This window comes from Ochotona curzoniae, unplaced genomic scaffold (assembly GCF_017591425.1).
Source record: "Ochotona curzoniae isolate NIBS_2020 unplaced genomic scaffold, NIBS_Ocur_1.0 contig_1071, whole genome shotgun sequence".
Classification (NCBI taxonomy): Eukaryota; Metazoa; Chordata; class Mammalia; order Lagomorpha; family Ochotonidae; genus Ochotona; species Ochotona curzoniae.
The window spans coordinates 7,620,286-7,764,464 of record NW_024464939.1 but is presented as its reverse complement, the minus strand read 5'-3'; the positions used below and the strand labels follow the sequence as shown (position 1 = coordinate 7,764,464).

Genomic DNA, 144,179 nt, shown 5'->3' with positions numbered 1-144,179 from the left:
GCCTTGAACGCACCGGGATCCCATATGGGCAAAGGTTCTAATCCTGGCAGCTCCACTTCCCATCCAGCTCCCTACTTGTGGCCTGGGAAAGCAGTCGAGGACGGCCCGAAACTTTGGGACCCTGTACTTGTGTGGGAGACCCGGAAGAGGTTCCTGGTTCCCAACTTCGGATCGGTGCAGCACCGGCTGTTGTGGTCACTTGGGGAGTAAAGTATCGAACAGATCTTCCTCTCTGTCTCTCTCCTCTCTGCATATCTGACTTTGTAATAAAAATAAATAAATAAATGTAAAAAAAAAAGACTCGGTTGTTTTTATTGGAAAGGAAGATATACAGCGAGAAGGACATACAGAGAGGAGGATCTTCAGTCTACTGATAAACTCCCCAAGTGGCCACGATGGCCGGAGCTGAACCAATCCAAAGCAAGGAGCCAAGAGCTTCTCCCAGGTCTCCCATGCAGATGCAGAGTCCCAAAGCTTTGGACCATCCTCTGCTGCTTTCCCAGGCCACAAGCAGGGAGCTGGATGGAGAATGGAGCAGCTGGGATTAGAACCTGCGCCCATATGGGATCCCAGCATGTGCAAGGCAAGGACTTTAGCCACTAGGCTACTGTGCTGGGCCCATTACATTTATGCATTTATTAAAGTTTATTAAAGTTTATTTTCACAGGAGTGAAAACTGATCGATTGCCTAGGAAACCAACTGATTGCCTAGGAGCTAAAATAAACAAAATGTAGTGGTTAGAAGAAAAAGAAAAAACTACTAATCAATGTGATTTTGTAATTTCTGCCTGGTACATGGGGGTAGGGTATGATGCCGGGTAGTGAGATAGAAAATAGCTGAGAATGAAGCTGAGAAAGAGAGGAAATTTTCCGTGTCATTTGGGTACCTTACGCAGCTGCATACGTGTCGGTGAACCCAGCTGTTTGCCGAGCAGGATAGTAGCTGTAAGCGTCACGTGACTATTGAGCATTTGTCGAAGTGACTGTGTTGAATGAAGATGTGTTGCTAGAGTAAATTCACAGTAGACTGGGAAGCTTTGCAAGATGAAATGAGTGTAAAGGATATGATTATTCCTGTCAAGTCCCAAACAGGAGACAGAAATCATGCAGTGAATTGAACAGAGAAAGTATATTGCAACAAACTACTGGCTGCAACAAGGTGAAAGATTATAAAACTCCAGGGGATATCCTGAGGCTATGGGGATTTCTGAAGAAAGATGAACTTAAAATTTAGGCTCTTTTGCAAGATTTGGGTGCAGACTGTTGGAGGAGAAGTATGGTTGGGGCTCAGTGGAGGATAGAGTTCATGGGATTTCCCAGACCGGAGGTCCACAGTTGCCAGGCAAGCAGGAAACACTAATGCAGGATGTTAGCTGGGCTAGGACTGCCATGCAGGTGCAAGGCTGCAAGAGCCCTCATGGCATTGAGAAGCCACGCCTGGCTGGAGAAGCATGGCTTAGAGTGCACTAAGTTCACATCAGAAGGGTCCTAGGAAACAGCACCTGCTCCAAGAGGAATATCACAAGGCTTTATAATGCTAGAGCAGGTAATGAGGGGCAACTTTAAAGCTAAAAGAAAATAAATGAATAATCAACACATTCCTTATTTTTAATATTCATCTTGAAATATTTGAGTATATTGAGCTATATGTATTGATAATATATATCATCAAGACTGAACTACTTCTTGCTTTCAAAAATGTAACTAATGACAAATTCAAAGTTACGCAGATAGCTCACATCCATGACTTAATTCACTTTGTGCTTCTTTTTTTTTTAAGTTTTATTTTATATTGGAAAGGAGGATATACAGAGAGGAGGAGAGACAGAGAGGAAGATCTTCCGTCCGATGATTCACTCCCCAAGTGAGTGCAATGGTCGATGCTATGCTGGTCTGAAGCCAGGAGCCTCTTCCAGGTATCCCACACTGGTGCAGGGTCCCAAAGCCTTGGGCCGTCCTCGACTGCTTTCCCAGGCCACAGGCAGGGAGCTGGAAGTGAAGTGGGGCTGCTGGGATTAGAACTGGTGCCCATATGGGATCCCGGGCATGCAAGGTGAGGACCTTAACCACTGTGCCACCGCGCTGGGCCTATTCACTTTGTGCTTCTTTCCGGTGGTGCGGGAATAGCTATCAAAGACGAATAAATTATTCTGTCAAAACCAGTGAACATAGACAAAAAGAGAGGACAGAGAAAGAGCGTGAGAGAGAGAAGTGGGAGGCAGAGATAGAGAGAGAGAAGGAATCCATTATCTGTTTGAAAGCCCTGACCTTCCCTAAATTGAAAGGTTGGTTTGATGGGTTATTTTTGTGTGTCAGTATGACTGGAGCCATAAGGTGTCTAGATACTTATTTAGACATTCTAGGAGACTACCCAAGGCTTTATTTTTGGATGAGATTAACATAAAAATCAATAGATGCATAAAACCCAAACCAATTGCTTTCTCTAACGTGGATGGTCCTCCATTCAGTCAAGACTTAAATATGGAAAGGCTGGGGTCCCTGCTGTGACAGAATGGGTTAGCCTGCTCTCTACAGTGCCAGCATCCCATAGAGCACCTGCTAGTCCACTTTCTGGCTTTGCAATACCAATGGAACTCTCTGTTTATGTGCCAGGGAAAGAAACAGAAGATGTCCTAAGTCCTTGGGCCACTCCTTCCACATGAGAGTTGTTGAAGAAATGCTTGGCTTTGGTCTGGTTCTGCCCCAACTGTTGTGGAGCTTTTAGGAGTGATTCAGAACATGGAAGACCTTTCTTTCTTTCTCCGTGTCTGTGTGTGTGTTTATATCTGTCAATGTTTATATGAATCTATGTACCTATCTATGTACCTACATATCTATCTATGCACACACATATCTGAATAATAGAATTAGAGAAGAACCCAAGGAGTCCAGAAGCAAAAGGGACATATATCTTCAGAGATGTATTTTCTTACCAAAAAAGAAAAGATTTTATAAGGTGTGGGTATGTTGTTGGCAAATAGGGAGAGGGGAAAATTGAATGGCAATGCAAGTTGAAGATGTAATGGTGTGAGCTTGTTGGCATTAGGAGGTTTTTCCAGACATGTGGAATACTAAATCAAGACTTCTTCAGTGATGAGAGGAAAGATCCAGATTAGGAACTTGCTGGAATGAGTGTATAAACCCACCTTCCTTGGTGTTTAGAAGGGGACTTAGGCACCGCTCTGAAAAAACAGGTTACCCTCTAGAAGACAGACGAGAGTAAGTGAACCTTATGAGAGGAGATAACGGAACACCCATACAGAACCCCTGATTTCTCCATGTCCCTGTATTTGAGAATTGGCAGCAGTAGACTTTATTCATCCCAAGGAGGCAACTGTTATCAAAGAGGTGACAGCAGTCGGTTGTTGCCTGAATAATACAGACTTTCAGAACTGATGTATGCTGATACAAGTCCCTTTCTTTAACATAATCTTAGCTCTCTCCTCATATCCCTTTCTGATTTAGCTACATCAATAATATGCTCCAATGAGATATGAAGCATTGCAAAATAGGATGTGGATAAAGCAAAAAAAAAAAAAAATCCACAAATGCAAAACATAGGGCGTTTGCTATGTGTTCTTGTCTGACAATATAGGACGAGAGAAATCTTTAGCCATAGTTTCTGAAAGCTATAATCTAAAAAGTGTAATTTCATTGGAGTTACCCTTTCAATTTTGGTCTGAGAATGCTTTTTTTGGCATGACATCTGAGTCACATGGGCAAGTCCTGTAAAGCTCTTGACTCCAAAATTCCTCCTTGAGAGACTGTATTATGCAATGCTAACCTTTGTACAACCTTAGGAATGGGGAATTAAAAAAAAAAAAGCCTCATACAATAAAACACCATAAAATCAACACTCTCCGTGAGATAATCAAAGATAAGTTACACCTGTGGTTAATAAGTCCCAGCTGCACAAATTACAAGATTAATAAATGAAAGAAACACAGCACAGATTGCAGAGCATTTGGACTTGGGACTCTTTAGATTGGGTCTGTGTCCTTGAGCATGTAACTTGCCTCGCTAAGTAATTGACAGATTTCCTCAGCTTTGCTTGCTGCTTGATAAAAGTCAGAAGCTGATAGCTACTTCAGTTCACTCGGGAAATGAGTCTACCTACATTCCCAAACAAAACAGTACTAACCCCAGAGCTCGATTTTTCCTTAGTACTTTACTATGTTAGTTAAATACCTGATGGCTAGATTTGTAATTTACAACATCATTCTCATTGTGACACACAATTCTGATTTACTGCAGAGGAGTGGGGGGATTTCAAGAGGTTTTGTTGCAAAGGGCTTACATTTCATCTGTCTGCCTCAAAAGTGTAAAGATGAGTGAACCAAGCAATCAAAGATTCTTGTTTGTCTATTCTTCTTTTTGCATTTTGCCATTCAAGTAAGTAAATTAAATGAATCTTTGAGGGACAAAGAGAAAGTTAATGAATTATTTCATTTGAAGAAACAGAAGGTTTTTATTTAAACCTCCTCCAATTCTTAAAACAAACAAACAAACAAACAAAAACCAAGCCTTAGAGAAAATTTGTGAGATCCATCAGATTCGCTAACTATTGTCGAATTATTTGAAACTTAATTTCAGACCTGGTATTTCAGCTCTACAGGTTTGATATTCATATCCCAACACAGTCCTACCACAAATCACATCCAAGAAAGTTAATATCAGTTAAGTCTCTTTTATATTTGATGTACATGTTTAGATTTCCCCCAAATTGTCTTCAAAATATCTTTAAGGGATTTCTTCTCTGGTCTTGGATCTAACTTAAGTCTACATATTGTGTTTGGATTTAATATATCCTTTATCTGTATGAATCCTAGACTGTGTGAATATTATATTAGTCAATAATCTTTACCTCAATAATCTTTGACCCAGTAATCTTAGCTCTCATGAGTGGATCCTACCTGAATAAGACAATACGTTATCTTTGCAAAATGGCTCCTTTAAAATTCTGTCATTTCCTCTGTATTTAGTGGATGGCTGATATGGCGGTCTCGTCTCTCTTCCTGTCTCGAATTCACTTTTATGGTGTGGATCTCTTTGTGAGCCATAAGATGGATTCAGGAGGAAATAAAGATGGATTCAAGAATAGTTTTTTGAATGAGAGATTTATAAGCTCTTACCTTTTACTTTTTTTGGCACTCAGATTGTCCCAAATTTGGTAGTGGGATCTCTTTCAAAACAACCTCATATTTGTGTGTGTATGTGTGTGTGTTAGTTATACAACCCCATTAGTTTCTGAAAACACTTACTGCGTTCTAGAATACAAACATATTTGCCAGGATTATCTTCACCTTTTCCTGGATTAGATCTAGAACTAGTGACTTTTCTAAGGAGCTCTGATTCCTTTTAATGAAGGATGATATTTTGAAACCAAGGTCTCAGTGCTGTGTGTCTCATAGCAAAATATAGATTCAGATCTTTGAGCCTTGAAGCTAGGACCATTTTGGAACATTTTTAGAAAAACAGGACAACAAAATTACAAATTCAGAGTTAGGTATAGGGTCTTACACTAACTGTGCAAACTAGGAGTTGCCATTTAAAAAAAATTAGCTTCGTTATTACTGGGGTATTAATTGCTTTTATTGTCATTCAGTAGACTGGAATATTTAAACTCAGCATCATAGGGTTTCTGATTAGCTTCTGTCATTTCATATTTTTGTTTAAAACACAGTAAGCATATGATTCTTGAGATCATCCAAGTATATATTTATTTAACATCATACACAAAATTTAGTTTCAAAATCACCCCAACATTCCTACAATCACCACATCTATCAGTAAAATTCATTATTTTCTTCTTCTTCTTAATATATTATACTTTATAAAGGAGTACAAGTAGAGTGCTATTTTCAAATTCTCTTTAATTTTTCGATATGGTTACGTTATCAGTTCAACATACAGTTCATTCCAGTGCTTGCTTGAATTCAATGTTTGTGTTGTTTGACTCAGTGTTTGGAAAATGTAATTTAATGTTCAAGTTCAGACAGATATGCTGAGAAGAGTCATTGCAGTGCACTGAGCTCCATAGGGCCCCGCCGAGGAAAAATAACTCAACATGGGCGGAGCAGATCCTGGGAAGCCAAGAAGGCAGGTGTCCTCATTTGCACTGAACATGTTGGAAGGAGCGCAAGCAGCAGCACCCAGATGCTTGAGTCAGCTTCTTGGGTTTTCTGAGAGCTCACAGAGGTGCCTGACCTTATCTGCTAAACAGAAGGGAAATTTTGAAGACAAGTTAAAAGTGGACAAGGCTTGCTATGAAAGAGAAATGAAAATCTGTACCCCCACCAAAAGGGGTAAAAGAAAAGAAGGTCAAGATTGGGGCCAGAGCCATAGAGAGTCAGGCTAAACCTCTGCCTGTGGTGCTGTCTGCATCCCGTATGGGTGCTGGTTAAAGTCTTGGCTGCTTCAATTTCGATCCATCTCCTTGCTTTTGGACTGGCAATGCAGCACAGGATGGTCCAGGTCCTTGGACCTCTACACCCACATGGGAAGCCCTGAAGAAGCTCCTGGCTCCTGGCTTTGATTCTGCCCAACTCCAGCCATTTAGCCATTTGGGGAGTATGGATAATGAACCAGCAGATGGAAAGACCTCTTTCTCTCTGTAACTCTATCTTTCAAATAAAATGAAGATAAGTCTTTAAAAACAGAGTAAGTTCAAGAATCCCAGCATACCCTCAGGGATCTCCTTTGGCCTATTTCTTGTGGTGGTCTGAGTGTCACCCAAAACCAAAGCAGATGACCTGTCCATTTGTGATGCTGCAAGGAAGCTGAGAGAGATTTGGGGTCATGCTACTGCAGGTGACAAGCAGCCTTATGGAAAGAAGGCTGAGAGGTAGAAGGAAACATTTCCAAGGGACATTGCTGCAGATATAGCTAAGGGAAAAGAGTGGAAAGAACAAGGAAAAAGAATATGAAGATGATCATGAATTAGTTTTAGAATAGCCTTTTTTCCTTGTCTATAAAGTACTTATACCCTCCTCACCCCATACATAACTCACTCCTTTTTTTTTTTCAACATTCATTTATTGTTATTGGAAAGGCAGTTCTACAGTGACAGTGAGAGACAGAGAGCATATTCCCAAGTGGTCCCAATGGCTGGAGCTGAGCTGGTCCAAAGCCAGGAGCCTCTTTCGGATCTTCCACGCAGGTACAGGATCCCAAAGCTTTGTGCTGTCCTCGACTGCTTTCCCAGGCCACAGGCAGGGAGCTGGAGGGGAAATGGAACAGTTGGGACACAAACAAGCACCTACATGGGATGCTGGCATTTGCAAGGTGAGGATTTAGCCAGCTTGTGCCGGGCCCTGCAACTGAAGTGTAAGACTCTATAGGATTTGTTTTTAAACTGTACAGTGTGTTTGGATAGTGCTCTTTTGGTGATTTATTTGTATTGGGAAGTTAGATATACAGAGAGGAGGAGAGAGAGAAAGGAAAATCTTCCATCTGCTGAATCGGTTCCCAAGCGGCTGCAACAACCAGAGCTGCATTGATCCTAAGCCAGGATCCAGTAGCCTTTTCCAGGTCTCCCATGCAGGTGGAGGGTCCCAAGGCTTTGGGCCACCCTCAACTGCTTTTCCAGGCCACAAGCGGGGAGCTGGATGGGAAGTGGAGCTGCCAGGATTAGAACCGGCATCCACATGGGATCCTGGCATGTTCAAGACAAGGACTTCAGCTGCTAGGCTACTGCGCCAGGCCCAAATGCATTGTTTTCAGTGTTTCTTATTCACTGCAAAGAGTATCAGGAGTCTGTGTAGGCTATTGCAGGAATTGCGTGGAAGGCAAGGGAAAAAAGGAGGGGTTGAACGAAACAAACACAGTCACTCTTCCCATCTTTGAACGAAGGCCCATGCCCATTAAGAAGCTCTTTGCTTTAGTTGGCCCATATGTAATACTTTACCACTCAGCTTTCCAACTTTCCAGCCAGCCTCCAACCTACAGGCAGCTTGAACAGCAACTGCGGTGGGGAGGGAGGGGGTCACAGTTTCTGTTATTCGCTGGGAACCTGAAGGCCCACTATTCCAGGTCAGAAACTCAAGGTGCAGGTCATGCCTGCATTTGGGGTGGAGGGTAGTAAGCCTGCCTGGCATCCAAGAAAATACAGCCTGAAGACTTGCGTGGCTGCGTGATCAGAAGGGCAGCACACAGGGTGAAAGGAAGCTGCAACAACCGCACATGCTTCCCTCACTGCACCTGTCTAAGGAACAGGACACATGGGCCTCAGAGCCAGGCCTGGGTGGGGATCAGAGGCTCTTGTTTCCTTCTAGGAGTGACAGCCAGTTCCTAAGACCTGGGGAAGGTAGGGGGACAGAATGGGGTTGTGAGGACTGGGGCTTACCTACTGTCTGAAGTATCATTTCCTTGCTTCCTAGGAGTCACAACCCTTTCCTCAAGGGAATACTGACATGATCTTCAGGAGAACATGTGGGTGATTGCCTTGGCTAAACCCCTGGCCTGGTAAGCCTTCACTAAGTAGTGAAGTTATTTTTAGGTGGTGGTGATTATCATTGTGATTAGTTTTGTGTTTACACCTGTCACCTTCGTTACTATCACTTCTCTACCAGCATCCCTGTCTCTTTCCCAGTGGGACTGCCCCAGGACTGGGTAACTTGCTTAAGTTCCCGGACAGCCTGCCTCTCCCTGGTGACAGCCCACCAGGGCGGACTTCCCCATCGCCTCTCCCAGCACGCCACTGCCCTCTGGGGCCCGAGGTCGGGAGCGCCCTGGTCCCTGGTGCCAGGGCTCCTGCTGCAGCCGCCGGAGTCCCTCAGTCCCCGCCCCAGCCTGGCAGCAGCCCGCACACTCCACTCCCTCCCAGCCTGTCCTTGCCCTGCCACATCTTCCAGAGCCCAGTTCCCCGGGGGACCATGTCGAGGATCAGCTGGGGCTACCTCGAGCACAACGGTGAGTGTGTCTGTCTTGGCTTGGATCGGAAGGGGTCTTTGTGCAGGAGCCAACGAGGGGCTGGCTCCATGGACCCTGTGTCCTGGGATCACACGTTGCTGGTCCCACTTCGGAAAAACTTTTGGTTCCCCTTTCAACTGAGCAAGCGCTCTCAGAAGCGCAAGGCAGGAAGCGAAGGGCAGCTCCAGTTGTGTATAGAAAGGGGGGGATCTTCTGCAGGTGTTGGTTGATAGTAGGGGGCGACTTGCTGGTGAGTGCCTGGTCTTTCGGGTGTGCCCAGCCCCCCAGGGGGTCTCCCCAGCCAAGGACTGTCCCTGGTAATCAGCTCGGCTAAAAGCTTGGAGATGAGAAGTCTGATGACACACTTTAATGAAATGAGGACGAGTTCCCGTTCAGTGTTTGAAACTCACTATTCACTGAGAAGGAACAGTGTTCAGAACTGTACTGAAGAAATGTTAACAACTTGTGTGTTGCCACTAAAGGTTCGCTTGCCTTCTTAGCAACCAAAATACTGACAATTCCTTACGCATTAAGTGCAAAGCGTGGGCACAGCTATTGCAGTTGACTGCTTCTGCTGGAACACTTCAGCTTCAGTCCGGGAAAAGAAGTTTAATTTTATGTTACTTCTCATGATTCCTTTCTCTCCACACGCATGCTCCCAGCGACTGAGACTCAGCAAAGCATTACTGAAATATTAGTACATAAAAATATGATTACTGATAGAAGTGACAGTAAGATATGTATCTTGATTACCCCATATCATCAAAAGCAAACCATTGTTCTTGTTTTTCTGTTAATCTGATCATCTCAAACTGTAATTATTCAAACCAATTTCAAAATGACACCAAGTCTTATGCCTGTCAAAATAAAGGCTAGAAATAATAATAGTCCCCTTGATGTCCCCTTGATTAGCAAATGTCTTATTGAAAAGGACTGTGCAGTCAATTTTTAAGTGAAGTTTTTGTCCACAAAGAAAATTTTATTTCTAGCAGTATGTTGAAGTTCTGATTGAGAACTTGTGAATTTAACAATGACAGTACATGAAATTAGTGCTTAGTAGTGAAAATTGTTACTTAGGTGGATTTCTTTTTTCTACAGCCACATTTTATCACCTTACATTTTGCTGATTTCTTTATTTTTTATGGGAAAGGCAGCTTTACAGAGAGGGAAATACAGAAAGACCCATTATCTACTGGTTCGCTCCCCAAGTGGCCACAGGATGGCTGGCTGGAGCTGAGCTGATCCAAAGCCAGAAGCCAGGAGCTTCCTCCAGGTCTCCCATGAAGGCGCAGAGTCCAAGGCCACAGGCTACCCTCTACTGCAATCCCAGGCCACTAGCAGGGAGCTGGATGTGAAGTGGAACCAGCACCCACATGACATCCTGAGCATACAAGGAGAGGATTTAGCCACTGAGCCATGGCACAAGTTCTCGTTTTGCTAATGTCTAATTTGTGTTTTGGAAAACCTCAGTAAAAAGATGAATATTTCAGTGGGTAATGAGATTAGGAACTGTTGGCTTCCATGAAGCTCATTTTGAGAAATTAAAAACATCCATCTTAAACCATTAATAAGGAGTACACGTATATTTCAGCTAGAAACTGTAGGGCCATTCTTTCTTTAAATGCAGTAGCTTGCTGAGCACCACCCCTTGAAGTAAGTAGGGTTAAGTTTGGCAAAATCTTTTTGGAAATGTAGTGTATTCTGAATAGGCAAGTTTTGTTGTGTTTTTCTTGTTTAGTTGCTGGCAAACCCAGTAATTTAACAGATCAAAGGAAAAATAAACTGAGAATAGTTGTATGTATAAAATACAACAGTGGAGGCCTTGGAAGGAGCCCCAGAATCACAAACAACTCTAACTTCTTCCAGTAATCTTTATCATTTCACTGATGTGTGTTGGGAACGTCACATCACTGAAAACAATATGAGTCTGCATGAATTTGTTTTTTTTGTTTGTGTTTTTACTTTTTTTTTTTTATTAATTACATTGCAATATGTGACACAGTTTTATAGGCACTGGGATTCTCCCGACCCCTCCCCAAACCCTCCCCCCATGGCGGATTCCTCCACCTTGTTGCATTACCACAGTTCAAGTTCAGTTGAGATTCTTTCATTGCAAGCATATACCAAGCATAGAGTCCAGCATTTTATTGTCCAGGTAAGTTCAGTGGCTTGTTGGGGAGACCATCTGAAGGTAGAGAGTTTGCATGAATTTGTAAGTTCTTTCGCACCAGTGTGAACTATCTAGCTCCATGAATCCACTGAGGATCCCACTTACAACTCTACTCAGGAATCTATGTTTGAATGGATTTGAAGTTCGATGTGTTGGTTTTTGTTTTTTTCTTTTTTTTTTTAGCTTGAGATCTCTTTTAAGATGCCAGGAAATAAACTGACTAGATAATATTGGCTATTTGGTACAAAGAATCAGTATTTTTTTCTTTTCTTTTTTTTTTTTTTTTTTTTACTTTATTTTGGTTTGACATCCTGAAAAGAGCTCTAAAGGACGGGACATAGGAATATAAAAGAATCAGGAAGGAAGAAGCTTTAAATCTCAAGAATGTCAACAACATGTTGTGATACATGCATCACGTGTTTGAAGTCTATACCTCGTTAGGTTTACTCTTGCTTGATGGCAGTGGAACAGAAATTTTTTTTTTAAAGATTTATTTTTATTATTTTCTTATTGAAAAGGCGGATATACAGAGAGGAGAGACAGAGAGGAAGATCTTCCATCTGATGATTCACTCCCCAAGTGAGCGCAATGGTCGATGCTATGCCAATCCAAAGCCAGGAGCCTCTTCTGGGTCTCCCACGCGGGTGCAGGGTCCCAAAGCTTTGAGCCGTCCTCGACTGCTTTCCCGGACCACAGGCAGGGAGCTGGATGGGAAGCGGGGCTGCCGGGATTAGAGCCGGCGCCCATATGGGATCCCGGGCGTGCAAGGCGAGGACCTTTAACCACTTGCGCCACCGCGCCGGGCCCGGAACAGAAATTTTTTGAGAGACAGCGAGTGAATCCAGAAATGTGAATGAAAGTATTTAATGAATATGGAAGCATGCTATTTATTGTCATATTTTTAAGCCAGGAGTTTTGATTTTTCAAAGAACTTTGGCTTTGAGTCCAAAGTGTCAGAGGCACAGAAGACATCACTGCACCTGAGTGTGTGGATCTGTATTCAAGCTGTGGTACCCAAGTGTATGTGAAAGACATACACTTCAAAAGCAGAGCAGTAAACATTGCTGTTAGAGATTGAAGTGGTTGATGATTGCAGTGTACTGCATTTGAATAAAATTGCACTCTACATTTTATCATTTTAGAGTATTTATTGTTGTTTTATCAGGTGTTTGGTTAGGTGGCATGCTGTATTGTTCTAGTTAGAACTCACTTTGTGCAGAAAAAGTTGTCAGTGCAACAGGGAAACGATTAGCAGCTCCGTGTCCTGCTTCCTGGTGATAGCAGTGTAATTGCAGGTATAGTGAGAAGAGGAAATAAGAGCCTCTAACGTATAAAGTGAGTCACACCTCTGGAATAACTTATAGCTTACATGAAGCTGCAACTTTGCTGTTGACTTTGCAAAGCAGAGCTTGAATAGAATCTCCCAGAAAAATAAAGAAGCTGGACAAGGAAATGGTGAGCTTACTGGCTTGCCTCAGTTTACTTCTCATGAACCTAATGTGTGAACCTGACTTTTTGAATATCGGATTAGGATGATAGCTGTCCTGTGTGTTGGGCTTGTAATGTAACATTGGCATAGTAATTACAAAAGTATCTTCTGAAGTTTAGAGAGAAACATATTGCAACCCAATTCTACTGCATATCAACGGTACAGTAATACTAGGGTAATTCAGAAAACATATGAAAAAGATAAATTTTGGTGCAAAAAAATTTGAAATCAATACATGTTTTTCTCATAATATTTTTAAAGATTTATTTATGTTAATTTGGAAGGCAGATTTTACATACAGGAAAGTAGAGACAGAAAGAGATGTTCTTCTGTTTGCTAGCTCACTCCCCAAGTGGCTGAAATGGCCAGATCTGAGCTGATCTGAAGTTGGGAGCCAGGAGCTTCTTTCAAGTCTCCCACGTGGGTGCAGGGGCAAAGCACTTGGGCCAACACCACTGCTCTTCCAGGCTGTAAGCAGAGATTTGGATTAGAAGTGAAACAGGGCTTGGCGCGGTAGCCTAGTAGCTAAAATTCTTTCCTTACACACACCAGGATCTCATATGGGCACTGGCTCATATCCTGGCAGTCCTGCTTCCCATTGAACTTTCTGCTTGTGGTCTGGGAAAGCAATTGAGGACAGCTGAAAGCCTTGGACCCTGCACCTGTGTGTGAAAGACCTGGAGGAAGCTCCTGGCTCCTGGCTTCGGGCTGGCTCAGCTTCAGCCATTGTGGCTGCTTGGGAGTGAGTCAGTAGATGGAAGATCTTCCTCTCTGTCTCTCCTCCTCTCCGTATATGTGACTTTCCAATAAAAATTTAAAAAATCTTAAAAAAAGAAGAAGTGAAACAGGTGGAACATGAACCTGTACCCATATGGGATGCCAGTCCAACAGGGCGAAGGGTTAATTTGCTGTACCACTGCACTGGACCCTCTCATAATATGTGAAGGAGCTTTTTGAAGACCCTTAGTGTGCACAGATTGCAAAATTTTGAATCCATGGGAAGATAAAAGAGAATGATAGAAGAAAGAAGTAGGGGGAGTGGGCAGTATTTAAAAACATACTTATTTTTATTGGAAAGGCAGATTGACAGTAAGAAGGAGACTGAAAAATCCTCTGTCACTGGTTCACTCCACAAATGGCACAGCAGACCTGAGCTGATCCTAAGCCAGGAGCCTCTCCTGGGTCTCCCATATGGGTGCAAGGTCCCAAGACTTTGTGCCATCCTCCACTGCTTTCCAAGACCCCAAGCAGGGAGCTGGATGGGAAATCCAGGACATGATGTGGCACCTATATGGGATCCTGGCTCTTGCAAGGCATAGAGCTAGCTAATTGACCATCGCTCAGGGCCCATGGAAAACATTTTGAAGAGTAGTCTTTCTTGTCTCAGTTCCTCTCACTTGTCCAGTCTTGTTCTCTGGAATACAGCAGATTTTTGAAGCTGAGCCTGAGTCTCATTGTTTTGAGTGGTGGATTATACTGTTGTTTTTCATTTTGGCTAGATTGGTATTTTTGAAAAATACTTCTTAAGATTTCCATGCTCTGATGGTTGAAAGGTTAGTTCTATTGTGAAAATGACTTAGGGCAACATCTCATACCTCAAATAAAATAACTAGTCTTGTGAAAATACTTACATACGTATGTAATACAAAAATCCTGTGCAGGGGGATCTTATTATATTACCTTTTAAAATCTGGGGCACAGTGCACTGGGCTCAACAAATATGACAAAATTTACTTAGTCCTTTCTTTTGGTCTTTATGTTTAAGGTCCTATTCATTGGAATGAACTCTTCCCTATCGCCAATGGAGATCAGCAATCCCCGATTGAGATTAAAACCAAAGAAGTGAAATATGACTCTTCCCTCCGACCTCTTAGCATCAAGTATGACCCAAGCTCAGCTAAAATCATCAGCAATAGTGGTCATTCCTTCAATGTTGACTTTGATGACACCGAGGACAAATCAGGTTGGTTGTGAATATTATGCATTTTTGGTGGGGAGTGAGTGATTTGGATGATTGATCCACATTTTTAGCTTTCAGATTTTACCTGTGCCAGACCTGATTTTTCTTTTTCTTTGATAAGCAGTAAGAAACACAAAGAAAAGTATATTCTGTAGCACACCACTGGGATGGAGTAGTTCACAGATCAACCCTGAGTGCTCCTAGTCCATCATCCAGAGGGCTGAAACCCTCCTGGATCTTGGAGCGTTCCTTTAGCAGGGCTGATGTGTACCTCAAGGACAGATAACCTGAAGAGAACTGCTCCTCTACATTTTAATAGGCCCTTACACGTGGATGTGAAAATCTGATGTTGCTGGATACGTCTGTTGCCATTCTGTCTCCTGACCTTTTTAGAACCGGACAGGATTTTTTCTCTCTAGGAACCTCACTTGATTAGCCCTATCTTTATTTTGTCCTATAACCTATTACTTATTTTTAAACATAAATTGAAGACAGTGCTGGACCTGGTGTAATAGCCTAGTGGCTAAAATTCTCGCCTTACATCTGCTGGGATCCCATGTGGGTGCTGGTTCCAACCCTGATTGCTCCACTTCCCATCCAGCTCCCTGCTTGTGGCCTAGGAAAGCAGTGGAGGATCGCCAGAACCTTGGGACCCTGTACCCGCATGGGAGACCCAGAAGAAACTCCTGGCTCTTGGCTTTGGATTGGCCCAGCTCTGGCTGTTGCAGCCACTTGTGGAGTGAACCATCGACGAGGAGGATTTTTCAGGCTCTCCTATTTTGTTCAACTGCCTTTCCAATCAAAATAAATAAATCCTCCCCACTAAATAGATGAGGACAGTGGTACTTACCTAGATTGGAAGGTGTGATAAATAAATTGACACTTTCAAATAGAATCATTAAGGATATTTTTCTGTCATTCTTCATTTTGTATCATATTTAGACATCTTGTTATAGATTGCCTCAGTCAGGTTTAAGCAAATCTTAATATTTTGACTCACTTTTTCCTTTCTCTGTATGTTTTCAGAGGAGCGTTGCTTCAAGAGAACGATCTTTACAATTAGATGATGATGATAAGCCCAGTTTGGAGAGTTAGGTTGCAACCGTGGAGCCCAGATACTCGAAGATTCAGGCAATCTTCATGGCTTTGCTAGGCAAAGCTGTGGGAATCAGCTTTAAACCCTGGGCTCGGAGCAGGCTTTCCAGAGATTAGCATCATTCTGGGATGTTTCCCTTAGCAATGTGTGCTTCTCTGTATCACTTTGCTTTCTCCAGAGCCAATGTGTTTGCACCTTCTCCCAAAGTCAATCCCACCTTGGTTATTCAGGCTTTCTAATCTGCTTTTAATCTGTGAAGGAATGACTTTGTGGGCCAGATCAAGTTTTATTATGCAACGCATGGGGATAAAAGGACAATAAAGCTGTTGTTGTCTCTTCCTTCGGAATGGCATTTCATCATCACCTCTCCAGACTAGTTACATTATGTAGTGAGTACAGTATCACTTAGGGAAAAATGACTTTTAAGTAAACTTGTATGTGAATAATCTTGAAACTGCTTAAAGGCAGATAAAATATTTATCCATTTGTACATGAAATATAAATTATGCATATTTTCTGTTGTAGTCACTGTACTAGGAGATGGTATAGGAAATGAAACAATACATTTTTTATTACTATTTTTAATGAAGTGAAAGAAGAGGATGTCCTAAAGCTTGACTTACTGGTCTCTCTTCCATTTTGTTTTTCAAACTCTTTGAAAATAATGGTTTATGGTAAAGAAATCTAGACTCAAATCAGTTTAAAGGAAACCCAGTTTTCCAAAGAAGTTTTACCATATATGCTTACAAATTTCTTTTTCTTTTTCTGTTTGATGATGATTACGTGGTTGACCAGGGTGAGAAGGATCGAGAGCAAGGGAAAAGTGGGTGAAATCATTGTTCCCAAATTCTCTAGTTTTTCCTGTCTCTGGGGGAAGGGGAGAAATAAAGGAGGAAGCCACATCCAACCTCCTAAATGTCCCAGTGTCAAGGGATGGGGAACCACCATTTGATATCAACCCACGGTCCCGAAGTAGTGCATGTTCTGAGGGTTCTGATCAAGTACTTTTACTTATGAAATACTGTTTATTTCAGCGATGCAAGGGTGAGGCAACCCTCCCAGTGTCCATTGGCTGCCATAGTGGACCTTAGGTCTCCACTCACCCAGATTTTTGCTGTCATAGTTTGCTGGGATAGTTGTCCAATTTGTTCTGTTTTCCTTCCTCTGCTGTGATATCAGTGGGCTTCCATATTCTCTATGTGCATTAGGTTCTGCGTCCACTATTCTGCCATTTTCACTTGTAGCCAGGCCCAAGGACAAAGGACAGGCAGCCCAAGCCCTGCCGGGTGCCCCTGTCCCCAGGGTTCACAAACATGGCACCCACTATGCAGGCAGGCCCCAGTATTCGGGCCAGGTGACAAGAGCCCTGTAAATTCCCCAATACCAGGGTTTAGGAACCCAGCATCCACACTGCAGGCAGGCCCCAGGTCACGGGCCAGACAACCTGAGCCCTGCTGGATCCCTCTCTCCTGGAGCTCATGAAGCTGATACCCCCTGACCCCAGGCTGGCATGGATCATGTCACCTCAACATCAACTCTCACATTGTGCAGCCTGGCTCAGTCCAGCTTCCTGGTGTGATTTTGCACAATTCTGTGTTTTTGTATGTAGAAAACTGCATATAATCATTCTTAATGTCATTTGCTTCACGTAGAGGACAGTTTCTTCTTGACCATTTTTAAGATAATATTTACGTGATATGCCTAAAGAGGAGAACATTTTAAGCCAAACTGTTGTCAAGATTCTACCCCAGTAACAACTTCATCTGGATATCGATAAATGTTTAGTAATGCTTGAGGAGTGTTCATCACTCAGTGATTCCTTATTCTCCAAGATCTTTTCAGGGTGCTCAGTAAAGATTAATCAGGAGACATTTGAGACCAAGTTTTCCATTAAGAAACTTTCTGTATACTTAGATAGGATCCTGTTGTCATAGTTTCAGACATCATATTTATTGTGGAGCAATAATAAAAATGTGCTTTGCCAAAGGAACAGAACTATGACAAATTTTAAAAAAAAGATTTGATGTGATTTTCCTGTTTTGCTATTTCTTCAAGAATATATAATTCCAGTATAGGAGATGAGGTTGATTTATAATTTTTTTAGTAATAATAAGATCAAGATGATAATAGTGGGTAACATGTATTATGCCCTATGCAGGCAATAGATATGTTCATTACATTTAATTTTTGTTCTATTTTTGACAGTAGGGGGAGGTCCCATGAATATCCCCAACTTTTAGAGATGAAGACAGATGAGTTAGTGTTTGTGCCAGATCACACATTCAATAAAAGAGGGTGAGAGCCGAGCTGTTCTAGCTGCTGAAACCCATGCCCTAACTATGATGCTGCCCTGTTCCACCCAACTCTTTGCATATGATATCTTTGCATATGATATGTCTTTGCATATGATATTCTTACTCAAAGAGATTGGTTTATCATTAAACAGAGCAAGTCATTGTCTTTTAGAATTCTTTGCATATGATATGTTTTTGCATATGATATTCTTATTCATAGAGATTGGCTTGTCCTTAAACAGAGCAGGTCCTTGCCTTTTAGAATTCTTGTTCTCCTATCTGATTGGGTGTCTGCTCCAGTTTGGATGTGGTTTGTCCCTGCAAAAACTCAAGCTAAATTGTAGGTGAAAGGTGCTAGGGCCTGTCAGAAGGAATTGGATTATGGAAGCTACACACGCAGGGAGATTGCTGCAGTTTCTGTGACAGTGGGTTGGTTACCTGGAGAACAGGCTAGTTCTGGCTTCCTTGCTCATTTTCTTCCTCGCACACACATCTGCTTCTCCTCGCGTATGCTGGCTTCCCCTTCCCTTTCATCATGTTGTATCTCAGCAAGAGCCCCTCAGCAGAAGCTGAGCAGATTCCAGGGCCATGCTTTTGTATCTCCAGGATTGCAAGCAAAATAAACGTCTTTTCTTTATAAGTCAATCACCCTCAGAAACTAACATAGATCTGTGGTTTTCCAGTGTCTCACAAAAGTTTGCATTGTGAGCTTTATAACTTTCTAAAATGTCTTGTCTACTGTTGTCCTATACTCACTTAAAAGTTCTATTCCTGGGGCCCGGTGGCGTGGCCTAATGGCTAAAGTCCTCGCCTTGAATGCGCCAGGATGCCATATGGGCACTGGTTCTAATCCCGGCAGCTCCATTTCCCTTCCAGCTCCCTGCTTGTGGCCTGGGAAAGCAGTCGCTTACGGCCCAAAGCCTTGGGACTCTGCACCCACATGTGAAAGCTGGAGGAAGTTCCTGGCGCTCACCTGGGGAGTGAATCAGTGGGCGGAAGATCTTTCTCTCTGTCTCTCCTCTCTGTATATCTGACTTTCCAATAAATAAATAAATCTAAAAAAAAAAAAGTTCTATTCCTGCTAGCAAACTAAAGAACACGTAGGTAAAAAAAACCTTCTTAGAGGATATCCGGGGTGATGTATGTTATGGCAGCACATGTAAATGTGCTAATGTAAACTCTTGCTAATAATTTAAAATGTGTTCCTGTCTAGTTCTGCGTGGGGGTCCTCTCCGTGGAAACTACAGGTTACGGCAGTTTCACCTGCACTGGGGTTCTGCTGATGACCATGGCTCTGAGCACGTGGTGGATGGAGTGAGATATGCAGCGGAGGTAAGTCATCAGACTCATTCTACAGAGTGGGATCTTAGGGGGATGGGAAACAGCTCTGGAGCCCAAACAGATCCTGAACTATCGGAGTAATTCAGTGTCTACCAGTGCTTTATTCATTCAATGTGAGAAGCTTCAAATGGGACCCTTCTGAGCCATAAGCTAACGTTGGAGTTTAGGTTGTGTGTTCCCATTCAAGAAATCAGTAAATTAGGAGCCCAGTGCAATGGCTCAGTGGCTAAATCTTTGTCTTGCATGTGCTGGAATCCCATATGGGTGCTGGTTTGTGTCCCAACTGCTCCACTTCCCATCAAGGTTCCAGTTTATGGCCTGGGAGAGCAGTAGAGGACGGCTCCTGTATCCATGGGGGAGACCTGGAAAAAGCTCCTGGCTCCTGGCCTCTGGCTTCAGACGGCTCAGGCCATTGCAGCCATTTGGAGAGTGAACAAGCAGATGGAAGGTCATCCTGTCTCTCCTTCTCTCTGAAAACCTGCCTTTCCAAGTGAAACAACAACAAGAAGCAAACAAACAAAAAAAGAAATCAATAAATAGGAGACTAAAGAGATTAGATAACTTACCCAGCTAGAAACATTGAGATAGGTCTAAATTTGGTTCTATCTCAAATCAGATGACCAAGTCTTTCTATCATATCTGTTGTGTCTGCTGAAAGACAGATGAGGGGGCCCAGCGCAGTGGCGCAAGTGGTTAAGGTCCTCGCCTTGCACGCCAGGGATCCCATATGGGCGCTGGATCTATCCCAGCAGCCCTGCTTCCCTTCCAGCTCCCTGCCTGTGGCCTGGGAAAGCAGTCGAGGATGGCCCAAAGCTTTGGGACCCTGCACCCGCGTGGGAGACCCGGAAGAGGCTCCTGGCTTCGGATCGGCATAGTATCGGCCCGTTGCGCTCACTTGGGGAGTGAATCAGTGGACAGAAGATCTTCCTCTTTGTCTCTCCTCTCTGTATATCCGCCTTTCCAATAAAAAAATAATAAAATAAATAAAAAAAAAGAAAGATGAGAAGGGAGAGGAAGATACATGAGAGTCTTCAGAAGTTTAATGGAAAATATGTATTATGAAAACAATATGCATGAATTTAAATTTTTGTGCCAAAATACGTTTATCTTCTAATCCCATTCTTACACAAATCTTTCGAAAAATCTTAGTATTTGTACTTTAGGTCTGGCAGTGTACATATTTGGTCATGTACAAGTATACACTAGTATATAAAGCCCATATTAAGTTGATAATAATAAAAGGCAAAATTCCACTTAAGAAAAAAATACAAAGTCTTAAACTCTGCTAAATTCTTCATTTTTTCTACTTTTGCAGATATAAAATGGATCTTTGTTAGTTTTCAAGTCATTGGCAAAAGCATAACGCATGCAGCATTCATTCCTTGTTTTTCATTGGGATTACTTTTTCACTAATAATGCTGTGCTTTCCCTAATCCTGTGGCTACAGAACAAACTGTAATATGTTTCAAGTTTTAATACGATTAAATATTGTTAATACCCAACGTCATCACAAGATAAAAGTGAGTTTTTGTATGACTTAGCCAGTTCTATTCAAGTCAAAGTAATTTGGCTGTAAGTTGTCTAGGCAAGACACAGCAATGCTTCCAGGTAAATATGGTTTTTTTGTTGTTTTGTTTTGTTTTCTCTTAGTTGCTCAGCTATGGATTTAGATCCTGTATAGACCTGCTTTTAGAGAAATCCAGTAAACAGAACTCGTTTCCAATTTTATTCTTCCTTTCAATTGTACTGGTTGCCCCATGAGACTGTCATCCAAAATATCAATTTTGCCAACTCAGTCACTACCAGTTTGCAAGTTGTTTCCTGAAAAGGAACCTCATGTATTGAAATTTATATGAGGCTCAAAGTCCTGACTTGCAGATCCAGGGCTGCCTTTGCATGTAAAACTGCAAATAAAAACTGAACTGGAATTTGGCAGTGTTTCTGCATAGGTATGTAAGACTGTTTCTTGCTTCACTGATTTGTATGTTCATTCATTCACTCTGTAAGAATTCACTGAGAACCAGCTGTGTCCCAAATCTTGGCACAGCTTGCTCATGCTGTGCTAATGGAAGTGCACAGAAATGTTAGGGTGGCCCAAGTCTTTGGAACTATGTAACCCAACCAAGGCTCTGGGTTGGAGATTGTCTTTCTGTGGAAGAGACTTTTAATCTCAAATCTGAAGTATAAAAAGTGTAGTCAGGCAAAGGGGAGAAATTTATGCAGTTTTGTATAAAACCAAAATTGAGGATTGAGGGCAGGAAAGGGCATCACATAGTTGAAGATCAGAATGATCTGTGCGATTAGAGCTTGAAGAATAAAATTGGGATTAAGAATGAGGGAAAGAAGTTAGTGATTTGAGATAGGCAACTCAGGCTGGCATAGTGCTGGACATAGACAATATATAAGTAATGCTATGTGTTGAGCTCTTTGTTGAAATACTTTTGCAGGGTGAGTGAGGTGTTAGTAAAAGATCATTCAAGAGATAGGTGAATTGAAATTTAATGACAACCAGGCACTATGAAAGTTGCTAGAGTTTCCCAGGATGTAAGAAAAAATGCTCTAAGGCAGGAAGGAGATTGGCATGCCCAAGAAAGGAATGGTGTTGTCTTTGTGAGATTGGAATTAATGGGAAAGTTTTGAGTTCTGTCCCAGAGAGGCAAGCAGAGACCATGCTGCATTGGTAGTTTTTTGGGGCACCGAGTGAAGTCTGAGATTAATTTTGAATGGAGAGCTAGGAAGACAATGGAAGTTTTCAGCAGGAGTGCATCAGGTTTTATGTTTTATAAACTATAACTGACTACTGTATGAAGAAGAGGCTTTTTCTAGACAAATAGTGGAACAAAAGAGAAAATATGCAGTAATAGAAGGAGTATAAACATGTAATGATGATAATGGAACTACAGGGGAAGATGGAAATGAAGTGAGCTGGGCAGATACCTCATATGTTTAGCAGATAATGTCAATGGCTTATAAAGAAGAAAAGGATTTTGGAATGGAGGAAGGAAAAAGAAAGCTAGGAACATCCTGAGATTTTGACTTGAGTGAGCTGGAGGGGTTGTGCCGTTTATTGCTGTGGGCATGCTGGAGGAGAAGCGCAAGGTGGGGAGCAAACAATGTTCTGTTTCGAGTATGTTTGGCTTCAAATGCTTATTAGGTCATCTAGGCTCGTGTTCAAATAGGTCCTTGGATACAGTCTTGGGTTTAAAGGAGAGATTGGTGCTGAAAATGGTGACATTTGGTTCCAACTACCAAAGAATCCTTTGTACTCAGCCTTAGGAAGGATTCCAAGGTGTTAATTAGTTTTTCTAGACACTTTTCTGCCCATGCTCATTAATGCTATCAAGCTATGCCCTCTTATAAAATGAAAATAAGAAAGAAATGAAGAAAAACCATCTAAAGCTGCAATTGACCTAACAATTTGCCATGTGTATGTATCTATTTGTCACATACCTCTACACACACACTCACAGAGATACATATAAAGAGAGAATAAAGTAATTTAAATCATGAAAAATTTTGTCTTAGGAGTTATGCATCTAGAAAAACTAGACTAACAGTCCATGTAATATTTGGAACATTATCGAAGACAGCTTTTATAAAAAACATCATAAGTATATTAACTATGTAGTTAATTGTGAAATTTTGATTTCAACTTTCATGGTAGAATTTTGGTATAGCATTTGGAAGAATCACTAATATATCATTTAAAACCACAAAAGTTGAATAATTTATTTAGAAATTGTTATTCAATAGGGAAAATCTTACTTCTATTTTCTTTACATTTTTTCCAAAGATTTATTTATTTTTATTGGAAAGTCAGATACACAGAGAGGAAGAGAGACAGAGAGGAAGATCTTCCATCTTCTGATTCACTCCTTAAGTCACTGCAATGGCCAGAGCTGAGTTGGTTCGAAGCTAGGAGCCCAGAGATTCTTCTGGGTCTCCCACGCAGGTGCTTGGTCCCAAAGCCTTGGGCTGCCCTTGATTGCTTTCCCAAGGTACAAGCAGGGAGCTGGATAGGAAGCAGGACCTCTGGAATTAGAACTGGTACCCATATGGAATATTGACACATGTAAGGTGAGGACTTTAGCCACCAGGCTACCATGCTGGGCCCTTTATTTCTATTTGTTAAAAAAGATTTATCCTCATTTATTTGAAAATAAGCATTACAGAGGGAGAGGGGAAGAGGTATACAAAAGAGCTTCCATTTGCTGCTTTATTCCCTAAAAGTCCACAACGGCCAGGCCGAAGCCAGGAATTTCTTCTGGGTCTCCCACATGGGTGCAGACACCTGAATACCTGAGCCATCTGCTACTGCTTTTGCAGGCTCACTAGCAGGGAACCGGATCAGAAGTAGGACAGCCAGGAATCAGACCAGTGGCCCAGTGGAAGCTGTCATGGCAGGCAGTGGCTGTACACGTTACTCCACAACGCCTACCGCCTTTCCCCTCTTTTGCGTTGGCTGCAAAAATCTGCCATACAAATCACTTCTACTGTAAATGTTAGGAAATGTGAGTTTGTTATTTATTTCTTTGAATTTTGTATACAAATGTTAATAAAGGTGAAATAGTATCAGTTCCATGAGAATATTGCTGCCAGTCAAGCAAAGAATATAAGAGAGAGAACTCATAAAAACAAACCAAAAAAAGGGTGATTTTCTTGATCTAGTTTCCCATCATATTTCAAATCGTTGTTGCTGTTTAACCAGCAAAAAAAAAAAAATGATTATCTATAGGAGATATATATCTCTCATTAGTTGCAGATTCATTTTCTGAAGAAGTCACTATGCATCTTTCTACCTCATCAGTGTCATTTTTTAATAGTGAATTGCTGTGTTGGCACAGAGCCTAAAACAACTTTTAACATTCAGCTCCTCCCTGACAGTGGCATATCATTTGTCTGCTGGGAGCAGGTGAATTTTATTTCATCATCTAAATGTATTCAGGTTTCCTTCCTCCCCCAGCTATCTCACACCAATTTGGAACATGGTATGATAGGAATCACCTTTTGTGTTTTCTGTCGGAATATCTCACAGTTTACCCTGAGTGTTTGTGGGTGCTTTTTTTTTTTTTTAAGATTTATTTTTATTATTTTTTCATTGGAAAGGCGGATATACAGAGAGGAGAGACAGAGAGGAAGATCTTCCATCCGATGATTCACTCCCCAAGTGAGCGCAACGGACCGATACTATGCCGATCCGAAGCCAGGAGCCTCTTCCGGGTCTCCCACGCGGGTGCAGGGTCCCAAAGCTTTGGGCTGTCCTCGACTGCTTTCCCAGGCCACAGGCAGGGAGCTGGAAGGGAAGCGGGGCTGCTGGGATTAGAACCGGCGCCCATATGGGATCCCGGGCGTGCTAGGCGAGGACCTTTAACCACTTGCGCCACCGCGCCGGGCCCTGTGGGTGCTTTATTGTTGACTTCATAATAATTCTAATCCAAGCAGGAATGCCCGCATATTGATTGCTTAGGAGACATAGAGCTATACTTAAAATATGAAATAAGAAAACATTTCTAAAGATAGTAAAATCCATCATGACAGCAACAAAGATAGTTCGGGCATGAAGATCCGTGTAACTGTGCCTTATGTGCCAAAAGGGTTTATTAGAAGATGGTATTTTTTTTTTAGATTTTATTCATTTATCTAAGATAAAGGGAATATTGAGGGAGAAGCCCCACCCAGTCTCCCACCCATCCCAGGACCCCGATGTGGGGCATGATCTGAGATCCTTGCTCAAGTGACCTTGATAGTTCACCAGTTATGAATTGCTGCCATTCTTGCCACTCCAGGCATGATGAGGTTGCCGAAGAGTCCACTGATTGACACAGTCCATCATAGAGTGTGCATCTGTCCAGCATTTCTCTGCCAACATATAGCTGAAGTGGTGGATTGTCCTGTTCTGTCCAGCTGGTGGTTGCCATTGCTGGGCTGGCTTTGTTTACAGCCCTGACTTCCACTGGAACCAATGGGTGTTGCGGTCCAGCCCGGTTCCGCCCAGCACACACTCAGTCCTCACACAAACCAGTGGGAGCTGCAGCCCAGTCAGAGCGACCCCCATTAACCACCACCAGGCCCGCCTCGTACCCTGGTCTGCCAGTATGTGTAGCAGTCTGCCCATATCCCATTTGACTCTCATATGTGTCAAAGGGCATTGAAGCTTAGTTCCATCAAGTGTCCAGCCCTCATGGATGCTGCTGAGTGCCTCTCCGTCCAGCCACCCCAGTCCCTGTCCTAGTTTTTTTTCCTTCCCATGGGAGTGGTAACCCAGGAGGGAGGAGCCCACTATTTCCTTCCCAGGTCTCTCTCACTCCCAGACTGTGCACTCTCCATGTGGTTTTGTGGTTAGACTTTACAGTATCAGCCCCCCAGTGCCAGCTTCTGTTGTGGCTAAGCCCCTACAACCCTCACCCACTGTAATTATGTTTGCACCCGTAGCAATAATCTGCCCTTCGGGCTTTTCCCTGATCTAGTATACATGAGGCACATAGGTGCTGTAACCCTGTCTAGTGTGGTCTGTCCCCATCCCGGCTCACGCTCTCCAGTGGGAGTATCTGTCCAGCAAGGGAACCACCCCTTATTGCCCTGCCCGCTCTGCCCCTCCCTTCCTGATTCTCACGTGTGCTGATTGGGTGCTGCGGTCACATCTGGCACAGGCAACCTCACCTTGGCATTCTGTGTTGTGTACTGCTTTCGTCACGACTCAACCTGGCTCGACCCACACTCTGTTCCGGTGTTCGGATTTGCCAGAGGATGACGTGAACTGATTCAGCCTGGTCTGCCCCCTCCCCATGCCAAATGTATGCCAGTGGGACGCTTTCCATGACCTCTTCTGGGCTGTTTTCTTCCATGTTTCTTGCGCTTATTTGTAGGGTCTGTATCCTGTCAGAGGAGTTACTTAGGCTCCTCCATCAGAACCCCTATCAGAACCCCTCCTGGTGCCAGGTTTTGTGCATACCAGTGGGTCCATGGGCCAGCACTACTCAATTCACCTCCTATCCTAGCAGGAGCAGGGCTTTTCTTAACTGACCTTCAACCCATTCTGGTTCTTGCTGTTGGATGTTTCAGCCCAGCCACGGCAAGTCCATACCCACATACAGCTCATACATGGCTCATTGGGGTTGAGACCTAGCCTAGTCCGTCCCACATCTACCCTTGTCCTCCAGAACACCAGAAGGTGTTGCAGTCTGACCCGGCTTGGTGCATCTAGTCCCAGTCCACACTTGTGCCAAGGAAGACTACAACTGTAACCCAATCAGAATGCAGCCCCATTCTAGCCCATGTGCTCCTTAGTGGATACCTCCTCCCAGCTAGGGTTTTGCCTTAGCTCCCCAGCCAGGCCTGTTCTCAGCCAGTGTCCAGTATGAAGATGGTATTTGTTAGACTGTCACTATTATTAATAAAATATCTGGGAGAAGCTATTTATGAAGGGAAAGGTTTTTTTTCTCTTTTTTTGTTTTAAAGATTTATTTATTTTTATTGGAAAATCAGATATACAGAGAGGAGGAGAGACAGAGAGAAAGATCTTCAATCCCCTGATTCACTCCCCAAGCGGCCGCAATGGCTGAAGTTGAGCCAGGAGCTTGTTCCAGGTTTTTCACATGTGGGTGCAGGGTCCCAACGCTTTGTGCTGTCCTCCTCTGCTTTCCCAGGCCTCAAGCAGGGAGCTGAATGGGAAGCAGTGCAGCTGGGATTAGAATGGGTGTCCATAAGGGATCCTGGCATGTTCAAGGCAAGGACTTTAGCCAATAGGCTGCTGTGCCAGGCCCAGAAAGGTCTGGTCTGTCTTGTCTTATCTTGTCTTGTCTTTGTTTTCTTTCTTTCTTTTCTTTCTTTCTTTCTTTCTTTCTTTCTTTCTTTCTTTCTTTCTTTCTTTCTTTCTTTCTTTCTCTCTCTCTCTCTCTTTCTCTATTGGGAGGATAGAAGGAGAGAAGAGAAATGGAGAGATCTTCCATCTGCTGTCATCCATATGGGATGCTGGAGCAGCAGGTGACAGCTTCACCCACTCTACCACAGTGGAGCAATGTGGAGGGAGAATCACATGGTGAACCAGGAGCAACATAGTTCATGTCTGTGTCATGGTTCCGTGTAAAGACACCAAGATGGGATCAAAGGAGCCCCAGATTAACTTTCCAGTCTAACCCACTTTCTTTTTTTAAAGTTTATTTATTTATTTGTAAGGCAAAGTGACACAGAGAATGGGGAGACACACACACACACACACACACACACACACAGAGTGGTATCTTTTGCTCACTGTTTCACTCTTCAGGCACCTTAATAGCGGGGTCTGGGACAAGCGGAAGCTAGCAGCCTGGCCAGGCACTTTCTGCATGTCTGTGAGAGGATGATGGGAACACGTACTTGAGGCATTGTCTGCTGCCTAGCAGGAGTATAGGCAGGGAACTGGATTGGAGTGCAGTAGCTTGGACCCAGACTGCTAGCCTGATGTGGGATGTGCGCATCCCAAGTGGTGGCTTAACCTGATGCACCATAATGCTTTGCCCCAAAAGATTTCTAAAGGCTCCAAATTCAGATTCCCATAATTGGATCAAGCCAGGACCCAATAAGTACCAGCAATCCGTGACACTGGAATTTAACTCTGCATGAGTTAGGGAGCCAGATCTTGTCAATCTACAGCAGAATTAATATTTCCTATCAAATGTGTGGACACCATGGCCAGTTTTTGTGACTTATGATTTGGACAGATCTTTTGGGTGGTCACATTGCCCTTTGGCTGTTGAATTTGTCTTTCTTCTAAGAACTTAGGACTCTACAAAAGTGATCTTCTGATTTATCCTTTTTCTGCTATGTTTGACAAACCCAGAATATTTAGGACAGTTGTGTTTTGCCTAAGAACAGTTGTGTAAGTAGAGTTGTAAGGTGGTGAAGTCTGTTTTCTGGAGTTGCTTCCTTCTCTGTCACCTGTTTTCTCCCCTCCTCAGTAGTGCTAACTTGCTCTCACTTCCTTTCTCAATCATATATGGTTCCTAGCCCTAAAAGCATTTTTTTTAGCATTTTTTTTCTATTCATACTGTTCTCAGTAAAAGATGTGAACATATTCAGAAAGGTATTTACAAATATAATAAATTTATAAAAGTTAGGTGAGAGACATTTTAATCATTTCGATTTAATCATTATATATGCCAAATCTATATCAAAGCAATACTTTGTGTTACACAAATGCATAGAACTATGATTTGCCAATTAAAAATCTTAATGAAGAGTATGATTATTACTTAATATAGTCAGCCATATTTTCCTATTATAAAAGATCTTAAGCTATGGTGTGGTCAAATTTGGCACTTCCAGGAACAACTGTATTGTTTTTAGTGCTAAAAGGCATTGGTCCCTGAACACCTACTGTGTGGGAGATTCGGCACTCAGCAATGAGCCTGGCTTCACCTGGTGGACTCCACTGCCAGCTGTGATATGATTTGAGGCTGCCCCACTGCAGTCACTCAGGAACAGTGGTTAGAGTTTGTTGGGGCTAAACAGATGAGCAGAGTGCTTGGGGTGTTCTGAATGGTGATACACAGACCTGTTAAGTGGTTGTAATTCTTCGATGCTTGATTTTTGGTTTCTAGAAAAAGTATAGAGGACGATTCTGTGGTTCTTGTGAAGAGCACATTGCACAGATGAATATACAGCATCAGAACATCCAAATGAATGCTATATTTGCACTTAGGTTTTTCAGGATGTTTTAAAAAGGTCTTTAATAATGTGTTTCCTTCTCTTTCAGCTCCACGTAGTCCACTGGAATTCCGACAAATATCCCAGCTTCGTGGAAGCAGCTCATGAGCCGGATGGACTCGCTGTCTTGGGAGTGTTTCTAAAGGTGAGACTCCATTGATTTATTTTGAAATTGTGAGCCATGTGGGATGAAGAGTTTGAGTCATAGAGTGAACATTATGCCCCCGTTTAAGGTTATTTAAGGGATAGGGGAGGGAAGAGAGAGAGAACAGCAACCCACTCTGGATCTAGCTCTCATCTAGTTGTCCATTTCCCAATGTCTTCAACTGCTTGGGCCGGACCAGGTAGAAATTAAGGAGGCAGGAACTGAATTTTGGGGTGACAGGAATCCCAGTACCTAAGCCATCACCTGCTGCATCCCAAGATAAACACATCAAAAGGAGACTGGAATCAGAACTGGAACCAGAACTAAAACCTAACCTCTTAGATGCAGAATGTGAGTGGATCAGTTGATGTTTTAACTACCACACCAAGTGCCTACTTTCTAATAGTATCTTAAAATAGTAATACTTTTAAAATAGTAAACAAGTCCTAGGCTTAGCATTTCCCCTTTGATTTTTTAGGTTTATTTTTTTTTAATTATTTTTTTATTGGAAAGGCGGAGATACAGAGAGGAGAGACAGAGAGGAAGATCTTCCATCTGATGATTCACTCCCCAAGTGAGCGCAATGGTCGATGCTATGCCAATCCAAAGCCAGGAGCCTCTTCTGGGTCTCCCGTGCAGGTGCAGAGTCCCAAAGCTTTGGGCTGTCCTCGACTGCTTTCCCAGGCCACAGGCAGGGAGCTGGAAGGGACACGGGGCTGCCGGGATAGAACTGGTGCCCATATGGGATCCCGGGCGTGCAAGGCGAGGATTTAACCGCTTGCGCCACTGCACCGGGCCCTCCCCTTTGATTTTAATATTTAATAAATAATTCAAAGTCCTGGTTTAGCAGGATTACTTGATGGTTCTTCTGTTTGTCCATTATTTGTGGGATTTGTAGCAGCAGCAGCAGCTTCAGTAGTAAGAATAATAGGAACTGTAACAGCTGATGTCCTGAGAAGAAAGTTTCTTCTAGGCTCCTACTGATTACATAATATTTAGACACACAAGACAGATTAAAGTTCAAGCTCTGGTTTCTTGAAGCACTTGTTTGTCCACAGTGGCATGTTGTCACAACCCACTTTAAAAACACTGGTGTTGCCTATCTCTTTGTCTAATATTCCCATGTGGACAGACAGCTATTGTTTTCACCACCACCTGGGATGGGCTGGGCCTCTCAACTCCTGCTGTGATGGCATTCTTGCAGGGCGTGCACATTTGCCACACTGCATACTCTGTGTGTGATGTAACTCTTGGGGTTGTAACTGGGGGAGCAGCGGGTGGAGGCAGGAGTCCTATGGACAGCAGCAGTTTGCTGATTTGGATGCAGCAGCAAAAACCAGTGAGGCAAAAAACAGAACAAAATCATATTGTAATCCAGAAGGAGGTGAAACCTGGTAGTTTCAAATCAGGACACTCCTAATGACCAAAAGAGGTATGGGGGCTGGGGAGAGATTGGTCCTAATGATAGATGCATCACTTTAATTTGGGATCTGAAATTGATTTAGGTTGCACTTGATGTCTTCATCTCATATTTTGATGCCACCAAAGTAATTTTGTGTCTGCAGTCTGAATACTTTTTAATTTGTCCTTTTATTATTATTATTGTTATTTTATTATACATTTCCATAGGCACTGGGATTTTACTTACCGCCTCCTCAAACTCCCTTCCCCACCACTGATTTCCCCTATGTTATATAGTAGTGTGGTTCTTCATAAACAGTCATTTGTCCATCATTGTGGACATGGACAATAGCAGAGAGTCCTGCATCCTATTCTCAAGATATAGTTGACAGTTTCATTGGAAGTCCATCTTTGATCTGGAAGTAGAGATGCATACTGCATTGTATCCTCACATCTGAATTTGATAATCTCCATTACACAGTTACTGTGCATCCCCTTAAATGAAAAGCCACAATACAAAGTCAACAACAGGAAGAAAAATAGAAATTTACAATGCCATGCAGCTCAATATCATGATACTGAATGACTAATGTGTCATTGAAGAAATGAAAAGGAAAATCAAAGACTTTCTTGAAGAAAATAACACTACTGTATGACCTATGAGTCAGTGAAGAATTTAATATGAAAAAAAAAACATTTTGAAGAAACAAAAAACAGCAAAATCCATGAGATATAGTTTCTGCTGATCTTTATTGGTGAGATCTGTGTCATGTAGGCAACAGATAGATGGGTTTTATTTTTAATTCACTCTACTTATCTACAGTGTTTGATTGATGCGTTTAAGCCATTTCATTCAGCGTTAATATGAATGGATAGTAATTTGGTCCTGTTATTTTAGCAATGGGTTGTTCATCATTTGATTTAATCTGTTTTTATTTCCTTGGATGTTCTTCACATTTGCCTTTGGTATTGGTGGGTGCTATTCCTCTTCTCTGATAGATAACATCTTTAAGTATCCTTTGTAGGGCAGGTCTGGAAGAGGCATATTCATTGAGCTCTCCCCTCCCCCCCTTTTTTTACTGTGGAAGAATTTTATTTCATTTTCAAAGACAAAGGAGAACTTTTCTGGGTACATTATTCTGGGCCGACAATTTTTTTCCTTTTAGGATCTGGAATATGTCACTCCATTCTCTTCTGAGAGGTCAGCTGTGAGTCTGATTGCCATTCTTCTAAATGGCAATCAATTTTTTTTCGCATGCGTATTTGAGGAACTTTTCCTTAAGTTTGATTGAAGAGAACTTGATTATTATGTATTGTGGTGAAGATCACTTTTGGTCAACCCTGTTGGAGTTCTGTGCCCCTCCTGGATGTTGTTTCACAATTCTTTCTCCAAATTAGGGAAGTTTTCCTTTATTATTTCACTGGGTACACTTTTTAAAAAAGATTTATTTTATTTTTTAATTGCAAAGGCAGATATACAGAGAGGAAGGCAGAGAAGATCTTCCGTCCAATGATTCACTCCCCAAGTGAGCCACAACGGCCGATGCTATGCCGATCCAAAGCCAGGAGCCTCTTCCGGGTCTCCCGTGCAGGTGCAGGGTCCCAAAGCTTTGGGCCCAGGCCACAGGCAGGGAGCTGGATGGGAAGCAGGACTGCTGGGATTAGAACCGGCACCCGTATGGGATCCTGGGTGTGCAAGGCGAGGACCTTAACCACTGCACCATCGCGCCGGGCCCTACTGAGTACATTTTTAAACCCAGCTTCCTTTCTGTGCATTCTGGAATTCCTGTAACTCTTAAATTTGGCATTTTAATAATGTCTCTTAATTTTTGAATACTTTGTTTAACTTGACCCAGCTCTGCTTTTTGATTGTTTCCCTATTGTGACAAGAAATATCTTCCAATTTTGAGAAGTTTTCTTCTGCTTCCTTCATTCTATTACTGAGACTTTCAACTGAATTTTTAATTTGCTATACTGTCCTTCATTTCCAAAAATTTGCCTTGATTTTGTTTCAGTGTTGCTATTTCCTGTGTGACATAGTCCTTGAATTCCTCGAACTCCTGTATGTGCTTCTCATTGTTGATAAGAAGTTTTCTGGATTCTGTATCCTCCGTTTTCTCAATGTATTCCTCAGTTTACTCTGAGATCGGCAAAGTCTTTTGCTCCTTTTCAGGGGAGTCTTCAGTAATATTCATTGTTCCTCTTTCTTTTGCTCTTGGTCATTGTACTTCTGGCTAGCAGATCCTTCTCCTTAGGGCACGTATCCTAGCTGTGTCACTCATGGTACATAGTTTGATTTTACTCCTGCATTTGGTACCCTGTTCCTTGTTTGTAGTCACTTGTGCTGCTCTCTCCAGTAAGTTTCAGGTTTGGGCTCTTGTTTTAGACTTCTGTGGTGGTCTCCATAGCCCCAGCTCCTGTCTTCCCATTCTCCACCTCCTGTGATCACATGCTGTGGCTGCACCATTGCTGTACAAACTTTCTCCCATTTTTAGTTCAAGCAATTCCCAGGATTAGGGAGACACCAGTTATCCTAAATAACTAGATTGTTGCTGGTGTTGGTCTTGCTGGAACCTGCTGGCCATTAGGTCTGAGGGCCAGCTGGACCTATTTTGACCTGTAGGATGCCGAGGTTATTATTCATTTTCCTGTGGGACAAGTGCAATGCATTGAGCTGGAAGTGAGTTTGCTCTCAGCTCAGCACATGTACAGCTCACTGTTGTCCCTCCAGCCTCACAGCGTTTGACACTGTACAAAATAGCACCTGATGTGCCACTGGTGGAGTTCTGGATCTTCTGGCTATTAGGTCTTGGGATCACCCAGATCTATTTTAGGTGGAACCTGTAGGATAATACATGGGTGCAATGCACTTAGCCACAAATGAGTTCTCTCCCATCTTAGTGCATTTGTAGTCTTGTCCCACAGCCTTTGCTACCCTATACAAAGTGGTGCCCAATGAGGCTGCGGTGAAGGTCTGGGCTGTGAAATCTACCCTGTTCCTCACCACCTGTTTGGGATCTGCTGATCTCTGTCTGCTTCTGGTCAAATCAAACAAATCAGCAGTATGGGCAGTTCTTTGCCTGGGCTCACCTCCTGACCTCCGGGTGAACTCCCCTTCCCACCTGTCCACTGGTGGAGCTCCAGCCCCCTGTGGAGCTCAGATCGCCCATTGCTCAGTACCACTGCGGTATCTGGTCATTGCAACACCGCACCATTGTCTCCACTGCTTTTTTGTGTCCGTCAGTCTCCAGGTGCCCCTCTGCTGTTGGCCTGTGCTCTCCTATTTCCTGGAATGTGCCCTCTTCTGCTTCACCCTGGCTAATGATTCACTTTATTTAAATGTGTCCCTACCCTATTCTGCCATCTTGATTCTTTTTATTTTTAAATTTACTTTTTTTTTTATGAGAAGGATGTATGCCCATGTGGACCACTGGTTAGAGTGGGAATGGTTGAGTTTGAATGCTTAATAAATCAGATATTGTGTTAATTGCCTAAGCAATATTTCTCTCCAGGTAGTCTGTCTTTCAAACCTTCATAAAGCTTAAAATATGAAGCTATTGCTCCTAGTTTTAGAAACAAACAGAACTTTAATACAGGAACCCTGTAATATCATCTGTTTTTTAGACTCTTCTGGCTTGATAAGGCTGTACAGAAAAAGGGAAACTTTGTTCTACAGCAATCACTATATATCCTATGCTGCGTTATGGTTTTACAAAATTAAAAATAGTAGCTGAACAAAATGCTTCTGATTTGATCTGCTATTGATTGTTCTTTTGCAATTTTGTGATTTTAGATTGGTGAATGTAATTCTCAACTACAGAAGATTACTGACATTTTGGATTCCATTAAAGAAAAGGTAGAATGAGTTACTGGAAATACATTTTTTGTTCTCTCTTGAATTCTTTTATCTTCTTTAAAGCTTTATCATGAACTTGTCTGCCTTGAAAAAAAGGTTTCATTGTACTTGATCAAAAAAGCAGAAGTAACCATTTCCTACTTATTTTTTCAAAATTATTAAGGAATTTATAGCTATCTAAGATAACATTTACAGATCTATTATGCATAATTAGTTGTATTTTGGTTTTATGCAATGATCCTTTTAGACTGTATTAGACTGTATTTAGACAAGTTTATTTAAATGAATTTACACGATATGCTTCTTTTTCTAAAGTTTTTTTCAAATTAAAGCAAATGTTTTTAAAATACAGGAAAGGAAGATATTCAATAATTGCATATTGTTTCCTTGGATGAATATTTCTTGAAGTCTTTGTGTACAACTTCCATTTTAACTTATGGAAATTCATTGTTCTCGCAGGGAAAACAAATGCGATTCACAAATTTTGACCCATTATCTCTGCTTCCACCATGCTGGGACTACTGGACGTACCCTGGTTCTCTCACGGTTCCACCCCTTCTTGAGAGCGTCACATGGATCGTTTTAAAACAGCCTATAACTGTGAGCTCCCAACAGGTACGTTACCTCCTCTAGGGAGACCCTGACTCATTCAGAGGCAACTCTTATTTCAACCTTGCCCTTTCTTTCTGCCTAAGAAGGCCACGTTTTCCCTGCCTTAGGGTGTGGGTTGTCCTTTTCTTATGTGACCTTCTGTGACCTTTCTGACCTCAAGCCCTGGACCTGCTTCTCCTACTGTGATCACTGTCATCCATAGGTGCATTGCCCTAAGACCCCTCTTTGCCTGCTAAACTGAAAAATGTAGATTGTGCACTTCAAATTTTAAGCGGATAAAGCACATAGTACGAGTTCTCACTGCAGTTAAAACACCAAGTTGATTTTGGGTTGATATTAACAAGAGTTTTGTAGGGCTGCCCAAGGGCCTTGCCATCATCACTCTTTGTTGAAGTCATTTGTTCTTCCATTTTTCCTGCCTAATTCTTGTTCAGCCCCATAACGGGCTCTGTGGTCTGCTTACTTGGGATGTCTTTAACATGCAGAGACTCAGCTTGCAACTGTCCTGTGTCACAGGTGGATGCTGTGTATTCTGGGGTGTTGTGTGTCTTAGTGGGTTTTGTTGGTTTGTTTTTCTTGTCTATTGTTTCAGTAGCATACCATGATCAGTAATTTCTGTAGCTAAAAAATATTCTTGTTCCCAGCTTGCCCACTTCTCTAGCAGTTTATTTTTCCTCTTCTTCAGACAAAAGTTGGTTCACCTTTACCAAAATCATCTAGGCAGCATTTTCCCTGGGCTGTTAAACACATTCATTTTTTGTTGAATTTTTCCTCACTGACCTTGTCTTTAGATTGAATACAAATAATAACCTGGTACATATTTATGAAAACATTTTATAAAGGTCTGGATAGAGATTCAGAGCTTTACTGTTGATTTTTTCCATCCTAGTTTGGAGACAAATGACCTGCCACTAATCCTTTAGTTGTAGTAAGGGTATTTATTTTTCTCCACGTCAAATGATAAGCTATTTAATTTTGCATTCTGTTGTTAAATTTGAATGTTTTTAATGTGTAAATACTAAGAGTTCATAAATCAGAATGTCAAAGTAGTTAGTAATGAGGAATTGCGTTTTATGTTATATTTCAAATATACCATTTATTTTTTAAAGCCACTTAGAAAATAATTTATCTTTGTTTGACAATCATTTAGTGCTTTAGAGGAAAATATATTGAAATAAACATTTAGTTCCTTAAACAGAATAATGTCAACCTTACTAAAAATGATTCCTGCAAGCTTAGAAATTATTAACTGCCTCACGGTGGATTCTCTGATGTATCTTATTTGAGGTTCATTGAATTATTATTATTATTAATGTAGCTTTTCTACTACAGAATATAAAATAATAGCTATCTTTTAGGAAGTTATTGGGCAATGATTCAAATGATCATAATATGTATGGTAACTTTAAGAATGTAAGTGAAACAAATGACATTTTTCTTTATTAAATATTTTATTTATTTGAAAGACAGAATTGCTGATGGAGAAACATGGAATGGGGGGAAGGAGAGAGAAACAGAGAGGGAAGGAGAGACAGAGAGAGAGAGAGAGAAGGGAGAGAGAGAAGGGAGAGAGAGTAGAGAGAAAGACATTATATCTACTGGTTTGTTCCCCAAATGGTCACAGCTGCTGACATTGGGTCAGGACAAAGCGTGGAGCCTGGAACTCCATCTGAAACTTTCATGTGAGTAGTAGGGCCCAAGTACTTGGGCCGTTTGCTGATGCTTTCCCATGTGTCCCAGTAGTCAGCTGGATTGGGTTGAGCACCAGGACACCAACTGCCAGTCACAGGGATGCTGGTGTCATTACAGGTGACATAATTTATTGTAGCAGAGCTGGGCCTAAAAGACATTAAAATCCAGTCACAGACTAACAGTGTGAAAAATATCAGGTGAAACTCAACTGCAGGACACACTACAAAATGTTTCAACTCATCAAAAGCAGTCTGAGAAATTTCATAGGTAAGAAATGACTCAGGAGAAATGACTATTAAGTCATTTCCTGTGTTTATGTCTGGAGCAAAAAAAGACACTAGTTTAAAACAAAGCAAATGTGTAAAGATTTAGTTAATGATAGTATATGAATACTGATTCATGAATTACAGAAAATACACTATACTAATGTAAGAGTCATTTATAGGGGAAAGCTATGGGGGAAAGTCAGTTATAGGAGAAAGTTAAGTATAGACTACATGGGAAATATTTCTAGTCATTTTGTAATAATTATGTGAATCTAAGACTTTTCTAAGGTGTGAGTTCATAAAATTATTCAGCAGTGGAATCGGCATTGTGCCCCAAGCCACCATTGGGTGTTTTACATCTCCTATCAGAGTGTCTGGTTTGATTCCCGGGCCTCCAGTTCAGCTTCCTGCACTGTACCCATAAGGCAGCAGATGGTGGTCCACATGCTGGGTTCCTGCCATCCCGGTGGGAGACCCAGGCGGAGTGCCTGGCCTTTTGCTTTGGTTTGGCCTAACTGTGGTTGTTGTAGGCATTTTGGGAATGAACCAGAGGATGGAAGATCTCTGTTTTTCTCTGTCTCTGTTTCTCCCTCTGTGGCACTCTGCTTTTTTGATAGAAATAAACAAATCTTTAAAAAAATGTTGTTCAGTTGCTTAGTTCTCTTACATAAAGTAAAATGAATATGTCTTTTACATATAGCATTGAAAATGTAATTTTTTATAAGTCAGATTAGCATCCTGGCATTTAACTGCTGTTTACAGCTCGTGTCGACATGCCTGAGTAATAGTAGGATTTTCCTTTTTTTCTTTTTTTCCCCTTCTACTTGCTATGTTGCAATGTCTTTGTATATTGGAATGCTAAGCTTGTGACTGTGAAGTAAATGGATATGCCATTGTAATAATTTGGGGAAAAAATAAAGGAGGGGTGAGATAAGAGAGGAGGAGAGAAAGAGGGAAGGGAGGAGCCCCTCCTAAGTCTATATTGTGAAAAATGAAATGTGTGCATGTTATATTTAAAAAGACAACTTTGCAGATATTTCCCACTAGACGAAGATTAGCAACACCTGGAAGTATTCGTTACCTTAGGACTTTAGTAAAACAGCCAAGCAATTTGTGAAGGATGATTGAACTATTTCTCTTAAATGAGAACTATGTATACTTAATGAATCTTAACTGATGATACATATATGTTTAAATTCATATTGGTATGTTAATGTGTGTACGTTTCTCACATAGATACATTATATAAGCATTCGCACACAGCTATGGACTCTTCCAAAATAATTTATGCAAAAATCAAATAAAGAAAGCTTGTTTGGTGCCAAAAAATTACATTTAAAAGATAATATTAAATCTCATTTTGTGTAGCTCTCTCTTTTTATAGCTGTGAAGAACCAACTCCCCCCTCCCTTCCCATGTACAGCCTGAAGCATTCCCTGACATGTTATCACTGGAGTATTGACTTTCCTAGAATTTTGCCTACATCATTCGGATAGTAAATAGATTTTTATGTCTGAATTCTTTAACTCAGATTCATATTTTTAGATTTCACCCATTCTTGGTTTTGTAAGTGGATAGATCACAGAAAACAATCTGTTCAGCCATCGGTGGACATCTGCGTTGCTTCCAGTTTTTGAATTAGTAGTGGTACATGTTTGAATGTTAGGAGTAATTCCCATCCACTCTTTTGTGTGGACAGTTCCATATGCCTTAGGTCAGTACCTTGGACTGCAATTACTAGATCTTACATATTTAATTTTATAAGGTACTGCCATACTCTCTTCCTTTCGTCCATCCAGTCTTTCTTTCTAGATATATTTGTGTATGTGAAAGCAGAAAAACAGACATGTTCCTCCTGCTGGTTCACTCTCAGAGACCTACAATGGCTGAGTTGGACAAGGCTTAATGCTTCATCTGGGTTTCCTACATACATGGCAGGGACCCACAGACCTGGACCGTCTTTGACTGCCTTCGTGAGCAGGAAGTTAGATTTTAAGGGATAGAGCTGGGACTTGAACCTGCACCCTGATATAGGATGTGCATATCCTAAGCAGACACTAACCCACTGCAAAGCACAATGCTTACCCCATCATACTGCTTTCTAAAGCCTGTGTCATCTTGCATTTCCACTAGCAATCTATGAGATTTCTAGTTGCTCCATAGTTAGGCCAGTGTTTGATATTAGTTTTTTGTCTGTAAGTTGTTCTGGTGGTTACATGTGGTTTTAATTTGCTTCATTCCTAATGACTAACATTTTTATATGTGCTCATTGTCTGTATTTCCTTTCTTTGAAGTAAGATTAAAACCTCTTGCCCATTTTCATATAGGGTTGACTTCTCCCTGTTGATTTGGTGGAGGAACAGTCAGTTGAGCCAACATATGGGCCCTTATGTGTTATTTTTCTGAATGATTATTTATTTATTTGAAGAACAAAGAAAGAGAGAGAAACATGGAGGGGTGCAGAGAGAGGAATAGGGAGAGGGAAAGAAGGGAGAGAGAGAGGGAGAGAGAGAGGTTGGCGGGGGGAGAAAGAGATCTTTCATCCACCGGTTCACACTCCAGATGGTAGCAACAGCCAGACTGGGCTGGGACAAAGCCAGAAATCAGGATTTGCATCCAGGTCTCACACGTGGGCAGCAGGAGCTGAAGTACTTTGGCTATCAGTTCTGCCTCTGAGGCATATTAGCAGGAAGCTGGATGGGAAGTAAAAGCAGAACTCGATGCCAAACACTCCAGTACAGGTTGTGGGTATCCCTAGGGACGGCTTTACCTGCTGTGCCGTAACTCCCACCTCAAATGTCATGAACTTTAGGGATAAGTTTGAAATTTGTACTCTAAAATGATTTTGCATTAGGTATTTGCTCCAAAATGATCTAGTTTGGCAGGCTTGGAGGTGGAAAATATATCAGTGGGCATGATGGGTGAAAATTGGTGGTGATTGATAGTGACTGAAGCTAGGTGACAGGCTCCTGTGTTTTATTTCACTTTTTTACTACTGCATATGTTTGAAAATTTCTGCAATAAAAGGTAAGTGGGGGCTGGCTATGTAAGATAGCAGACTAAGCCTCTGCTTGTGGATTGAGTCCTGGCTACTCCACTTCTGATCCAGCTCTCTGGTAATGGCCTGGGTAAGCAGTAAAGGATGTCCTAAGTCCTTGGTTCCCTGCACACACGTGGGAGATCCAGAAGAAGTGCCAGGCTCCTGGTTTCAGACTTTTGCAACCATTAGGGGAATGAACCAAGGGGTGTAAGGCCTCTTTCTTTCCTTCTCTCTATCTCTGCCTTTAAATAAACAAATCTTTTTAAAAAGTTGATAAAAACAAAAAGAGACTAAGAGGAAAGTGGAAAAAAAAAAACCCTGCAGAATAGTGCAGTTGTTAGTGCATGGCTTATTTGACAACCTCAAATAGGTAGCAGGTAAAGTAGATAACAGTACAATATAATCAATAATAATAATGCCCTAATGTAAAGTCAAGCTTTTAGCACAGTGCCTGGCCCACCATGTTCTACAAGAGAGAACTTATTCTCACTATTACTCAATTTTGCCCAGCAGTAGAATGCTATTAAAAATGCTTGAGTATGAGCATGAGCCAAAGTTATTTACAGTTCTCTTGAGAAAGAATGTTTCAGCTTGCTGGGGTTACTCCACAAAGAAATTCAGTAGTTAGAGCCAAGGAAACCAGCAGAACAGGTCCTGCTCACCTTAGCCTCAAGGTTGAACTGAGACAGTCCTGCCAGGAACGTTGTAGATGCTCAGTCAGCCTCCTTTACAGAGACGCCAGGTTTTCAGTGTGAGTGCAGGCTGGGGTCACCTTGGAGGGTGGAGTTGGAGGAGACCAGCTGGGGGTGCGAAATTCAGTCGGTGCAGTGTTAGAAAACACCAGAGCTAAGCAAAGCAAATACACGCAGAGAGCTGGCGGGGAAGGTGGGGTCCACTTAGCTTGCCCAAGTGATGGAGAGATCATGAGTCCTCAAGAGAAGGGGTTTGATGAAACATTAGGGCAGGTTTGGAAACTCTTGCTAACATGCCAGGCTAGCTAGAGAAGGATATAAAGTTAAATCCAGTTCTAGATCGACGTGGCTGGAATGCTGCCCAGGCAGGGAGTCAGGGTCAGAGAGGAGTTGAGTGGCAGGAACAGTATGGAAAGAATATAAAGCTACTTTCTGTAGAGGGAGAAGTTTGCACGCAAGGCACACTGATCTGTGCCACTGTGCAGTGACCTGGCATGGCCTCCACAGAGCACTGGGGTCACCCCTGGGTACCACAGGTGGAATTTTTCTTGGTCTTTGCTAATTAACCATACCCGACAGTTCCTTAGTATCTCATCTGGTTTTGGCCATGATGATTTGGTCTAATGAAACACAAGAGAGAGGAATTTGGATATGTTTTTCTCTTCCGTCCCGTAGCTATGCTCCTGATGTTAGTGGAAACGTGGTTACTTGTGTGTGATAGGTGATCCTATCTCCAAAAACCATGGTTGCATTACTGTTTTCTTCTTATTATGAGGGGTCTTTGTTTTCTCTGCACCCCCTTGTGGTTGGTACTGGACAAGAAATGCTTTAGGCCTCGGGTCAGTGGTGATGATGGAACCTGAAGGATGTGTCTGCCTCTGAATCTGATGAACTCTGAGATTAGATGATCACTAACATTTAAATGAAATTTCTCAATCTTGATAACCATGTATCTTCACAAAAACAAACACCAGAAAACCAGTTGTATTAACTAGCGTGATGTTTTTGGTGAATGTTTTTGAGAAGACAGCATTATTTAGGTACTTTTAATCCTCATTTTACTTCTGTAAACCAATAATCAGACTTAACAAATAATATTAAACTACTAATAAATTATTAGAACTTTATAAAATATAGTAGAAAACTTTGCAGCAATTAAAGTAGTAATATGAATCTGTATTGATAGACATTTCAGAGATTATTTCAAGCTAAGATTTGACTGAATTAAGCTTTGTAACAAAATGTGTATATGCGTGTTTATGGGTAGAAAAACATTCTTGAATTTCTACACATGTACTCTTGAAATCATATTCTAGGTGTTGTTTCTCCTTCTTAGACGTTGGAATAGAAAAAGCTGAGTACTTGATTTTTAGGCTCACTGATATTTCTGTAGTGATGAGAGTTGAGCAAATGCATGGTTTTGCTATGGGTGACCTGTAACAGACATTTTCGTTGCTTTCGTTTCAGTTCCTGGTAGATGAAAGGTCACATGTTTCTTCATTTTTTACACAGGGTAATTCATTAACATTGGTGTGACTTTCTTTGCTGAAACCAACTCTTGTCTTTCCTCATCAGCTGGCCAAATTCCGCGGTCTCCTGTGTACAGCCGAGGGTGAAACAGCAGCGTTTTTGTTGAGCAACCACCGTCCGCCCCAGCCACTGAAGGGCCGCAAAGTGAGAGCCTCCTTCCGTTAGATGCTGTCCCCGGGGATCCCGTGAGACAGACTGTGGAAGGAACCAGAACAAAGCCAAGGAAATCAAACCCCCCAAGTTCTCACCAACAGTTCTAGAATTCTAATTACTGAGTGCCACTTTACTCTCAGCTTCAGTGAAGAGAACTGCGTCCCTGGATGTGAACTAATTTAGATCATCTGCCTCAGCTTTGCATTTATGTATTTTCAAGCAGTGAATAGAGTTTGGCATGTATTGAAATTCATCAAATATGTGTATTTTAGCCTGCTTGAAAGCATAGCCTACACGGCAAACCTCTGAATGTTTTCAAGATTTTTCTTTAGATACCAACAGTCACACCTCCTGGTGGTGGTAGGTGAGAAGCACAAATTCAGTCTCCAAATAATTGTGTATACTTTTCTAAGCAGGTTATTATTCATAAAATTAGAATATTTACCTTTAAGATGAATTTCTGCTGTGACTACCTAGCTGGCTCTCATTGCATGGTATCTTTTGTGAATGAGTAATATGAGTGACAGGGAGTAGGGTGCAGTGGTTTCCATTAGTCCATGCAGTTTTGGAAGGAATTTCTGAGGACGTGAGACTATTTACATTATAATAAATTATACTACTTACTGTGTTCACTGGGTCATGTCAGCTGACTAGTAACTGACAGGATGTAACCCTTCCCAATGTGTAGCATTAACGTGGCTTGAAATGAACAGATTAGCCGGCACTGGTGCAGGCAGGCTTGCCTCTGGGCTTACCGGGTGAAAGGGTGCTGTGTTTCGGCAGCAGAGCAGGGACCGATCCTGTATGGGCAGTTATTCTCTCAGCTAGTGGAAAAATATCACTTTAGTCTCATATAAAAATACAGTCACTTTCTCTATTTTTTTCCTCTCCATCATTCTGTCTTTCGAAGAAATAAAATGAATCTTCATAAAAAATCATAAAAAAAAATGCAATCAGTTGGAGCCAGCCTAGTGGGTTAGGCCACCATCTGTGATGCCAGCATCTAGATAGGCATCAGTGGGAAACTTGGCTGCTGCACCACGGATCAAGCCCCCTACTGTTGCATCTGGGAAAGCAGTGGAAGACAGCCCAAGTGCTTGGACTACTGTACACATGTGGGAGACCACGAAGAAGCTCCTGGCTCCTGGCTCCAGGCTTGCCCAACCTCATTGCAGCCATTTAAGGAGTGAACCAGCAGATGGAACAGCCCTCTCTTCCTCTGCCCCTCCTCACCTCTCTGTAACTCTTCCAAATAAATACAAACAAATCTTAAAAAGTTCAGTCCATAAATCCTTCAGCTCGTTTCCTTGGCACAGCCCTTCTGTTTTGCACATGCCCCTCCTTTATTTTTCTTTCTGTTTTGAGTAAAGGATGAGAGGTGCTCCTTTGACTTTCTGATACAGACAGAGCAACACTAAGTGTTAACTTCGTGACCACATTTGAGACTTTGATCATCCACGCGCATCTCCTTGATTGCGATGACTTGCTTCAGGCATTTGCCTTCTTCTGAATGTCAATATTAATAATTCCAGTTTTTCCTAATATCTTTCTTATAGAATGCTGTTATTAAATTCTGTAGTAACAGCGCCTGTTGTTGTGTAAGATGAATTCCTAAAGGTTAAATCTGATATCGTGATCATTGTTACTGTCCCTTTATTTGTACCCTGAGACATTGCAGAAGATTGCTGCATAGCAAATATTTAATGAACTGAATATTTAATAGTTGAAATGTGTACTGTTAGTGATAAATATTGAATAGAAGTAGTACTTAGTAGTACTTACTGTGAGATCTAGTAAATATTCTTTCAAGAAGAATCCACTTTTAAGAGATAATATTCCTGCTGTATAATTTACTTACAGTACATTTGATGTCAAGTGGAAAGATAATTAATACACCTAGCTTGGGTGACCAGAAGTTACGGTAGTTATTATTTTTTTTTTTAAGATTTTTTGTTTTTAGTTGTATTGGAAAATCAGATATACAGAGAAGAAAAGGGACAGGGAGGAAGATCTTCCATCCGATGATTCACTCCTCAAGTGGTCGCAATGGCCAGAGCTGAGCCAGTCCAAAGCCAGGAGCCAGGAGCCTCTTCTGGATCTCCCACATGGGTACAGGGTCCCAAAGCTTTGGGCCATCCTCAGCTGCTTTCCCAGGCCACAAGCAGGGAGCTGGATGGGAAGCGGGGCTGCCAGGATTAGAACCGGCGCCCAAATGGGATCCCGTGCATGCAAAGCGAGGACTTTAGCTGCTAGGCTACTGCACTGGGCCTAGTTACAGTAGTTTTAAAAACTACTATGGTGAGTGAGAAGGCATTTCTTTAGTTTGGGAAGTATCCTAGTAGGGAATAAGCTGTGTTTCTTCAGAGAGAAAATTGCTGTACCTGGAGGCGTTCGTAGGGTAAGGATTCTGTTACCTTGGGTTTTTGCTGAGTTTTGCATTGGTTCTGAGGTTCAGACTGCACCACAGTGGCCTGAAAGTTCTGCATGGTGCTGAGTCCTGTGAAGATTGTCTGCTAATTTATGTATCTTTTTAAAAATGTTAGAATATATAAGAAAATTATTATATTGTACCTTTTAAAAAATCAGTTATAAATATAGTATAAATTTATTTTGTTTCCCACAATATCTGTTGGATTTATGGTTTTAAAATATTTTATATGCCAGTGTCAAGTGGATTCCATCATAATAAAGAAAATGAAACAAAGTGTGTTTTTTTATGTTATATCAAGAACTAGTTTGCACTTATAATTTAGTAAATGATTTCATATTCATAGAACAATAGTGAACAATGCAAAAATATTTTTTTTCTGAATTATCTTTGAATCAGTCGCCACCCTAACTACCTGTCTCCACATGTGTTTAGTGTATAAGCTGGGACAGCTGAGAGACGTGCACTGTCTCACGTGGCCGTGGTACAACCAGAGCAACTATGAGATTAATGTTACTTCATTGTTGCTCACCCAATCCATTTGAGAATAAGTCAATTATTCCCTTGCCGTGTTCCCTTTAGCCAGGCACAGTTCTTCAGTATTTCCTTGGCTTTCTTGATGTTTAGCTTTATGGAAACGATAGGCCACTTGTTGTGAAGAGTTTCTCCATTTGGCTTTCTTTTGTGTTATCTGGTAATTAGATTCAGATTAGGTATCAATGGCAGGAATCTCCTGAAAGTGATGCTGCGTTCTTCCGAGAGCACCGCACTGGGCAACGGAACTTTTACGTGGTCATCACTTACCTGCTAAGAGTCTCCATTTCACTTTGCCTTTAAAACCATCAGAAACAGCATTTATTATTATTATATTCAAAAGTGTATTCATTAGTTTAGCGGAGAGAGAGATAGGGATAGATCGAGAGATAAAGAGAAAGGGATTGACTCCCCAGTTTTGTCCAACAGCTAGGGATGGGCAAGGCTGAAGCCGTAAGATGAACTCAGTGCGAGTCTCCTGCGAGAGGCCAGGTGCATAGGTACCTGAGCCATGGGCTACTATCTCCCACGTGGGAAGCTCAGTCAGAAACAGTAGGGACTGGAGCACAGACACTCTATTAGGGGATGTAAGCCCCCCAATTTGTATGCTGACAGTCCTGCCCGGCTCCCATCTGAGGCTTCTTCATTTTTAACGTTTCTCTCTTTTATAATTGTTTGTGTGGGGCAGTCTTTTAAAATTGTATAGATATCCTCTTCTTCATTAACCCCCAATTTATTGATTTGTGTTTAGCGTGGACATAGCGATTCTTATTTAGTGAGTGGTTTTGTGATCTTTATGATTGTTTTTTTTTTTATGATGTCAATTTTTTCTTGAGGAGACCAGCAGGTGCACCTTCCTGCTGGCTTCCGTGTCCTCCTGCCCTGTTCCCGCTCCCTTGCTTTCTGACAGCTGTATGATGTTTCTAGCTGGTCTTACACAGTTCTTTCCCCAGCCCCAGAATCAGTCTCATCTACAGGGAGCCCTCATTTTCTGGTGGAACATTGTACTGACAGGACCGAGATATGGCCACGGGGGGAGTTCCTTGCTATTGCAATGTTGCTATTCTGGCACCCTCTCAGTGGACAGAGGTTGACAACATATCATGCGTGCACACAGACACGTGGGTGCATATTTAGACATTTTACTCATACCCCAAATTTCTGTTCTTTAGGGCTCATTCTAGTTTTCTTCATTTTCATATTTGTAAGTCACTTCCATAACAGTCTAAAAGCTGGCTTCTGTTAGCCTCAACATAGGTAGTTATTTTGTTTATTCTGCATGCAGCCAATATATCCCATCGCTACTCTTGGCCTCTTGCTCCACATTGTGTAGACACCCTTCTCACTCGGAGTGGGCTCTGACATCCGGTGCTGGGCTGCCTTGTCCTGCCACGCCCATCATCACAGCATGTCCACTTTGCTTGACTCTGATGGATTTTGTATTGAATTATTCAGGGATGAAGGGGCGTCAAAGGAAAGGGAAGTATAAGGAAAGGGAAGAGTAGGATTATATCTCAAACTAAGTGGTGGACTGTCCAACACAAAGTGATTAAAAATATGACTTGATATCATATCAAGTCATTGATCACATTTGATGGCTGGGAAAGCATCCTGGCTCTTAGGTAACTGATTGCACTTTGCTCCTGTTGAGGATTTTACTGAAGTTTAAAGTTTTAATGCTTCCTGATATGAAAACTCATCCTGAGGAATATATTTGAAGTTATTGCTGGTCTTCACACATCAGTATAAATCATATTAAATGACAGATTTGGCTGGGAGCAAGAAGACTGATCAAAGAAATGTTGGAGTGATATGAGGAAGCAATGACCTTGGTGTTTGGATACCCAGATGAACTAGAACCACTTCAAAATTTTGCCTTTTATATTTACCTGTTCTCTAATATACCTCTCATCATGACTATTGTGAAGCAAACACTCTGTGCTGGGAAATAAAGCAAACTCCTTTTTGGGTTGAATCAATAGGAAATTTCTTTGGGGTGGCTTCCGGAGAGGAATTGTAACAATCTAAGATTCTCAGGCCCTTGTAACACTCTCCCACCTGAAGACCTGCACATTTCTTGGTTCTACTGCTCCCACCAGAAGGGGAAGAAGGTGCGTGCATTGTACCTCCTGTTTCAAATCCACGTGTGCAAACTTCTTCAGGTGGAGAGACACTTTTAGAAATGTTGTGTTTGAATAAACTTATAAGAACCACAACTCAGACTTAAGTTCCTCATGGAAGGTATAACTTAGAGACAAATGCTGCCTAAAGGTTTTTGTCTTTAGAAAGACTTCAGAAATAACCACCTTTATGGAGGTGATCTGGACATCCATATTCACTGGAGATAGATCGAGTTTGAGTTACAGGTGTCTCTATGAGGCCCTAGACACAACTGTGTCACTAAATGCCATTCTATTTAAAGCATAATGCAACATCAGTCAGATTCCAACAGGAGGATACAGACATCTTAGTATTTCAGACAGAGGTTGTAAATGCCAGGTTCTCAAAGAGGCTCTGGATGTATTGTGTTATGAAAAGACTATGCATTTGCTTCATTTTTTTTCCTGTGTCAAGATCAATTATATTTTCAAATTGAGTTTTTCATGAAAGTATTCTGATTCAAATAGGGTGTGGGTATTTTGTAGCTTGCTTTGTGACAACACGGAGATAACCTTCCGTTCATGATGGTCTCCAAGTAATTACTGGCCTCGCTTCTTCTGGCCCAGGCCCTCTGATCTGCCTTGCAGTCAAACCTTCTACTGCCTTTCTCTAGCAGGAACATTTCTTGCCATAGATCAGAACTCCAGGGAGTGCTCAGCTCTTCCCTGGAGACCCCTAAGACACTTGCAGATCAGGGAAGATGGCTTTCTTTTCACCGTTTTGATATTTTTACTGCTCCTGCAAAGAAATTAATAGAACCACTGGCATCTCAGTACAAATTAGGCTGCGGCAGTGAGTGATACTCGCAGTCATTTTCTGGAGGCTGCTTTCTCTGAAGTACGCCCTTGTTTTGAAGTCAAAGTTGTTGATTTTATTAAATCTCAACATACTCTGTTGCTAGTGAGTGTAACAAAATGGGAAAGCTACATGATGAATGCTTGGTATATATTTGATGGTTTATCTTTGGAAAAGCACTTGGGTGACTCAGTGGCAAACTGAAGTAGCTACTTGTTTTCCTGGCATAACATCATTTCACATGGCAGAGGAACTGAGAAAGTGTGATTTAGCCAGACTGGGTAATTGATAAATATTTTTGTTGGAAATCAATAAAGTCTGCCTCCTCAAGGAAAAAAAAAAATGCTGGAAAGTATTTGTTGACAGGAATGGAACTGGAACTTTTGAGAGAAAATTGTGATTTTGGAAAACATATTTGCCTCTATGAGCTTTCCAGCTTCTGAATATTTAAAGATGTTTCTAATAAGATTAGTGATAATTTTCCAAGTGTATTTTTGACATTTTGTAAAGGGCTTCGTCAATATTTTGAGGACAGGCATAACTGAGAGCCAGCACTAATTAATGACTAACACGTGATGTTATAAAATCATGTACAGATAAAATACCTGCTTGCCATGGAAAGTGGATCAATACATTTGAAAGGAACAGTGTATGAAAAGTTTGTTCTTATAGTTTATTGGTATGCAACTAACTTTTAACAAATTGTCACTTGCTATGTTTTGATTTGCACAAGAACATATACATTGATCTAAAATAGCTGCTGTCTTATGCCTCCATTTTATATTAAAAACTCATTTATTTATTTTCATCTTTTTTGAAAGGCCAGAGTCAGACACACACAGATGTCCTACTTCCCGAATGCCTGCAGCAGGTGAGGCCGGGTCAGGCCAAACCCAACACTCCATCCTGGTCTTGTATATGGGTGGCAGGGACCGGAGTCCTGCTGCCTCCTAGCGTGTGTGACAGCAGGAAGCTGGATTGGAAACAGAGTAGTTGGTATTTGAACCCTGTATGGGTTGTGGGCATCCAGAGTGGTGTATAATTAACTTCTGTGCCAAACACCCACCTTTTGTCTCTACATTTTTTTTTGAAGATTTATTCATGTTTATTGGAAGCAGATTTGCAGAGAAAAGAGGCAGATAGAAACATCTTCCACCTGCTGGTTCACTCCCCAAACGGCTACAATGGCTGGTGCTGAGATGGTCCAAAGCCAGGAGCCAGGAGCTTCTTTTGGATCTCCCACGTGTGTGTAGGGTCCCAAGGCTTTAGGCCATCCTCTGCTGGCCATAGCAAGGAGTTGGATGGGAAGTGGAACAGACGGGTCACAACCTGGCTCCCAGATGGGATGCTAGGGTTGCAGAAGTAGGATTAGACAACTGAATCATCTTGCTGGCCCCAGCTTTTATTTTACCACCTGTGTTTCTAGCAGCAGGACAGTGATTGGCGCATGATGCATGTCAGTAAAAGTTTATTGAGCAAATAATATTTTATGCATATTTGAAGTAATATGGACTCATAACATGATCAATGTTCTGTATTAATTTTGTGCTTCTTTTAGAGATAGGGTGTGGAATAATAGCTTTGCATCACCTGTGATAGCCTATGGACGACAGTGTTCCCTAGAAAAGCTCCTCTGGGAGTCTTGCATGTTCAGCCTGGTGCTTAGGGTACCAGTGTGCTCCGTCTGAGTAACCGAGTTAGATTTCTGGCTCTGACCCTTGTCTCTAGCGCCTGCGCACGCAAACCCTGGCAGAGAACTGGTGCTGACTCTGGTAGCTCGGGCCTTTGGCAAGTGAACCAGTGGGTGGCAGATCCCGCTCCCTTTCAAAATATAAGTAATTAATGAATAAAAACACCCTCTTGGAAAAAAATGTGATTTTAAAGATGTCAGCATGGGACTGGCACTGTGGGCAGAGTTAAGCTGCCAGTTGTAAACGCGCATCCCTTATAGGAACAGCAGTTTGAGCTCCGGTTCTTCTCCTTTTGATGATCCAACTCCCTAAACGTGCACCTGGAAAGCAGCAGAGAATGGTCCACCTGTCTAATACCTGCCATGCTAGTGCGAGACCCAACTGGAGTTTCATGGTCAGCTTGGCATAGTCCTGGCAATTGTGGCCACTTTTTGGGTGAACCAGTGAACCAGCAGATGGAAGAGCCTTTCTCTCTCTCTCTCACTCATTCTTTGTCATTCTGCCTTTTAAACAAATGAGCAGATTGTAAAAAAAGATGTCAGTATAACCATGTTCATACATATTAGGGCATTTCAAAAAATATGTGTGGAAAACGGAATTAAGAGATAGCTTTATTTGGGCGAAAAATTTGGATTGCATGAAGTTTTTGTTACAGTGTGTGTCTTCCATGAACTTTAGAAGATGCCTTATGCATTCACACATTGAATTGTGCTCTACTACTTTGAAACTGCATTAAAAGTTTCCATGCAATTTTCAGAGCATAAGCTTCCTGTCAAGTAGCTGAGAGACACAAAGACCCTTACTCTTAATATGATCGATGTGTGATTTCCCAATTTTCAGATTATCGCTTCATGCTAGACAACATATCTTCAAGAATAACACTAGGATGAAAAAGGGAACATAGGAGAGGAGGAGAGAAGGGAGGGAAAATGCTCTGGAAGTAAGTAGTATTTTAAAACAGAATATCCAGTGAAAGAAGTATGATATTTTAGCAGGAATGAAATAAACGTTAGAGGCTCAAATATGAGCAAACACGGGAAAATGGAAGTGGGAAATGGATTTGTTCCTCCTTTTAACCACCAGGTGGTGCTGTTGGATCAGAAAGGCTAATTTGCCCAGTAGGGGCGTGAACTGGCCATACAACAGATCCAACACTATTCCCTTCTTTCCATATGTTGATGGTGAATTTCAGCTCCTTCCAAAGGCACCCTTTAATTATTTCTAACTTTTCTCATTTTTTTTTGAGTTTATGAGTCAATGAATGCCCCACATTTTCTTCTCTAGTCACCTCTCTCTGCACTTTGCAGGTACACCTTGTGGCTCTCAGTCACACAGACAGGGGTAGCTCTGTCACCTGCCTGGGTACCACTTGTTCCTCTGAGTATAGCACTGATTCCATTGCTCCCTGCTTCTGTTGCTGCAAGGGCAGAGAAGGCTGAGGGAGCATTCATCAACAGCAAGCATTTGACTTCCCCTACTGTGGTTCACTGCTACTAAGTTTGAAATTAGGGAATGTGGGCTTGGGAGGAAGCAAGTTTGGCCTGGGGTTTCCTCAAGTCAGAAGGCTTTGACGTCGGCAGGGTCTCCACCTATCCTTCAGGGAACATTTAGTTCTGGCTTCAGTTTTCTCAAATGGGACAGGGTTTTGACTGTGAGTACTGTTCCACGATGCAAGGGGAATGGGTTACATCAGGAGTTTGCAGGCAGTTTTAATTCTTCAATGAGGGTAAGACCTATTTACTAAACACTTTGTTATAAAAAGTTTACTTACAAAGAAGCTATAGGAGTTGGTAGCTTGGATCGGCTGGATAATCCTCCACTTACAAGCACCAACTTCCCTTATGGGCGTCAGTTCATGTCCCAGCTGCTCCATGTCTCATCCAGCTCCCTGCTTGTGGCCTGGGACAGCAGCAGGTGCACGGCCCAAAGCCTTGGGGCCCTGCACCCGTGTGAGACCCGCAAGAGGCTCTGGGCTCCCAGCTTTGGATCAGCTCAGCTGCAGCTGTTGCGGCTATTTGGGGAGTGAACCACTAGATGGAAGATCTTTATCTCTCTGTCTCTTCTTCTTTCTTGAAATCTGCTTTTCAGTTAAAAATAAATGAATGTTAAAAAAAGAAAAGGATCTCTGTGACTCGCTTACAATCCCGTGCTACCCTTCGGCATGCTCTGTTTGTAGTTAGAAGTCCCTTTGGTGTTCTTTAGTTTTTTCACTCTCAGTTTTCCGCAGTGTAGACACCGCACCCCTGCCTTCGCAGCTCAGACATTTCATCCAGTGAAGGCTCCTGCACGGCCTGCTTTTGTCCCCCTGCTCCCCCGAGGTCCCTTTAACAAACACTCAGAGACACACATGACATGGCGTCACATCTCAGAAGCTTCCCTAGCTAGCATCTGTGCAAAGAAACAAGAAACCGTTACTTTGTTTACAAAATGTAACGGGATTGTGATTAGAACTTTCTGTACTTGGTATTCTAGGAAACCCGTATTATTTCTTATGCAGATTTTTGAGCAGTCTGGGGTCAGGGGTTGATCCTGGATTTGCCCATTCCCTGTGGAATCACCCGAGGCCAGACGTGAGCACTGCTCTATGCAAACATTTTTGAATGATATATCTGTTTATTTGAAAAGAAGAGTGATAAAGAAGGAAGAAAAAGAGAGAGAGGGAAAAGCAGAAAAAAAGAGAGTTTCAATATACCGGTTCGTTCCCCATATGGTCATAACTGCTAAAGTTGGGCCAGAACAAAGCATGGAGCTTAGAACTCCATGCAAAGCTTCATGTGGGTGGCAGGCGGCCACGTACTTGGGCCATCTCCTGATATCTTCCTGGGTGCATTAGTAGGCAGCTGGGTTGGAACAAAAGGTCTGGACTTGATGTCATTCACCAATCTAAAATGCTGACCTCACAAGTGCGACAGTGCCAGCCCCTCGTTTTCTGGTGAGATTGGAGATTAAGGGCAGGGGCCGTATAGGAAACCCTGAGTTTAATCAGGAGGAATCAGGAGGATGAAGGATGCAGTGCAGTGGCTTGTGAGCATGTACAAGATCATATTTTAAAATTTTCAAAAACAGGTCATTGCAGCTCCTTTTAAAGTTCAGACACTAGATGTCGCTGCTGAGATTCACACAGAAGGCAAAACCACCTAGGGAGAAGTGGGGTGAGTGGGGCGCAATCTCCATCCAGGGCGAAGTCTTGAAACCTTCTTTTGCGTATTGTATTGCAGTGAATCAGTCGTAGAAACATGGTAAGGCTTTAGTCTGTGTAACTAGACATCAAGTAAGCATGCTTAGTTCGATCATTGAACTGAATTGATCCCAAAGTAGTGGTACCAAGTTTAGGAAGTCCTTGCTGCTGGCACAGGCTGCGACGATGGAATCAGCCTCAGAGCTTAGCGGTGTGGAGGAGGCGATGGGACGGGCATGTTCAGAAGGGGATGAATAGCAGCAGCGAGCAAAGCCAGTAAGAGATCAAACATCCTGTGGATCCTGTGTTGGCGTAACGGGAACACCGTGCCCACAAAACCCTCTGCTCTAGCTTTCAAGATTTTGAAGTCTATTTCGTTTTATTTAACATTTTTTTTTATTAATAAAAAGAGAACACATTTTGTACATTCTACAGGTACAGACCAAAGAAGGCTAGCACATTTCCTCACTCCTGGGCTCCTCAAAAACCCATCTCTTCCTTACCTCTTTTCATCAGCTTTTGCAGACACAGCTTTAAAAAATATGTATTCATTTTTATTGCAAAGTTAGATATGCATAGAGGAGAAGAGACAGTGAGAACAATCTTCGGTGCGATGATTCACTCCCTAAGTGAGCGCAACGGCCAGAGCTGCGCTGATCTGAAGCTAGGAACCAGGAGCCTCCCTCTGACCTCCCATGTGGGTGCAGGGTCCCAAGATTTTGGGCCATCCTTGACTGCTTTCCCAGGCCACAGGCAGGGAGCTGGATGGGAAGTAGGGCTGCCGGGATAAGAACCGGCGCCCATATGGGACCCTGGCATGTTCAAGGTGAGGACTTTAACCACAAGCCCACCGTGCTGGACCTGCAAAGACATAATTTTAGCGTATTCTATGATCACAGGCTTAATTTGCTACTAATCATAATAGTCAATAAGTAAACAGCAGGAAGACCGCAGTTCCACAGGAGTGCAAACATGGGTTAAAACAACAGCCATATCACAAAATGTTTCATTTCTGCACCATTACTGCATTCTGTACAGGCTGATCTCTCATCTCAGTTGTTGTGAACCTAACCAGAAGTACAGGTAATCCTTGCATATGCTGACTTTGCTTCATTTGGGTAAACTCCCAGCAGCGGAGTGACCGGGCCTGATGGTAGGTCTATTCTCAGATCTCTGAAGAATGTCCATACTGTCTTCCATAATGGTTGTACTGGTTTGTCTTCTCACCAGTTGTGGATCCGGGCATGTTTTCCTCACATCTTTCCCAGCGTGTATTTATTTATTTGAGTTTTGGATGATAGCTGTTCTAATCAGGGTGAGGTGAAACCTCAATGTGTTTTAATTTACATTTTCCTGTTGGCTCGTGAGCCTGAGCATATTTTCATGTGTCTGTTGTTGAAGCCTTATTCTAGGCGCCTTCCCCAATCTGTAAGTAGTATATCGTATTAAATGTAAACATAGATTCTCGAGTAAAAATTTCCATAGATGGGATATGTTCAGTATATGTAGGAAGAATGGAGCTTCAAGTTGCCACCCTCGTTTTGTTACCTGTGTCAGGACTTTGAGGAGTGCTGGCTCTGAAATGAAGCGTTTGAGGGAGAGTGTGGCGTGGTCCAGAAGCAAGCTCACCTATGCTTCCTGAGGTTACCCTGCTGCTGGGGAAGTGTGCAGATCTGCAGCGGGCCTCAGCAGCAGCGGTGTTTATTAAAGGAATAAAACAGCGAGGAGATGGACTCTTTATCCCGAAAGTTTTACAGTTGAGTGCAATAATCCTGTTACTCATGTTAGCTGACATCTGCCAGAGCAGTGTGTAAGCACTGCACCTAAACCTGCTCACAACAATGTCACAGCACAGGAGTTAGAGTTTACTCCCATTTTATGGAGGAGAATGCCGAGGAAAGCAAGTCATTCGCCTACAGCGTTAGAGCTGGTCATTGGGTTTGATGAAACACACCCTCAGTAAGTAGAGAAATACATGCTTCCAAGGCCTTGCATGACAGCCTGGTGGCTAAATTCCCACCTTGTGTTTGCTGGGATCCCATATGGGCAAGCATCCAGTTCGCATCCTGGCTGCTCTGCTTCCCATCCAGCTTCCTACCCATGGCCTGGGAAGGCAGTCAAGTATGGCCCAAAACCTTGGGACTCCCCATCTGCACAAGCAATCCTGATGAAGCTCCTGGCTCCTGGCTTCGGATGCGTTCAGCTCCAGCCATTGTCGTCATTTGGGGAGTGAAGCAGTGGACAGAAAATTTTCCTCTGTGTATCTCTTTCTCTCTACAAATCTGCCTTTCCAATAAAAATAAACAAATGTTTAAGAAAATCGACCTGTTTCTTTTTTTTTTTTAAAGATTTATTTTTATTATTTTTTTATTGGAAAGGCGGATATACAGAGAGGAGAGACAGAGAGGAAGATCTTCCGTCCGATGATTCACTCCCCAAGTGAGCGCAACGGGCCGATACTATGCCGATCCGAAGCCAGGAGCCTCTTCTGGGTCTCCCACGCGGGTGCAGGGTCCCAAAGCTTTGGGCTGTCCTCGACTGCTTTCCCAGGCCACAGGCAGGGAGCTGGAAGGGAAGCGGGGCTGCCGGGATTAGAACCGGCGCCCATATGGGATCCCGGGCGTGCAAGGCGAGGACCTTTAACCACTTGCGCCACCGCGCCGGGCCCAATCGACCTGTTTCTAACAGAGTTGTAAGATGAGGCCAGTTATATTCATCTACCTGCTGTATTCTTCATTATATATGTATTTATGCATATATATGTATGTATATACAACATACATCTATTTCATGTATACAAGTAGATGCTTCTAGAAGTTCATGGAAAACAATTAAAAGATATATTTATGTCACTATAAATTTTTAAAAATCCACGAATATGAGAAAACTAAAAAAGTTCATAAAAATGTTTATCATAAAAACTACACATGTATTTCACTTCTAAAAATATTTATATACCTTCTAAAAATATTTATTTACCTTTTATTTTTATTTGAAATACAAAGTAATAGAAGGAAAGACACAGAGAGAAAGATTGTCCATTTGCTGGTTTACTCTCCAAGTAAACGTGACAGCCGGAGCTGAACTAGTCCGAAGCCAGGAGCCAGGAGCTTTGTCTGGGTTCTCCACACAGGTGCAGGGGCTAAGGATCTGAGCCACCCTCCACTAAATTCCCAGGCCAAAGCAGGGAGCTGGACTAGAAGTGGAGCAACCAGGAATCTTGAGGGGCTGACCATTCTTCAGAGCCTGCTGAGGAACTAGAATCTCCCAGAACATACCTCGATGAAGAAATTTAAATGGGAAAAAGTTTCATTAGTGCTGCCAATCTCAAGACTGTGTGGGGAAGTGTTCATGAATTTAACACCTGCAGATCAAGATTTTATAATACCTCATTATAGATACCTAAGAAAAGAAACCATGCACGTATTCACCCCGTTTGCTTTTAGGAATTTGAAACAAAAGGAATCTCCAATGGATATTGCTTTCATAAAGTTTTGATAATTTGTTTTCCTTTTCGGATGTTCGACAGTGGAACGGGCCATGAGGGAACAAAGTCAACTGACTGTAACCCCATGCTTAGAAGTCCCATATTTGAGAAATGTACAATACACTGTTTCATAGAAAGGAAGCACACTGCTTCCTGTTTAAAAGCACTGGTTAACTTTCCGCAGAAATTTACACTCTTCTACTGGCATTTCAGCTTGCAAGATCAGCAGATGACAAGGAACAGTTATGCCATTTCCTCAAGTCTGAGTGACATCACCCATGGCAGGGCAGTGGCAAATGGTTGCAGAATGTCACACGCTGCTGCTCTGCAGGTGCTAATCTCTCTTCTCAAGCAGCAGAGACATTCAGTCTATGGTGCGACGCCGATGCCAAGATGAAGGCTGGAGCAAACAAGGACAGAAGAGTTGTGTGAACAAGAAAACACCGGGATTTTCATAGTCAAAACCCTGCATTTGCTTTATTGTGCAGCAAAGTCGAGGGACATTAGGGATTTCGTCCCATTTTGGCACTCAGATCCCCTGGCTGAACCTGCAAATTGTGCATGCAATGGGAGGGTCTCTGTAGAAGTAGAAAATCATTCTCATGCCTGTTGCTCTAGTACAACTTACTGTCTTAACTTCCCAACTTTCTTGGTTTCAGTCCAGCTCCTCACCTCTAAGCCAACCACCTCTCCAATGCAACTTCTAAAAACATACCACTTGCTGTTACTTGCCATGGAAAAATAAGAAACTCATTGGAAATTAGTCTGTTAATCTGTGATGTAGGAGTCTCCGCAGGTTGACCTGAATAAACACAGTGAAGGTACATTTTGGCTTGGTAACTGAAGACCAGGACTCTGTTCTAGATCAGAGGCTTTTGGAAACAGACAGGGGCAGAAGCATTTAAGATCCCTGCTCAGAAGGGGCACTGCTGGGAAAACCATGAGGGTCTTTAGAAAGTTTGTGGAAAATGTGTGGTATGAATAAAACTATGCATAGATATTGAAATTTTTCCATTAACACAAACTTTTTTAACTTCATTCTTCCACTAATTTTTGAAATACCCCCATATAGTTTCAATTTTAAAAAGTTTATTTATTTTCATCAATTGAAAAGCCGAGTGACAAACAGGGAATAGAGAAAGAGATAGACAAATGTTTGCAAGAATGCTGACGGGATCAGGCCAAAGCTAGAACCCAGGAATTTCACTTGGGTCTCCTGTGTGAATGGCAGGAGTCCAAACACGGGCACCATCCCATGTTGCTCGGCCCCGCCGCCCCCCCCGGATGCAGTAGCAGGAAACTGTCTTAAAAGCGGAGTGGCTGGAACTAAACAGATATCTGGTATGAGATGTAGATATGCCAAGTAGGTCCTGGCTTCAGACTGGCCCAACTCTGGCTGTTGTGGCCATTTGGGGCATGAGCCAGCAGATGGAAGATCTCTCTCTCTCTGCATCTCCCCTCTCTTTGTAAACCTGTTTTTCTAATACAAAAATTATTTCTTTTTAAGGCTGCCTTTTGTTTTCTACCCCTGAAGTTAAATTGATGCAAGTCGTTTTGCCCAAATCAATACTTGAGCAGATTTTTTTTTATTATTATTATTATTTTTATTGGAAAGGTGGATATACAGAGAGGAGAGACAGAGAGGAAGAGCTTCCGTCCGATGATTCACTCCCCAAGTGAGCGCAACGGGTCGACACTACACCGATCTGAAGCCAGGAGCCTCTTCCGGGTCTCCCACGCGGGTGCAGGTTCCCAAAGCTTTGGGCTGTCCTCGACTGCTTTCCCAGGCCACAGGCAGGGAGCTGGAAGGGAAGCGGGGCTGCCGGGATTAGAACCGGTGCCCATATGGGATCCCGGGCGTGCAAGGCGAGGACCTTTAACCACTTGCGCCACCGCGCCGGGCCCTGAGCAGATTTTTTTAAAAAGTAAAAGGAGGAGTTGTTTCATTTTTGTAGTAGCCGATTTTTGCTTAGTTTCTTTGCCAGCATTTTCAAGGGAGACAAACTTGAACTCTGATGGGAGCAAATTACTCTGATGATTGTTTTATTCAATTGTTAGGTTAGTGCAGTTGCATACAGGAATGGGCATGTCTGTAAATAAATAAAAAAAAAATAAAGCACAGTGACAGTAAGATATTTTTTGATACCACTAGAAACTGTAAGTGGGAGAAAGTATAATAAACCACTGGGACACAGCCCGGAAATGTTACATGATTTCAACTGCACATATACCTTTCTCCTAACCATAGTAGCTCAGATGTAGAGAGGAGGAACTTTTACAAATTAATCAAAACAGCCAGCCTTACTGAGATGTGAGTCACATTTGATATAGTTCACCTACTTACACTGTCTAAATTTACAGGGTGTACTATTGGGGTGTATAATTTCTTTTTAGAAGTTGTGCTAAATTATATACAACATAAAAGGCACCATTTCAGCCACGTAGCTGCGTAATTCAAGGTTCTTATTTACATTCAGCGTTATGCCATTGCCATTATGATCCATATCTAAAATATTTGCATGATCTGAAACAGCAACTTTGTAACTATTAAGCAACAAATTACCAGTTCTTGTCTGCTGCCCTAACAACCTCTAACCTTTCGTCTATACATTCGTCTATTTTAGATATTTCATGCTAATAAACTCATGAAATATTTGTCTTGTTGTATTGACCTATTTGGCACATTTTTAAAAAGATTTATTTTATTTTATTTTTATTGGAAAGGCAGATATACAGAGAGGAGGAGAGAAAAAGAGGAAGATCCTCTGTCTGATGATTCACTCCCAAAGTGATCACCATGGACAGAGCTGACCTGATCTGAAGCCAGGAGCTTCTTCTAGGTCTCGCACATGGGTGCAGGGTCCTAAGACTTCGGGCTGTCCTCAGCTGCTTTCCCAGGCCACAATCAGGGAACTGGATGGGAAGTAGAGCTGCCGGGACAAGAACCCGGGCACATATGGGATCCTGGCATGTTCAGGGCGAGGACTTTAGCCGCTAGGCCATGCCGCTGGACCCATGGCAGTATGTTTCAGGTTCAGTATGTTGTAGTATATTTCAGAACTACATTCCTTTATATGACTGAATGAGGTTCCATTTTATGCATATTTTCACATTGTACCCATTCTGTTGCTGCTATTAAGGCTCTCTCTCCATTTGGGTCACTGCCGCGCAGCTGCTGTCGGCATTTTGGATGCATGTCTGGGGCATGAATTGTCAAATGTGATGATTCTCTGCTTAGCTTTTGGAGAAGCTGCCAAACCTTAGTTACGGCACCGTTACGCTGTCACCAGCACAGTACGAGGGCTCTGATTTCCTGGCAGGTGTTGCCATCTCACTGTATTGCACCATGGTTTTGTAAAAATGACCTTTTTCATCTATAGTAGACCATTATAGCTGGATTCCTTCTATTTTTCAATTTCCTTAGGTTTTGTGTATATTAAGTCACTGTCAGATGTTTGTTACTACTCTTAAAGTTACTCCCAGATTCCTAGTGTTTAAGCTCTTATCTTGTAGAGGATTAAGAAGGAAAGTCGGGGGCTGGAAAAAAAATCATAAATTGAAAAATTCTGTGCAGTAGGGAAATGTGTGTGTTGCATAAAAGAGGCCAAAAGAAGTATACCGGAGCCCGGTACGATAGCATAATGGTTAAGGTCCTTGCCTTGAACGCACTGGGATCCCCCATATGGGCGCCGGTTCTAATCCCAGCAGCTCCATTTCCCATCCAGTTCCCTGCTTGTGTCCTGGAAAAGCAGCTCCCTGCTTGTGACCTGGGAAAGCCCAAAACCTTAGGACCCTGCACCCATGTGGGAGACCTGGAAGAAATTCCTGGCTTGTGGCTTCGGATTGGAACAGCACTGGCTGTTGTGGCCACCTGGGGAGTGAATCATCGGACAGAAGATCTTCCTCTCTGTCTCTCCTCCTCTCTCTATGTCTGACATTCTAATAAAACACGAACAAATCTTAAAAAAAAATGAGAAAAAAATACAATGTGTTTCGTTCAAAGGTGGTACTAAGCTATCAAAATTCTAGATTCTACAGTTGATGGGTTGTACCTGTGTAATACCTGATGTGATCTCATGATGGAACAGCACTTCTCATTGTCAGTGTCACACCAAGTTTTGTTTTTAATTATATGAACTTGAAAGTATGCTTACTGTTTCATTTTCTAAATTTATATTAAAAATCATCATATGCAAGATGATTGCCATACAGCTGGTTATCAAGACATACCTTGACAAAACCCAAACATCCAACAGTAAGGGATTTACTAAGTAGAGTATGACTCAACCATTTACTAAAACACTCGCTTGTCCTTGAAGGTGACCTTGTAGAAATGTATTGACTAATGTAATAATACATAATGTAATAATAATGTCATAAATTATTGGCAGATGAAACAAGTAAATTATAAAATAAAGTCACAATTTGCAGTATCTGCCTATTTTTTGTCTGTATGTATATATTTCTTTTGCCATCTATAGCTATCTATTTGTGTTGATATTTCCAAATCTCTCTAACTTTTCTGCATATGCCTACATATATATGCTCTTAATGTTTATCTTTGGTAGTAGGATTATGAATGATTTTTATTCATTCCTTAGACTATCTGTGTTTTACAATTTTCATATTGTGTTCCCGAATTATATCCCCACCACATCTACCCATCTCCTATACTGGATACTGGAAAATGCCAAAATAGAGGCAGCTTTAGAATTCTGGCAAAGAAACGAATTGCTTTGACCACACATATGTGGAATTATGCATTTCTGTCTCCTCATGTTCAGGACTGTGTGTCTCTTTAAAAATCTGTCCTAAAATTGTCACAAAGAAGACCACCAGCCACAAATGTTTTGGCAATCAATGTTGATAGGGTGAGTAAAAATAAAGATGGCTCAGCAGTGATGTATCTTGCTGGGTTAGGCACAGGGTTGGGCACAGAAAGGAGTGCATTGCCAGATACTGCTGTCTGCATGCCTCTTGTGTTCTGTATCTTTTCTTTCTTTCTTTTTTTTTTTTAGCTCAGGATTATCAGGACAGTGTTTCCACACCAGCACCTTCAATGCGCATGTCCACTCAAACTCAAAGCTCCATTTGATTCCTACCAGCTTCAAACACTTTGATGAATAAGGATTTAGCTCTTGCTGACAGAATCAGTTCTTACAGATGACCTGTTCATTCATAAGTAAATAGTGCTACAGAAACTTGAATTCACTGCAAAGGCATTTTCTCAGAGTTGATTTCATCAGCACATAATCTCTCAGGAACTTCATTAGTAAAACATCAACACTGTCGTTTTTCACACGGTTGCTGTACATACATCCACAGCCTGTAGGAATCAAAGGTTTTGCAGTGCCAGATGATTTGGGACTGTCCTGTCCAGTAATGTGCAATGGCAAGGATTCAGCAGGTGCTCCCTGGTCAGTCTCATCTGCACATTTGTTTTTTTTTCTTTTTTTAAAATTTTATTAATTACATTGTATTATGTGACACAGTTTCATAGGTTCTGGGATTCCCCCAACACCTCCCCCTGCCTTCCCCTCATGGTGGATTCCTCCACCTTGTTGCATTATTACAGATCAAATTCAGTTGAGAGTCTTTCATTGCAAGCATATACCACACAAAGAGTCCAGCATCTAATTTTCCAGATACATTCAAAGGTTTCTTGGGGAGATCATCTCTGGTCTGAAGGTAGAGCTAGCAAAATATCACCCTGGTCAATTAAAAGCCCCAACTTAACATCAGTGACAATTTACAAGCTTATGCAATTAATTGTCATGGCATTGAGTAATATGTTACAAGATGCAAGTTCTTAACCACATTCTGTGACTACTTCATTGACATTTTGATTTTAGTTTATATATAATCAGTTTCTATACACCTTAAAATGGCTATAGGGTACTATTCAGCCGCCTCGTGTCTATCCTCATTTTAGTATTTGGCAGTCCATAGCGTTGAGGCATAATTCTGCTGAACCTAGCAGCTTTTAGGATAGTCTAAACTGGTTTGTAACTCTAGCAAGGCGTATGTCAACAGTTGAGGTGTAGAACTATATTAGGAGGGGTGTGCAGAGAAATCTTCCATTCCCCAGTGGGGAGTATCTAATCTTTGTGTCCTACCTAGTAAGGTGTATGTGAATCCATGCTGACTGTTTCCTGTCTGGTTCTAAGCTTTCTTTATTGTTCTCTGTCTATTCTGATTTTGTTTGTTTGTTTGTTTGTTTGGGGGGGGCTCTGGAGTGACCCTGATGGTCATTGCCAGAGAGGATGGGGATCCAAAGTTGGAACTAAGTAAGGGCCAGAGAAAGCTCCTCTCCCTAGTCCCAAAGGAAGTTTACTGTTCTTCTGTTTCTAAGGACCACTCAGGGCTCCTGGCTATTGTTCCGATGACCTTGGGTCCTGTGAGGAAGGATTTGGGCTTTTTCCATCCCATGTGGTAGATCCCAATGGGAGTGGGTGACCTCAGAGTCTTCGGCCTCTGAAGGCATTCCAATTCCCAGTGGTCTCTTTGGCAGTTGGAATTTAGTCCTTGGAGCCCATTACTGATAATCCTTTGTGTAGATCCGGGAGTCTCCAGGGTTGGGATACAAGCCTCCTCCTGTCCACCTGCTCCACTCTGGGGTCCCCCCAACTCTGTGCATATGACTTCCTGTTAAGAGGTTGTCAGGATCGCTCTTGACTCCCCCTACATGTCTTAGTAGTTTTACTATCGTCTATGCTGGTTTGAGTCTGTTGTCTATGAGTTACCTGTTTGGTTGCACATTCATTTTTAAGAACTAAAAAAAAAAAAAAAAGCTACTATTTTTCCACAATATTAAACCACATAGTGAAATACAGACATTTTAAGGTTTAGTTTTCATCTCCAGGTGTTTGGACTGTCCATCTCTTGCTCCAGAGACTCTCTTCTCTTTGCCTTTAAAAAAAAAATTTACTTATTTTTATAAAATAAGTCTGAAAAGCAGATTTAGAGAGAGAGGAAGAGACAGACCCAGGCAGATATCTTCCATCTGCTGGTTCATTCTCTCAGATGGCTGAAAGAGACAGAGCTGGGCTGATCTGGAGCCAGGAGCCAGGAGCCAGGAGCTTTTCCAGTTCTCCCAAATGGGTGCAGGTGCCCATGGACTTGAGTCATTTTTTGTCATAAGCAGAGAGCTGGATTGAAAGTGGAGCATCCGAGACTCCAACCAGTGCCTGTATGAGGTGCCAACGCTGCAGGTGAAGGATTAACCTGGTGGACCACTGTGCCAGTCCTACATTAGAGACCTTTGCTTTCAAGAGCCTGAAGGGAACTAAGACAAATCTAAAAACTTGTCATTGCAGACTGAAAATGATGCTTAAAAACTGAAACTGTACAGGGCCTGGTGCAGTAGTCTAGTGGCTTGCATGTGCCAGGATACCATATGGGTGCCCGTTTGTGTCCTGGCTGCTTCATTTCCCATCCAGCTCCCTGCTTGTTGTCTGGGAGAGCAGTTGAAGACAGCCCAGAGCCTTGGGACCCTGCACCTGCGTGGGAGACCCAGAAGAAGCTTCTGGCTTTGGGTAGGTTCAGCTCTGGCTGTTGTGGCCTCAAAGATCTTTCTGTTTGTTTCTCCATCTCTCTGTAAATGGGACTTTCCAATAAAAATAATAAATAAATCTTATAAAAAAATTGAAACTGGAGAAAAAATAAAATTAAAAAATGAATATCAATAAACCTGTAAGTTGAAAAATGATTTAAGAACTTTTTAAGTGGTTTGGGGAATCCCTTAGTAAGATTGTTTAAATGGATTCTTATTGTTTTCTGTATGTAAGTTCTCATCTAAATCCAAAACACTCTTTCTCCTAAAAATAGCTCTTCCCAAAGACAATATTTGTACTCAATATGTTCAAAATACCATTTCCTGCATGTAACTCTGCATGCGGCTGTTTTATGCTTGGTACCTCACGATAACCTCTATCAAGTTGGGAGTCAGCATTTAGCCTAGCAGTTTGGAAGTCTGCATTCCCCCATGGAGCGCCTAGCTTTACAGCCATGTACCGGCTCCGTCTCCAGCTTCCCATCAGTTCAGAGGTCAAGAGGCTGCAATTATGACTCAAGTCACTGGATTGCTGCTGCCCCATGGGGGATCTGGATTTAGTACCTGAGGCCCAGCTTTGGACCTGTGGTCTAGCTAGGCCCTGGGCGGTGTTTGCATTTTGGGTAATGAACCATTGAATAAACCTCTGTCTCTCTGTTTTTCAAATGTAAGTAATTAAAACAAGTTCAGAAATCACTGTTGCTTCAGAATAGTCTTAGGAAACTGTCACCAACTTACACATTGGACAATAGCTCAAGAGCATGTTCTGGTATTTATGCTAACTGGCTCTCACTCTTCTCATCTTGTCGTCCAGTCGTAATTTACCTCTTCTATGCTGGTCAGGATATTTCAAGTGAATTTATTCCATAAATGAAGTTCAGAAAATGAATAACTTAGGAAATTAATAATTGTTACCAGTGCATTGTTTATACCAGCAAGTCTTGGCTATTCTTACAGTTCTGGCAAACATTTTGTTTATTTTCATAACTACTCTTTTTCTCTCTCTTCCAAGAGCAATAGATTTCACTGGGAACAATGCAAGTTATCTTACTGACAAATGAATTGTCCATATCAATGAATGAATATTTACTCAGGGGCTGGCTCTGTGGTACAATGAATTAAGTTATTTAACTCAGCATCCCGTATGGGCACTGCTTCAGTTCCAGCTGCTCCACTACCAGTCCAATTTATTCTTAACGTGCCCGAGGAAGCATCAGATGATGACCCAGTTACTTGAGCCCTTGCTACGCATGTGGGTGACTGAGAGGAGGTTCTAGGATTCTGGCTTACTGATTGACCACCATGGCTTTGGTGACCACTTGGGAAGTGAATCAGTGGATGGAAAATCTCTTTTTGTATTCTTATGTCTGCAACTCTTGTTTTAATTCTTGTTTTTTCAAATACATCTTTTGAAAAAACAACCAAAAAAAGTAATCAATGAAAGGAATTATCATGTATCTTCTATATGTAAAGCAGTAAGAGAGTGATATTAAAACAATAAACAAGATCAGATTGGCCTCACAGAAATTTCAAGCATCCTTTAGTAACATTCAGTGTGAGAAGTCCTGGGAAGCAGTGTGCTATGGGAACATCGATTGCTTTCTTTTTTCTTTTCCTTTAATAATGCTTGTTACAAGTTGGTGGGGCCTGGTGGGCAGGGCCTCTGTTCCAGTACCTGGTTCCAGGTTTCTACTATTTTGCACCTCAGAAGTAGCTGGTGAGGATTTAAATAGCTGAATTCTGGCCACCCATGTGTGGTACCTGGAGTGTGATTTTGACTTCAACTTGTCTAATTATGGTCATTGTGGACATGTGGGGAGCAGGTCAGTAGAAGAAAAATGCCTGTTTACTGGTCTGTCTCTGCCATTCAAATAATATTAGAAGGACAGTGGATGATGTCATTTGTGTCGGTGGTCTAGATCTACCCTTGCTATGTGCAGCAAATGTAGCCTTAAGCAAAAATATAGGAATTTAGGGATTTATACACACACATGCACATACACACATATACAGATACATACAGATATACACACATATATACAGATGCACACACACACATATATATTTATATATATGATAAAAATGTTTATAAGGAAAAAAAATGTTTGTGAGGAGTGCAAACACAACAGCGCCCATGCAGGAGATGTTTCATTCCAGGGACCACAATATTGAGGACCTGTCTCTTTCTATCCATCCTCCTTTTAAGTTTAGCGCTTCCCCTCAGTCTTCCGTTTGAGAAATGATTCTCTAGATTTATAACAAATTCATGGTATTTCTGTATGGCATTGCCACCTGCCTTAAATCTACTTAAATGCACTATTCTTGCTTCCACAGAGCGAGTGACTTCTTATCTCTCTTTATGTGCTCCTTCCCCCAGTGTCCCTTGCTCTATTTCTTGGTGTGTTTTTGGACTATACAACCTCATTCATGCTGCCTAAGCAAACACAGAATTATGCAACAGCCTGCCATTCATCAACTTAAGTTCCTCTATTTTGTGCTCATGGTAGCAGTCTCATTTCAGTTTTATTTTCCTTTTATATTGTAACATCTTTTAGGGTAAAGGACATCTCATGAGAAGTTACAGACTTGGTAACATAAGCCCCAAAGGGAACGCCCTCAGATCTTGTAACATAGCTTCGTAAGGTATCTGCAGTGCTAGGAGAGTTCTAGCTTATCATAACAAGGAGGGAACATTGACATTTCTGTTGCAAAAATAACCTGAAGTGATTTCATTGACTTATACGAGGCACCTGTAGTCTTCTTGGACTTTCTCTAGCATAGAGTAAAGGTAACAGTGCTTATAAAATACTGCAACATATAAGGCAACTTGGGATATTTTGTATTTTTTAGGATGAATGGCTTGTACACATTTATACTGAATGCTCTACTTCATGTTAACCAATAAAACATAAAACTTTTTTGTCTTAATCCTCACTCAATTTCTTTGGTTTTGTTGTTCAAACTACCAATGCATGCTCCTTGAAATATTTTTAGAACATTGTAATTCTAGAAAAGTTAAATATAATTTAAGAAGTTACTCTATAGTCATAATTTCATATGCATATATATGCTTTATGTGATCATAGCTTGAAAAATAAGGTTAATTTAGGGTTTGAGGATCTACAGTTTTACCCTCACAAAATGTGGAATTCCAATACTGCTTTGTTCCTCACTAATTAAGCCTAAACCAATCCCCCACCTCTCCAATAAAAATAACTGTAGCTCATTCACCAGATAAAATCATTATGAGATTGCTGTGATGATAGGATGGCTATGATGGTGAAATCAGATACAGTTTCTGGTAAAATCTAAACAAATATTAATCTCATCTAAGTATTACTTTAACAGTTATAACTTGGTGTGTAGCATAGTTCTAAATCTTTGCAAATATTACTTCATGATAATAATCATTACTTTCCATGATTTAATACTTGGTTTCTTTGATAAACCTTGTGAGGTAGGCTGCTTAACTTTTTCAAATGTATAGATGAGGAAACCATGGGATGGGCAGCTAGCATAACTGCCCCAAGTTGAGAGACAATATCAGACTCGGGATTTCAATTTACGCAAGTAGGCTCAAGAATCCACATTTTCAAGCAACATTGTCTTCTTTCGTTTATGCATTAGGTCAACTAAGTAATTAACTCGTACAATGGCATTGAGTTACAGAGATGATGGTTCTGCTCTTCGGAAGATCATAGTTTGATGGCAAAAGGGGGTTTGTGAGCAAGCTACAACATTGCAGTGTTGGGTACTCAGAGGTTTGAGTTCAGCTATGGCAGCACAGGGCTGAGGAAGTTTAAAGGAAGCCCCTGCTGTCCACATTTGAAGGGCTGCAGAGCACACGCAAGAGAAAACCTGCATTCATTTGCACAATAACTCAACACTGTGAAGTTTCACAATTCTGTTTTTGTAATGACGAATTTGAAGCTATGTGTAAAGGCTATGAATTTTAGATAACTAAAAATTGACACAATATCAGAAACAAGGGATTTGCACGTTAGGAACCATGTCTACATGTTTTGTTGGATATCTGGAGAGGTTAGATGAACCAAAACCAAAAAAGAAAAGAAAACAAACCAAAAACACAGTTCATAAACAACATTCATTATTCCACAAATGTGATTTTCTGGCTTTAATTTTGGCAAACTAATGCTTTTATGATAAACATTTTCACCTAACTTTTAAAGTTTTAGAGTAGTTGGATAAATGTTTAAATGTACATTTTTAAAAATTGTAAATTGAAACAAATATACGCAACTTAACATTTTAATTATCTTAATGTTTAAAAAGATTTTCATATAACTCATTATAACGTAAAATAAATATAATAAAATTTATAGACCTTTAAAAATCAGCTAAAGCTGAAATTTCTATTTCAATGTTTTATACAATTTATTAGATTAAATATTTTTAGTAAAATAGGGCAATTCCCGAACCTACCAGTCAATGTCCATCTGGTTGCTAATTGGATTGGTAATCTATATGTCATATCTAAACCAACTTATCTATTTATAAATTTAATGGTAATGCAAAATACTTAAAATTGCAAAAATATTCCACAGCTGCCATGCACAGTTGTTGTAAACACTCAATAATTCATAAATAGCTTCGGAACCATAATTTGAGCATGTAGGCAAATTAAAAAGTGTACGCTTGGCTCTTTGATGGAAACATCAGGTTTTCAAATCAATTACACGTACGATACCTGGTGGGGATGTTTGGTGTGCGCTGTCTCTCACCTGAGCACCATTACTCCTTAAATCATTTCTGTCCTCTGTGGCTGTGTCTGTCTCTGTCGCTGGTGATAGCAGTCATTCATAGGAAACTTTCCTTTGTTTCAAGGACCAACAGCCAGGGATAGAGGGTAGTGTCTTCTTGATATCTGAATCATTTTGTTTATGAAAGCAGATGTTTACAGTTGCGGCTCTTTTGGTGCCAACCTAAGCACCACATCCTGAGTTAGGGAACATCTATATGTACAATATTGCTTGAAGTTTATTTTTGTGTATGATGTGCAAGGCCCTTCAAAGTGTAGGTTCCATCCTTTCCAGAGCTCCCTCTTGCTTATAACTGAAGCTCTGTGTGATTACTATCTACCGGGACCAAGGAATACTTTTAGATGAAGCAAGTGTTTGGTTGAGTCAAAAAAAGGAGATAGGGCAACATGGAGCATGGTGCCGAGCTGCCGGGCAAAGGCACTGGGCTGTGTGGTAGTGCAGCATGTCCAGGAATGGTGGACATGTCTGTGTTGCTGGAACACAGGTTGCCTGAGGGGAGTGGTGAGAAGTAAAGTGGGAGAGTAGCTGAGATGCCTAGTGGAAGTGTGAAGAGCCATATTTAGGGAAACTGAACTGACCTTAAAGCAAGGGGGAATCTAAAGGACTTTATGCCTAGGGTGGTTTTATAGGGCGAACCAAGAAGGGCACCACCAGAAGCAAAGGTATCAGTTAGATTACCCCAAGAAATATGTGGTAGTGGACTTGGGAATGATGGGAGGAATTGAAAGGAATGTGAGAGGGTAGATGTACAGCAGGTATAACACCTTGGCATTGTTTAATGTGCCTGTTAAAGTTGAGTGAGCGTCTGTTTCCAGTCTTCTTTAACTCCTGTATTACCTGCTTTTGTTTAACTGTTGGATATTGCTTTAATATTTGAATTGTAGACTAAGTGTGGTGTTAGCCAAAGAAAGACTGATTCCAACCAATACCATCAATGAGAAAATGTAAAAAAAAAAAAAAATGGTCTCACATTGTTACACAACTGTTCATTCTTTTTTTTTTTTAAAGATTTATTATTATTATTTTTTTATTGGAAAGGCGGATATACAGAGAGGAGAGACAGAGAGGAAGATCTTCCGTCCGATAATTCACTCCCCAAGTGAGCGCAACGGGCCGCTGCTATGCCAATCCGAAGCCAGGAGCCTCTTCTGGGTCTCCCACGAAGGTGCAGGGTCCCGAAGCTTTGAGCCGTCCTCGACTGCTTTCCCAGGCCACAGGCAGGGAGCTGGAAGGGAAGCAGGGCTGCTGGGATTAGAACCGGTGCCCATATGGGATCCCGGGCGTGCTAGGCGAGGACCTTAACCACTTGCGCCACCGCGCCGGGCCCCAAAACTGTTCATTCTTAATAAGATCCCTTTTGGGCTGTCTCTGCGTTCATGAAGTTCATCATCAGTTTTGAAAGGCCAAGTTACTTAAGTGACTGAGTTACAATGTGTACTACTCCTTGACAAATTCTCCGTTAATTCACACTATACTGCCCTTCAGTTACTTTTGGTAAGATTCTTTGCTTTTCCCAATGGGAAACATTTGGAATATTTTAAAAATTTCCAAATATGCTGGAACTTTACAGAATGTTGCTCTGTTCTTTAGAGTGTTGAATTATTTATTTCTAAATTAAGCGTGACCTAAAATGGCATTTGTTTTGTTTTGCTCTATTTTGACTTCATGTAACCTTCCAAGACTGATTAGGGGAAGATTTGTGACAAGTGTAGCTGAACTTTGACTTGAAAGTTTGGTAGTCACAGCCATTACTGATTGAGCTTTTTTTTTTTTTTTTTTTTTTTTAAGATTTATGTATTTCTCTATTTGAGAGAGAGAGAGCTCTTTTACATCTGCTGATTTACTCCCCAAATGTCTGCAATACTTTGGGGGGCAGGGAACAACCTGAACCCAGGAGCCTGGAACTCTATCCAGGTGTCTCATGTGGGTGGCAAGGACCCACGTATTGCTGTTTCCCCACGTTGGCAAGGAATTGGACTTGAGTCAGAACTTTGATATGGGTATGGGCGGTGCTTATGCTACTATGTCCTAACATACACCCTTTTTAAAAACACTTTTGTTCATGCTTATTACATCTGTCTTCTTGTACCTGGGTCAACAGGATTACTTGATACAAGTTTGATGCTATTGTTTTCCAACACGTATAGTGACTTTAAGTGGCTGGATATGAGAAGCCAGTCTTAACAACGCATCACTCCTCACCTACTCAACTGAGTCAATAGCTACTGCAATTGACCAAGTGCTCCTGCAGGTTTCTGGGTGTTGAATTCAGACTTTGGTAACTCATTTTCCCTCAGTGTGGAAAATGATGAGTTTTGAATTCATTTTTTCCACCCCATGATTGAAGCCTGGTTCCTTAAGCTCAGCTTTGGGATTCAGACTTAGGTTGCATGTTCACATTTCTGGCTATTTTTGGGGACACAACATTACCTTGTGTCCCCAAGGTGTATTTTCATTAATTCACTGAATATTGTCCTGGCATATTCTTCGTATCAAGGTGAAAAGGCTGAGAACAGACTTCAGCTTTGATAAAGAGAGCACTTGAATACAGGGAATGTTGATAATTTTAAAAGTGTTTTTGGCCAATTATTTATTTGATGATATCTCCCTCAGGTTATATTTTATACTTCTTTTCCTCTCAATTTCATTCTTTCATTAGCTTACTTACTAAGCAACAATTCACTAGGGTTTGCATTTTATTTATTTTCTTGTTTTATGTCTTTTTTACGTTGAGACCTTATATCAACTCTAAATTATATTTGGAAGGGAGAAAAACACCAACAAATGAGATTCGTGAATAATACGAGACATGTGAGGCTCCATTTCGAGAGAGCCGGGAAGAATGAGATAGAAAATAATGATAGCAAAAAGTAACGTTAGGGACGAGATCAGGAGTGATCTGGAGTTCATGGTGACTCAGTGTTTTTGTACTTGAGAAATGTCATATTATCCTGAGGTTCAAAATGACCTTGTGATGGGAAAGGAGGAAAAGAGCAAAATTTTAAATTTCTACAAATCAGTGCAAAATTTTGGCTATATCTAATTTCATAACTTTAGTCACACAGTTACCTGAATCTGTAACCACAGAACCATTGGCTTACAGTAGTTAGAATAAATAAGCTATTTTGAGTCCAATAAGTAAATTAGACTTAAAAAGACATTTCCTTTCCTTTTTTTTTTCATTTACTCTAATTTACCTGTTGATGAGTTTAATGGTTATAGAGCTGTTTTGCTAAAACACAAGTGAACAATTTAGAAACCAGTTTAGCTTTCCACATTCAGTAATCGTCAGAAAGATATTGTATGTGTTTACCATGGTCTAAGTGAGGAGGTGAGTGATGTGATGGAAAACAGCTGGTGCAGAAACAGTCTTCTACTGAGTCTGTGTTGAGCCTTGTCAGCTGGCTACTCTGGATGCTGAGACGTCAGTAGGTTTAGCACAAAGACATCCAGCTATCAAATATCATGGGAGAATCTGAGAATCCCTTGCAGGGTTTCAAAGTTTCACCATTTACCACTGGCAGCAGAAGAGGGTGTGCTACAGGTTGGTGAGTCAAGATGTAAACTCTCAGATGATTCAGTGCCTCGTCCACATATCGTCTCTTAACAGCTGCTTTTATTGGCTGCCTCGCAGAAATATAGAAAGCTCCCATAATGCACATCATGGGTTCTGCCAAAGACAGGAAATTCTGGCAGAAGTAGTAAGGGAACAGGATCGCCAGTTGGTATTTGGCTTAAGGATAAAATTTGATGAGTATCCTATATCTCTTGTCACACTTTACCCCTTCTGTTATAAGACTTACATATTTAAACTCTGTAGTCTATTCCTAACCTTCTTAACACTATACATGGATCATCAGTTAAAGTATTTTTTCCAGCTCCTTCCTGTTAAACTTACTTTTAAATCACTAAATTCCTTTCCAGAAAATGTTTCCTGTCATGAAAGTTCTGAGCATCTTTTGTAGATGCATTTCTCACACTAAAGTCAAATCCCTGTTTCTTCGGTTCCCGCGGTGACCTTTGATAACTTTAGTATTAGAGACCCCCTCACTATGAGAAGACAAGACTATTTCAAGCTTTCTCAGTGTTTGCCAAATGTCAAGTAGCGAACGCTGGTATGTTTGCAAAGAAAACATGTGCACGTGTACAGTGTTTATGGGACCAAAGTTAATATGTTGCTGGAGTCTCTCACATTTTAATAAAGAGAAGTTACTGAAATCCTGGATGCCAAGTCAAGTGTTTCAAAAGAAGCCTCTTTATGTGGTTATTAGGTGCAAAGCGAACCTTTACAAAATGACCCATTTAGTGCAATGAGGAATCTTCTGGGTTGATCTCTTCAACTTTGGCTGTGGCTGTTCAGAGACATGACCGATTCTGTGATCTGAGAAATGACAAGGACGTTGAAGTGGGCTTCTCTAACATCATTTCTCAGATCAGGGAAAGTAAATAACAAGACTCAATATTGTTCATGGGGTTTCTAGAATTCTGCATGTAGCAACAGCTTTAGAAAAAATCTGGCTTCAGGTTAGATGCACATTTGTATAAAACATTCCATAATGTTTTAGGTTCTAATGACTCCTTCAGCATTTTATAACCCATTCACTTGGAACATTCTTCTGATTTCAGAATACAGCTTCCCCATGTAAGCTAATTAGTTGCAATAATAGAACAAAGGTATTGGCCCTGCTCAAATGGGGAGAAGATTTGGGAGTAAAATTCAGAATCATCACTTTTCCTTATAAAAGATCACAATTCTTGCTAGAATAAAAATGGTAGTAGCAGCGTTGGGTCAGCATAATATTAAATATTAAAATTAAATGCTTGTTCCTAAAACTTCATTTCAGACTGACCTTAGGTAATTTCAGTTGAGGCAAAAATACCTAAAATAAGATGCTTAAGAGTACAAACTTAATGGTTTTAACAAATAGTGCACAATAGCCGAAAATAAAGGGATAAAACTGGTTTATTAGTTCCACGAAAGTGAACAAAGTAGAAGAGAAACTAATCACTTGTTTTCGACAATAAATGCAATCATGAATTTACGCTTGGACATTGTGATTTTCAGTTTGCAGATTATTTTTATTTAAGCATCAAGAACTAAGACTAAAGATTTTAGCCTTTCGGTTTAAATTTGCAGGTATGTTGTCTGGCTAGTGTGGAATGAATTTATTTCCTAAAGGCGATTGTGTTCCTGGACCAAGCCCATCGCGGGGCTGTGTTCATGGAGGAGGAGGAGCTGCTCACAGCTGTCAGAAGGAAGCTCTCACTGTTCTGCCCTTCAGGGGCTGCGGTAAACGATGGTTGTGCAGTATGGGGACAGCAGCTTCACCTTCAGCATTCGCTAGGAGACTGCGGAACTGTGCCAACTGGAGGAATGACATATTTAAAGAATCAAAAACTGTTGAAGTTACACAAAGTCCTTTGTTTCTAGCATAATTAATGCATCCTAGTTGTGATATGGAAATGAAGACTACAGGAGGAAGGGAGGAAACCTTTGCGCTAGACATTTTGTTCAATTTTATGATTGGGTTAGAATACCAACTTTTTCATTTCACATAGGGCAGGCACCCTGGGGCAGTGACTTATTAATGCAGTGCCTCAGCTGCCATAAAGTGCCTATTTCATTGGATCTTTATGGAGTTTGAATAGGTTAATACATATAAAGTACCTATATTATGTTTGGTATGTAGCTTATGCTCAGTGAATACCACTTAGCAATGAGGAGTCCAATGCTGCCCTTTAGGGTTTTTTTTTTTTTTTATGAGCACCGGCTGATGAAATGTATGTGAGATTCTAATAAGAGTAGTTGCCTAATCAGTACTATTATGATCATCATTGTAAAAATAAATAACTAGGGGCCAGTGAAACAGCAAGCTAATCTTTGGTCTGCTGACATGGGCATCCAAGTGGACACCAGTTTGTGTCCTGGCTATGCTGCTCCTAGTCAGCTCCTTGCTTATGTCCTGGGGAAGCAATGAAAGATGGCCCAAGCCCTTGGGCTCCTGCATCCACATGGGAGACCTGGAAGAAACTCCTGGCTCCCAGTTTCAGATCAGCTCAGCTCTGGCCATTGCAGCCATTTGGGAAGAGAACCAAGAGATGGAAGACCTTTCTCTGTCTCCCCTTTTCTCTGTAAAGTCTACCTTTCAAATTAAAAAAATTAAATATATAATGAGATATTTTCTTGGATGTTTAAAAGTGTATGCTACACAAAGGTAACAGAAAAAGTTTTCTCGCTATTGAAGAATGTTAATTGAGAGTAACAACTTCTTACATCCTTAATGGAACTTCCAGTGACAGCTATCTTGTTTCTGAAACTTTTCAGAAGATATTTAACACTCTTGAACTTTTTCTTATATTGGAAGAAAGAAGAGTGGGAGTGCTGAATCTGTTGTTTTTTCCTTTATAAGTCAAGACACAGTATTATAAATACACTCTTTCTGATAATGCTACAGACCCATATCACGTACAAATCCTTTTAAAATTACAGAACACTAGAAAGAGCCTTTTATTGATGTGATGCTTGCAGCAGGATTTCAGCTGCTCAGGTGATTCCTTCCCCTGTGATACTCTACCTGCTCTGAGCTGATAGTGATGTTGTCCTTACAGATGAGCCAGGTCACAGTCTCACAAAGAGGAGGATGAGTCAGAGAGCCAGAGTAGGTCCAATAATCCAGGGACGGAGGGAGCAGGGTAGCAGGGTCGAAATTTGTGAATGGGGCTTTTTTGCCCTGGAATAAAAAGAAAAGCATATGACATTATATCAAACCTTCTGCTCAGTGGGGCAGTTGAACGAATTCATGATTATTTCTTTTTATTATTATTATTTTGAATTTTTGAATTATGTGGTACAATTTTGTATAGACTGGGATTTCCCATCCCCAAACTCCCACTCCCTGACAGATTTTCCACATTTTGCTACAACGGCATGGTCCTTCACAAAGAATCACAATTCCATCAGTCTCTTATTTAAGTGTTCTCCGACATTGTTGCTACAGACAATGTCAGTCATTCCAGCAGCCCATTGTCTACACATTTTCAACAGTTTCATTGGGAATCCATTTTTCCTTTGGAAGCAGGAATGAATGTTGCATTATACTCCCACATCTGGTTATGGTGGACCCCAAAACTCCATTACTATATACATTTCCATAATTGAGAAGCTATGAAACATGATTATTTCTTTAAGTATACATTCCCATGAAATGGTTTTTGTGAGAGTGTTTTCCTTTTTTTTTTACTAAAAATATTATTTTTAATTTATTTTCTCTACTTGAAAGTTAGCAAAAGAGAGAGCAAGAGACATTCACTGGTTCACTCTCTAAATATCTGCAGTGGCTGGAGCTGGGTCAGGATAAAGCCACACACCAGGAAACTTAATCTAGGTCTATTGTGTAACTGAAAGCCATCCAGATGCATGCCTCATTCCTGCTACCTTGCAGGGTATAGATCACCAGGGGGTGGAAGTCAGGAATACTGGAACTCAGACACATGCACCCTGATATGGATGTACGCAGCTCAACAGTCATTTTAACACTACTTTGATTTTTCCTTTAATTATCTTTAAGCTATTTTTTTCATTTATTTTCAGGTTCTCAGGATACTTGTATCTTCTGATTCATTTTGAGTTGTTTTATATTTGAATTTTCTTAGAAAGCCCTCCATCATATTCATTGGCACAGTGTGACAGTTTTCTGGTTAAATCTTCATTCTATGGGTTAGGGATTTGGTGCAGTGGTTAGAATGCCACGTTGGAATGCCCATTTTCCGCACTGGAGTGCTTGTGTTCAGGTGCTGGCCTAGCTGCCAGCTCTGGGTTTCTGCCATTGTGCAGAGGAAGCAGGTGATGGCTCAAATACTCGGGTCCTGACTCTCAGATGGGAGTTCTGGAATGAGCTCTTGACTCTGAGTGAGTTGGTAAGTGAATCTCAGATGGGCAATCCCTCTGTGTCTGTCTCTCAAATTGAAAATGAAAAACTGTATATATGAAAACTGTATTTATGAAATACATGAAATCTGTTCCCTTTACATAAGTAAATTTAAAAATTTAATACTTAGAGGCCTGGCGCAGTATCCTAGGGCTAAAGCCCTCGCCTTGCATTCCCTGGAATCCCACATGGGTGCCTGTTCTAATCCCAGAAGCCTTGCTTCCCATCTAGCTCTCTGTTTGTGACCTCGGAAAGCAGTTGAGGATGGCCCAAAGCCTTGGGACCATGCACCCACATGGGAGACCTGGAGGAGGCTCTGGGCTCCTGGCTTCAGATAGCTCAGCTCTGGGCATTGCAGCCATTTGGGAAGTGAATCAATGGACAGAAGAAACTTCCTCTCTGTCTCTCCTCCTATCTGAATATCTGATTTTCCAATAAAACTAAATAAATCTTTTTAGAATTAATATTAAAAAAGGAATAAAAAAGTTTGCCTTTAGTTATGTCCCTTTTTTGTTGTTTTTGCAAAGAATCAATTCATTTTATGGCTTTCTTATGCTTAGTCATCACTTTTGTGTATTTTATTAATTTTTGCTTTCATCTTTGTTAGTTTTCTTTTAATTTATACTTTTTACATTCTTACGCTGTCATTTTCCATCTTTCTTATTTTATAACATACGCATTTAAAGTTTAATCTTTCTAGAATCAGCAAAAATCAGATTTTTTTTGGTCAAAATCTGAGTCCTCCACACTCCTAAAGCAAGTAGCAGTTTTTTGACTTATCTGTGTATTGATTTGACAGATGAATTATAGTTATCAAGTATTATATATTAATAGTATCTTTACGAAAAAGTTTCAGATCCTGCATTTTTTGTTTTACTACTAAGCCAACATAGATTCCTTTCTTGAGGAAATGGAGGAGAACAATCATATCTTAGTTGACTATGTTTTCCGGTCGATCAGAGCGGCTCCAAAGGCCGCTGAAGCTGGTGATGGGCAATGAAAACACGATGCAAACACCAGACTTGCTCAAAAGCAGCCACTCCAGATGCATTACTTTGCTTTTCAGATTGACAAATCTTTTCTGCCTTCTAACTCCCCACATAAGTAATGACATAATTTCAAAAGTTCCATAGATCCTTTTCTTCTAGTTTAAATGAATTCATTTCATCCATTTACCTTAGTTTTAACTGCGCTTAGAGCGTCAAGAATTTTCTGTAGCTTTGGATTGGCCTGACCAACCTAGAGATTAAAAAAAATGCAATGTGAGGTTAATTTCGTTATCAATCAAACATTGTTTACCTAAATTAAGCAAATTGTTTTCAATTAACAACATCAACTGATGAGCAGGTTAGTTATTTTCCCTCTGCTTTAGGGGAGAAAATTTCACTAAGTGCATGTGTTTGTGGGCCCTATTGTGTTCTGCAAATTGCTTACAAAGTGCACCTACAGATGAAACATTAGATAAATGTCTGGCTTAAATTTATCTTGGCAAAATCACCCAAGTTATATAAGATAAATTAAGAAAGTTAGCAAAACTATGATACAACTGGTTGTATGATATATTAGTTATAACTAGTAAATTTTAGCATAATGCAAGAGTTCAATAAAAGTTAGCTGGAATTACTCTAATCTTACAAGGATTTTTTTTTTTTAGCAACTCAAGTTTATTCAATCAAATAAAAAAACTTCCTATAGAGCTTTAGTGTGTCTAGAAGAGAATTTGAGAAACTATACCATGTACAAAATCAACCGTATGTTATTTTTGGGAAAAATGATCTTAGCAATTTCCCTTGATGAAACAGTAAATTGATCAATTCCTAAATCCATGGAATAGGAAGTTTCGAGGAAAGGGAATAGGGAATTTGAACATCTGAAAAATGCAAATTTCTTGTTCCTGGTCAAGATGATCCTACTTTACCAATTAATGGTTATTTCTTTCTTCAAGATGGAAAACCAGAAAGAAAACAAAACAGCAAGTACCAGGAAACAGTACCCACCTTGTTTTTGGTAGAATGTGAACTTTCCAAAAGCAAAGACTCAAATGTCATTTTGCCTTTTTTGTCCTCTACTGAGATTCAATTAGTAATAAAAAGTAAGTTGTTAGCAATCTGTAGCTCACCTTCACCAAAACACCGATAATCGCCAAACCATCAGCCTTGTTAACGGCTTCGTGCATGTTGGCGTACTTTGCAGAATTCCAGTGGACAATGTGAAGCTGAAAATGACATGTGATCAATGAATTGTTTATGCATTGTAAAGAGGAAAGATAAACTATGGGTTAGCTTTATGCCACAAGAGGATGAAATCTTGGTTTAGAGAGAACTGCTCTGATGCTCACCTAGAGTGTTGGCTGGTAATGTGCTCACTGGGAAAGGGTGGACTGTGTGCCAGGGAGACTAACTAGACTGCAATCCTGCAGCCAGCAAGTACAGTTTGTTTCTTACAATACTAACTCTTAAAATTTACTCATTTAAAAAATAACTCTTTGGGATGAAAAAAATCAAGGGCTGTGACTAGCTTTAGGATAAAATCAAAGTTTTTCTCTCACACGAGCCACATTTTTTGTTATGTTCTGAAAACATTTTGAGAAAATTTGGGAGTCTTGGCCAAGAAGAGATTTTTGTGCACACAATATCCTTTTGAAGTGCTGCGCAGCTCAATATCTCAAGCCTAACCCCTCTGCGAACTCTACATAAGCTTGTCCAAGTATCTACATAGTTGCCTTAATATGTTGTTGATACATTTGCATTCATGTTGAATAGACATCTCACACTCAATTTGGCTGAAACTAAACTTCTGGCTTCCTGCTTGCCAAGTATGCTGCATTTTTTTTTTCTGTTTAGGAAAAGATAACACAACCCTTCTAATTTCATAAATGATAAGTGTAATTTCTCTGAAGGCTGGAATATGCTTATCTGTTTCTTTCTTTCTAGCCCATGGAATATACTGCAGTACATGCTATCAGTAAATAAATACTGAAGGCATGCCAGAGCTATTCCTGGTTTCCTTCATTTTGGCGAAGCCTATGTGTTGCTTTATAGAGACCAGGATGTTCATTTCTTTAGAGCCATCGTGGTGGTGTCTGTGTTTGGAAGAGAGCTCCTGCTTCTGGGAGAATTCTCATTGTAATTATTTCTCATTTACTAAATTAAATTACCTCTGAGGAATATTTGACTCCATCCACCGTGTGTTCAGAACCTTGGTCATCTGTTTTGCCCCAATGAAAATGGAACTGATAAAGTCGATAGTCTTCTGAAAGAGGACCGCCCTTCAGCACTAAGAGGAAAGGCAACCACTGTCAGACTTATGATCAGAAACCAGCTTATCATTGAATTCGATGTAATTCAATGCCAAGTGGAGTTGAACAGAAATGAAAACAAACACGATTACTGAAGTTTCCAAGTAGTTTTTTCCTTCTTTCACATCCATGATGATGACATTCACAGGGCTATATCTAAGATACCCCTGACAGTGGCATTGATTGATAAGATGTTCTATGAGTTATACATCATTTTCATCATATGACTAGAATTTCATCTATTATTCTACCTGCAAGATAGCATATTGCAAGGTGAGTGAATTGTGTGATTATAGGCTTTTGTTGATATCACCTTTAATTTGCAGGTAAATTCATGTTTCTTTCAATGAAGACTACAGGCAATATGCATGAAAATCTTTAGCATTCTGTTTTGAGAAACAAATTCATCTCCTATTTTGTACCTGGTGAGAACTCAACAGTCTTATAGCCTTGTTGGGAATCCAGGACAGTATGATAGACTGTTACTTTCTTTTTAAAATTTTTTTAAAGATTGATTTATTTTTATTTGAAAGGCAGATATACAGAGAGGAGAGACAGAGAGGAAGATCTTCTCTCCGATGGTTCACCCCACCAAGCGATCGCAACAGCTGGAGCTGAGCCAACCTGAAGCCGCGAGCCAGGAGCTTCCTCCAGGTCTCCCATGCAGGTGCAGGGTCCCAAAGCTTTGGCCCATCCTCAACTGCATTCCCAGGCCACAGGCAGGGAGCTAGATGGGAAGTGGGATTAGAACCATATGGGATCCCAGCATGTTCAAGGCGAAGACTTTAACCGCTACACTATCATGCCAGGCCCAGGTTGTCACTTTGAAAAATTTTAGTGGCCTGCTACTTTGGAGTCTGTCTATCATATGGTTCTTTAAAACACATACATACCACACTTATAAATGACATAGCCCCAAGGTACCTAAAATTTAGGTTAAACACCACATAGGAAAGTACTAAAAGAAGTTTAACATTTCAAACCTGCAGAACTGTCTTGTGGAATTGTCACTTAACACACTACCAAATAAACATTTATAAAAAGAAAAACTTATTCCATTTCAGGAAACGTGCCAGGTTTCAGGGAGTGTTCAATCACTCCTTACGTCTCCTCCCTACTATGCTTCCCCATCTTTATTGCAAGCAAAAATGATTGTCTTTGCATTTTCTATATTGAAGGCTGGTTCTCTAGACCTTGTACTGACTGAATTAAGTGACGCTAAAGACAGCAGAATGTCCAAAAGGAACGGAAATGAACAAGAACAAGGTTGAATCTCCAAAATTACCTTCACCTCTAGATATATTCCAGAAATTTCAGTTGTTTCATCAGATTACAGCAATGATACACACATGCAGGAAAGACTTAATGATGGATTCTTGATTTCAAGCCCCATTTTTTACATCTTCCCCATGAAAGAAAAATGATTGAAGGGTCTTTTGACTCACCAGATTGGCTGTTATCTTCGAAATTGACATGGAAGGAATGTCCTACATTGACAATTTCTTTGGCGCTGGCTGCATTGTAGGAGACACTGAAAGGTTTCAGAGAGGTGTCATGTTTCACATCACTGGTTTTGATATCAATAGGAGACTGGTTATTTCCGTTGGCAATAGGATACAGCTTGCTCCAATTCTCGGGACCTACAAGGATAAGCATGTGTATAATCAAAACTTTATCAAATGCTTGATTCCAAGTTTATAGACTATAAATGTGAATACATTATAGCATGCTTTATCTAAATTTAGGTAATATAAATGGCATTCTGTTTACCTTACTATAAACTATATTCTTAATAATGGCCCTCTTGTATAATATACTATGATACAGTCTACTTATCAAATAACAATGGTAATTTAGACTTGCGGATTTAGGTTTTACAGTTAAGGTAAAAATATTTTACTGTAAGCAATCAATTTTTCCTGCATGCTCTTACATATTGAATAGATTTTGTATGTAAACAAACCTCAAAGGCAATTGCTAAAAACATGCAAAAATTAACGACTCAAAACAGGTGATCCAAACCATTAACTTTGATTGTACAGTTATTTTATTTTAACTAACTTACTTTTCCTTAACTATCTTTGATTTTATTTGAAAGGCAGATTTATAGAGAGGAGAGCCAGAGAGATCTTTCACCCTCTAGTTCATTCCCAAAATGGCTGTATCAGCCGGAGCTGAGCAGATCCAAAGCCAGGAGATTGTTCCATGATTTCTATATGGATGCAGGGGCGTAAGAACTTGAGCCAACCTCTGCTGCTCCCAGCCCATAAGCAGGGAGCAAGATCAGAAACGGAGCCATCAGGACCTAAAGGAGCATCCATATGAGATGTCAGCACTACAGGTGGAGAATTAGCTTGCAATAGCACTGTGCTGGCCCAGTGAAGTTATCTGAAATGTTTATTGTTTCTGTAAGAAAAGAAAATGCATTATTATTTTGAATCATATGATAGAAGATTTCTTACCATTTTGGCCTTCATATGCCCAGTCAGAATTTGCCATGATCTTCTTACTTTGCTTTATCTTTCTGAAAGCAACAAGAATGTCTAGAATAACCAACTGCAGTTAGGCATGCAGCAGAACCCTGAAACTGCCACTGAGGCTTTTTATAGGAACTACTCTGCCTGCTGTAGGCCACTGTGTCATCATCTTTGCTTATCAGGAAGTGTACATGCCAAAAAGAGATGTTGTAAAAGCAGCTTACAAAAGTTATGCCAGCTCCAATTGCTTTATTTTCTTATATTGTAAAATAAAAATGTCAAAATCCCCTATTTTATAAAGCCAATTGCTTCTTCTCCCATGTTAGTAGAAAAGATATTTTATTACCCATAATAAAATTTCTTAAATTAAAAATATTTTGTTCACCTTTTCAACTTTTGACTTTCTAATTTCATGATTACAGGCTTAGCTGGGCTAGTTTAATTATTTTAATTTTAAATTAAATAAATTGATTAGCAATTCTTCAGTTATTGGTTATGATGTATTTTATATAAATACAATGTGGGAAAAATGTATAAATACAGGTACAGAATGAAACTAATATATCTTATTTAGTTACAAGTAGAGTTTTGCTTACTGTGGAACAATGTTGGAATTCAAAAATGGGGAAAGTGTTACTAATGTTAAAATTAAATATGGCACTATGTGTTACACATCACCTAGGACTACTCAAGCAAAAGCCTTCTTTTGTAGAGTTGTTTATAAGTAACTTTCATAACTACTTTATTTTTCTTACTCAAAGATCTTATAATTATTTTTATTTTGTAGTTGAGAAATATAAAGGGACTTCACCACAACCAGCAGGAAGCCAGGAGCCAACGCTTTTGCTTTAAATCAGGAGTTTTATTTTCTATGCAAATGCTTTTATACCTATTATAGAGTTATGATGGACAGCTTTGCTTATCTTAAATCTGTTCAGAACACAAATGTTAGACTCTGACTTACTATTGAGAGAGCATCAGATTACATATCACTGACCCTGGAAAATAAAAATACAGACTGTAGCGATTTCTACTGCAAGCGTATGACTTTGGCACCATCATCAAAGCAAAAAGCCACAAACTAAACTCATGCATTGTGGACATTGGTACCTTTGCCAAAGGCCCTGCTGGGTGAGGAGCGGCATGAGCAGTGCCTTAATTCTTTTACTGTGCTTACAGTTCTATTTATTTAAACTCAGCTTGATGGCATGATGGTATCTGTCGAATGTTGAGAAAGTTCATTTGATTTTTGAGAGGCATAGAAATGGATTAGGAAGTGTTGGACTTTGGCTAGGTCCATACTTTCAGGGTTCTAAGAGGGCTCAGAAGAAATGCGATGTAAAATAAACTTTTTTCCTCCTTCTTTCTTTATTTAGTTTTTTTTTTAATTTTTTTTTTTTTGGTTAGTTATTATTTTCCATGAAACGGTTTTGTAGGTATAGGAATCTCCCCCAACCATCCTTTCCTCCCTCTCCATTCTCCTGTACCTTTCCCCTGCCATATTATTACAATAGTATAATCTTTCCACTTCATTGTTGGTGGCAGTGTAGGCTAGTACAGCCACTACAGAAGTCAATGTGGAGAGTGCTCAGACAAATGAAAAAGATCTACCATATGACCCACTTCTATGAATATATTCAAATGAAGTGAAATCTATATGAGGAACCCTATATTTATAAGCAGTGCAATGTACAATAGCAAAGACATGGAAGCAACCCAGACGTCTGTCAAAAGAGGATTAGATAAAGAAACTAGGTTAATCTACTTCATGGAATACTACTAAGCCATTTAAAAAGAATGAAATTCTACCAGTTGCAACAAAATAGTCCCAACTGGAGATCATTATACTCAGTGAAATCAATCAATCTCAAAAAGGAAAAATATCACATATCCTCTCTGATATAACGCAATTTTCATGCAAAATACAAAACAATTAGATATATAGGTAAGCATGTGTACATTCTTATAGATGAACTGTATAACGGAGGCTCGCATACTGGGAAGGGAGAATACACTGCAGTATGCATCTCTGTTCCTGAATAAAAGGAGGACTCTCAATGAAACTTAAATATCTTGACAATAGGATACTAGATTTTCTACCATTGCCAATACGTACAATGCCATGAGGCACTTAAATAGCAGAACATTGGATATATGACTGTTGCTGAAGGACTATACTATTATAAAAACAAACTTCTAAAAGATTATTTTTATGTGATAATAGTCATACCTTCTTCAATACCACATAGCTAATTACCTTTGCTCCCTCATTTCCTAAAGAATGAAAGTGATCAGGAGTGTATTTTTGAAAGGCTGACTGCAAAATAGTGTAGATTGACCTGGATTTCATAAACATTCAGAGTTTATGAAGCGAATATGTACAAGGAGATATTACTGAAAGGGGAACTTCTTAAAAATTAAATTTTAAGAATCTAGTGTCATGTGCAGTAGGCTAAACCTCTGTCTGTGGCACAGACGTCCCATATGGACACCTGTTCATGTCCCAGCTGCTCTGCTTTCAATCCAGCTATTTGCTTATAGCCTGGAAAAGCAGAGGATGGCTTAAGCCCTTGGCCCATGTACCAGGTCATAGACTCAGACAGTGCCTGGCTCCTGGCTTCAGATTGGCTCAGCTCTCGCTGTTGTGAACATTTGGGGAATGAACCAGAAGATGTGAGGCTTCTCTGTTTCTCTCCTCTATAGCTCTTTCAATAATTGAAAACAAGCAAGTAAGTAAATAAATAGTAAGTAAATAAAAATTTTAAATCTTACACATGATATTGTATGCCTTTATTGTGTACAATATGATGTTTTGAAGTGTATGCACACTCTTTGAGGTGATTGAATTCATTTAATTAGCAATTGTTTGGCCTCACTTACTTATTTTTGTGCTGAGAACATTTACCATTCAGTCTCTGCACTTTTCAAGATTACAGTAGAGGTATCACTTAGCCTAGTGGTTAAGAGTCTTGAGTTCCACACTGGATAGCTTCATTTCATACCCCACTCTGACTCCAGCTTTAAACTCATTCCAATGTCTTGAGAAGGCACATGTAATGGCTTCAATGACTGACTTACTGCTACGATTCTGGAGCACCTTGATTACGTTTCCAGCTTCCAGTTTTGCCCCCCAGATGGCAGCTGTTACCAGAATTATGGGAGTTAATAGTAGATTGGTACTCTTGCTCTCTTTCTGTTTCTCAAAAAATTATGAAAAAGAATACAAGAAACCATAATTAACCATAGTCACCTTTCTGTAGAAAGATCTCTCGTATCTGCTTTTCTTAACTGTAATTAGGTATTTGTTCAACAGAATGTTCAGGCTAGTATGTTAGTCAACATATCTGAAAAAAGAACAGTTTCTCCCTTTTTCATTATGATTGTATGATTGTATGAATAAATGTTTTAACATCCATATGAGACAGTAATTTATCTGACGTTCTAGGTACAAAACTACTTTAACCCATAACTTTGTGACCCTTTAACTTACTATGTGCTTAGGGTGTGTCTTTGCATTTTATTAGGAGAAGATTAAATTGATGGAGGATGTAAAATTTAATGAGCACCTGTATTTTAAATCCTAACACCCTCCAATTTACCTTTGTCTCTCTTTTCCCTGCTCACAAACTTAGCCTCTCCCACTTCAGTATTTATATTAAATGCAAAATTCTTTATTTCACAAATTTTTCTCTTTTACCTCTGTCCTTACCTCAGGACAGTTATTGTTGGACTACTTTTGCATACTGCTCTTTAAAATGAAGAATTTATTAAGACCATGAAATGTGCAAGTACTACATGAAAAAGGCCTTTTGTTTGTCCCGAGAGGGACCTTTGTGAATAAATCCATATGCTCTTGAAATTGAATCACAAGCAGTGATAATGATGGAAAATGCGTATTTCTAGAAAAGTAATGCATGGATACATAACTATTATTTACAGATAACTATTACTTATAGATAACTTATAGCAATATTAAGAACACTAGAGGCCCAATGCAATGGCCTAGTGGCAAAGCCCTCACTTTGCATCTGCTGGGATCCCATGTGGGTACTGGTTTGTGTCCCAGCTGCTCCATTTCCCACCTAGCTGCCTCCTTGTGGCCTGCGAAAGCAGCAGAGGACAGCTCAAAGCCTTGGGAACCTTTGCCCATGTGGCAGACCCAGAAAAAACTTCTGGCTCCTTGCTTCAGATCACATAGGCTTGGCTCTGGTCATTGAGGCCACTTGGGGAGTGGACCAGTAGATGGAAGATCTTTCTCTCTATATCTCCTTCTCTCTATATATCTGCCTTTCCAATAATAAAAATAAAATAAATCCTCAAAAATATAAAAAAGAAGCACCATGCATGTGAAAAGATTTCCTATAATTATCAAATAAGCAATTCCACATATATTCATTTTAGGGAATGGCAGCATAGGTTAAAAAAGACTTTTAGGTTGAATGGCTTCCATCTGTTGAGTATTTCCACTTCTAGTTATGTTACCCAGGTCCGTGAGTGTATCCTCTTCTTCATTATACCACACTGTTATTTTTATTAGTCTGCCTGTAAGATACTTGTTTTAAAGTTATTTTATAGTGTATTATATCTGAACAACGACTGGGCATCTTGGGCTTTTCTCCCACTAACACATTCCAGGATTCCCAAGTTTCTTGTCATTAAAAGCCTCAATGCCATAAATAAATAAATAAATAAATAAGCTTAACGACAAGTTACTACTGTTGCAAAGTAGTGAAAGTGGAACAGCACTGATATCAAACATCTATTGAAGCAAACACCTTTCAAAGGTCATCTCCTGTGCTCAGTATGTGTACATACTTTTACTTTGTATCACTAGCATATGTTGGTCTGCATATTGAACATATTAATACTGGAAAGCAGACTTTTAAAATTAAAATACATTGCCACAATCTACTTAAGAAGATACACACAGATGTGTGCGTTCATCAAGGAGAGAAGCAAGTGTATGTGTGCACTCTCAGATTATGATTTTTATCTTACGTCCATTGGGAAAGCAAAGATCACAGGAGCTTGCAGGATGTGTTTTGGGATGGACTGTGTCAGGCCAGGAAAGGTGGAGAGAGTGAAATGGTCATGTCATCCACCCTGCGTTCAGAAGAGAGGGGTCGCTCCCATCCCCACACCATGCCAGTTTTCCTAGGATCTTGTGGAAGAAGGTGGGCTTCATGGAACTGCCCAGGTCCCCATGAGGTGAAGTATGTCCTCTAGGAAGGGTTACATGTTAGAAAGGCAGGTGGAGCTTATCAGGAGCAGGGGAACATGGCATCCAGCTTGACCCTGAGCTAGCTACCTCCTTGTCCCATTTCATTCCCCTTCAGAGATGTCCAACTCTCCATCTCAGGGTTGCTGAAGGGAAGGGTGCAGATTCATCCTGTCTCTTCAGGTTCCTTGCTGCCAACCAGGGCCGTAGGCTTGCCTATTCTGGGCTCAGAACTCTCTTTCAATCACTTGGGGCAGGATTCTCCATCCAAGGCATCTTGAGCCCCTTCTGTCCACAGTGCACCTGTGGCTGCATCTGGAGCCATTTTTGGCTTTCACAGTGGGGAGAATGGGCTGTGGCTGGCATCCAGGGGCAGAGGTCAGGGATGTTGCAACACGTGGGATAGTACTGTCCAAGGAAGGATGAGCTGAATTTACATCAATAGGTCTGACCCAACTCAGGCCCTGCTGCCTTTGAGGAGGGATCCTGTGGGTGGAGCATGTCTCTGTCTCTCCCTTGCTCTCTGTGACTCTACCTCTCAAAGAAATGAAAAACAAATCTTAACACAAGTCTATGAGTTCCAGGATTGAAAGAGTTGCTAATTATCCTCTGGGTAATTAATGAACAGTCACTGAGAAATTGGCCTCTTGGTGTCTACTTGGAGAGTTGGGGCTCATCCACATACAAAGTCACAGGGCTCCTTTTCACCATGATGAGCTCCTTTTGCTTTTCAAAAATCAACACCTTCAGATCAATAAGTAGCATCTTGTTTAAGGAAACCTGCACTCTGTAAGGTGCATGTTCCAGACACGCTTCTCAGTCCCAAGTGGGAAAGGGCGACAGAGAAGGACTTTACTTGGTGGTCTTCTTGCTGCGGCCCAAGGAGCTGCCTTCCCTTCCCTCAGCCTGAAAGCCTGCTTGTTCCACCCTGTCCCCGGCAGAATACCCAGCTCCTCTGCTTGCAGCCAGAATTCCAGGAGCAGAAAGGGCAGACATGGGCTGGCCACACCGCTGCTGCTTCTCTGGCCCGCCATGGGGCTCCTAGGAGCTACCCAGGAAGCACATTGCCCAGTGCCCAGAGCAGTGTGGAGAACACTGAGCTGGCTGAGGAAGCAGCCTAGGCTCACTGGTCTCTTGCCTGCATCCCATGCCTCCATGCAAGAAACGACCTGGCCTGAGGATGCCCTCCCTCGTTTCTACAGCTCAGGGAAACCTCCCTGCTGGAGGGACCTGATTCACAGGAAGCAGGGATTGAAGGCGGAAGCAGGTAGAGAGCATGAGGTCTGCCTGGGTCGTGCAAAGGCCTCTGCATCCCCAGGAGTGGGGCTGCATGGGCAGGTGCCAGGGCGGGAGACAGGGTGAAGCCCAACTCCCTGCAGGCCAGGAGAGCTGGAGCAAGGTCCCCATGCCACTTGGTGAGATGCAGCGTGCAATAAAGGGCCAAGGCACAGAGAGAAGCAGTTCTCTCTGTTCTGGATCTCAGTGGGGAACCCTGGCCTCAGGGGAACGCGCGGCTGCCCCCTTCCGCCACGTCAAGCCGCCAGCGCCCCACAGCAGCCTTCGCTGTCATGATCACGGATGGCAGCTGGTTCCCCACGCGCCCGGGCACCAGCTCTGCCCCGCGGCCCGCCCGCCTCGCTCCATGCTCGTGCCGCCCTCAACACTCCAACGGAAACGTCTGGGAGCTCCCAAGAGCGTCGAACGCACCCCCTACACTGAACGCTGCCGCAGTTCACCTTGAGGACCAAGGAAGGAACCCAGGCATTCATTGCAGCTTGACGACTCCTACTCCGGTAGGGGCCCAGCCCCTCGGACCAATCAACCCCACACCCAGTTCCCTACTCCCCACACCCAGTACCCTGCTCCCCACATTCATCTGGTCTCTGAACTGAGTCCACAGGCGGCCGGGGGAAGCTCTCAGAGGCTTCCCCCGCCGCCAGCGGCAGGGGCTCCCACCCCGCAAGGCAAGGCGGGGAGCCCCTTGGCCTCTAAGGGCTCAGCCCTCAATGGGCTCATTCCCAGCTGGCTCCTCTGAGGTCTCCTCAGAGGAAGCCGCCGCCCTAGGCCGCACCCGCTGGACCTGGAGCAGCAGGCCTTGAATTGTTCAGGATGCCTGCTGCCAATGGCCGCCTGGCGCTCCTTGCAGCAGTGCCATGGGCGCTGCAGCAGGGTCTGCAACAGGCCCTGTGGAAGTTGCTGCATTGCCTCTGGGTCCCACTGGCCAGGCCCCTGGCTTGGCTTCAGCAGAGGGCAGCACTAGGCCGCGCCCCAGGGGAGAACTTCCCTACAGGCAGCAATGAGGGGGCACCAAAGCCTGGGGGCAACCCCACAGTCCGCAATGGGCAGGACACACAGGACTACAACACCGAGGACAGTGGCAGTGCCCCTTCTGCCTTTAGGCGCCTTGAAGTCAGTGGAGTCCTGGCTTCCTTTGTGCGCAAGCCTGGACTTCAGGGAAGGACCAGGAATCCTGAAAGACAGAGAAGGGAACCGGCGTTCCCTTTCAGCAAGCACAACCCTAGCACCAGCATCTACAGCTCCACCACGCGGCCCTCGACGCTCCTGGCAATTGGCTCCCGAGCTCCTGTCAGTGCATCACAGGGCAAGACCTTCACGGAACACACTCAGCCGGGCATCCCTGCCACCAGGTTTGCCCACAGGAACATCTCACAAACGAAGGCTGTTGGTTTGGCCAATACTGCATGGAAGCAACAGGAGAAGACCCCCAAACAAGGCGAAACCAAACAAAATCCCAGCACCAACTCCTACAGCTCCACCACGAGGCCCTTCAGGCTCATAGCAATCAGGGCCCCAGCTCCTGTAAGGGCATCACAGGGCAGGGCCCACAAGCAAGGCACTCTGAGGGTCGTTCCAGCTTTCAGGGTCCCCTACAGGGATATCCCAGAGGGTAAGGTTGTGGGCAAACCTCTCCAGACACCACATGCCAAGACCCCTGGGGATGGGTGGAAGGACAGGATCCTCTCGTCTACTCAGCACAGCAACAACCGACAGAAGGCTGAGGGCGAACATGGTGGTAGACTACATGCCAAGACCTGCAAGAGAGCTCAGGTGGCTGGCACCAGAGGCTTCGGAGCAAGAAACAGCAACATAGTGCTGGAGAGACCTGCAGCTAAACCCACCAGTGGACAACATGACAAGAATCCTGACAAAGGCCAGCCAGCAAGCACACGCACATCCAGGGCACCCATCAGGTCAATCCAGGAGAACAGGAATACTACAGGTGCTCATGCCCTAGCACCACATGTGAAAACAGCCAATCAAGACACACAGGGAATGAGAACACACCTGAAAGACCAGGAAGAGAGACTGTTCCAGCCCACAGTGTACAGAAAAATCTCCCTGAAGAGTGTGGGAACTCATGACCTGCTTTCACAAACCATGACCACTGAGGCAGGGCGACAAGCTCGTCTCCCAGCCACCAGGACTTACATATCTACACGGAATAGGAAAATCCTGCAGGGGAAGTCAGTGGCAACCCCTGCTCTGCAGCCTAAGGTCAAGACACCCGGTAAACACCTGCAGGCTGGTGTCCAAGAGTCCAAGGTAATCCACAGGGACAGCAGTCAAAAGAGAAAGGCTGTGGCCGAATCCAAATATACGGCACAACACGCAGAAGTGTCTGAGGGAGGCCAAGATAAATCTCCCACTTCTCAAGGCCCCTACTGGGCCATGGCAAAACGGAGGGTCATGGGCTCACCCTCCTGCGCACAACATGTGCACAACTCAGGCACACAGGTCAGAGCCCCCAAATCCAGCAAGCTCAGCAACACTGTGCACAAGAAGACCATGGGCAAACTCTCCAGGCTGACCTTTGCAAAAACGCCCAAGAAACACCTGAGGGCTGCTGCCCCTGCACCCAGGGAGCAGCACAGACACACTGACCTGACCAAGAACAGTGTGGGCATCTCTGCCTCGGCACCTCTGGTGAAGACTGTTGAGGAAGGCCCGCAGGCAGAAAGCAACAACCTGGAGGGCCTGCCAGCAAGGGCCCCCACATGCCCAGAGCTCAGCTATACTGCCCAGGATGAGACTACAGGTGCCTCTGGCCTGGCACCACAGGCCGAGCAACCCCAGGAGAAACAGCAGGCTGGCTCCACAGCCTCCACTGCACTGCACAAGAACACTCGGTTTAAGAAGAAGGCGATTGGTAACCTCGCCTGTGGACCCCAGGACAAGAGAACCGATGAAGTCTCCCAGGACAGTGCCACAGTGTCTGTGAAAAAAAGCCCCATGCCGCAGGACACAATTGTGGAGGACTCGTCCTCGGCACCGTTTGCTGATATCTCAGAGGGAGATCCTGAAGAAGAAAAGGCCACCCTACAAGGCCGGGAAGAGAGGGCTTACACCTCTCCACAAGACAGCAAAATCCTGCAGGAGAAGTCAGTGGCAACCCCTGCTCTGCAGCCCCAGGTCAAGACACCTGGCAAACACCTGCAGGCTGCTGTCCCAGACTCCAAGGCATCGCACAGGGACAGCAGGCGGAGGAGAAAGGCTGCAGCTGAATATGCCAGTATGGCACAACATGCAGACCTATCTGAGGGAGGCCAAGACAAATCTCTCACTTATCAAGGCCCCTACTGGGCCATGGCAAAACGGAGGGTCATGGGCTCACCCTCCTGCGCACAACATGTGCACAACTCAAGTACACAGGTCAGAGCACCAAAATCCAGCAAGCTCAGCAACACTGTGCACAAGAAGACCATGGGCAAACTCTCCAGGCTGTCCTTTGCAAAAACGCCCAAGAAACACCTGAGGGCTGCTGCCCCTGCATCCAGGGAGCAGCACAGACACACTGACCTGACCAAGAACAGTGTGGGCATCTCTGCCTCGGCACCTCTGGTGAAGACTGTTGAGGAAGGCCCGCAGGCAGAAAGCAACAACCTGGAGGGCCTGCCAGCAAGGGCCCCCACATGCCCAGAGCTCAGCTATACTGCCCAGGATGAGACTACAGGTGCCTCTGGCCTGGCACCACAGGCCGAGCATCCCCAGGAGAAACAGCAGGCTGGCCCCACAGCCTCCACTGCACTGCACAAGAACGCTCGGTCTAAGAAGAAGGCGATTGGTAACCTCGCCTGTGGACCCCAGGACAAGAGAACCGATGAAGTCTCCCAGGACAGTGCCACAGTGTCTGTGAAAAAAAGCCCCATGCCGCAGGACACAATTGTGGAGGACTGGTCCTGGGCACCGTTTGCCGACATGCCTGAGGAAGACCCACAGTCTGCAACTCCAGCCTCCAATACACCACACTGCAATATCCAATTAACGACTAAGGAAGTTTCTGAACCTCACAGGACAGATGTGGGCTTCTCCAATGCTGACACCCAGTCCAGCTCCCCTCAGTCAGTTACACACTGCAACATCCCAGATGAGAAGTGTGTGCGTGAATTGATCTCTCCACCACTTGGTAACACTCCTGAACAATTCCTGCTCACTGGCGCTCCAGCCTCTTTGTTGGCCCAGGAGGAGAATAAAACTGCTGGTGTTTCTGCCTCAACACCACTTGCACACACCTCTGAGGAAAGCCCTCAGGAAACAACGACCCCTGTGGAAGGCTGGCATGACAGAATCCCCAGCTCTGCAGTACACAGCAACACCATGCAGAAGGCTGCTGACACACCCACCTGGGCGTCAGAGGCAGAGACCCCCAGGGAAGGCCTGCTAGTTGGCTCCACCACCTCTGAGGGGCTGCACAGGGGCATATGCAGGAGGAGGAAGGCTGCAGACAAATATGCCTGGGCGTCACTAGGAAACATCCCCAAAGAAGTCTCTCGGGGAGCAAAGATTTCCATAGAAGCCACACAAGAGAGAGTACCTGACTCCATAGAACATAGGGACACCACGCAGGAGAAAGCTGCTGGCAAACCCACCCAGGGGCCAGATGCCAAAACCCATGAGGAAGTTGGGTTGGTTGGTGCCCAAGCTTCCAGGACACCACACAGCGACATCCCCAGTGGCAGGGCTCTTTCTGCCTTTAGGTGCCTGCGTGTCAGTGGGGTCCTGGCTTCCTTTGTGCCCAAGCCTGGGCCTCTGCGAAGAAACCCAAATCCTGAAAGACAGAGGAGGGAACCCAAGTTCCCCTTCAGGGTGACGTGCACCCAGCGCAACCCAATCACCAGCTCCTACAGTTCCACCACGGGGCCCTGGATGCTCACAGCAATCAGGCCCCCAGCTCCAGTCAGGGCATCACAGGGCAAGACCCCCAAGGAACACCCTCAGGGGGGCACCCCAGCCTCGTGGGTGTCCCACGAGGACATCCTACAGGGAAAGTCTGAAGGCAAACCTCTCTGGACAAAACACTTCAAGAAGCGCGGATATGGCCTACGGAAAGCAAAGAGCCTCGAGGAAGGCTGGGAGGACAGGTTCATTTCCTCAATGGAATGTAGGGACATCACACAGCAGAGTTCATGTACCCCCACCCAGGCGCCACAGGCCAAGACCTGCAAGGAATATCAGCTGCTTGGAGACTCTAACTCCAGAGTACCTCAAGGCTGTGCCCCCCAGTCCTTGGGCCTCAAAGTGCCCAAGATGGCTGGTACCAATGGCCGCCTGGCACTCCTCACAGCAGTGCCACAGGCGCTGCAGCAGGGTTTGCAACAGACTCTGGGGAAGTTGCTGCATTACCTATGGGTCCCACTGGCCCGCCGCCTGGCTTGGGGTCACCAGAGGGCAGCAGTAGGCCACACCTCAGAGAACTTCCCTACAGGCAGCAATGAGGGGGCACCAAAGCCTGGGGGCAACGCCACAGTCCGCAATGGGCAGGACACACAGGACTACAACACCGAGGACAGTGGCAGTGCCCCTTCTGCCTTTAGGCGCCTTCGAGTCAATGGGGTCCTGGCTTCCTTTGTGCCCAGGCCTGGGCCTCTGAGAAGAACCCCAAATCCTGAGAGACAGAGGAGGGAACCCGAGTTCCCCTTCGGGGTGACTTGCACCAATCGCAACCCCAGCACCAGCTCCTACAGTTCCACCACGGGGCCCTGGATGCTCACAGCAATCAGGGCCCAAGCTCCAGTCAATGAATCACAGGCTAAGACCCCCAAGGAACGCCCTCAGGGGGGCACTCCTGCCACCAGTGTGGCCCACAGGGACATCCCACAAAGGAAGTCTGAGAGCAAACTTCTCCAGACACCACACGCCAAGACCCCTGATGCAGGTTGGGTGGACAGGATCCCCTCCTGTATGAAACGCACCATCAGCCCTCAGAAGGCTTCAGGTCAAGCTGGTGGTGCACCACATGCCAAGTCCTGTGAGGAAGGCCAGTTGGTCAGCGCCCAGGCAGCCAGGGTGCTCCACAGCCACATCCCACAGGAGAAGGCTGCAAACACTGCTGTGGGCAAGATTGAATTCCAGAAACCTCCTGCACTGGAGCAAGATCCATCCAGGTCCCAGCTGCGGAAGTCCCCTCTGCTGCTGCCCTGCAGGAGACGAGAGCCACTCATCCTGCCTGAGGCATCCAACCGCAGATACAGTCACTGTCAAGGAAGTAGACAGTGAATGGCATATTATGAGTTACTGAATCAACACAGTCCTGAGTGGTAAGCATGGTTCCTGTCCGGCATGCCCCTGCCCCCTGACCCTTTCCCATTCCCTGTCAGGCACCTGTCCTCCTCCTTGTGCAGGGGTCAGAAGGAAGAGGGCTCTGGCCTGCTCTTCTTGCCTCTGTCCATTGGGGGTGGCCACTCTGGGGCTCCCCCAGGAAGCCTGCCTTACTGGGCCAGGCCATAAGGAACTGGGTGTCCTTTCTAGGGGCCCAGGACTTATGACTGTGCTACGAGACCCCAGCTAGTGTCTGGGATGAGGGTTGTGCAAGGTCATCATGAGTTTGCCTTTGAGGGGGAGCCCAGGATACCCCCCACTCCCAGGCAGCAGCCTGACACCCAAGATGGTCAGCTCCCAGAGGGGGCTTCATGGTACTGCTTGGTTGCTTGAGGTGGCAGTGCTGGGCCCAAGTGTTAGCAGAGGTACAGGTTTCCTGGGATAGCCCCTCCAAGCCCGAGCCCACAGGATGCCTCTTCCTGCTGCTCTGACCCATGCATGGCAGCCTTGGCTTCCTTTGACCCAGCACACATGTGCACAGGGACATGCAGCCTGAGAAATGGATCACTCCACAGTGTAATGATCACCTGAGAGTTCCAGAAGGACTCACAGCCATGGGCCAGGGGACTGCCACTTGTTTGGGCTCTAGGTGTCAGCAGCAGGCACAGAGGAGTCTGAGCTTTGCGCATGTATACTGTATGTGGTGTCGCTCTGCAAGGGAGGCAGAAAGTGCTGGAGGAACAGGCTCATTGGAGTCACAGAAAAGGCACAGTGTTCTGAGATCAAAGGTGAGCTGATGTGCCAATGGTTTTCCAGATGTCACTTGTGAAGAAGGATTTATTTATTTGAAAGGCAGAGTTAACAAGACAGAAACACAGATCTTTCTCCTGCTGGTTCACTCTGCACATGGCTACAGTGTCCTGGGCTGGACCAGGCTTTAGCCAGGGACCAGGAGCTCTCCTTGGTCTCCCATGTGGGTGTCAGGGGGACCCTCGGGGTCCTGGACTGTCTTCCCAGGCTTTCCCAGGTGCACCAGCAGGGAGCTCAATGGGCAGTGCTGTGAGCTCATCCCTGTGGCTGGGCTAGGCTGCATTATCCTCACTCCAGCCTAAACATCTGGCTTCTCTCATAGTTTTGCTCAGCTCCGTTTACAAAGACACCATTTAATTGCCATGCACTAGGGATTTCCCTGATTTTCTGAAAGGGCTTTGATTTGTAATTTATTCTGCTGAGGCCTCAAATCCACATTTTATGACTTCAAAGCTCTGAGCATATCAGGACAGTTTTAGGGCCATTTTGTTTGCTATGGATACTCTGTGTGATGACTCTTCTTATTCCTATTTCTTAAAATGTTAGCACATTTGCTTTTAAAAGAGAAAAGATGGATTCGTTTATTTATTTATTTGAAGGTCAGTTAGAGAGTGGAGGGTGAGCCTGAATCTTCCATCTGCTGATTTCCTGTTCATGTGACCACAATGGTGAGGATAGAGCCAGGATAAAGCCAGGAGGCAAAAGTTCCATGTGGGTCTCCCCCGTGGGTGCAAAGGGGCCAAGCACTTGGCTTTTCCCAGGCTGTTAGTGTGGTGCTGGAACAGAAGTGGAGCAGTCAGGACAGGAACCAGTGCACTGACAGGGTGAGAGCAGTGCAAGTGGCGACTTTGCTGGTGTCTGAAATGTTGGATTCTAGCTGCTTTATAGCACATCACTGTATTATAAAATAAGTGTAACCACTGCCTTTTTCTTGGACTTTTTCATGTCTTTACAAAGAGTATAATTAGTGCCATTAATGGATTCCACTTTTCTCTTTTGTAAATTGTTTTCTATTGCTTTGTCTATGTGGTTTTTCTGCTCCTTTTTGTCTTTTTCTCTTCAGTTTTTCCTGTAGTCTCTCTATCTGTGTTCCCTGCCTTCATGTTCCTTCCATTCTCTCTCCCTCTCTCTGTCTGTCTTTTTTGGAATTTGTTTGCTTTTATTGGAAAAAGCAGCCTCACAGAGAGAAGGAGAGACAGAGAAGGATCTTCCATCTGCTGGTTTGCTCCCCCAAAGGCCACAAAAGCTGGAGCTGAACCAATCAGGAGCTGGGAGCCAGGAGTTTTTCCTGAATCTCCCATGTGGGTGCAGGATCCCAAGGTAGGAGCCATCCTCATGGCTTTCCCAGGCTACAACAGGGAGCTTGGTGGAAAGTGTAGCAGCCAGGACATGGACTGACTTGCATATGGGATTCCGGTACTTGATGGTAGAGGATTAGCCAGTTGAGTCATTTTCCCATCCCCCTTCTGTTTCCATGCTTAAAGGATAGATTCATATTAGAGAGGGGGGTTTTCAAAGTGAGAGGAAAGACACAGATAGATGGAGACATCTCGCATTCACTAATTCACTGCCCCCAAAGCAACAATGGCTGAGCTGAGCCTATCCAAAGTCAGGACAAGGAACTTCCTTCTGGGGCTCCTGTGTCAGTGCAGGGACCCTAGCACTTGGGCCGTCCTCACTGCTTTCCCAGATTATAGGCAGGGAGCTGCATCGGTAGTGGGGCAGCTGGGAGTGCAACCAGCACCCATATGGGATGCTGGTGCTGCAGGCAGAGGATTAGCCTGGGATGCCACTGTGCCAGTCCCCTTTTTCTAGTTCTTTCTTTCATCTTTTGTAATTGGCATGCTAGAGAATCTTCACATCCTTGTTTAACTTTATTCTCAGGGATTTCAGTTTTCTTGTAACGATTGTGAATCCCAGGAGGTTTTCCTTGTAAGCTGGCCTTGTGCGTTTCTCAGTGGATGAAGGTCAAGTGTGCTGTGTCTTTACACCTCCTTCCTGTCATCCTTGCTGTTTTCCCTGTCTGTTCTCAGGGCCCACATTCCCTCTGGTGGATGTCATGGCTGTCAGTCATTTCCTATCTCCAGGGGCTTTGCCTGGGTTTGATGCTCCTGTGGGTGAGTGGGTGGGCATAAGTGCTCCCTCTGAGTAGAAATGTCCTTCTGCCCAGACAGGCATGCAGGGTCAGATGCAGGCCTTGCAGGTCTGGGGGCTCTTGGACTCAGTGCTGCTGCCCTGAGGGTGAGATCCTGGGCTCCTCACTGGGGAGCTGCTCACGCAGATGTCATTCCTGCACATGTGGATACATGGTGGGTGTGTTCTCCTCAACAGGGACTGCCATGGTGGGCGCTGGGGGCCTTGGCTGTGGCCATGGTGTGGCCCCAGCGCTGTGCTCACAATCTCTCTGATGCCTCCTCATGCACTCAGTGCTGTCTCTCTCCCTTCCAGATGACTATGATGACAGCCAGACGAGATACGCGAATTGGGAAGGCCTCTTCAGGACACGGCTGCTGTGAGCTGGCCCTGGCTGGCAGCACTGGCTTCACTCCGGACAACTGCTGCATCGACCCCATTTGATGCCAGCACATGCTGGCGTATTCTGATACATGAATAAGATACTCACTTAAGTTCTCACTGCTAGCTGGCATATTCTGATACATGAATAAGATACTCACTTAGTTCTCCCACTGTGTTTACTGTGCCCATGATGCCATGTCATGATTTGAACAACTTTGGCCCCAATCAGCACCCCTTATCCCAGATACCCACTCCCCTTCTGTTTTGCCTCTATTTCCTGCCCCCGCCCCCAAGTCACAGGTCTGCTGTCTTATTGTCTGTGACAGCCGCCATGTCCTCTCCAAGCTGTCTCCCTGCCCACCAGCTTCATGGATGGCATTAGTTTTGCACATGCAGGCACATGGTGGGCGTGCTCTCCTCTACAGGAACTGCCCTGGTGTGTGCTGGGGACCTTGGCCGTGGCCCTGGTCCAACCCCGGTTTTGTGCTTACAACCTCTCTGATGCCTCCTTGTACACTCAGTGTTGTCTCTCTCCCTTTCAGCTGACTGTGCTGATATCCAGAGGAGATATTCAGATCAAGGAGGCGTCTTCAGGACACGGCTGCTGGCCCCGGACATCTGCTGCAGCGACCCCGTTCCACACGACTGCCTGCGTCTTCTGATGCCTGAATAAGACAATCCTACAAATGCTCACACCCGGCTGATTCCCCGCGGAGTGCTTGGTCTCTGCCACACCTTGAATGACTTTGGACACTTATCTCAGACACCCGCTCCCCTTCTTTTTTTGCTTCTGTGCCCCACCCTGATGCTCCCGTGTCATCAGTCTGCTTCCCCACTGTCTGTGACAGCCTCAAGCCTTACCCAGCCATCTCCCCTTTTCTCCAACTTCATGGAAGGCGGCCTCCTGTCCTTCTCCTGCACTGGGACTGCCCCAGTGCAGGGCAGGCTGCAAGGCCGCAGAACAAAATCCCGTCCCAGGGAGATGCAGTCCCAGGAGGCAAGGAGCTGCCCAGTGGGGCGAGTTTTGCCTATAGCAGTGCGCAGAGTCCTGGGAGGACAGTGGCCCAAGAGGTGCAGGTTGTTTGTGTCTGTGCCTGGGACGCTGGCCAGGGCTCTGTGGTCTGGCGGCAGTGCCCTTGCCTCCAGTGGGGCAGGAAGGGTGGTGGGGGGAGATCTCCAAGAATCAGGGTCCAGTGCAGCCAGGAACTTGGCACTTGAGCACCAAATCTGTACTCTCTGGGTTCATGGGTGCATAGAAGGGAAGGGTGCCCCTCCTTTAAAGTAGGGCTTCTAAGAGACTCTCTTCTTCCCCTCCAGCCCCTGCTTTGTACCCCGTGTTCAAATGATTCCATGTAGATGTAGAGGCTGCTCCTTCTAAACTTTCTAGAACAAGGAGATTAAAATGTTTTCTTAACCTTTTCTAACACTATTGAGATTGATCCATGTCTTTATATGTGTAGCATAAAAGGGACAGAGAAAGTTAAACAGCGCTGTACTTTTGAAAAGGGTGTATTTATTCATTGGAAAGGCAGAGTTACAGTGAGAGCACGAAGGAGAGACACAGCTTCCTTCCACTGGCTCACTCTCCAAATGGCTGCAAGTGTGGGAACAGGGCAGCCCAGAGCCAGGAGCCAGAAGCTTCTTCTAGGTCTCTGTCATGGGTTCAGGGGTCCAAGGCTTTGAGCCATCTTCCACTGTTTTACCAGGCACACTAGCAGGGAGCTGGACCGGCACTGCATCAGCTGTGCCTGGGAGTGGAGCCCATGTGGAATGCCAGCCTCCCAGGTGGTGCTTCGCCTGCTACAGCACGCCACTGCAGCCTGCCAGGATGATTCTATAGGGGAGGAGTTCTAGTGGATGCCTTTCTCTGCCCTGCCCTCTCCTGCACTGACAACACAGCTGAGAGCCTGGTGTAGTGCCTGGAGATGCAGCACAGTGGCTTGCAAGCAGGAATCCTGGGTCAGGTGCCTGAGACTCACTCATCCAAAGTCTAACAGTGGACTCTAAGCTAAAATTGACACCCTCACTCTCCTGCCTTGACCCAAAGCCCTCACTGGATTCCATTCCATCTGCTCTGACACCCAAACCCAAAGGCCTCAGGTACCTAGCAGTGGCGCTGAGGCCTGGAGTCCGAGAGAAGCTGAGGGATGAGGAGCAAGACTCGGTCTCTCCCAATCCACGCTCCAGTTCCCAGAGGGTGCCCGGATGCAGTCCCAGGACAGGTGGCCGGCCGGCATGGGCTTCTGGGCTGCCTCCTCCACCCAGTGGGACCAGTCCTCAGGGCATGCCGGGCTAAAAGGGAACCTTCTCTGAGGAGCCCTTTCCTTGAAGGAACAAAGCTGTTGGAACGGGGAAGGCAATGGGATTGCTCAGGCTGAAGTGTGCAGGCCTGGGCTCAAGGTCGCCCAGCACACGAGGCTGGGGTCTGTGGTGGCTTTGTCAAGCAAGGCACTTGGGCGCGCCCATCAGGTGAGCTGGTTCCGTGCTCAGCTACTTAGCACCACGAGGCCTGCACTGCAGACACCATGTTCCATGCGACCCCCACGTCCTGAGAAAACCTGAGTCAGGACCAGCCACTGTCCTCTTGGGCCCTAGGGGCCTGTCTGCCCTGTGGGGGTGCAGACCAGTGAGCCTGTGTGTGGGCCTCCCTTCCCAGCAGAAGCTGCCAAGGACCCTGGGGCCGCAGGAACCTGTGCAGCCCAGCTGCCTCCTGGGCGGCCACACAGAGCAGTGGGCCACACCTCGTGCCCTATCCAGCCCGCGCAGACCCTGAGACCTAGGGATGCTGCATCTGGTGGCTTCTGGCAGCCATATGACTGTGAGGTCAGCACCCACGTGGGAGACCCAGAAGAGCCTGACTCCTGGCTGTGGACCAGCGTGAGGAGGCCAGCCAGTTTCAGAGAAGAATCACAGTTTCCAGAATCAATCGCCAGCGCCCTTGCCTTCAGCTGCTGCTTCCTTCTCGGGGAGGAAGTAGGTGGGTGGGACAGGACAGTAGAGTCTTACGGGGACAGGGCCTTCAGATTCTTGCTGTGTTGGGACAACTCCTCTCGCAGATGCCAAAGTTGTCGTCTGACGTGTCACAGAGCACTGGCCACTCCTGGGTGCCATTGCCACAGGTCACCGAGCACTGCACGGGCAGAAACCCTGGTCAGGGCTGATCGTTCAGGCAGGGTCTCCAGCCTGGAAGACAGCTGGAAGAGGCCATGACAGCCCTGCCTCACCTCCTCTGAATGTGACCAGGAGAGACTGGGTGTGCTCCAGGGACAGAGTGCAGATCAGAGCTTGCCCACTCTCAGTGGCCACCCTAACCTCCTGGGCACCCAGTCTATGGCATACCACCCTGAACACACCCAATCTCATCTAATCTCAGAAGCTAAGCAGGGTCAGGCCTGGTTAGTATTGGATGGAAGAAGTGGTGTCCATTCGGGATCCTAGCGTTTGCAAGGTGAAGACCTTAGCCACTAGGCTGCCGCACTGGACCCTTGGCTATGCATTTTGATTAATCAACTTCCAAATGTTTACATCCCCTAAAATATACCAAATAGATATTTGGCTCCTGCTATATTAAGGGTCATAGCAAAGTCTATACATTCTAGTCAGGATAAGATATTTTTCAATTTTAGAGGAGAGAGAAGTTAGCAAACATGCAAGCATAAAACAGTTTGTGAAATAAAGTTAAAACATAAGTTTACTTCAGTGCCAAAAAATTGAAACCAATGGTTTTGATGAGTTTCAAATTGTTTATAAAAAATGAGTATTATGAAGAAACTGCATGGCTTTGAGGGTTTTTCTTCATCAAATAAATATCTTCCAATTCCATTTTTCTGCGTACTTGGTGAAGAAATGATGTATGGCAATAATGGCCAGGTGTATAAAAGCAGTAGCAGTGATTGTGCTGAAAGAAAGCATTAAGGGAGGTAGATATTTCCCTGAACCACAGGGACACACAAGAGAGGTTTCACCTCCTGTTGACATTACAGTGTCAACAAAAGGATTTTATTCATTGGGGCCAAATGAGTGGCTTGCTGGTGTTGCTATTTACTGACTCTTATCCAAGAACTGTGACGTCTAGTGTCCCTTGTTATATTGGTACTTATTTATTTTATTAACTTGGAACTTTGAGATTGAAGCTGTGCAGAAGAAAGGTATTTTTCTAGATTCTAGATGATGACCCAGCTTTAAGCACTCACATTGGGGGATAAAGGACTTAGCTTTTTCTTCATAGATTTTGAAATTAGAGTTTGCAAAATTTACTGTTAGATTTTCATTGTTCTATAGGAGTAGTAACTAAGGTTGTATAAGGTATGAGGGTCAGAGAACTCACAATAATAGAAAGCTTTTACAGGTACCATAATAACAATGTAATATTACTTGATATGGATTTTAAATATATCTGTAATGTTTGACATTAAATTTAAAGTTTCAGTGAGTGTTCACTAACATGTTTGAGCTTTTTATTAGATAATCTCAAATTGCACATCATTGTAAAACCTAGAATAATGTCAAAATTTTTTTCAAAAAAGATTTAATTGAAAGAGTTACAGAGACAGAGGGAGAGACAGAATGAGAGATATATTTTTCATCTGCTAGTTCATTTCTCACGTCGCTGCCAACAGCCTGGCCCAGCCAGGTGAAGACAGGAGCTGTGTGCTTCATCATCCACTTCCACAGGAGTGCCCAAGCACTTCTGTCATCCTTTGCTGCTCTCTCAGTTGCATCAGCAGAGAGCTGGATCTAAAGTGCGGCAGCCAGGGCGTTAGTGGGTGCTGACACGGGTGGCTGGTGCTGCAGACAGAGGCTTAAGATGCTATGCAACAATGCCAGCTCCCAATCTGAAGTTGAGTCATTCTGGTGGTATGAAATTATAACTCATGTTTGCCTTCCTTTGCTTCTGATTTGTAAGTAGCAGTAGGGAGCATCTGTTTCTACGCATATTTTGGTGATTATTGCTTTCTCTTCTGCATGTACTGTTCATTTATCTTCAGAAACTTGTTTTTGACATTAGTAAAATATCACTAGACTTATAGGCTCTGCGTATTAGTCCTTTTAAAATAATTTTGTTGAAATATAATTAATACACCTTATAATTCACCCAAAGTGCACAGTTAAATGGCCTTTAATTTATGTTTTACATTATTTATTTCCAGAGTTGTAATATATGTATATGGATCATTTGATTGTGATATGTGGGTGGGAGTTATACAGAGCATGGAGTATGTAGCTTCCAATTAGTGACCTAAATATCCCATTTCATTCCCCTGTCAGAGAATTCCAACTTTTAATCTTTTTTTTTTAAGATTTATTTTATTTTATTGGAAAGGCAGATATTCAGAGGAGGAGATACAGAGAGGAATATCTTTTGTCCTATGGCTCACTCCCTAAGCGCCAGCAGTGACTAGAACTGAGTCAATCTGAAGCCAGCAGCCAGGAGCTTCCTCTGGGTTTCCCTCGTGGGTGCAGGGTCCCAAGGCCTTGACCCATCCTTGACTGCTTTCCCAGGCCACAAGCAGAAAGCTGGATGGGAAGGATAGCCGCTGGGATTAGAACTGGCGTCCATATGGGATCCCAGTGAGTTCAAGGTGAGGACCTTAACCATTACACTATTGCACTGGGCCCTAACTGTTAATCTTGAGTTTGCTAAAGTCCTTATTTTTATTACATCTTCTGTAGTAACTTTCTGCTGATTAGGGATGTTGGGCTTGCCTATCCTAGGTATAGAAATTTCTGTCTCAGAGCGATCCTTGGAATCCAAACAACAGTAAACTTCCTTCAGGACTAAGGAGAAAAGCTTTCTCTGGTCCTTACTTAGTTCCAACTTTGGGTCTCCATCCTCTCTGCAATGACTCTCAGGGTTGCTCCAGAGCTTCCCTCCCCCACTCCACCGCAAACACACACACACACACATTAGAATAGATAAACAGAGAACAACAAGGAAAGCTTGGTCAGCATGGACTCACACATACCTTACTAGGTAGAACACAGAACAAGTACTCCTCACCAAGGTACTGAAGATTTCTCTGCACACCCCTCCTATAACAGCTATGCACCTCAATTGTTGAAATGTCAATGGAGTAGTCACAGGATGTGGTTAAGAACTTGCATTATTAATGAAGGAATCTCAACTGAACTTGAACTGTGGTTATGCAGCAAGGTGGAGAAATCCACTATGCGGGGAGGGGTGTGGAAGGGGTGGGGGGAATCCCCAGTGCCTACGAAACTGTATCACATAATACAATGTTAATAACAATAAAAAAAATAAATAAAATGTTTTCCATCTGAAAAAAAAAGAACTTGCATTATTTACAATATATTGCTTACTCAATACTATGTCGATTAGTACCATAACGTTGTATACTGTTGCTGATGTTATGTTGGGGCTTTTGATTGATCAGGATTTTACTCTGTTGGCTCTGCCTTCAGACCAGAGAAGGTCTCCCTAAGAAACCGTCGAACTTATCTGGACGATGAGATGTTGTACTCCATGCTTGGCATATGCTTACAATGAAGCAATCTCAACTGAGCTTGAACTGTGGTTACATAGCAAGGTGGAGGAATCCACCATGAGGGGAGGTCTATGGAAGGGGTGGGAGGAATCCCAGTACCTATGGAACTGTGTCATGTAATACAATGTTATGAATAAAAAACAACAACAACAACAAAAAGAAATCTCTGTCTCATCGAATGGATTCCTCTCACAAGCCAGAGATTTCTGATCAGTGTCAATGGCTGTGTTCCTGCATCATCACTGTTGTTCTGGGAAGTTGTTGGTTTCTTTGAACAGGAGTCATCAATGGAGGTATCTGATTCCTGTAAGTGTGTGCCAAGGCCAGACCACACACTCATGGACTCTAGTCCTTGAGAGCGGCGACATTTACGTGCTGGAGGCCAGCAGGACCTGAAGGCATAGGTTGCTTGCTGATGCCCAAAGCCGTTATGCGCCTCCCCAAGCACGTGCTGTGACCTGGACCAGGGAGTCATAGCATGCAAGCATTTATTATTTCACCTTGTTTTTCTTTTCTAGTTCCCTAAATTATTATTCTTTAATTTTCACTTTCATATTTTAAAATTAACTCCTATGGAGACAAAGTAGTATGAGCTTGAAATTTAAATTTATCATTAAAAACCATTGGGATTTTTGATAGTCCAGTACAGGTAACCAGAATTTGCCTCCTCCTCCATGGACAAGAAGCAAAATAATAAATAAATACTATATCATAAGGTGTGTGTCCTGAGAACACTAGATCTCAGTAGGGTATTATTAGATGAAGTAATTTTCACATGATAGGACTTCATAAAGGAGAGGATACAAGTAAAGGTGCAGCAACCTATTCAACAAAGTAACAGCTGAAAATTTTCCCAATCTGGAGGAAGATATGAACATCTAAGTACAGGCCCACAAGCCCCCAGGTGGGTGTGACCAGAGACGGCCCTCACTATGACACAGGATGGTCAAATTCTAAAAAATGTAACATAAAGTGAGGTCATTTTTAAGGTAACCCTTATTAGAATAACAGCATATACATTTTAAAAAAAATTATAGCAAGGAGGGAATATAATTATATAGTTCAAGCTTTGAAAGGGAAGAATATCAACAAGAATACATTATCCAGCAAACTATCATTCACAAATAAGGCAAGAGTTTTTCAAGGCAAGTGCAGAAAATTTGTAATGAACAAATCAGGTGTTTACAGGTGTTCTAAATTCACACAGAAAGGAAAACATCTACCATTATGAAAAAATTATGACAGCATGAAACCCACCAAAAAAAAGAATATTCAAAAACAAATTATGATTTTAAAAAATGCAGGATTAAGTCATTACTAAAATAACTGTCTGTATTAAAAAAAAAAGAGCACACTCTAATTAATAAAACCAGAGATGAAAAAAGAAGATACCAGAATCATTGATCGAGGAAAGTACAGAAAACCTGAAAACACCAACAACTGCTAGGAAAGCTGAGTTGGCAACAAAATAAGCTTCAAATCAGCCCAGTAGCAGAGGGATTCACTGCCGGATTGTAACAAACTTTAAAGAGGGAACGAAACCAGTTCTCTGACTATTCCAAAAAATTCAAAGCAGGAGAATTCGTCAGTACTAGCAATAAGGCTAGAATTTCCTTGATTATAAAACCAGACAAGGACACAAACACAAAGGTAAAAGTACAGGCCAATATCCTTGATGAACAAATATGCAAAACTAAAGGACTGGCAAGCTGAATCCAACAATACAGAGGGAATATCACTTATTTTGATCAAGTGGCATTTATCCAGGAGATGCAAGAATGGTTCAACATACATACATTACTAAACGTAATACACCACATCAATGAAAGATGAAAATAGTATGATATTTTTAATAGATGGAAAAAAGTGATTCAACAAAACTCAAATCCGTTAAAGATTTAAAAACTTAATCAAGGAAAAATCATACATCAGCATAACAAAGGGTATACGCAGCAATCCTGTAAGCAACACCATATTGAATGGAGAAAGGCTAAAATCCTTTCCTCCAAGATCTAGAACCAGAAAGGTATGTTCATGTTTGTAACCATCTGTTAAATGACTTCTCTGTAATGATTGGACTTGGACCACGTTTTCATCACTATGTTATTTTCATCTATAGCACAACTATGAAACAGTGGCATTCAACAGAGAATATTAAATGATTTTTTTCTAACTTAAAAAGGCCAAATGCTCAAAAGAGACGAACCTACAGAAGTGCAAAAGCAGTAATCTCAACTTAGAGATGCAATGTAGTGATCAGAGCTCAGAAGTGTGTGACACGCTGATGTGAGCGTGTGACCAAGAGCTTTGCTGGAAGTAAACTCGTGTTCCTCCTTAGAGTAACAAAGCAGAGCCTTTCGTGTTGCGGTTCTATTAACAGCAGGAATGAAGTAACCAACTGTCTGTCAGTCTTGGCTGGGAGAATGAGCACTTTGGTCTTTGCAAGGATCAAATTTTTTGACACTTTACAAGTGCCAAAATTTAAAGCTTTATATACAGGTTGAGCTTTTGACAAACACATTTAAGAGATCCTTAACTGTAATGACTTTTTGTTTTACTACAATTGAGAAAACTTGAAATACATTTTTTTGTCTTGGGGTAATTTATTTCAATTTCATGTTTTTAAAATCATTGAATTTAAAATCTGGGGGTATTTCAACAGGTTCATGGTAAATGAAATTAAAAAACATGTATTTTTTGTGAAAAATTTTGAAATCCATGCAGCAATTTTTTGTAATACATTTTTCCATGCGCATTTTCAAGGCCCCCACTTGCATGACTTCCGTTACATTTATTGGAATTAGGGCACTTCAAAGGTTTCTGAAATATGTATATTATAAAAATGCATAAGGCCCGGCATGATAGCGTAGTGGATTAGGTCCTTGTCTTGCCCGCGCCGGGATCCCATATGGGAGCTGGTTCTAGTCCCAGTGGCTCCACTTTCCCATCTAGCTCCCTGCTTGTGGCTTGGGAAAGGAGTCAAGGATGGCCCAGAGGCCTTGGGACCCTGCACCCTTGTGGGAGACCTGGAAAGAGGTTCCTGGCTCCTGGCTTTGGATTGGCTCAGCTCCAGCACCGGTCGTTGCAGCCACTTGGGGAGTGAGTCAGCAGATGGAAGATCTTCTTTTCTGTCTCTCCTCATCTCCTTACATCAGCCTTTCCAATAAAAATAAATAAATCGTTTTAAAAATGCATAATTTTAGCAGTCCTTTTGCACTGAGACAAACATATCATTTAATTTCATTTGTTTCAGGAACCATTTGAAATACTATTATTTAGCCTAAGAATAAAGTTGGTAAACTTTTAAGCTGATAATGGTAAAGCTTTCCTGTATGAATGGTTAGCCCATATTATCTTCATAGTTAGCCCTGACAACTGAAAATATATTCTTGCATATTATTTTTTACAATTAGGATATTAATGTTTCCATATATAACGTGACATTATTAAACAACATTTTTAATAAGGAAGACAATAATATGCCCGATGCTATGTATACCATAAATATTACCCAGGTATAACTAACTGTTAAGCCTAAACAAAAAGAGTTTGATTTTAATTCTCATGCAATTACATGATTATTTTTTTTTAAAAAAGTGTTTAAAAAACAAAGTTTTTTTAAAAACTGAATCTTCTGATGACTCCTCCCAGAATTTTGTTAGTTTTTATAATTCTTTTTCTAAAGGTTAGATTTCCAAAAATACAATCACACTTGAGTATGTCCTTTCTTAAATGTGCTTTTCATAATACGGTTACTTTACACAGACAACCTGCTTCAGTTTCCCTTGGGTTCTGTATTAAAGTGCACTCAATATGGCACTTGGCTCAGGGGTTAAAATGCCACTGGAGACCCAAATCTCACAGTGGAGTGTCTGAATTTGAGTCCCCTCAACTGTGCCATGACTCCAGCCTTCTGTCCCTGAGCGGCAGATAATACCTTAAATACTTAGGTCCTTGCCATTTATGCAGAGACTGGATTGAGTTCCAGATCCTGGCTGTGTAATGGACCAGCCCCAGGTGCTGTGAGCATTTAGGGGAGTGAATCAGTCAATGCGATTTCTCTCTCTCTCTCTCTCATTCTGTCTATGTCTATCTCTCCTACTCCCTTTCAAATAAATAGATATTTTAAAAATTTTGAAGTACACATGTATATCCAATTCTTTACTGTTGTAAAATAGCTGTATTCATTTGGATGATTAAATAATGATAGGGTTTATTAACCTGTTAGAGATATTAGGAGGTTATTCTTTGCCTTTTGAGTCTTATTACCAATAGGTGAATTTTAGTGAAAGTAGATTTCTGATATAAATCTCAAAACTTCTCTATTTAAGCAGCAAATAATTATAAGACTGTTTATGATTTCAGAAGGGCTGGCTGCAAATGAGATTTACTAACCTACAGCTTGTTTGAAATATTCACTATAAGAAGGTTTTGTTGACATCAGCTCTAAGGATCCATACTGATGTTTAGGATTAATGGAGCCTAGCTCATCTGCTAAGCATTGCGGTCAGGTAGTGGTTTGTCAACCTACATGTTTTCTTCATAGATCTATGGGTGCAGGAATCAGCATTGTGGTGTAGAGGTTACATCACTATTGATAATGTTGGCATCATATATCAGAGTGCTGGTTTGAGTCCTGGCTGAATTCTGATCTCTTTATGATCTGGCTCTCTGCTAATACACCTGGAAAGACAGCACAAGATGCCTGGAGAAGCAGGTTTCTGAAACTCATGTGGGAGACAAGGATGAAGTTCCTAGTTCCTGGCTTTGGTCCGGCTCGGACCTGGTTGGTGTAGCCATTTGCGAAGTGAATCAGCTGATGGAAGATATTTCTTTCTATTGCTTTGCCTTTCAAACAAATCAATAAAAATGAATAATAAATCTTAAAACTGAGGGCTCAGCATTTTTCTTCCCAATTATTATTTGGTATCACTGATTTGTGAGTTTAAAATTCTTCCTAATATCCTATGGCAAATATTCTGCATTGTTTTTTCTGCAAATAGCTAAGTAGCCACACCTGAATATGCTATGTTCTGGTTGGAATATCCACACCTACAATGTCAGGATATACTTAAATAGCAAATGATGAATTTATGAATATTTTTGAAGGATTATACTATTGTTAATAATATAGGGGAAATCAGTGGAGATTTTGGGAGGGACGGCTGGAGGGATAACCCCAGATTTTATGGAACTGTATCATAAAACAGACAGGGCCCAGCGCCATGTCCTAGCGGCTAAAGTCCTCACCTTGTACTCGCATGGGATCCCATATGGGCGCCGGTTCTAATCCAGGCAGCCCCACTTCCCATCCAGCTCCCTGCTTGTGGCCTGGGAAAGCAGTCAAGGATGGGCCAAGGCCTTGGGACCCTGCACCCACATGGGAGATCTAGAGGAAGTTCCTGGGTCCTGGCTTCGGATTGGTGTAGCATCGGCCATTGCGGTCACTTGGGGAGTGAATCATCGGATGGAAGATCTTCCTCTCTGTCTCTCCTCTCTGTATATCTGACTTTGCAATAAAAATAAATAAATCTTTTTTAAAAACCCAATAGACAAATAAATAAGAAAACAAACCTATACAAATAATGTGAAGAAAAAAAATTCACAAGTCCTTCTCTTGTCATTTTGTCGGACTCCTTTAGTTTCTAGGATCAGAACATTTGGAATGGTCTTCGTGGAGCAGTTCTTAGTTGTGCTTTCAAAGGCCTTGGGCTTCAAACCTCCAGGGAATCACTGGAAAGGTGTGGAATGAAAGGTCACTTCTTGCTTCCCCTTAACATTTGGTTGACCTGGCTCTTTGGTGAAGTTCCTTAATAGCAATACTTGGCCCTTGCAATAATGGTACTCATTCCTTTAAGACCGTCCTCGACTCCGCCTTTAACTAGCTGGTTCCACATAACCTTTTTGCAACTGCCTGAAGCTACAAAATGAGGGAATGACATGTTGGCAACCACCTTAGTTTTCCATCATCACCCGGGAGGCAGCTTGGAACTGGTGTTGAAAGGACTCCAGGGAAAACATTTTCTCAGGTTCATGTCTAGAATGCTTTACAAATGGCTACCCAGAGAGCCCTCGGGGTTCTAGTGGGTGAAAAAGCAGGACCAGTTAGAATGCTGTTTCTTGAGCATCGTTTTTTAGAATAGAATATGCAGTGATTTAATCTGAGGATGATGATTTCCTGGCAGTTTTCTTGATTCCTTCTGTTAATATATTCTAGGGTGCTAGCTGGCCAGGCCTCATGTTTGATGTTTTTACAATGTGGTCTTTTTTTTTTTTTCTTTCCTCCCATCATAGGCTCCAGGAGTTTTTGCAAAGTGTCTGTCAGAATTGGACAGAATTTTATTGTAAGATGGCTTGCAGCTGGCACCAGCTGTTGCTATGACTTATTATTTTTAAATTTTTGTATGTTAAGCTTTTGTTTCTAATCCTTCTCTCAACTTCTGCTACTACATAAATGTGGCAAGTTATTAGCAGGTGAGCAGGCTGTTATTAGCAAAGGATCATGAATTCCTCCAACACAGAATTGATGATTTACATAAAACTTCCAGGTATGGAGTGGGATGTGCTATTTATTTCAATAAGTTGTTTTTGAAAGAATTGATCTGACTTTGAATTCAGAGGTAACAAAATTTTTATTGAGAATTCAAGACTTTAGAATATAATGTTGGAATTATAAAGTGGAAAGAAACAACCTTTAAGCAGCGCTTTGATATAATGAAGTTTGTAAAAAAAAGAGTGTTTTCTCTTAGATAAAATATTTTGACATTAATGTTCTGGCGTGATGGACATGCCTTCTGTGTGAGATGAGCTTGACACCCACTCAGAAAACAGCCCCACAGGGGAGTGAAATGCCAACGATAATAGAAGTGACCTTTTAGTGCCCCGGCCATTGGCATTGCCCGAGGGTAATCCTAGATCATCAGTTTTTCCATTTGGATGTGGTAGAGATTGACAGGGCAGGTGTCTGCCTAAATCAACTGATTTATGGTCATCCTTCAGTCTGCTTCCTACTTGTGTCTTCTAGCTCTTTTCACTTCTTGTAGGGCTTCTACTGAGCTAATACAAGATTGATGATAAATTGATGCATCTTACACAACTATAATAATATTAGTATTACGCTCAGTAGTATTAAAGTGTGGCTACTGACACAGGACCTGAACTGCAGTGCGCAGATGAAGCTAAATCAAGCTCTATTTAATCTCTTCATTTTAAGACAAACAGGAGAAAAATAAGTGATACCTTGACAGTTGGTCACTGCCTCAGCTCCCACGTTTGCAATTGTTGAAATTAACTGTTTGTTGATTTTGTAATTCACAGCAGCTCACACCACTGTTGATATCACCAGCTTGCCTACTCAAACATCAGACCTGTATCTAAAAGATTCAATGCACTTCATGGCGATGGAAGGAGCCAGTCTGTTTGGAATTAAGTGACCCATGGTTTCTTAGGTTGTAAAACATGGGTCTCAATCCATGTTACAAGTGGCACTGGCAGAAACTTGTCTGAACATTTCTCAGCAATAAAAGTGTTTACAGCTCTTCAAAGGGGTAAGCCCCAGGGGTATCCTGGAATGGGTAAGTGAATTTTTCTCTTTTCTGAAATTGGATTCAGGTTGGGTTGTAGGTCAGACTTAAGCCTGTGTGCCCCGTTTTTGCCTGACGTCCTCTGGAATAACATTCTTCTCTAGACTTCAGCCACAGTCTTCCAACCTGTATTCTGAACTCGTGCTTGGCTTGTCAATGGTCTTATGTCGTAGCCACCAACTGTTGCCTGTCTTAGAACTCAGGACCTTACTTTGCCTAACCCCTGCATGCCAGCTCAGCCCAGCTTCTCCTCTAGGACCCCTTTGCCTCCCGTGTTCTATGACTTCACACTGACCATCAGTTAGGTTTAAGCTTAAGTGACTTCTTGGCCTGGGAAGAATATTGCCAGGGATCCAAGCCACAAAGGAGGATTTCAGGCTGGTGTGAGCTAGGAGCAGTGAGCTCTGGATGCTCTCCAGTGGTCAAAGCACAAATAAAATAATCTGCTTAACAGGAGAAATGTGAACTCAAGATCTGGAGCCTTTTGTTATGTTCCATATTAATGACCAATATGAGACTGTGTACTTACAACTCAACTATTTGGGTAGTATTTGCACGTTAAGTTTCTCAAGCATATAACAAAATCATCTGTGGTTATTTTAATTTAATTTTTGTTCTAAATTCAAAGGCATAAAAGAGTAGAAAATAAGTACATATCTCCCATCTTTGTCCCAGAAAGAATTAAAGGTATTAATTTCTGTCACAGTCTTTTAGAGATACTTGACAAATACACATGGGAATGATTGCATCGTTATTATGCACTGCGATGAGATAAGAATAGGGTTATATAGTCCATTTTTTTTTACTTTGTCTTTTCCTCTTAATATGTTGTTTTGAATTTGGCAATATCACTGACGAATGGGTTTTTTTTTTTTTTGCACTCGAGTATTTGTATGAATTTGCTTATTTAGCCATCAAAAACTCCTAATTTATAGATATTTAGCTTATTTCTAGTCAATATAAATGGTGCTGAAATTGATGACATAATGTCATAAGGAGAAAGGCATCATTAGATATAGTAAAAGGAATGATAAAGCAAACACCTCACATGTCTGAAGATTTTTGCACTTCTCACTATGATCTTACTTAGATTTTAATAATGATCTTGACATGGAGGCAAAGGGATATACTTGTACATACATAAAAAACATAGCTAAGCAGAGGTGAAGGTGAGAGCTTGCTTTAATGAGAAAGTTAAAGAAATATGCAATTCATCTTTTGGATACATCCCAGAGTAACTTTTGTTTTGTTTTGTTTTAATTTAGCAGAGAAGTTTATTTCTACTTTCAGGGATGTTATAAAAGCAAAACTCTTGTTGAGATCATCTTTTATTTTTAGGGCTAAAAATCTGTTTCCTGTTGCATAAAAACAGTAAAAGAAAATGGGGGCATTGGTGTGGCAGTTGGCTAACACATCGATTGGACAACTGAATCCCTCTAGTAAAGTGCTTGGATTGGAATGCTGGCTGGCTGACTCCAGCTTCCTGCCCAAATTCACCCTAGGAGGCAATAGTGATGGGCTGAGCGCCTGGATTCCTGCCACCACGTCGGAGGCCTGCATTGAGTTCCTGGCTCCGGGCTTTGGCCTCCTCCACCTGTTAATGGATGTTTAGGCAGCTAGTCAGCAGATAGAAGATCTCTGTGTTTCACGTTGCCTCTATATTTTAAATGAATAAATAAACAAGAAAGCACTTTTTAAAAAATTGAACAATAAAATAAAAATAAGCAGAGGAGGCAAGAGCACTTTCAGTGACAGCAGCACTCCAGGACACGTTTTCTCTTCACCGTGAAGATCCCAAACCAGGGCTTTGAAGACAGTGTGAACAGCAGTAACTGCAGCAAAGCAGGGTCCTCAGATGGCTGACATCCGAGAGACAAGCTGTGGCTGAGCATGAAGGGTTGACATATGCAGGCACACTGAGAAACTTCCCACTCCAAATTTGCTTTTCTCTAGTATAAGCGTGATTATATACAGCTTACTGAGAAAGTTACCAGACATAGTTTATGCAGCTATTTCATTATAGAAGCTTAAATATTTTAGTTTCAAAATACGTGTTTATATTTTATATAACAAAAACATTAGTAAGTCAGAAAATGATAAATCAAAGAATAATGCCTACTTTGTAAGAGCCAATATATAGAAGTTAACACACACATAACAATTCAACATATGGATCCACACCCTGTAATAACATAGGCACAATATTTGGAAAATGTAATCAGCAAATTCAGATGACAGCCACCTCTCAAGAGAGGAAAACAAGAAACAAAAAAAAAGGAGAGCATTGTTTAAAGACTTTCATTGTATCAAAGCTCTTATTTTCTCTTTAAAAAAATGAGGCAAGTATGTTAAATAAAAACTAAAAGAACTAACTGTCTTGGAGATGATTTATCAAGAATGGAGGCCAAAGTAAAGCTGCTTGAGGTCCCAGGTCACCTATTGTGGCAACTTTGGGTCCACTTGGCTCATGAGTTCACAAAGCTTGATATAGTGGAAGAACACTATGTGAAAGCAAAGTAAAAATGAACTGTCACTTGAGATGGTACCATTTTGCAATTGGGAAAGTACCCACTGACCCTATCTGATTCACATTCCCATAGCGGTTATCAGCAGCCAGGGTGGAGGGGGGGTGTCTTTTAAAGGTGGTTTTTGAAACAAGAAGCAGGAAGGCAAGATGGAAGAATATGAGAAGACATGTCTCTAAGCAAGTGAAACAGGTGGAAGGACTCCACAAGTTACCTGTTTGGGGTTTGATTGAAGTGAGAATGTGGGGACAATCTTGTCCTGCAAGCTAGAGCTATAACTCTGTGATTTGGTAGATGATGTCTGGAGAAATTTACCTAGCAAAAATAGGAATACTCGTAGCAGCTAACACTCAAATTAAAATAAGATGCAACCCAATGCACATATCAGGCTCCTTTTTATTCTGATTGGTGCAGAGGGTTAGAAACAAGGAAAACACTGAACCTTAAACTCAGAGGAAAACTGGTGTGGAGGCAGAACTGAGGGAAGAAGTAGAACCAAAGAAACAGGAGGCCAATCTTTGTGAAGCCCTCCCCTGCTTTTCTTTTTTTAAAATACGTATCTGCATATTTGCAAAATCTAAGCAGAATCTTCATACAAAGGTACTTCACATATTGTTGATAGTTTAGTGGAAGTTATAACATTGTCTTATGGCAATATTGCTCGTGATAATGTGGTACATCTACTATCTCTAATCACCAGCCTCCTATAAGATGTCCGGGATTGAGAGGAGGGGAGCAGGTGTTGTACACAGCCAGTTAAACCACCACCTGCAATGCCAGTCAGCCAGTCTGAGTACTAACTGTTCTGTTTCCAATGAAACTCTTTGCTAATGCCTCTGGGAATGTAATGCAAGATGGCCCAAGTGCTCGGTCCCCTGACAGCCACGTGAAGGAGCCAGGAATTGAACTCAGGGACTCTGATTTAGAACATGAGCATTGTAAATGCTGGGCTAGACACCCATTCCTTTCTCTTTCTTGAAGAAGAACTATTGAAGTCCTTTCTGATTACTTGTTTTCATGAAGTATACAAATGAAATTGCTGCCAGGTTTAATTATTTGCTCCTTCTAAATATAGGTTAAACCCATCTAGAATCTGGTACCAGGATCCACCACCACTGTTTTGCTTCTACGGAACCACCAGGCCACAGAGAGGTAGCACTTGTAACAAACTTGGGAGATAAACACACATCTCCTGGAGCTACATCTCTTCCTCCAGAAACAAAGCAAAACCCTCACAACTGAGAGTTGGGTTTTAGGGGTAGGTGTGACACCACTCTGAGAATAATAGCAATAACAATTCTAAGATGTGGGTAACTGGGAGGGAAAATCGGAATCTGTGAAAATCTTGCTGAGCCAGGAATCTCAAAGTTGAGCTGACTTGAGCAATAGTCGGCAGTGGTTACTGGCTAATGATCTCTCTAAAGGAAATATTGCCGAATTTAGGAAACCAGAGCTCTCTCAAATCATCAAATAACGAGCTCACAATGAAAGACTACCAGATATTCAAGACAATAAGCATTTAGCTGTGAAATGTTTCAAATATTACAAAGGAGAAAGAAATTGGAGAAAATATGTATGTTAAGTAATTAGTACAGGGTCTGAGTCGTAGGGAACTCATGAAGGCGAGCTCTGATTGAATTCCACTCAATGTTATTTGAACCACTGCTCCTACCATTCATTCTCCAACTAGGTCAGGGAAGGTAGTCCATAGCTCTGTGGCCTGGAGTTCATGGCAGTTATACACACAGGTAATATGGTAGTTTTTCATTGCCATTATAATAAATTACCAGAACTTTAGTGGCTTAAAGCAATACAAACTTATTACCTTTGTGTTTCTACAGGTCATAACACTGTAGTGCAACTTAGTGCTAAATTCAAGGTGTTGGCAGAGTGACATTCTCTCTGAAGGTTCTAGGGTGAAATCTATCTCCTTGTCTTTTCAGGTTTCTAGATGCTTTCAGATTATTGGTTCATGTCCCCTTCCCTGTCTTAAAATCCAGCAACATAGAATCTTCTCTCTATATACCCTTCCACTCCCTCTTACAAGGATCGTTGATGGGATGCTGAACTTTCTACCAAAGTCATAATATACTTTAATAACAGAGTGATGGACTTGTGACTATTGCTGAATGACTATACAATTGTAATAATATAAGAGAAAATGGGAGGGGAGAGAGTGGAAAGGGAAATCTCAAGGCCGTTGAAACTATATCATGAAAAGTAAAAATTTAACAAAAAGATGATTGCGATTATACTGCACCTGTCACATGAATGATTCACAATAATCTTTCTGTCAGGGTCTTTAATTTAATCTCATTTGAAACGTACCTTGTGCCATGTAAGATTACAGGTTACCAGGTTCTAGGGTTTAAATATGAACAACTTTGGAGCCATTATTTAGTACACCCTAGGCAGGGAGCACAGGGCAACATCTCAGGACTCATTGAAAAATGATGGATGAAGTGATAGTGCATGGTATAACCAATAGGAAATAGGTCAAATGGGGGAAGTTGAATTTCAGGGATGATGTGATTAGATTGGCATATTTAGTGAGTGAGATTCAAAGAAAATCATTTCATTGTAAGCTGAAAAATATCAAGAAATTTTGTGTGTATAAGAAGTAGCAAGGTGAGTTAATGATAGTTGCATAACATGACAACATAATTTCATTACTAATGGAAGAATGCCATTCTTCAGATGGTGTTCAATGTCTCTTAACTGTTGTAACAGGGAGATGTTCTTACCATTTATTAATTCTATTAAATTTTATTGGAACACAGTATTTTGAGAAAACTCTATGTTAACATGAGAGGAAGTGATTACAAATAACTAAAGATGTGTTTTGGCTAAAGTCAATTATGTGAACTGCTCACCTCCAGATCCCCTGTAGCACAATAGCAGAAAGGTAAGTAAGATTGATTTCAGGGTGAGTTTTATTTTACAAGGGCTATTAAGTCTTCGAAGGCTTGCTTAGTCATCGTTTTGTGGCATGTTCATCCACTTACAATTTAAGGAAGACATAAGGGGAACATTTTCTTTTCTCAATACTTTTTCTCCAGGTAGTTCCTTATTAATTTTTTTTTTTTACAAATGAAAGAAACTCCAGTTTTTCAATAGTTAAATTTAAAGCAAATCTTTGTCTAAAACTTTCAAGCACTGGAAATGCCATGCGCAGGAACAAAACATACTGAATACATCTATTCATGCAAGTGATGTCATGCCATTAAGTGTTCTATTTGCCAATCACTTAAGAAATACAGACTGATGTACGTGTAAGGCATATCTGTGAAAATATTTCTCCTTGAATTACAAAGTTATCTACTCAGGGCTGTTGCTAAAAGGTTAGCTCTGTCAGAGTGCCTTGCCCACCCTCTGCACTCCATACTTCCAAATAAGCTGGTGATTGCTTTACTCTTGCCTATCTCATGTGGATTCTAGATGTCACCGCCAACATTGGGAGTCAGGTCCGGGCCCACCTATTAGGCACTGTCTTTGTCTGTCTCCTTCTTAGTGGGTTCCCATGCATGAATACTTTTGATTTTAACTCCACAACCCGTCTAGAATGCCTTCCATCCTTCTGCTTTGATTGTGCACATCTCTCACCTGCTGACATAAAACCCACTGTTCTCCTGGCCTATGTCTGTTCTGTCAACTCTAGTTCAAGTCTCACCATTTTCTGATGAGCTCATTCATGGTCAAGTATTTATTTTTCCTTTAAAGATTTATCTGGGCCTAGCGGCTAAAGTCCTCTCCTTCATGTGCCAGGATCCCATACGGATGCCAGTTCTAATCCCAGAAGCCCTGCTTCACATACAGATCCCAGCTTGTGGCCTGTGAAAGCAATCAAGGATAGCCCAAATCCTTGGGACCCTGCACCTGTGTGGGAGACCTTGAAGAAGTTCCTGGCTCCTTGGCTTCGGACTGGCTCAGCTGCGACTATTGTGGTCACTTGGGGAATGAACCATCGGACTGAAGATCTTTCTCTCTGTTTCTCCTCCTCTGCATATCTGAATTTGCAATATTAAAAACAAAGAAACAAATAAATAAATCCATCATTGATTCACCCCCCAAGTACCTGCAATGGCCATAGCTGAGCTGATCTGAAGCCAGACGCTCCCTCTGGGTCTCCCAATAATGTGCAGGGTCTGAAGCCTTTTGGCCATCTTCTACTGCTTTTCCAGGCCACAAGCAGGGAGCTGGATGGGACGTAGGGCTTCCAGAATTCAAACCGGTGCCCATATGGGATCGTGGCATGTGCAAGGTGAGGACTTTAGCCACTAGGCTACCTTGCCCAGGCCCTACGGACTAGGAACTTGTAACTTCCCATTGATTGCATAAATGGTGAACATCACCACTTCAAATCTACTTTACTGATTTATGTCTTGTACACTCCTTTTGTATTGTTTTCAGTAAGATAGTGCTCTAAGGTATATTAAAATTTGCTCTCTTTCAGTCTCTCCATTTTCAGGCTTTGACAGATGCCGCAATTTCTTGTGGAATTCTAAACTTTCCTTCATAAATACATATATCCACTAGTGAAAATCTAGCTTATTATTCTAAGCGCATTTCACATGGTAGATACAATAGCTGCAACCACCATCATAGAATCTTGGTGAATGTTTGAGACTTCAGATAGGACTGAGTGATATATAAACCCCTCCAGCCCAGCCACCCCTCATCCCTGCCCAGGCCTTGTACATTCAGCATAGTATGTACACATAGTACCAGCTCTTACACTAACCTGCCCAACATACTTATGTCCTTAGGGTAAAGGTCCATTTGTAAATTATGCACAAAAGGAGATTAACAGAAAAATAATAATAAATCAAGCTATTATAATCATAAACTTTAATAAATGCGTGAATATAGTTTCTCTGTTTCTAAAATATTACTCTTTTGTCATGAAATGAGATTATACCGTGCCTGCTCGATGAATTGAGTTGAATGATGTGGGCACTATGACACAGATTTAAGCTATTCAGTGTGACTAGAATGCAAGCACCGAACTACTCTGACAAATAAGTGAGGAGACATCTAATCAGTTAATTGGTAGGTAGTGCATACCATGTGGGTTTGCTGGACAAAGGGACAGTTCATATCCTAGGTGGGATGAAAAAAGGCAGCTTACGATTTCATCATTCTATTCATAATAATGGATAGTTTAAATTTTAGTTGTTTCTTTCTGAAAATTTTAACTCACTATTTTTGAATCATGGTTGTCTGTAGATGACTGAAACAGCGGAGAGCAGAACCACAAATCAGAAGGCATTCTAGTATTTCCTCAGTTCTCTTTCAGGAAATCCCTACTTCCCCAATTGCAAAGGGACTGTATTGCTATAACATTTTTGACTTTCTATGACACTTCTCATGTTGAAACATGGTTATTTGTACTATGTGCATATGATCTCGCTACAAGGAGATGTGATCCTTGAAATATGATCCAATCTTTTCAATCTTAGAAATCAAGTATTATTCTTAATCTACACCATATAAATATTTTTAGATGTTGGAATAAGTAAAAATAAACCCTTATATTAATTATTTATGTGGGGTTTTAGTGATAATATGAACAAACAGTTTGAGCCCACTCAGAATGATCTGCTTTGAACTGAAAAAAACAGAATTTCCATCAGACACTGAGTTATTAAAAAACTCTGATTTCTGTAAAATATGCCAGAATCTTAGTGTATCATTTTCATGAAATAGAAGCCAATTTATTTACCCAAGGCCTGGTCTAATCTTAGCAGCAGAAAACTGAAACCTAAGTAATAAGTTTCAATTTTTAATAGATCATAAATTGTGAACTGAGAGTATTGAATTAGCTCAAGCATTAGCCACCCTTCAGTGCCAGTGAGGAGTATGTGGAGAGAGAGGGCCCGGGGTATGATGCTCAGATTCTAATCATGGTACTGACATTAGCAACTGCATCGTGCCTCTGAAAGCAGCCTCCTGCTCTCTGTGTATGGGAAAGTGGTGGATGAGAAATGACCCAACAGCTAAAACAGTAAACAGGAGATAGGGCAAAGGGTTGTCCTAGGGATTAAGGGAAAGTCTAAGGGTCTGGTTGAAGATGCAATTGAATTGTTAGAAGCAAAATGTTTACATTGGTTACAATTAATCTATGGAAGGTAAGAGAATGTAAGAATGTTTTTCTGGTTATGGATAAGGACAAACTATCTCAGAAACAAACTACCTGGAGCATAAACTTACAGGTGCCACATTTCACAACAAGAGAAAAAATTGCAGACACATAAATCTAGAAGTACATAGTATCAGATCTGCCATAATGGATGATGAAAAGTGAGATTAAATGATTCTGAAACTTTGCTTGACCAGAAAAACCTCTATGACTTAAGAAGGTGAACCCGGCTTGACTGGAAACAGCCTCCCCAATATTATTGCAAAACGAATTTCTCACATTGCAGGCTTGGGAAACCAAATATGATTTTCTGCCATCAGTATTCCATATTCCTGTGTAGACAGACCTTCTCCTTTTAAAATCAGCTTATGGATGAATTGTTAATTCACTTTGTGCAACTTGCTTGTTTTATGCTAAATTAATTTCACTCAATTCTATGACAAGAAACAGAAAATATTCAAAGTAGTTGATTAGAAAAAGGAAAACAAATTTAAGGGTAAACTCAACCACATGTGAAAATCTTTGCTTTGTGATCCTTTTAAGTGAGTGGCTCTCAAATATTCACGTATATCAGAATCATCTGGAGGACTTGTCAAAACACAGTGTGTCTGACCTCATCTTCAGACTTCCTAGGTCAGTAGGTCTAGGATGAAAACTGAAGATTCATATTGGTAGCAATTTCCAAGGTGGTAACTGCAGCTGGTGGCTAAGAACACCATAGAGAACCATGACCTTCACATGTATTCCTTATATACCTTTATTAGAAGTGGTTGAGATTTCTAGAGCAAGAAGAGAAACAGGCAAGATGTGCAGAAGTGATATCTGCCACTGGAATTGAGGATATGCATTGTAAGAAAGACCAGGGCTGAGTGCAAGTGTTAAGGCTGAGCCTCCTTAGAGGCTCAGACGGAGCAGCGGACAGCATATCCAAGTGCACATGGAGGATATGGCACTCCATCGGAACCGGCAGGGGACACCTGGTACCACAACAGAGAATGGAGGACAGAACAAATCAATCAACCTACCCCAGCCATTTGTTGGCAGTGAAAATCTTGGCAAAAGGAGACTGTAAAGTAGACTATGTTAGCCAGTGGATTCTGAAAAGATTTCATCATGCTTGGAATGGTGAGATTTGCAGTAATTCAGAACTGTTGAACAATCAAAACCACCTGAACAGGACCTTCAGAGTATGCCCCACATCAGGGACCTGGGATGGGTGGGAGGCTGGGTGTGGTTTCTCCCTTTATTTCTCTCCTTACCCCAGATGCAGAAAAATAATAATAATGTGGAAACAATGGTCTTACCCACTTTCCTGTAGCCCTTGACCCTTTGTGCCCTAATCAACTATGTAAGGATTCAAAATAAAATAATAACAACAACAAAAAAAAAGATCAGAACCGAGCTCTCTGTTTCACCGTGTTACCTGTGATACTGTTTTGAATGTTACATAAAAAAAAAATCTAAAAGATGAACAAATCTAAAAGATGTAAGCATAACAGAAACTGAGTTATATGTATATAGACAAGAGAGGGTTTAAAAGAGTTTCAATTGCTCTGCTGAGTTCCATGGCTTTTTACGTTAGAATGGGTTAGCCAATTCTGTGGTTGGGGTCCTGGTATTTGGGACTTCTAGCTTGCTTGCAGTCTTAACTGAAGCTCTGCTTTGATGATGTGACCCTCTGGGCTGTCGAGATTGGCCACTCTTATTTTTGGTCACACTTTTTTCAAATTTTGCTGAAAAATAAATATGCTCCCCATCACTAGAAACGCTTATACTAAAGGGCTCATGCATGTGAGCACACTCACGCACACACACAAACTCCCAATTTCAAAAACAGCTTCAAGGCTTTAATGTCACATGGCGTGACCCTCCCAAGCAAAAGTCAGCCTAAGTCACACGTCACTGATCTTGTCTTGCCCTTCGGGACAGTAGAATCCTGTGGCAATTGTCAGGCCAAGTCCACCCTATGCAAATATTTGTCTAAAGCAATGTTCAGACAAGTACTATGATTTCTAGCTTTATGAGAAAAATTAAATCATTTGCTGAGCATGAGTGAAGCTATTTGAGATAGAGCAGTGCAGACTTCCCTATGTTGATAAGGCCTGAATTACACTCATTGAATTACATAGCAGTAAGGTTCGGATATTTACTTTTAGTTCCTCTTTACTTAGTAATGTTTAAACTCCTGCATTTATTGTGGCTAAAAGAAAAGCAGCTTGCATACCACAGATTATTTTAAATTTAACCATCAAACATTCACTAAATGCTGGTTTGTGTCAGGTCCTAAGATGGGTGCTGTAGAAAAAAATATTGCCACACTTTTTACTTGTTGAACATTATACTAGTAGTGCATTACGCCTATGATTAAAAATTAAGAGTATATTATTTCAGGGCCCAATGCAGTAGCCTACCAGCTAAAATCCCTTACCTTGCATGCACCAGGATCCCATATGGGTGCCAGTTCTAACCTTGGTGGTCCTGCTTCCCCTCCAGCTCCCTGCTTGTGGCCTGAGAAATCATTAAGGGATACTCTAAAGCCTTGGGACCCTGCACCCACATGGGAAACCCGGAAGAGGCTCCGGGCTCCTGGCTTTGCACCAGCACAGCTCTGGCCATTGTGGCCACTTGGAGAGTGAATTAATGGACAGATGATCTTTCTTTCTGTCTCTTCTCCTCTCTGTATATCTGACTTTCCAATAAAAATAAAATAAATCTTTTTTAGGAAAGAGAACATAATTTCAATAATTAAAAAGGGAAAAAAGAAAGGAAGGAAGTAGAGGCAATAGGGAAGGTGGAAGGAAAGTGTGGTTATCTTAGAATTGTATCTATGAAAGACCTGATATCTGTTCACTATATATAAGTCAAAAAATTCAAAAATTAAGCATACAGTATAAGAAAGCAAAAGAATTTTGAAGAAAGAAATGAAAGGAGGGTAGTACCTTTAAATCATAAACTCCCATAATAGAAAGTGTAATACAACCAATATACTCTGAAAATTATATTTATTACTAAAGACACTATTAAAAGAACATAATTTTGGAACATGTAAGTGAGGAATACATAATGCAGGACAAGAAGAGAAACATAAAAATAAATAATAAAAGATAACACTGCTGTCTCAGTGATGGCACCCATATAATGGACTCACGTATGTCAGGACTGTAGAAAGCCTGTGTAAAACCGAGCTGAAATACATTTATTTTGGTACAAACACTTGAAATTCACTTTTTTTCAGCACATTCATTTTTCCCCTGAACCTTTGAAGACCCTTCATTCATCACTTTACAAAATCATCAGAGCAATTCTTGAGGTAGATGTGTTATTGTCCTCATTTTGTAAGTGAGAAAATGAAGTGTCACAGTAGAACACACTGATCATATGCTGTGGCCGAACCGAAGGTCAAGCCCAAGTCCAGAGAAGACCAAGGTTTTCAGGGACCTTTATGCTAACCTCAGTTTCAAACACAGAATGGTGGGTGTTGGTTAGCTGTTGGTCAAAAACTTGATTAAGATCTAGGTAATATTCTAAAATATAGTATCCAGTAAATAGTGTTAATCACACATGGAATAGTCAACAAAATGACAGTAAAACTCTCAACATTGAATCAGATATGAAAAGCATAAAAACATGCAGAGCCTGATCAATAAGCAGATTAGTTAATGCAATTCAGCGTTGAAGAATGTTAGCTTACAGGGAAAATTTCATGTATCAGCCAATTAAAAGGCATTAAAGAAGCTAATTATAAAAATTGGATCAAGATATGCAAGATGTGCCAGGCTGCACAGAAGGATATGGGTTTGAAACGCTATTTCCTTAGAGAGATGCCTGCAATGCTGACTTTGGGTCATATTCAGTATCCAGACCATCCTAACCTTGCACCTGTATAGTACCTAAATCCCCATGTCTTCAAGTTTTTAAACTGATACGTTAAACTTGACTTTTATTTTCTGATACAGTAACCTCCCTTCCATGAAGATGTAAGTCTCTTTGGTTTATTTGAGCAAGTGACTTTGCAACACTCAGAGAAGAGAGAAATAAGTGTAAGAATACTAAAGTCAATCAAACTCACAGTATTAATATTTTTTTAAGTTTAGGAATTTAATTATTTACCTAGAAAAATCTATGAAAGAGTTTTAAAACTTTCAAAATAGAATTTAACATGTTAGAAAATTAGTCACATGAATATGACTTTTAAAAGGATGAGAATTTTTTCATCTGCATACTGTTTCAACATTTAAGAAAACATGACTTAGTACTGCATGCACTTGAGTTGTTGCTTTTATGGAAGTTTAATTACTCCCTTTTCTTCTTTGTTAAAGAAAGTGTCAGCATACATGACTAACATGTCAAGCATTTGAAGTGCTTGAGAATTTCAGCTGGACTGGCTTTGTAATTGATAGACTTCAGAATATCCAAAGAATCAACCAAGTCTACAGTCATTAACACTTTAGAAAAATTAATAGAATTAACATTAAATAATGAGTAAACATACGTAATATTTCATGTTTCCTGTTTTAGATCTATAAAGACTTACTAGTTAAACCTAAGAGCATTACAAAAATGAGGTTTTATGCTAAATCTTAATCTTCTTTTAGTGGCTAGACATGCTCAGCTAGATGAAAGGCAAAACTGTTACTTACAGCTACAAGGGACAGAGGCTTTCAGGCAGTGCCGTGTGGGAGATGGCAGCGGAGGACCAGGTCCAGCAACTGCAGTGGTGGGTAGTATCCTTATATGCCAAGAAAGGTGGGGTTAGCTCCTTTCCTACATTCTTCATTGATTGGCTCATTTGAATGATTCTGTAGTGCTCTAGTGGAAGAAGGAACATTCATATTTGCTTTTGATCTGGCTCCATGATGATTAGAGCAGGTATACAGAAACTCTGAATGTGAAAGTTTGATAAAGGAATTGGTTGCAGTGTGGGTTTAATCAGCTACTTAAGAAGGGTAACTGAAAATTATATCGAGGCCGCACATAGAAGGGGAAGAAAAAGTGAAATACTTAGTGTCTTTACATTAGCTTTCCGCTCAATTATTTAAGATTTTTGAGTGGCTGAAACTTAAAACTTTTAGGAAAAAAGAGTACAGGGCAGGTTTTTCCAAGGAATGGATAATTTGAGCACAAGAAACATGTTATTATGACAATAAAAAAGAAAGGAATTGAGCATAAAAAGGAAGAGTTCCTGAAGTCTGGCATATAGCCAGACTCCCCACTTGTTTGCAGTTAGCAAAGGAAGAGAGGGTATGTCAGGACATGGGCCTCCAGTAATATTTTGTTTGCACTACAGTGTGTTAAATATGTGATTTCTATTTTTATAATATTATTTTGTCATTTGTGATTTCTGGTTGAGTGATCAATGAAATCATTGATATTATTAGCCTACATACAACAGAAACTATTAATAACATTATAAAAATGTCATTGACTAATCAATGTATAACTGAGAACAATGTATGCTTGATTTTTTATCAGAGTGCCTTGATATTGATTAAGCAGACCTGATATTTATTTTACTTAAAACATAGGAGTTGACACGATGGCTCAACTGGCTGATCCTCTTCCTTGCAATGCCAGAATCCTACGGGGGGCTGGTTCATGTCCTGGCTGATCCATTTCTAATTCGGCTTCTTCCTTGTAACCTGGGAAAGCAGTGAAGGAGGGCCCAAAACCTTGGGACCCTGCTCCCATGTGGGAGATCTGTGGGAAGCTCCTGGCTCCTGCTTTAGAATTGGCTCAGCTATGGCTGTTGCAGCCATTTGGGGAGTGAACCCGCTGACTGAAATGCTCACTGTCTCTCCTTCTCTCTGTAAATATGCCTTCCCAACAAAAATAAACAAATCTTTTAAAATATAGCAAGTACTTGAGTCCTGAACATTTGTAGATTAATGTCAGTGATTCTTGACATTGAGTCAGAGCAATGGTTCCTGTCATCATTCCAGAAACTCCTAGAATATTGGGAAGTCTTAATATTATAAGAATTATTGTGGCACATCAATGAAGTTTGGCAAAGGTGGAGGATAAATGATTAACATCTATATTTATGGGATGGAGAGGAGCGAATGTATCAGTATGGTTTCTGCTTCGCAATAACAGAATAAGGTTAAAAGGAGGAGAGCCCTTGCTTGTTGGACCATAACACAGTTCTGTGGTATTATCTTTTGAAACTTTATTTATTTGGCAGGCAATGGGGGAGAGAGAGAAAGACAGAAAACCTGAGAGAAAGACAGAAATAGTTAGAGAGATTGAAAGACACTGTGATCTACTTACAGCCAGGGCTGGACTCCCTGAAGCCAGGTGCCTGGAATGCAATCTAGGCTTCCCACACAAGAAGCAGGGACACAAGTGCTTGAGCCAATTATGCTGCTTTCTGCAATGCCCGATAGCATGAGCTTGGTTCAGAAAAGAAGAAAATACAATCAAGACCAAGCTCTGTAATACCAGAGGCTGGTCCACAGTGGTAACTTTACTGTTTTGTCAAATACCTGTTGCTGATTTTGTATTTTGATTGGAAAATTTTATGCCACTTAATATAATCAGGAATTACTAATGAATGTAATTATAGGCAGACAATGGTTTTCTTCAGTGCATGCTAAAGGCAAATGATTGTCCGTTAAGTAAATAATAGGAAACGTGAGTGCAGTTACCACTGGCCATGATGATGGGGGAGGGAAACTACAGGGGAGGTGGCAGCTTGGAAGAGGTTTTAATTCCCAAATATTTTCCATCACTTGGCAAACATTAACTGGTGAATATGTGATTTGGAGTATGTAAAAGCAGACTTATGGCAAGTTCAATGGTTTAGGATAGTCAATGTATAGGAAACAGGTTCAGCCAAATCCATGTATGTTTTGCTAGTCTCTGTGAGTATTCGAACGGCTAGGCAATGAGTTCAGAATTCACTTGCCATGTAGCCTTTTGAAGGGTGGTAGGAGTACACCCTCTTTGGATAGGAGAGCCTGGATTGAGGGGGCGTTACTAATAAGGAGGGTAAAAGAATGCATGATCTGGGCATTTGGAGGCCCACAGGACTTTTTTTTGTTACATCTTGAGGACAGAAGTCAAGAGATGGCAATATGACCTTGGATATAGTGTTACTGTTAAAGTTTGGTGGGTTCCTTCCTTAGCTTAGGAGAGCGATAAGAAAATGGGGAGTAACAGAATATTTATTCAAAACAAAGCAAGAGGAAAGCGCTGCCTCATGAAGAAGTAAGGAAGTGGAGTTTATGATTGGACACTGGACCTGGGGAAAATGCCTTGAGATTCTTAAAGGGTTTATTTTTTCCTTTTCTTTTCATAATCATGATCACAGGAAGGGTCATAGGGGGACTCATGTGTCTGAGCTGATAAAGAAATATCTTGAATTAGAGTATTCAAGTGATTATCTTGTCCTATTCTGGGAACATGGCCTGCACCCTGCCACTCCCAGGGTCTGGGCAGAGAAGCAGAAGGGAAATTCTTTTTGCCCTGGTTGTTTTGGTATTCCAAGGTCATGCTTTGCACAGCCAGCTCGTCTAGTACATATAGACAGTAAACTGTGAGATGGATTTTAAGAAGTGAACCCTCTTCTCCAAAGCCATGGACCTGGTTTCAACCTCTTTTTCTTAATATCACATCCTATTCCTGTATGGTTTAGGGGCAACAACATCATCTGGCAACTCCCTGTTGATATGGGGGCGATGTGTGGAACGGTGTCCTCAGGTTGTGGGATCTTGAGAGTGGTGGTCCAGGCTAACCAGTTTGCTCTGGTAACAGGTGGTTTTCAATTGGATGTCACCTGGAATATCATCAGCATGTTGATGGACTTCAATTTCTGAGAAATAAACTTGATGAGACACTTTGGTAAATAAACAACTGGCTTCTATTGGCCTAAGTTGGCCAAACGATAGCCAACACTGGACAAATTCAATATCCTCTACTATGCCCACAGGCATAGCAAGGTGTTGTTCCAAAAAGAGTCACAATGAGATATATTGGAAACTCCAGGGAAGGGGAGGCAGATTAGAAATAATAGATATATAAAAAAAATCCTACCCAGAAGGGATATGAGTGCTCGGAGAAGTTTTTTACCACAAATCTAGTCACATGTGGTAACTGCTATTAAGCCCACAGCAAGGATTAGAGCCACAGTTGCAATCACAGACAATTGCAGAGGGTGGCAGGATGTGACCCACATGAGAAACATGTATCTATCAGGTGTTCTTCATGAAGTGTAGTCTCAATCTTTGCAGCAGCTTGCAAATAACAGTGGGGGTAGAGATAAAAACAGCAAAGCCATGATGGCTTAGAGGCTTTCTTTTCTAAGGACTTTATCAGTACCATGTCCCCAAGAGTGAATAGGGGTTGCTGTTTCAACCATAGAAGCTCTTTATGTAATTCACTCAGAACTTGTTGGAAGGCTGATGGTTGGGAAACATAGGTATTCACTGGGCTTCCTGGTCTAAAACGATATCATCAGTGAGGGAAGGTCTCCCATGAAGCTTCTCAAAAGGAGAGAGAGCCAATTTTCCAGGAGTGACATTCATCCTGATTAAAGCTATGGGCAGAAGTTGCCATCAGGATGCCTACACTTCTGGAATTAGTTTAAAATTATGATTCTTTATGAGTCTGTTGGTCCTTTCCTCCTTTCCTGAAGACTGGAGATGCCAAGTACAATGCAGATTGAAATCTATGCCCAGTACAAGAGTTATCCCCTGAGTCACTTCTAACTTACAGGCTGGGAAACAATGTCTTGTAATGATATCTTTACTTCTTCTGTTGCTTTTTCAGTCTTACAAGCAAAACTTTGATCCATCTAGAGAAGGTATTTACCATAACCAGCTTTCCTTGTGCCTCTTTGCCTTTGAGCATATGGTGAAAGTCCCTTTGCTAGTCTTTACCTGGATAAGTGCCATCTTTTTGCTTTCTTGTGGGAGCCAGCAATTAATTTTTAGGATTGTGTTTTAAGCAAACCTCACACCCCTGTACTATTTGCCTGTCCATTTCAGACAATTTCTCACAAACATGTGTTTAACCAATGCCAAGTTAGTCTCTCATTCTAGGTGATGCACTTGGTGGAGGATTTTGAGTATTGCCCACTGAGTATTCTACGGTAACCAGAATCGATTCTCAGACGTTACCCACAATCCTCTATAGTCTAAATTATATCCCTTTTCTTTTGCTGAGGTATTTTCCTCTGGGATGTAAGCAGGTCTTGCCTCAGGAAGCAAGGATCCTTCCCACAAAACCATAACCTCTGGAATCTTCAAGATGGCAGCTTGCCGGGCTGCTCTGTTAGCTAAGGCACTCCCCTTGAAACGGAAGCTCTTTTCTACTGATGTCCCTTGCAATGCATAACAGTGAGCTTGATTGGCAAGATAACTGCTTCTAGTAGATTTAATATCTTTGTCTTATATTAAATGAGGTCCTTCCTGAATTTAAAAACCCCCTTTCCTTCCAAAGAGCTATATGGGCATGCAAAATAAGGTAGGCAGAGTAACACTGACTGTCCTGTCCTTTGAAAGTCCAAGAGCTGTTGTCAGTACCAGCTGGGCACTAAGAAAAGGAGGCAGTGCTTAGCTTCAATTACTTCAAACTCTAGCCTGCATATCTAACTCCCTCCCTGCCAGCTGTGAATAGTTCCCAGTCTGGATTAGAGAATCCCAATCTGGATTAGGTTTTTCTGACAAGTCAGACTGAGGGGCCCAAAGGATAGTTAGGGTCCTCTTACATGAGTGAAGAAGTCCCTCTTTCTTGTTAGGGAGAAAGGTGGCAGAATTTAAAGCAGAACTTTTTTTTTTTTTAGGCTGATACTGGATCCCTCTACGAACAGGATCTGGTATCTAAGAATACGGTTGTCTGGCAACTAGAGACATCCTCAGTGTTCTAGGATAGTCTTCAAACTATGGGAGGAGCAAATTGTAAGGGCACCAGCCCAAAGTAAACTTCTGAGCTTCAGGGATCAAAAGTCCTATAGCTGCCAAGGCTCTCAAGCAGGCTGGCCATCCCTTGGCTACTGGATTTAATTATTTGCTGAGATAAGCTACTAGCTGTGGGCTTCTTTCATATGTTAAGTCAAGACTCCCTTGGCCATCTCCTTCTTTTCACAGGTGTAAAGATTGAATCTGCCTTGAGTAAGGCTCCTAAGTACAACTTCAGGTGGTGGGAACTTGAAGGAGAGCCCTTGGTACCTGTCACAGGACATCTTTGTCTGTGGACCCCAGCTCCTTTCGCAACTGGGAGCATTGCGATTTCCAATGATCCCCTTTGCAGATGGTCTTGGAGGAGGATTCTGACCTTTGGATTGAGGGCACTCTCTCTGAATATGGCCTGTTTTTCCACAGCCATAGTGGGACTTCAAGGTCCTATTTCTTTCTGACATGGGTGCTTTCATAGCAGACAAGATCTCACAGTGGTGCCTGTTTTCTTGCCTTTTCTTGTCTAAGTTCTGATTATAATAGACAGTGTTAGTTGCCCATACTGATTGGTCCAAAGGATTTTTTCAGGGTCTATCATAAGTTTTTAGAGTTTTCTTCTGACAGACTGTATTTGGAACTAGATTAGTGGATTTTACAATAGCCTCTTTGAAGAATTCTAAAAAAGGTCACTGGTGGGAATGATCCCCAATAATCCCAAGCCTGCCCCCAGCCCTGGCTCCGGTGCATGCCAATATGTGCAGCCAACTGGCTGGTCTGTCCCACACCCTATTCATCTCTCATACACATCAGAGGGCATTGGAGCCTAGCTCAACCCAACCAACCCCACTGTAAATCTCACACTCATGCCAGTGGTTGCTATCGCCTGTCTAGCCAGGCCCACCCCCAGTCCTAGTTTTCATGCTCACCAGTGGGAGCTGCAGCCTATCAGAGAGGTGCCCACCATTTCCCTACTGGATCCACTCCCTGTCCTGGATATTGCACTCTAAAGGTGGTTCTGCAATCTAGCTTTACAGGATTTGCCACCTTCCCCCAGTGCCAGCACTTGCCAGCTATTACTGTGGCAAAGCCTAATCAGCCTATGCTTAATTTGGCTCATTCATGTGCCAGTAGATACAGTCTGTTCGCCCAGCCTGGCTCTTCTTCCAAAGTTTACATGCAGGCCCACAAATGTTATAGACCTGGCAGGCCTTGTCTGCTCCTGGTACCAGTTCTAACCCTCAACAATGGGGGCAGTGGTCCCACAAGGGAGACCCTTGCAGTCCCCGTAGCAGGCTAGCACTCTGCCAACCCTCTCCCCCAGTCTCATGTGTGCTGGTGGGTATTGCATTCCAATTTGTCATGGCCTGCCTCACTTCAGCATTTGCTGATGTGTGCTGTAACCTGGCCTGATCCAGCCTACTCCCAGTTCTAGCTCATGCTGATGGATGCTGCATTCTAATCCAGCCCAGTCAGCTTCTAGTCTCAGCCATGATGTGAACTGGCTGGTGTTGTGGCTTGACCTGGCCTGTCCTGCACCATGTCCCGGTTCTGAGTGTTATGAACTGGCACAGCCTGGGCTGCCCCCAGACCTGTCCCTCATGTGTGCCAGCAGGTACTGTAACCTGGCCTGGTCTGAATTCCCTTACTCCTACAAGTTGGAGTGGTTGGAGTGGAAACATCCCTCCTCCCCCCGCCCTGGAGCTAGGATAAGGTATAGGCACCTTTCCTGTCTTTCCTCCAATGAAGGTAAACATGGATAGAGTCTCTGCTGAGCCTTGTGGGTAGATTGGGTGGGTCCAGACTGCTCCCCTGGAGGAGCAGGCTTCCATCACATCCCGAATCATCCTTGTCTAGTTTCCTGGTTTTCTTGATTAAAATCTTTTCCACCTTACCATCTTCCAGTTTTTTAGGGTGATCCCAAGGGTAGAAAAATATCTGGACATAGACTTCTTCCCACTTTGCCGCACAGCTACAAAAAGAGAACTAGTTGTGGAATGGTGTTATAATTAACACTTCCAGTAGGGGGCTATGCTTCATCATTGGCCAACAGTTCACGCTTCAGTGTAAAAGGTCAAGATCTTGTCAGGGTCTGAGGGTTGAATTGGTTTCAGTTCTTGAGGGTACAAAGAACGACTGTCTGGGAGTCCACTAGCGAGGTCTGGGATCCCATTTAAGTGACAAAGGGAAGAAAGCAAGAGGCTGGAGAGAGGTTTTGTCCTCCCAGTGTAGCCTCTGCACAGAAGTTCCTGTCAGGACTGGGAACAAGCCCAGTCTGATCTTATTCGAGGTCATTACAAAGTGGTTCTGCTGTCACCAGGATGGGACTTACAAGCATTACCACTGCCTGGCCTCGCCCACACCTGACCATTGGCTCATCCCACATAGGCGCCACGGAACCCTTGGTAACCTTTTCTTCACTGTAGTCTCCAACTATGAAACAGACCCTTTCCCCCCAGATTCTGGTCATCCAGGGCTTAATGAGAGCAAGAAAGACCTATAGCCCTGGAGGGAGAATCCTGAGTCCTCGCTGGGCATGCAGCCAGAAAGATAAGCCTTCATGACAAACTTCAGGCCATTCAAACACTCTTCAGGGTATGACCACATTCTGGACAGAGAACTAATGAGAATGTCTACTTAAGCCTATACCTTCATTTATCTGCCTGGCCAGATGGGAGAAGAAAGGTCAGACAAATTCCTCCCCAATGTGTCAAGTCAAGATGGAGAGTATGGACCTGATGCAATGGCTCAGTGGCTAAGTCCTCAGCTTGCACATGCTGCCATCCCATATGGGTGTCTGTTCCTGTCCTCGCTGCTCCACTTCCCATCTAGCTCCCTGCCTGTGGCCTGGGAAAACACTCAAGGATGGCCCAAAGCCTTAGGACCCTGCACTTCCATGGGAGACCCAGAGAAGGCTACTTGCTCCTGGCTCCTGGTCTCTGATCAGCTCAGCTTTGGCGGTTGTGGCCACTTGGGAAGTAAACCAGCAGATGGAAGATCTTTTTCTTTGTCTCTCCTCGTCTCTGTAAATGTCTTTCCAATAAAAATAACTAAATTAAAAAAAAAAGATAGAAAGCACACTTGCAAGGTGGAAGAGCATACTTGCAAGGTGGAATAGAGAGAACATGTTTACTGAGAATGGTGTCTCCTCCCAATGGTAAACAAGAAGGTCTGACAGTACAAACAAGTAGCTCAAAGGGCACAGACTCGGAATTATCTCTCTGTTTCCAAATTTGGGAATTACCTCTCTGTTTCCAAATGTTGGAGAGGAAGGAGTCACATTGCTGGTGGGGATGTGGGAATATGGGTAGAGGGTAGGATTTGGCTCTGGGAGGGCAGAGCCTTGGGCTGCTCACCTGAATTGCTCAGACTCCCTGTGGCTGTTGTTGGAACTTTTAAAGGAAGGGTTCCTACTGAGCAGCTCCAATCATGCCCCTCTCCTCTCTGTGCCTGTTTAGGTCTCAGAAACAAGAAATCATTTGGTGATAGGATTCTGAGGTGGGAGTCAAAGTAAAGAGGCTGGCCTTTTCTCAACTCATCTGTATCATGCAAAGATCTGCATGAGTCATTTTCACGGGGTCAAAAACCAAAAAGGGTACTCAGTGGGGGTGCCCAGACGTTTCACCCCTCTTCTACTAAGCAGCCAGTTGGAACTGAAAGTGAGGGAAACTCAGCACTCGAATTCAGGCAGTCAGTGTTTGAAATCTACCTGGCGAAGGGGGGGGGTGGGGTGGGTTTGAATGACACAGAGGGGTAGCTTCTGCCAGACACCTTCAGTCCTCCACCAGGTTTCCTCCAAATACATGCATTTAAGGCTTTTTTCCTGAAAGGGAAAGGGAGGTGACAGGAGAGAGCAGACAGGTCATTGATGATCAGAGCCTCTGATGTGTCCAAATAGTCCCTCTCCCCCAGTCAGAAAATCATACAATCTCTCTGGAGGTTCAGTTGTAGCTAGGTCATGACCGGGGGATTTGTGTTTCTGTAGAGCTACGGGATACCAGGGTTACTTCCATGGGGACAGTCACATTTGAAGGAAGAAATGAACAAGTTACAAAATCTCTCAGTTGTATGGGCCATACCACGTTGCCCCACATCGGATGCCAGTGTGATATTGGAGAAGCTCAGTCGGTTCTTTCTTCAGTTTAGTGTAGGAATAAAAAGTTGAGAAGCAAGTGCAAGGGAATCAGAATTTTATTAAGCAATAGAAACGCACTGCCCCATGAATAAGTAGGGAAGTGGAACATCCAGCTGGACACTGGACTTGGGGAAAATGCCTTGAGATTCTTAAAGGGTTTATTTTTTCCTTTTCTTTTTATAATCATGATCATAGAAAGAGTCATAGGGGGACTCATGTGTCTGAGCTGATAAAGGAGTATCTTGAATTAGAGTATTCAAGTGACTATCTTGTCCTATTCTGGGAACATGGCCTGTACCCTGCCACTCCCTAGGTCTGGGCAGAGAAGCAGAAGGGAAATTCTTTTTGCCCTGGTTGTTTTGGTATTCCAAGGTCATGCTTTGCACAGCCAGCTCGTCTAGTACATATAGACAGTAAACTGTGAGATGGATTTTAAGAAGCAGACACATCTTCTCCTCTAAAACCTTGGATCTGGTCTCAGGTAGTAGAAGTGAATGGTATTATATGAGAAACTTGAATCTTGATAGCATTTTGGAAAAATTGGACTTGATTCCACAGAAGTGTAACATGGTATGAGGTTGAATTACAAGGATAAGGGTCAGACTCCAGAGTTCCATGGTGTTACAATGTAACAGAGCAGTGTCAAGCTGTAGCACCACAGCACACCAGTATCTGGAAAGTCAGTCTAGTTTGGTGGATTCTAGCATACTTCACATGACATAATAATGAATAACTAGAGAATCAACATTCTGGAGTCTCTTGTGGATTATGAGACTTTCAAAGCTCTAGTGTAGTTGGCACGCTTGTCAGTTATCAGAGAGGTTGATTAGGAGGAGCAGTCATTTGCAATGAAGAAAATTTGGGCTGGAATAAAGCAATAAATACCAGGATATCCATCCCACATAAATTATTGAGTTTCTCTGGGTCATATTTTTGAGGCTCTATGAGCTTATAGTGATTCTAAATATTTGCTATTGCTGTAGACTGGGATAAAGGAATTACATCAAATTGAATGAGGTCAGGACTCTGGAACACCCTCATGGCCAGGAATGAGTTGCCCTGTTAGTGCTCAGTGTATTAGTGGAATTTAGAATATCTTGTAATTGTTGGGAAGTATTTATTAAGATTGAGTCATTGAGCTAATCGTGGATGCCTTGGATGGCAATAGAAGAAGACATTTGGTAGTTTTGAGATATCAGAAGTTTAGCTGGACATTGATGAACGTTGAATTCAATGGGTGGGCCTCATTGAAAGCTGTGATAATTGCTTATTTAGAAGCTTACTCTTGAAAATTTGAGTGGATACCTTCTTCATGATGGGCTAAGGCCTCTGAACTGGTTATCACAATAGCCTCCTCTACCCAGCGTGTTTTAAAGAGTGATGTATCTGTCATGCCATACCAATGTTCTAAACAAAGTATGGGCCTTTACTAACATTTCCCAGGGAGCTTTAGCCCCAGCAACTGTCATAACGACAGAGGGAAGATCTATCTTTCATGCCATGACTATCCAGTAGACAAGGGCAAAACTTTCTGTCACCAATGCTTAATCAGAGAAAGCAGGATCTTCTATACTGGAGTGACATATCTTGCCATCTTTGCAATGAGAATGATTTCCTTGCTTCCCCATCTAGGGCAGTTTGAGCTCTCAAGGTCGCAGAGCCACTTAAGAAGTTGTAATTTTTGGATCTCTAGAAAAAAAAAAACAGATAATTATTTCCTTTTGGGTTTAGTAAGCATTTGTGCTGACCCTTTGAAGTAGACAAAATAGCCAATTGCATTTTTTGTCCATGGTTTTGGAAAAAAAAAATCAGATGCTTTGTATCTTTAATGTAGCATAATTTTGGCTCTCCAATTAGGTTTCCAAATTGTTTTCATCCATTTGAACCCTTTGGTTGGGGCAGCACAAACCCTCAAGAGAGCCTCAATGACTCTTCCCAGACAGCATCATCGACACTGGCCTTCAAGTCCACTTGTGAGAATTTGGGATTCACATTCCGTAGAATTATTATTATCTTTCCTCAAGACTCTGATACCTTAATTCTCAGACCTGTGGCATGTTTGTAGGTAGTACCACTTAACAGTGTCCTTGTGTGGTGGTGGAAATTTTATATTTGAATAATTGGGTGGCTTCAGCTAGTGTTATGAGGCATAACACTGCTGGGGTCTGTGCAGTGGCTGTGGGGGGACACGAAGGTGTGAAGAGTATTGTTCCATTGCAGGCGGGGCCACAGGAATTTCCCGCTGTATGGCAGGGCCTGGCAGATGTCTCTACAGCCACCTGAATGCAGCTCCACCTTCCTTTGCATGGACACCAGACTGCCCTGTGGAAGAATTCTGTAATCCATTCGGGCATTGTTTGCTGCTGTGGACTCGGCTTTTTACTATCAATGTGAGCTTGTAGGTTAATGTCAATAATAACATCTTGCAAAAGGGCCTTTTATTATTCATGCTGCCTTGGCTGTCCCCAAGGACCTTATGCTAATCAAGGGACCTGTGTTTAGGGTTTCATTCTTTCCTTGATCTTCAGGTTCTTCTTTTCTTTGTGGTACATTTCGTCCCTTAACTGATTCAAGATTGAGTTGTAGAATAAGAATTGTAGTAGAAACTTCTACTGAGTTTTTTTTTTTTAAAGATTTATTTTTATTATTTTTTCCTTGGAAAGGCGGATATACAGAGAGGAGAGACAGAGAGGAAGATCTTCCGTCCGATAATTCACTCCCCAAGTGAGCGCAACGGGCCGATACTATGCCGATCCGAAGCCAGGAGCCTCCCGGAAGGGTCTCCCACGCGGGTGCAGGGTCCCAAAGCTTTGGGCCGTCCTTGACTGCTTTCCCAGGCCACAGGCAGGGAGCTGGAAGGGAAGCGGGGCTGCCGGGATTAGAACCAGCGGCCATATGGGATCCCGGGCGTGCAAGGTGAGGACCTTTAACCACTTGCGCCACCGCGCTGGGCCCTTCTACTGAGTTTTTACGTGAAAAAAAAAAAAAAAACCAGAAGATTTATTCTTGGATACACTCACTTGACCATGATGTCAAAAGTCTGTGCCAGAGATTGTGAGGGTTTCTGTATAAATAAATGGGACAGATTTTTGCATTTGTGCATTATGAAGCTGAAATTGTAGTGGTCCATTTATTTTCTCTTACGTCTACTGCACACACTCTTCGTGAGTTCGGAACTCGGCTGGAGCTGGACTCCGCATTTCCTTGTTTTCTTTGAATTAATCATTATGCTGCTGTGCTCCCTGGAAGTAATCCACAACAGCTTTGGCAGTCTGAGGAGCATGACACTTGTGGTAACAGGAATGAGATACACAGCAACAAAGATGAGTGAGGCTAAGAGCTGGATACCATTTCTTTACCCTGCCTGCATCTCGCCCTACAAAATCCATGGAACAACCAGGGCAGTGCTCCAAAGAATAATTGAGAAACACCCCAAAAAGTGATGGGGTCCTGGATTAGGGTTCTTTAGAAAACACACTGAACAGAAGTGTAAAATGCTTGATCCTACACAGTGGGGCTTCTATAGTCTATCTCCTTTTGTCCCAAGGCGGACCACCAGGTAGTTTAGGATTTAGCTCTGGAGTTTATCTAAATAGTTCTTTTCATTTTGAATGCTCCCAAACAAAGTAAATTTATGTGAGGATGACATACTAGCAACTGCAGCAGCATTGCCAGTGAAAGTGCAACATCTCCTGCAGGCAGTTGCTATGTCTAAGTTGGTCTGGTGGTGGTCTACAAGCAGCAAGTAAGCAGGAGCAGGCCCTCCATTTCCATCTGTACCCGCAGGCTGCTACCCCAGATTCAGCAGTCATGGCCATGTCATCTTGCTCACAGTGCCAATTGTTTTATGAGATGCAGATTCTTTCAGTGATAGGACCAAACACAGTGACATTTGGATGGAAGAAAAGAAGAACCCAATGTTAGAAAATCAAATGAGGAGAGCTGATTGCCAAGAGGCACACTGCGCTGCATTGTGATCTGAGTAGCACCAAGCTGTGGAAGTGACCAATGTATGAAAAATAAGGCTCCCTTGTACTGGGTGATTTTAAGGATTTTGGTGAGTTCTGGAACTTAAGAACTGCCTATGCTTGTTTGATAGCAGGTCTCAGGGCAGTTTAGAGCAGGCAAAAATTCAAGAACCCCAAAAGGGCAGTAGTTGAGATTTAGATGTAATTAACTCCCCAAGAAAGTGAACTGATTAGCATCTAACCAGGCCAAGTGGGGTGAAGATGGCACTTTTGAAAAAAAGAAAAAAAACAGGAAAGCTGTCATTCTTGGAGAGGGCTCAGAGTCACCCACAGCTGGCTTCCAGAGTCCGTGTAAGGCATCCAGTGATGGCACTGTGAGTGTGGGTTGGGACAGAGGAAGAGAGAGATCTCTAACTAGAGAATGGTATCTGTGAACAGCTGGTTTTCTCTACCCTGGGTTTACAGAGACTCATGGCAAAGAAAAATGTCACTTCATACCCACTGTTATTAGTTGTTAGAAGAACCTTCACAATGGATGAAATGTATAAATATAATTTTAGATAAATTATAACTCATAGTGCTGTGTGAAAGGAAATTGCTTCTACAAAATGATTTTTAATTTTCTAGAGCTGTCTATTTTGTAGAATAAACATAGCTACCGTGGAATGTGTGATTGCAGTAAGTAGCATGCTCTCAGGTGTGTCAAATTTTAACTATTAATGGTCAATGATTAACACAGTATAAGGAAATAGCTAGACATTTTAATGTAAATATGATCAATGCAAATGAACTTAGTTATTTATTAATTTGTTTAAAATGTATTTTTTGAGTTCCTGTAATATTCCAGACACATAGCTAATTACATGTAATTACACATAACCTGATTGATCTCAAAAAATTTATTATTAGAGGAGAAAACATGCTAACATATGATGCACTTCTGCTACTTTAAGGCATACCTTGTTTGGGTTTGACGTAGTGTAGCAGGTAAAGCTGGTGCCTGCAAATCTGCCATCCTATGTGGATGCTGGCTTGTGTCTCAGTTGCTCTACTTTTCACCCAGCTCTCTTCTATGCACCTAGGAAATCAATGGAAGATGGCCCAAGCACTTGAAATGAAGTCACCTGGCTTCTACTTCTGCCTGGCCCCATTCTGCCTGGACATTGTGGCTATTTAACTATTTAAGGAGTGAGCCAGCGGATGGAAGCCCTCTGTCTCTCTCCGTCCTCCCCACCCACTCCCCAACTCTGACTTTCAAATAACTAAATTAATTAAGAAAAACATATATATATATATATATCCTTCTAGACCAAGGGACGTAAAACCTGAATGATAATTAAGTGGACCAATGAAGATAAGAAATCTCATGAGCAGGAAAAAATTGTAAAGGGAAAAGAGAAAAGAGAAAGCATGTTGGGTATCACAGGTAGAATTTTGGGTAATTTGTTTTTGTTTTTTTGTAAACAATTAAAAACTGCCGTTAGGTAATTAGATGTGTCACATTGAAAGGAAATTGCCTCTCTCTGAATCCCCAAGATTTCTGAAGTAACAGCCTTAGCATGGAGGTGAAATTAAGAGACTGGGTATGTAGATCCTTGAACGACGGACCTAGGAGACCTCCAGTGGCTCTTCTGCCATTGCTTGCCTCCTTTTGCTGCCCTTGACAATGGTCTCCACCACTGACCGAGTCATAACAGAAATAAATTCTGCATTATCTCCTTTTGACTGATGTCACTCCAGGAATAAAGACTTACTCAACATCTATAAAGAGAGGTTGTTTTGGCTGAAGAGAAGTTTTCCTGCTGCAGGAAGCTCAGAAAAAGAATAACATGTTCCCACTCCTCTTTCCTCCTTCACCTTTTGGAATGAGAAGCAGGGCTCCATCCCTCAGCAGTCCTGGAGTTATTCCTTCAAGTAGGAAAGCTGTGTGGAAGCTAGTTATAAAGCAGTTCTGTTCTGTTCAGTGGTGTTGCGGCTGGGATCATGGAAACTGCTTTTTCTTCCTTGCCAGTTGGACCTGTGTCAGATTTTACTGATAGGAACCACTAACAGAGGAATAGAGGTTGGGAAAGAAAACCAAAACTACTTCCATCCTCTGCTGTAACCTGCTTCTGCCAGGAGACTAATTGTGATGTGAGGGCGCATGTATCTTAACACTAGCAAGTATTAATGACCCGTTTCCGACTCTGATTCTGGTGATGACAATGCATGCCCAGAGGTGAGATGGTGATGTTCAACTGAATTCTTGCTGCTCATTTCTGAGACCTCAATTGTATCCAATTCCTTGTTTCAGGCATTTGAGAAGTAGTCCAGCAGATAGAATCTGCTCTTGTGTGCTTTCTCTCTGGGGTACGAACCGGCACCCATATGGTATCTGCACATTCAAGGCGAGGACTTTAGTCACTAGACATTTTCTTTTTAAAGTTGTGCATATGTAGAGGTAGAAATGTACAGAACCCATTTTCTTTCTTTCTTTTTTCTTTTCTTTCTATTGGAAAGGCAGATATACAGAGAAGGGATACAGAGGGGAAGATCTTCCGTCTGATGGCTCACTCCCCGAGTGGCTGCACCAGCTGGAGCTGCGCCAAGTCAGAGCCAGGATCCAGGAATTTCTTTCAGGTCTCCCACAAGGGTGCAGGGTCCCAAGGCTTTGGGCCATCCTCAACTGCTTTTCCAGGACACAAGCAGGGAGCTGAATGGGAAGCGGGGCTGCCGGGATTAGAACTGGTGTCCCTATGGGAGCCTGATACATTCAAGATGAGAACTTTAACTGCTACATTATCGCGCCAGGCCCTTTTCTTTCTTTTTAGAATATATATATATATTTGGAAAGTCAGAATTATAGAGAGGAGAGACAAAGAGAAGGATCTTCATCCACTGGTTCACTCCCCAAGTGTCCATGAGCTTCTTCCAGGTCTCCCATGTGTAGGCAGGGTCCAAAGGCTTTTGGACTGTCTTCTACTGTTTTCCCAGGCCACAAGCAGGGAGCTGGGAGGGAAGTGGAACAGTCAGGACATGAACCTGTGCTCATATGGGATTCCGGCACATACAAGGCAAGGACTTCAGCCACTAGGCTAATGAGCTGGTCCCAGGAATCTATCTTCTATTTAATTTTCAGGTGAGTCTGAAGCTTCTTTAAATAATGAAGTTTACTGTAAACAACAGTTAGCCATTCAAAATCTTAAAAGTTTTGCTATAGTCTTCTCATTGAGACAAAGACAAAGCTAACAAAATCCCTAGAAAAAAAATTTTTTTAATTTTTCAACCTCAGATTGACACAGCCTTTCCTTCAAAGCGTAGAACAGTTGCTCTCAGGGATTGCCACAGTATTTAGGGGAGATCCAAATGTGGGGAGCCTTAGCCTAACATGAAGTAGTTGGAGCGATCAGATTGTTTCCCTTGAACCTTAAATCCTTGCATCTTAAGATTGTCTACTATGACGTTTAACTCTTCTTGAGTCCCAGGCTTTCATGGATATTGTCTTTGATGAGAGGAGTGGATGGGTTTTAAGCTAAACTTGAGCAGACTCTATAATTATGACCTGACCAACTCTTCTCTGGATATTCCGAATTTTTGGATCAATGTGTATCTGTCAGAAGGGGCAAAAGGTCTCTCTAGGCCCAGCAAGAATTTTGGTCTTCATCTGGGCTTGAAGATTTCTACTTAGCAAATAGGTTAGGCTTTCTTAAACACAGATCAAAGGTTGGGTGAAATATTTAGCCTGATGAGTTCCTGAGACTTCTTTTTTTTAAGACTTATTTTATTTTTATTAGAATCACAGAGTCACAGCGAGAGAGAGAGAGACAAAGAGATCTTCCATCTGTTGGTTCAATCCCTACATGTCTAAAATATCCACTGCCTCCACGGTGACACACGGTGTGGCATGCAGCTGCCACCAGGAGCAGTCGCCTCCTGTTGCCTTCTCCCTCCTCGTCTCCGGTACACTAGGCAGGCAGGCTCATCTGTATGAGGTTGTCTAGATCGCCTTCAGGACCCCTGCAAACGTTTGAAGTTTTCTTGTGATTTCTGCAGTGCACTTGGGTCAGGAGCTTTTTAAAAAAAAATGCCTAGCGGCTAAAGTCCTCACCTTGAATGTGCAGAAATCCCATATGGGTGCCAGTTCGTATTCCAGTGGCCCCGTTTCCCATCTAGCTCGCTGCTTCTGACCTGGGAGAGCATTAGAGGATGGCCCAACACCTTGGGACCCTGCATCCATATGGGAGACTCAGAAGAAACTCCTGGCTCCTGGCTTCGGATCAACTCAGCTCCAGCTGTTGCAGCCACTTGGGGAGTGAATAATTGGATGGGAGCTTTTCCTCTCTCTCTCTCTTCTTCTCTGCATATCTGACTTTCCAATAGAAATATATAATTTTAGAAAAAAGCTTTGTTTTGTACTTCCACAGAATCAGGGTCTAATGGGGCATACTTCTTTAAGTCTCCCCCAAGCATTCCGTGAAAGGCAGAAGATTTTTCTGTGGCCTCTGATTAATCTGAGATAATTTAGAATAGTCAGGGGTTTGGCGCTAATTCTCTTCAGGCCCTCTATAACACAGACAATAAGATGTCTTCTCTGATTGTCTGTGGGATTGCTTGGGCCCCAGTTAGGGTGGTTCTGGGTAACTGCCTGTTGGCCTGTAAGGAATGGCACCTCTTGTTCATATGTTACAATTTTAGGCTCATGCACAAGG

General features: G+C 42.3%; 2 protein-coding genes across 3 annotated transcripts; one reads left to right on the top strand and one right to left on the bottom strand.

Moving 5' to 3' along the window:
• Positions 1-8,873: 8,873 nt before the first annotated feature.
• CA13 (carbonic anhydrase 13) lies at positions 8,874-42,867 on the top strand. Its single transcript, XM_040995372.1, has 7 exons — positions 8,874-8,910; positions 14,335-14,532; positions 19,133-19,251; positions 28,997-29,092; positions 34,287-34,349; positions 34,809-34,964; positions 42,227-42,867. The coding sequence occupies exons 1-7, from the start codon at positions 8,874-8,876 to the stop codon at positions 42,344-42,346; spliced, it is 789 nt and encodes a 262-aa protein (XP_040851306.1). The 3' UTR covers positions 42,347-42,867.
• A 31,018-nt stretch (positions 42,868-73,885) lies between these two features.
• Positions 73,886-126,333, bottom strand: CA1 (carbonic anhydrase 1). Of its 2 annotated transcripts, XM_040993686.1 has the most exons (8): positions 126,139-126,328; positions 82,629-82,690; positions 81,612-81,806; positions 80,026-80,144; positions 78,988-79,083; positions 78,045-78,107; positions 75,516-75,671; positions 73,886-74,306 (listed from the first exon to the last, which is right to left on the bottom strand). In XM_040993686.1, exons 2-8 carry the CDS (start codon positions 82,663-82,665, stop codon positions 74,190-74,192), a joined length of 783 nt encoding a protein of 260 aa, XP_040849620.1. In that variant the 5' UTR covers positions 82,666-82,690; positions 126,139-126,328; the 3' UTR covers positions 73,886-74,189. The 2 variants fall into 2 exon arrangements, with proteins under 2 accessions (XP_040849620.1, XP_040849628.1); XM_040993694.1 differs by lacking the exon at positions 80,026-80,144 and having other exon boundaries at positions 126,139-126,333.
• Between the last annotated feature and the right edge of the window lie 17,846 nt (positions 126,334-144,179).

What these genes read in the sequence shown, in the direction of transcription:
- CA13 (XM_040995372.1), top strand. Translation starts at nt 8,874, where the DNA reads ATGTCGAGGATCAGCTGGGGCTACCTCGAGCACAACG. An exon ending in GGGCTACCTCGAGCACAACG is followed by an intron (nt 8,911 to 14,334) that starts GTGAGTGTGTCT and finishes TTTATGTTTAAG; the next exon opens with GTCCTATTCATTGGAATGAA. An exon ending in GAGTGAGATATGCAGCGGAG is followed by an intron (nt 19,252 to 28,996) that starts GTAAGTCATCAG and finishes CTTCTCTTTCAG; the next exon opens with CTCCACGTAGTCCACTGGAA.
- CA1 (XM_040993686.1), bottom strand. Translation starts at nt 82,665, where the DNA reads ATGGCAAATTCTGACTGGGCATATGAAGGCCAAAATG. An exon ending in CGAAGATAACAGCCAATCTG is followed by an intron (nt 80,145 to 81,611) that starts GTGAGTCAAAAG and finishes CTTTCCTCTTAG; the next exon opens with TGCTGAAGGGCGGTCCTCTT. An exon ending in TAAGCGCAGTTAAAACTAAG is followed by an intron (nt 75,672 to 78,044) that starts GTAAATGGATGA and finishes TTTTTATTCCAG; the next exon opens with GGCAAAAAAGCCCCATTCAC.